This window comes from Lynx rufus, unplaced genomic scaffold (assembly GCF_022079265.1).
Source record: "Lynx rufus isolate CCGP_SWC_20201006 ecotype Redwood Valley unplaced genomic scaffold, mLynRuf1.p SCAF_9, whole genome shotgun sequence".
Lineage (NCBI taxonomy): Eukaryota > Metazoa > Chordata > Mammalia > Carnivora > Felidae > Lynx > Lynx rufus.
The window spans coordinates 55915853-56060031 of NW_025814897.1; the positions used below are offsets into that span (position 1 = coordinate 55915853).

The window sequence follows — 144179 nt, forward strand, 5'->3', positions numbered from 1 at the left end:
TAAGAGAGGAGAGAACTGGCTTATTTTTACATCTGTTCCTATCAATCCTTGGTTGACCGAGGGGCATAAATTTCCCAGCACTTCAGTGCCTACATGGGGCAGAGCAGGCCCCTGTAGGCAGAGAAAGCCCTTGGGCAGAGAGGTACAATGCTGGCAGATGGAGTTGGCCAGCCTGTCCTGAGATGGAAAGGCCTAGAGGGGCAGTGAGTGGAGCACTGACAGCAAGCATCTCAGCACATGCTAATGATGGTCACAGTGGTTCCAGTATTTAGCCCACACAATATGAGGCAAGGTCATCGTCTGGAGGTGGAGATTCGAGGGCAGAGGAAAGGTCATTCTCAGGCAGAGTGTCCCAACCGAGACTGCATGAGTCCCATGTTCTACAGCTGTTGATCAGTCTTGTGTGCACGTTTTCCCCATCGCGTTCCCACAGTGTGGAGTCCACAAGGCTGTGTACGGCATGCACCATAGATGTGGTGGAGGCAGCAAGTAGTGAACAGAGCACTAAACCGTGAGCCTGGTTCTGCCATTACTGAGCAGTGTGATGTCAGAAATTGTTCCCCTGATTGGTAAAATGGTGCTAACTTACCTCTCAGGACTACTGTAATAATGTGAAGAGGAACAGGGAACGTGAGACCAGCCTATAAACCTTAAAGCACTGTGCACACAGAGGTATTATTACTACCAGAGGCCACCTGCTACTTGTATGATGCCCCAGGCCAGGAGTCACTAAAGATAAGCTTCCTAATAAAACCTAATAAAACTAAAGGTCACAAGAAAATCTCTGGAAGGTCAAATAAAGACTTGATATGGAAAGTGTGGTCTGTGGTCCAACAGCACTGGCATTACCTGAAATCATTTTTAAAATGCAGAATTCAGATTCCAGGCTACAACTGAATCCCAATCTACTGAACCAGAATCTGCATTTTAACAAGATCCTCAGGTAGTTCAAATGCAAACTAAAGAAGGAGATTCTCAGATCTTATCATTGGGGTCAAGCCCTGCTTCTTTCCCCTCACTTAGCCCTCTGATTTCTGGGGCAGCTCAGTCAGCTGCCTCCACCTTAGATTCTGGACTCCAGTCTAGGTTTGCTGCAGGGAGAGACTGAGCCCAAACTACCCCTCCTCTTACTCCTTTAGCAAAGATCTCTATTCTCGTAGCTGAGACAGAAAATTATAACTATGCTCACAATAATGATTCTGAAGAAATAAGAGTGGGTAGGATCACGTTCACAAAAGTACAATAATGCATTTCTGAAGTTTACCATCTAAAATGGTTAAAATTAACAACAACAACAACAACAACAATGTCCTGTTGCTTAATTTATTTGAACTGTGGCAATCCGGAAAAGTCGTCAGTACAAAATGACTCATTCCCTGAGGGTTCTGAATAAGATTCTAAAATCACCACCCATGGTTTTCCTGCGCTTTGAAGTGACAGAACAAATGACAACAGAGATGGGCACTGTCCTCTGGGTCCAGAGTGGCCGATATACAAACATTTCACAACAATAACATCCTCATCCAAAAACAACCTGCAATAGGGATGTTATTTCTGGATTTGCTCGTGCATTTTAGTTAATGAGCATTTGTGCACCTGTGGGCAGAGCCCTAGGGCCAGCCTGGGAGTTTTCTATACGGCCGATGAACAAACGTGTTGGTGCCTCTTCCACACCAAGTACTTTTCTAAGGCCATGAAGATGAATCCAACTCTCAGAGCAAAACTTTTGAGGAGCAAAAATTAGGAGCCATAAAGTAGATACAGATGAGGGGGTGAAGGGGAAGAAAGTCAGGGAAGCATCCCAGGTGACCTTGGAGATGGAGTGAGAAGGGGCCTCATCAATCATCAGAGGTGAGTGCATTGCGTGAGGAGGGAGCAAATAGCCTGTGCGAGGCACAGTGAAAGGACTTGTCAGGGTTCTTACTCCAGCAGGACAACAATCTAACGCTAACGTAGAAAAACTCAAAATAGATAGCCTTTAAATGATGTAACAAACTGTGGGTAACTTGGGTGTGTAACAGCCTCCAGGTGACTGCTCTGAGTTTCCTGCCATCTAGTCACCCCACACCCCATCTTAAGGTGTTCTGCCTAGTTCATTCTACTCCCTTATTCCAGCCTCAGCTCTGAGGTTGCCTTTTTGTTGAGGCCTCCACCCCACCCCAAAACCTGACCTTCCCTCTTCTCAACATGGATCGGGATGCCACAGACAGGTAGTAACACAGCAGGAAGTATGAATCAGAAGGGAGCTGATCTTTGTTTGGGGCAACCTGAAGCTAAGGGACTTCTAGGAAATTCCATCAGGGATGTCTCAAGGCAGTGGACTTTGGCTCAGGGAAGAGATGTCAATTGTAGATAGAAAATTGAGGCAGATGTATCTAGCCACCTGCCCACTTCGGTCCCTGCATATCTTTTCTCTTCTGTTATAACAGATGAAGCCAGCACCTCCCCAAACCCCATCTCCTCTCACTATTCAAGAGCTGTGCACCAGCAATTCCCCTCTGTTCTGCACTATAAACTTTCTCCTCTGCATTGGATCAATCACATCAGGAATCTCATTTCCTTCAATTAGAAAACAACTAGACTCTTGACCCCATTTGCCTTTCCAGCAACTGCATCATATCAGCTGCTCTTTACAGCAATCTATTGAATTATCTGTGTTTTCAGCTCTAATTCTCTCCTCACATCCTCCTCTAGCTTTTGTCCCCAGCTCCATCAAAATTGCTCTTTCCAACGTCACCAGTGACTTTACATGAGTAAAGTCCTCCTGACCCTTATGTGCTTGACTGCACAGGGATTAGAATCTTGAACCCCTCTTCTACCTACGTAACTTGACTTCTCCACTTGATGTCTAATAGGAGTCTTAAATTTAATTTATCCCAAACTGAGCCCTTGATATTCTCCTTCAAAATTAGATCCTCCCACAGTCTTTCCTATGTCAGTTAATGGCTAGTGTACTCTTCCAAATTGCTGAGGACAAAACCTTAGTGTTGAGAATCATGTCAGCAAAATGGCAGAGTAGAGAGCTCCAAGCTCCTACCCTACCCACAGAAACTGAAATACAAGCAGAAACTGTCAGAACCAACTTTGTCAGAACTCTGGAAAACAGTCAAAGATTTATAGCAACAACCAAATGCTGAATCAAGAAAAAGACAACTTCGAAAGTGTAGGGTGGTTAGTAGGGACTGGGGGAAGTTGGGAAGGGAGAATTATTGTATTATGGCTACACAGTCTCAGTTTGGGATGATGAAAAGGTTCCGGAAATGGACAGTGGTGATGTTTGCACAACAAGATGAATGCACATAACGCCACTGAAGTGTGTGCTTAAAAATAGTTAAAATGGTAGGTTTTATCTTACGTATATTTTACCACATTAAAAAAATGAGACAGAAAAAAAACTATAGAAAAGCTTTGTGGCATTTCTACTAGCCTTCACCCTACCCTCTCCCCGGCTAAGCAGTGATCTTAAAGATGCCTGTGTTGCCAGGGTAGGGCCCTGGTTCCTGCCTTTGAAAGGAACACGGCGGTTATTTGCAAATCATTGTGTACATTTATTCTAACTTACCTCAGGGCTATTTGAAAGACTGAAGCAAGGCAGTCATCTCTGTTTCACCTAACTCAGAACTCAGTCAGGCTGGAAATGCCAGAATACATTGCTTGCAAACATGGTAAGGCTGACAAACAACCTGCAGACAGCTAAGGCAAAAGATTATGGTTGGGACAAAATAGACCACTTAAGGCCTGGGAGAAAAAGCTGAGGAGTTTCTTTGGGAAATTAGGGCATTCAAAAGCACTTGTATATGAAAAAGGAATTTGGAAATCCATATACATGCTTAGAAAAGAACTGAGAGGACTTCAAGCTTTCACCTCAGGTCAGTCCCTAGGCTCAGTGGAAGTCTGGGTGATGCTGAAAGACCACAGAACAAGACCAAGGGGTGTGAGTGTATGTATGTGTATGTTTGCTTAGCTCCTGGGGTTCAAGGAGATCTCTGTCAAAACACTAGTTGAACACATGCTGAGGAATAGAGACTTCAGTGACCACATACGAAAAGGAATACAGTCTTGGGCGGGGGACAGGGAACAGTGAGGAGGCATCAGTAGACAAATGAACTACAACAGCCTTTAACGGTCAGAAAAGAAGAAAAGAAAAAAGAAAAAAGAAAAAAACTGCAGCAAACCCTGCAGGAAAGGGAAAATCGGATTTCCAGTTACCATACCATAATATTCAAAGGTTCACTTTTCAACAAATCACAAAGTATACACAGGAGAAAAATATGAGTCATTAAAAGGAACTAAATCAATTGACTCACACAGTCCCCAAGAAAAGCCAGACATTGGACTTACTACACAATGACTTTAAAATAACTGCTTTATATGCACCTAATGAGCCAAAGGATAACATGGAAATATGGAAAAAAGAATAAAGGAAATACGGAAAGTGATATATGAACAAAATGAGGATATCAATAAAGATAAATTATAAAAAGGAACCAAAAAGGGGCGCCTGGGTGGCTCAGTCAGTTAAGTGTCCAACTTCGGCTCAGGTCATGATCTCATGGTTTGTGAGTTTGAGCCCTGCATCGGGCTCTGTGCTGACAGCTCAGAGCCTGGAGCCTGCTTCGGATTCTGTCTTCGCCTCTCTCTTTCTGCCCCTCCCCCACTCACGCTCTCTTTCTCTCAAAAATAAACATTAAAAAAATTAAAATTATATAAAAAGGAACCAAATGAAAAATCTGGACATGAAATGTATAATTATTGAAATGAAAACTTCACAGAAAAGAGTATAGAACCTCCTCAGGTAAATGAAGAAAAGAACTAGCATATCATCCAGCAATCCCACTTCTGGGTATATATTTATAGGAAATTAAATCAGCATCTCAAAGAACTACCTGCACTCCCATGCTCACTGCAGCACTATTCATAATAGCCAAAATACAGAAGCAACCTGTCTGTCAATGGATTAATGGATAAAGAAAATATGGTATGTATATATAAAATGCAATATTACTCAGCCTTAAAAAACAAGAAAATCGTGTCATTTCCAACAACATAGATGAACGTGGAGGACACCATGCTAAATGAAATAAGCTAGACACAGAAGACAAATACTGCATTATCTCACTTGTATGTGAAATCTTAAAAAGTGAAACTCACAGAAGAGAGTAGAATGGTGGTTGCCAAGGGCTGGAGAAATGAGGAGATGTTGGTAAATAAATTAAGAAAAAAACTTTACTACTACTAAAGGGGTTCAACAAAAAACTTGAGCACACAGAAGACAGAATTCATGAACCTAAAGATAAGACAACTGAAATTATGCAGTCGAAGGAATAGGAAAAAATAAAGGAAGAAAAATTAACAGAACCTACGGAACCTGTCAGATACTATAAAAAGATCAATATATGCATTATGAGAATACCAGAAGGAAAAGAGAGAAAGGGGCAGAAAGAATACTTGAAGAAACAATAACTGAAAACTTTCCAAGTTTGATGAAAGACATAAATCTACACATTCAATGAACTCCAGGTAGAATAAACTTATACACTGAGACACATTATAGTCAAACTGTCAAAAGATAAAAAGAGAATCTTGACAGAATAGGGAAGCAAGCTGCCAGGTACCAGTGCTCCTCAATAAGGTAAACAGATATTTTCTCATCAGAAACCATGAAACTTAGAAGGCAGTGAGATGACATATTTAAAGTGTTGAAAGGAAAAAAAAAAAACAAAAACCTGTCAATCAAGAATTCAATATCCAGCAAAACTGTCCTTCAAAACTGAGGGAAAAATTAAGACATTCTCAGATAAACAAAAGCTCAGGGTGTTCATTACTACTAGATCTTCCCATAAAGAAATACTAAAAGGAGTCCTTCAGATTGAGACAAAAGGCCACTCAACAGTATGTTGAAGCCATATGAAGAAATAAAGATCTCCAGTAAAGTTACCTACATGGGAAAATATAAGAGCCAATATTATTTGTAATTCCATTTTTTTTATTTTCTACATAACTGAAAAGACAAATGCATAAAAATAACTATAAATCTATTATTGGCACACAATGTCTAAAGATGCAATTTGTGATGACAACAACATAAAGAGGGATAAAGCTACATTGGGGCAAAGTTTTGTATGCTACTGAAGTTGATTGGTATCAATTCAAACTAGACTGCTATAAATTTAGGATGATAAATGTAATCTCCATGGTACCACAAATATCTAAATACAGAAAAACGTTGGTTTGGGAGCACAATTTGCTTGTAACCCAAAGCACTGCACTTGTAATATCAAAGCATATTTCAAGAATCATTGGCTCAGTTGTGATCATGTACTACTCATATGGCAAGACACCACTTGTTTATCAAATTAAAATTTATTAGAAATGTTTGTTTGTCTTGCGGAACACTCACAGACCAAGTTACTCGCAATCCAAAGTTTTACTGTACCTAAAAAATGTGCACAAAGGAAATGAGAAGGAAATCAAATATTTAAATAAAAAAAATCAATTAAACACAAAAGAAGGCTGTAATAGGGGAAATGAGGATTAAAAAGTATTAGACATGTAAAACAAATACCAAATGACATAAATAAATCTTCCTTATTACTAGTTACAAGAATGAAACTCTCCAATCAAAAAGCAGAGACTGTCAGGGCACCTGGGTGGCTCAGTTGATTAAGCATCCAATTTTGTCTCAGGTCATAATCTCATGATTTGTGAGTTTGAGCCCCATGTTGGGCTCTGTGCTGACAGCTCGGAGCCTGAAGCCTGCTTCTGATTCTGTATCTCCCTCTCTCTGCCCCTCCCCTGCTTGCGCTCTCTCTCTAAAAAATAATAAACATTAAAAAAAAATCTAAAAAAAAAGCAGAAACTGCCAGATTGGATTAAAAAAAAATCCAGTATGTTCTCCATAAGAGTTCATTTTAGATCCAAAGACATAGGTTGTAGGTTAAAGGACGGGAAAATATATTCCATGCAAATGGTAACCAAAAGAGAGCTGGGGTGACTGTACTAGTATCAGACAAAATAGTTTCAGTCAAAAACTGTTACAAGACACAAGGGACTATATACTGATAAAGGGGTTGATTCATCAAACAATAACAATTTTAAACATGCATGTACCAAACAAAATATAATGAGCCAGATAATAATAGGATTGAAGGGAGAAATGGCTCACAATAATAGGGACTTTTGGAGACTTCAGTACGCCACTTGCAATCATAGATAGAACATCCACAATGGAATGAAAATAGAAATCTGTAACAGAAGGAAAACTGGACATCTCACAAATGTGTGGAAATTAAACAACAAACTCTTAAACAACCAGTGATTGAAGAATCAATCATAAGAAAAACTAGAAAATACTGTGAGATGAGTCAAAAATAACACAAGATACCAAAATTTACGGGATGCAGCAAAAGCAGTGCTCAGAGGGAAATTTATAGATGTAAATGCCTACATTTTTAAAAAAGGAGAAAGATCTCAAATCAGTAACCTAACTTTACACCTTGAGGAACTAAAAAAAGGAAAACCACAAAAAAACAAAAACCCGAACCCCAGAGCTAGCAAAAGGAAGAAAATAATAAAGAATAGAATGGAGGGGCGCCTGTGTAGCTCAGTTAGTTCAGCATCCGACTTCAGCTCAGGTCATGATCTCACAGTCCATGCGTTCCAGCCCCGCGTCAGGCTCTGTGCTGACAGCTCAGAGCCTGGATCCTCCTTTGGATTCTGTGTCTCCCTCTCTCTCTGCCCCTCCCCTGCTCATGCTCTGTCTCTCTCTGCCTCAAAAATAAATAAAAACATTAAAAAAGAAAAAGAATAGAATGGAGATAAATGAAATAGAGAATAGAAAAACAATAGAGAGAATCAATGAAACCAAAAGTCAGTTCTTGGAAAAGATCATCAAACTAATAACCCTTTAGGTACCAACAAAGAAAAGAGAAAGACACAAATAACTAAAATTAGAAATGAAAATGGGGGACATTACTGCTGTCCTTGCAGAAATAAGAGGATTATAAGAATATTATGAACAATTGTAGACCCACAAATAAGATTACCTAAATGAAATGGACAAATTCCTAGAAACATACAAGTTACCTAAACTGACTTAAGAAGAAATAGAAAATCTCAGCAGATCTGTAAAAAGAAAAGCGACTGAATCAATAATCAAAAACTTCTCAACAAAGAAAAGTCAAGGACTAAATGGCTTCACTGGTGAATTCTACAACATTTAAAGAATGAAGAGCAATCCTCCTCAAACTCTTCCAAAAAATAAGAGGGAACACTTTTTAACTCATTTTGTAATGCATTACCCTAATGCCAAAGCCAGCTAAAGACATCCTAAGAAAATTACAGACCAATATCCTTCATGAATATAGACACAAGAATCCTTAACAAAATACTAGCAAATTGAATCCAATAGCACATTAAAAGGATTATATACCATAACCAAGTGGGAATTATAACAGGAATGTAAGAGTGGTTCAACATAAGAAAGTCAATCAATTTACACATGTATAGAACAAAGGGGGAAAACCTACATAATCATCTCAATTGGTGCATAAAAAGCATTTCACAAAATCCAACACTTTCATAATAAAAACATTCAGAAAAGTAGGAATAGCTTCCAGTTCTCTTATCTGACCTTAGATCCTACTACTACTCCCTACCTGCCTCCCCCTTCACTCTGACCCTATCTCACTATTCTCTTCACTGTTCTTTGAATATGCCAGGCACAGATCTCAGGGCCTTTGTACTTGCTGTCCCTTCCACTTTGAACACTTTCTGTAGACATCAGTCTGGCTGACTCCCTCACTTCCTGCAGTTTTTTTTCCAATTCACCTTCTCAGTGAGAACTAGAACTTCATATTCTCCTTCCCCACTGGTTTTTAGTCTTAATTATCACTAAGATACCATTTATTTTTAATTTGTATTCATTGTCCACTTAGAATGTATGCTTCATATCACAGGTTGTTTTATTTTTCCATTATTTTGTTCACTGCTATATCTCTCGTAGCTAGAACAGTGCCTGGGTCAAAATAGCTGCTTAATATTTATCCAATGACTTAATTAATTAATCCACATATAGTGGAGGTCAAAGCAAGAGCATAAATTATAGACCCTGGTGAACTCTACCATGCAAGGAGATAGCAGTTGATTCTGTGGAGAACCAAATAGGATGCTACTGTCTTGAATATGAGAGTGAATCTTACCAAGATTATCAACAATCTCACTAAACTCTGGCAAATTTGAATACGAAGCCTTGATGTTCAAGGGCATAAGAGAAAAAAACAGAAATCTCAGCACGTCTTACTTTAGGCTGAAAGAATTTAGGACTCCTCAGAATACTGCATTTCAAGGATACTCTCTCTTGAGAGGCGCATTGTGAGAAACTACCAAGAATTCACAGTAGACAATTAATGTTAAGTAAACATGTTTGTACCCAAATGCTAGAGGAATGCAGCAGTGAGGTGGGATGAGTTTCTCTTGAACAGATCTGAGCAGTCCTGATGAAGGAGGTGGTTTTCAAACTGGGCTTTGAGGAATGAATAAGCTTTCTAAATGCAGAGCATAAACTGTGTGCGTGGTGGGGGAGACATGCAGTAGGTCAGGGCAGTGAAATGGGTTATAAATCTAGAAATGTAGGTTGAAGCTTTGGCTAAGACCCTTGAATGCGATTCATACCACAGTATTAGGGAAGCAGTGAAGATGTTTGAGAAAAGGACATAAGGAGAGGAGATTGGCATCAAAAAAGGAAATGTTAAACACATTTTTCTGTTCTAATGGGCCAACATACCTCCAATATTTTGGAAATGTATTAATTCATGTACATTCAGGGCCAGTGGCTTAAAACTTTTCAATGACTTCTCATTGTTCTAAGAATAAAACCTCAGGCGCGTCTGGGTGGTCAGTAGGTTAAGCATCCGACTTTGGCCCAGGTCATGATCTCACAGTTCGGAGTTGGAGCCCCATGTCGGGCTCTGTGCTGACAGCTCAGAGCCTGGAGCCTGCTTCGGATTCTGTGTCTCCCTCTCTCTCTCTGCCCCTCCCCTGCTCATGATCTGTCTCTCAAAAATGAACTAAAACGTTTGAAAAAAAACTAAAAAATATATATTTAAGAATAAAACCTCAAACACTGATCACAAGGTGGAAGATCCACATCTAGTTCAGTCTCTACTTTCTGCTCCCACCGTGCTTGCTGCCTCCTCTGGCTGTGTTGCTGCCACACTGGCCTACTCAAATCCCTCTTACCAAGTCCCTCCCTATCACAGGGCTTTCATACCTGCTGCCCTTCTGCCTGGACAGCTGTCCCCCTTCCTTTTTGCCTAGTTACATTCTCTTCCCATCCGAGCAAAAAATTCCTCTCTGAGCAAAACCTCCCTATGTATGTACGATCATGGCACTACTTATTTCTCCATCATAGCACTTAGCAATGAATATATTTAGTTGTAATCTTTGATTAATATATCTCTTACTAGGCTGAAGCTCCATGAGCATAGGGGCTTCTTTCCCTGGCTGACAGTTATATCCCCAGTGTCCGCACATAGAAAGTACCCAGCAACTATTTGTTGGAAGGAAAAGAAAAAGGACACCAGAAAAACCCATGGGGGGGCGGCGGGGGGGGGGGGGGAGGAATTTGCTCATCTATTAGTCTTTTTAAAAGTGGGAATTAGATAGGGGCACCTGGGTGGCTCAGTTGGTTAAGCATTGGACTCTTGGTTTTAACTCAGGGCATGATCTCTTGGTTCATGAGTTTGAGCCCCACATTGGGCTCTGTGCTGACAATGTGGAGCCTGCTTGGGATTCTCTCTCTCTGACCCTCTCCTGCTGGCACTCGCTCTCTACCTCTTAAAATAAATAACCTTAAAAAAACTCTTTTTAAAAAGGTAGGAATTAGATAACATAGCATTATAAATCATCTGTCTCGTGCTATCCAAAGCCTCTTAGAGCTTGCCCAATTCACATGGCTTGTCAGGATTCAAACCTAGGCTTATTTTTCTTGTTTTTTAAAAGTAAGCACCATGTTCCATTACAGTGTGTACATGTGAGCAAAGAAGAGGGAAGAAAGCAGAGCAAGACTTCACACAAGCACAAATCTGATCCTATGGCATTTCAATCCTTTTTTCAATATATAGGTAGGTCATCAAGCCTCACTTAAAAGCTTATAAACCTGTAAGCAGAGTCAGCAGACTGTTTTCGCACTCTTTTCTTGGAAAGGCCTTGCTTATTTGGTGCTTTGTCACTCTACTTCCTGTTATCTGGGATTTGTGACACATAATTGAACTCAAAAAATAATCCTGTGTGTGAGCACCTGTGTGAAGGCACCTAAGATTGGCAAAGAGATCAGGTTATAGGCCAATGCCAAGCTCCCCCATCTTTCCAAAGGCCAATCCTGTGTTTGGTGGCAAAAACATACTCCTGTAGGGAAAATAGCAACTTGGGGATCAGCATGATACCTATTAGCATTTAATCTGTGAGTTTGGATGCTTCATTTGTCTCTGAGCCCTCAGTTGCCTATGTATGTAGAGGGAATGATATAAATACTAGACTTAAAAAAACAGAGCCCCTAACTCTGTGCCCGGCATTTTTACAGGCACTATTTCATCCAGTCTTCACAATGATCCCATGGGGGTCAGAAACACTCACTTTGTATCATGGGGAATGGTAAAGTTCATACGATCCATTAACAGAGGAGCCTGGGTTCCCAAATCCAGACCACTTAGCCACTACTTCCTTGTACTATGTCTCTTATTCTAGCAGGCCATTGAGAGAGCCTCAGAAAGAAATGTATTTAAAAGAACATGATAAAATTCTATGCAGTTTTAAGAGTTAAGCACTTCGTTATATTAGAGATGAATTAGTAAAACCTGATTAAGATTTTAAGGGTGATGAATTAATTACCAGAGAACAGGTTACTTTTCTCTCAAGAGTGGTATTCTTTCCTATATTTGAAAAGTTTTCAATTTAAATAATAAAATAGAAAAGAATTCCATTTAAAAATGGGCAAAGGACATTTCTCCAAAGATCTATGAATGGCCAATGAGCACATGAAAAGATTATCATCAGAATTTCATCAGTGAAATGTAAATCAGAACCACAAGGAGGTACCACTAGGTAGTTTATAATTAAAAAAACAAAAAACAAATAATAGCAAGCATTGAGGAGGATGTAGAGAAATTGGGACTCTCCTATATTGCTGTAAAATTGCAATCCCTGTAGAAAAAAGTTTGGTAGTTTCTCAAATCATTAAACATAGTGACTGTAGGCCCCAGCAATTACACTCCTAGATACATATCAAAGAGAACTGAAAACAGATGTAAAAACCATACACAAATGCTCACAGGGGTACTATTCATAATAGTCAAAAAGTAGGAACAACCCATACGTCCATCAACTAATGAATGGATAAATAAAACGTAGCCTCTCCATGCAATGAAATATTACTGAGCCATAAAAAGGAATGGAGGACTGAAACATGTTACAACCTTGAAAATACTATGCTAAGTGAAAGAAGCCAGTAACAGAAGACCACATATTATAGGATTCTATTTATATGAAATGTCCAGAAGAGGCAAATGAATCCATAAAGACAGAATGAATCCATAAAGAATGTAGTTTAGTGGTTGCCTAGGGCTAAGGTGGTGGGGTGGATTTCCGGGGTAATAGCTAAGAGCACAGGGTTCTTCAGGGTTATGCAAATGTTCTATACTTGGCTGTAGTGATGGCTGCGCAACTACAGTGAAAACCACCGAACTGCACACTTTAAATGGGTGAATTGTATGGCGTGTGAATTGACTCCAATAAAGTGGGTTTTTAAGTTCTCTAAGTTCACCACAAACTGCATCTACAATACAAAGCATCTATCAAAGTTTGCTTTAAACCAGATGGGTTTTTCTTATCACTGCCTGTAAGAGTTGTTAGGATCCTAATAATTTTGTAGCATTTGCAGCATAATCTCTGATATCCTTCACAAGGATTGACTTAAAATTACATTTAATTTGTGGACTTAAACATAGGTAATACCAATAGATAGAATGCTGAGACTTTCAGGAAAAGGATACCTGGAGATCCAAATATGGCATCACCACGCATCCACTTAATCAAGAAACCCAAGAGTGGCTCGTGTTTCCTCCTGCCTTTGGCCCTTGCACCCATTCCATCAGCAGGAAGCTCTGTTTGTAAACTTCATAAGGGTAGGATTTTCTGTTTATTTACTATGGGATCCCTGGTGCTTAGAACAGCACCTGACACACAGTAGATGCTTAATTAATATTTGCTGAATAAACAGAAGAATTCATGCTCTCCTTTAAACTAATCCCTTTTAAAGAAAAAAAAGTTAAATCCCTCACTTGATAATTTGTGGGGTTTTGTTTTTTGTTTTTTTTTTAAGTATAGACTGTGGACGTTTTGTCTGCTATGCCAGTTGCTGAAACATATTAAGGCTAAATTCTCAAAGGGACACAGGTATGCTATGCTGCCAGAATATGTAGAAGTAGAACATAATAACTTTATTCAAGTTTGCGCCTGTTACCTGATCCATGAATATTTAAAAGATATTTTATTTTATAAAAACTTACATCTGTAAGTAATGGACTGACCATAACAGAGGGCTTAACCTTGAATACATGGATAGGCTTAGGGGCTCATGAACCCCTAAAATTGTATGCAAAATCTAACATGTATGTTGGCATGTGTATCTTTTTGGTGAGAGTTCATAGTGTAATCATATTTTCAAAGAAGCCTATGACTGGAGAGGTTAAAAAAATTACTTAACTAGAAACAATCACAAGTCTTTTAAACATGAATTTGTACAAGAAAATAAAATCCAACAGCTCCATCTATGGGTAAGTCGTTACCGCTTAGGAGAAATAATGACAACTACCAGAGATCAGTGCATCTTATGAATGCTTGTGTTTAAATCTTCAGTGTCACTCTAGTGGGAATTTATTAACTACAGTATCACAGTTTTTTTTCCTAGATATAGATGCAAAAATTAGGAGACTGTTGATGAATTCTACTTACAGTACTTCAGCACCAAAAAATTGGGCAGTTATGCTGATATATGTATGTACAGTTCAACATTTGTCAGTCTTAAAATGCTTATTTATAGTGAAATCTATATAAAACCGTTAAAAACTTCTCTATTTACATTTTTTTAAAAACAAAAAGAATTGCTTCCTTTGCCACAACTTGTCAAAACTGTTACCCTCCCCACCCTCTTACCCCTTGCTCTACTTGTGACAGACAGTGATCACAAGACCCAAACATATTGCTTAAACAAACTGTGTCCTAAAAGGCAGAATGCTTAAAAACATTACATTTAGAACTGTAAATGAATTTTTATACATTTCAAAGGGGGTTAAACGAAACTATGTAAAAGTTATTTTCAAAGTCTCAGTCCAACATGAATGTGCAATTTCAATGTTAAGATAGCATCATATGAATAATTTCTCCTGAACATAACTGAACAAAAGCTTCCTTTGGGCCAGAAAATGTTTCTTTTCCTCTCCTTCACAATGACACATTTTCTCTTAACTTCTCTTTAAGTTTTCTTAAAGGTGCCGGGCAGAGTGGGAGGTGGAAAGGGCAGGCAATCCTGGTTTACAGGAAATTTGTCAGAAAGAATACGGCCTGCTTTGAAATGTTTACATTTAAATAAATAGAAGGCAAGTGTGCTGCCTTGAGCACAAAAGGAACAACGACACAATAAATTAGCATACAATTGGTGAGAATGTACAAGCCATCCAAAAAGCACTTTCCCACTGGTTAGGGATCTGATTTCCACCATCTAAACAAGGATTCTTTAATGCCAGTATTTTTCTAGTTATTTTATAAACTATAAACTGAGCAAATGTAAAATGTTAATCAATTCAACACTTCCAGGGATTTGCAAAAACATACAAGATTTTTTTAAAAACCTGTTCCTGACACACCGTTTCAAAATATGAACTATTCACATTCTCCTTTTCTGATGGTGTTTTGCTCAGTAGAAACCAGTTGAGGAACATTCACAGGAAAAGTCTCTTTCCACTGCACGACAAACTTTTCCATCAGCCGTGGTCTGACAGAGAAATATCAGGTCTTACACGTCACTGTAGATGTGCATCTTTCCTTTTTTTTTTTTTCTTTCCTTTTTTTTTTTAAAGTACATTCCCCTGTGAATTTTATCTTGTTTTAAAACGCTGCTCCTGCAGCAGTTTTGTTGAAACACTGCTATTTTGGGGTCCACAGCCTAAGCATGGGCAAAGTGCTCTCTTTAGACATCAAAAATCAAGGGCTTCCCTGGACACTTGGTAACCAAGTAGGTTTTAAAGTGCACTCCTGTGTCCAAAACACTTAGGACCGTTCAGCAGAACTCTGAGAGGGGCTGGGCTCGGTTCCATCTTCTGTGCTACTGTCTATGTCTTGCTCCATTGCCGTCTCATCGTCATCCAACTGCTGGCTAGTGAAGTTGTTGAGCTCAAGAAGCCCACTGGGCTCTACAACCACGTTGGAACTAGAGTGACAAGGAATAGCATACTGGGGAATGGCCTGGAAGAGAAGACAGGAGAGAGGCTTTACGGTAAGAAAAAGAATCAGAAGGATGTCCCCAACATCACTAAGGAAGGATAAGAGGAAACTGACATTTACTGGACAACTACTTCACATCAGGCGCTGTGCTGGGTGCTCTCACATATAATATTCTACTAAATCCCCTCAAGAACACTATAAGGAAAATAGGATTCCCATTTACAAATGAGGAAACTAAGAGGGTAAGTGACTTAATTGAGGTCACACAGTTGGTCAAGGTTAAAGTGCCAGGATTCAAATCCAAGTTTTGTACAATTTAAAGTGATCTTTCGGGGCGCCTGGGTGGCTCAGTCGGTTAAGTGTCCGACTTCGGCTCAGGTCATGATCTCGCGGTCCGTGGGTTCAAGCCCCGCATCGGGCTCTGTGCTGCCAGCTCAGAGCCTGGAGCCTGTTCGGATTCTGTGTCTCCCTCTTTCTCTGACCCTCCCCTGTTCATGCTCTCTCTCTCTCTCTGTCTCAAAAATAAATAAATGTTAAAAAAAAAAAAATTTTTTTTAAAGTGATCTTTCCACTTCTTGATGGCACCACTTCTAGTAAAGGAGGCTGAAGTCTGTGCCTAATTCAAGAGACAGACATTAAAGGACATTGTCACTCGACCATTAAGCAAATTTTAAATGTAAATGTAGTCAGATTTCACTCATTACTATCTGCAAGATGAAGAATTAATTTGCTGACACCACAAAAAAATTTTAAAACCTTCGGTAACCCTCTACTAGTTCAAAAGGAAGTTATTTATCTGGGTCACATAGTAATACTTTCTTGAAAATGAGAGAGGACAATACTGTCTTTTAAACAATAAAAACACCAGTAGACAAACACATATTATGGCCATATTGCCTTGTTAGGTTCTTCTTTCTCAACTTTATTACCTTTTTAAAAGGTCTACCTGTTTATATCATACTCCTGCTTAAAGTTCTACAATCGTTTCCTGTTGTACTTGCTATATAATATCAAACTTCTGATCGTGGCTCCAGGCATATGCCAAACTCACTTGGACCCTGGGCCTTCCCACTAGCTCTTCCCCTCTTCCTGGAGTACTTTTCTTCCAAGTCTCTCCATGGCTGGTTCCATCTTCTCATCTGCATCTTAGCTCCAATGCTTAGGGTAAAAGGCTTTGAGAAGCCTTCCTTCTATGACCATGCAATCAGATCACTGGGTAGGTCCCACCCCACCTCTATTATATTGTTAATTTTTCTTCATTGCATTTACTGTGTTTGTTAATCTTTCTTCTCGCTTTTAGAACGTAAACTCCATGAGAATATGTATCAGAGCACATATCTTGACTATCTTTTTCCATTGTTAGATGCCCAGAGCTCTGAACAGGGCTGTCATGCATTAGATGCTCAATAAACATTTGCCAAATGAATAACCTATCTTTAACATTAAAAGTCCCAGAGCAAAATTTAATATCATCATTTTAAAAATATACCTGACCAAAACAATCTTCTTTTGAGGGGGGATGTAAATTTAATTTTAACATTGTCAAGAAAATATTGCAAGATGTCAAGGCACTGAATCTAGGATAGTGGAGTTTTGTGTTATTTGTTTTTCCTCACTCTGTCCCATATAGCTGATCCTTGTGTTCAAGTCCCAGGGGGGTCAGGAAACCTGGATTTTAGTTCAGCTTTGGTTCAGACTTGCTGTGGACCTCTGAATAAGTCACTTCACCTCACTGAGTTTTAGTTTAACCTCGTGTATAAGGAGATAGAGAAGATACACTCTGAAGATCCTCAAGATTCTAAAATTCTATTAATTCCACACATTCAGACTCCTTCAGAACAGAAAACACATTCATCTTATTTATTCCTCTAGTCTCTGCACCTAGCACAGTGCCTAGAACACAGAGGCACTGTGGCATGAATGAATGAATAATACATGTGGCATGAATGAATGAATGAATGAACAAATGAATGAAATACAGATTACATGTCTACAAAGAACAATGCTTTTCACTCAAAGCACTTATTATTAAACATGTTGAATTTTCATAAAACATTTTTCAAGGGATCAAAGCACTTCTGCAGACTTCTTTCATTCATCCCCATACTATTTTACCGAAACAGTAAAATCAATACTTCAGGTCAAAGCTAAGTATAATTAGTAAGATCTGAAAATATTCTAACAATATATTAATGATGATTATAGTAACAGGAGCTATCTTTACGGAGTATTCCTCTATAGCAGACACTTAACAAGCTGCATTATATACATTTTCCCACTTGATCCTCAAAACGACCTTGTGAGGTAATTGATATTGTTTCCATTTCATAGGCAATGAATTGAAATATAGAGGTTAACTCCAAACCACAATGCTGGTAAGGGGGAGCATAGGTGAGATTCAAATCCAGGTATTTTTGACTCCAAAAGCTTGATTCTTAACCACTATACCACTGTCCCCTTCTCTCTGACATAGCTACCTAGCACATGGTATATGCTAAAAGTTAGTTGGCATATTCTGTAGAGAGCCTACTCATTAGGTACCATCCTTGATACATGAAGTATATTTTTAGCCGTGTTCATAAAGTGCAGAAAATCATTTCCAAATAAGCAATCCCAAATAATTTCCGATTTAGTGAGTATTCCAATTTAAACCCTCAGGAGCCACAGAAAATTTTAGCAGAAATAGCAATAAATAACTACCACGTATGGGGCAATCACTAAGAGCCAGGTACTGTGCTAGGCGCTTCATCTCACTTTGGTGTAATCCTTCCATCAGTGATGTAGAATAGGCATTCCTTATTTCCGTTTTACTGATGAGGAAACTGAGGCACAGCAGGGTTAAGCAGCCCTGCCCAAAGTTAAACAGTGAGTGGGGAAGCTAGGAACTCCCTCCTTTTCCACCACACTCTAACTTCTTCAGGGGAAAAAAACCCAACAAATCCTTTGTCAAGAATTCCTTAAGGTGTGCCTGGGTGGCTCAGCGAGTGAAGTGTCTGACTCTTGATTTCAGCCCAGGTCATGATCTCATGGTTCTTGAGATGCAGCCCCGAGTCAGGCTCCACGCTGACAGCATAGAGCCTGCTTGGGATTCTGTCTCTCCCTTTCTTTCTGCCCCTCCCCACCCCCTCAAAATAAACAAATAAATAAATAAATAAAAAGAATTACTTAATTCACTAACAACTATTTTTACAGGAGGAACAAATCATTTAATAATTCAACGGCCAATTCTTTTTGCCTTTAAGCATTTCCCCCCTATATTTATATCATATTTGGATGAATATTGGTCGGTTTGCATTCTCTCATAGCCTGGCATCACGGCAAAGGGAAAGTTTGCCACAGAAACTTCCAAGTCACACAACAGTGAATTTATGGCAAGAAAACAACCCGATACCCTAACAAAGAGAAAAGGAAGTAAAACACAACTTCTAAGGGCTAGTCTGGACTCAATAATTCTTCAGTCTTGATCTATTATGCGTGATGACAGATGAGTTTTAGAATGAAGGGAATGTGAGGCATAGGAAGACCTATTGCCAATGCATAATCCATTACATTCACTTACCAAGGCAGGACAGTAACCATAACAAGATTTCTCAATAACAATGATTGAAATAAAAAAGCAAAACTTTATGGCTAATCCCAACTTAAATATAAAATTAAATCATATAGAAACATTTTCTTACAACATGTTTCTCCAGATACTGCAGTTAATTAAAGTTTTATTGTCCTGAAAACCATAAATCTGAATCAAGATAAAGAAGTGTGTTTTTCAAAGAAAAGGATCCCTAAAATTAACTTGAGATAAAATACAATCCAGTTATATCTCAGGAGTTTTTGAGCAAAGACCGGGGAGCCCAAAGTTTGACCCCATCAAGTTGCTGATTTTCTGGGCTGAGTTTACTGAGTTAACACTGGCAGGTATGTTTTGAATCTATAATAACCAAGCTGACATATGGGCTTAGGGCTCTTGATTGTCTCTAAGGTGTGCCATGATAATATCCACCAGTTTTCTAGGATTCTCTACCAGAAAATATAAATTTTTATATTTGTAATAGGTATTAAACCAAATTTGTCAAATGCCATCTCAAAAATAATCACTTTGTCTTTTGCCATCTTGGCTTGACTCTTCCTGTGACATTCCCAAACATGCCAAACCCACAACCCCCAAGATGCCCAATGTTTCTCATGTTCCTTCCAATTCTTACCTGGATGATAATTTCTGCTGGGCTCTCTTCAGCTTTCTTTTGGCCTACATTCTGAATACGCATGAACTGGCCTGTTGTAGGCACTCCCGGTGCATCGATTTTCCTTGTCGTTAAGGGAGGGCCAACAGCAGATGGACTTGAACAGGACTCTCTACATTTCTGTTGCTGGGGAGTGGAATTCGCCATCCCTGCCACCACCACGTGGGTGGAGGGTAATGATCCTGCTTCACCAGTGAGCATACTAGTGGCAAGAGCCTTCTTTGGGGGATCCACTACCATATGCTCTACATTTGTATCAATCTGAGCTTCCATCAAAGACATTTTCAAAATGTCTGACACAGCTGTCTTCTCAGAAGCCTGAATGGGAGATATGCTTGTAACTGGTGATGTCAGCTTAGGCACAGAACTGCCACCAGTTATCTTTGTAACTGTGGGAGGCTGGCGCCCCTCAAAAGTTATCTTTGTAACAGAGGATCCTTGGGTTATAATTGGCTGCTCCACCTGAAAACAAATTGGGGTTGTGTGTGTTACAGCTACATCTCTTTGAGAAAACCTATCAAACACCCCAGATAATATGGCAAAAGAAACATTCGTGCGGTATACTAGGAGGACATTTTGAAGCTTGGTGTTTTAATACAAGGGCTGGATGGGAAAGTATCTGGTTATTTTTAAGAAACCTAGGGAAAGAGAAGGGGTTGAAAGAACCTCTGTCAAGCCAGCCAAGGTTCATAACATAAAGGAAAAAAAGTCGCAGCAGCCTTGCTTCCCTTTGGGATTTATATCCCCATACAGTACACCTTCAACCCATTCTCAAATTATTTGTATCATCTTCAGCTTTTAAAAATAAAAAGCAGGGTTTTTCAATTTTTTTTGCTTCAAATACATCTTACAAATATATTCTCTATATATGTATTTATAATATATACACACATATATACATTACTCTAAAGCCACTGGTTTTCCCTAATATAATTTTTCTTTCGAATATCCAGATAATTCCTCTGCAATCTAGAAGATAAATCTAGAAGATAAATTTATTCACTAGAGAGTGATGATGTAAACTGCAAAGGAAGATGTTCAATGAAGCTCCTTAAGAGACTGCGTTGTTTACTTAGCATTACTACCACAGATAAAAGAGTTTACAAGCATAGGAAAAAAAATTTTGTACCTAAAAAATAACAAATAATTTAGGGATCTCGCTTCTACGTGCTGCTGATCAATGCTGAAGTGATTTCATTTAAAAACTGCCTAGAAAATCAAGTTCTGAGTGCTACACTTTATTTGTCCTTCCTATGTTAATGCGTGCATTTCTTCCCTAATGTCAACCTTCTGACGGGGTAAAGTAATACCAGCATAAATGAGGCTTTTGAGTTTCCTCTTGCCAGGAGAAAGCACTGCTAATCACGATAGGATCGTAATGTTCTCATTTTTTCCATCAACAGAGAAGCTTAACTTTGCATGCTACCAATATTCCGTTACCTGGCTTGCCGGCTGTTTCTCTGATGAGGCTGGGAGCGGCATTTGGCTCTGGGGGGTTTGGGGTTGCACGTAGATTTTTGGTTGGTTCGGAGCCTGCTGCAGTTTAGGGAGCTGCTGCGTGGTTTTCACTGCAAGCACCTGTACTACAGTTTGCGGGGGCTGTGCCATTAAGGTAGGAAGCTGCCTGTCTTTGGCCACCATGGGATGCTGTGTGTGCTGTACATCTGGCTTGGGCTGTGCTTGTTCTTGCTGGAGAGGGGTGAGTTTCTGATGCCTGATGGAAAGCTGGGGCATTTGCGGGAGTTTGTGCTGGAGCTGGTCTGCCTGCAGGTGGATGGTCTGCTTCTGTTTAGTCTGGAAGCACTGCAGAGTTTTCACTTGCAGCTGAGTCTGTTCCAGCTGGGGCTGGCTAAGTTTCTGCTGCTTAGCTGACTGTGACTGAGTCAGGGCAGATCGGTAAAACAGACCTGTCTGAGGGTCTAAAGTGTCCATCTCTTCAACCTCGCCCTCCTCAGTTCCAAGTTCCTCGCTGTGTTTGGTAAAAGCAGTGTGACTGCTTAATGCCTGAGTAAAAAAGGCACAAAGTAAGAATAAAGTAAAGGCACCTACATTGCTACATTTTCCTCAAACTGGAAAAGACTTGGTTATGAGATTCATTCAAAAATTTTCAGAAGAAAGAGCTTAAAAAGACCATGAAACCTCAAGTTTTCTAAATCTAAAGGGGGCTTTAAATTGAGACTCTTGTAATTTCAACTCTTAGAAATTAAGTACTGCAACAACTGGTCTACTCTTTTCTATAAGAAAAGTGGACCCAGAATTTATAGGTAAGAGGAATAAGGTTACCCTGCAAGCACAGCCCAACACAGAAAAAGAACAGGCTCCCTGACTCAGGACACAGCTGTCTAGCCTGGTCATCAGAGATACTGAGCCACCCAAAGAAAGAACACAGCCACCCAGGTATGAGGGGTCCAGAGAAAAGTCAAAGTTCAGAGAAGCCCACTTTGGCCATGCTGTCCAGTAAGTCAGAGTCGCTGTCTGAGGGACATGCCCGTCCAGGTCCCCACAGAGGGCCTCTCCGGTCAGAGTGAAAACGGTTCATCAGGCTTCACCAAACCTGTGTGAACCACCCTCTGTACTAGTCCTCCTCGCCCCTTTGGTCATATTCCGGGCCCAGCAGGCAACAGTTTCCCAGAGGCTCGGCTGCCAGGAGGGAAGGAGACTGGGGAGGGACAAGAGCACTCCTGTCAGCGGCAAAGGAGACTCTCCCGTGTCAGTTTTAACAGCGAGGGGAGGAGGTATTGATCTTGAGCGACATGGTGAGGGCCAGTCTGTTTGACCTCTCTGGGTGCCTTGAAAAAGGTCAATGTCAGGACTGGCCAGGTGAGGGCTAGACTCCAGGCTGAGATCTGGTACCCACTTAAACCTCTGGCCACCTGGCTTCCCTCAGTGACACAAAATCCACCCCAACCTCATCCTTCCCACTTCCTTGTCACGTTATTCCTTCATTCTAAACTTTAAAACTTTTTGAGGTTCCACTGAAACCCTCCCTTATCTCAGAACGACCTTGCACATACAGGTTTTTAATTCAACAATTTCTTTATTGCCTTTCAGGTTAATTTGCTTACAATTAGGATCAACTGCTACCAGTCAAACTGATGGTGATTTATGTGACAACTAATGATACGTCACGCTTAAATCTGGTATCTATGATAATCACTTTGTATAGAGGCAGGATGCTTTGGGTTTAAATCCTAGCTCTGCCACCCAGAATAAGTTACTTATTTTTACTTAACTTCTATGAACAGAGTTTCCTCATTTGTAAGAGGGATAATATACCCACCTTACAGGATCACAGTGAGATTTAAACAAATGAATGTATTTAAAGCTCAAAGCACAGTAGCTGACATAAAATTAGCTTATCCCCATTACCCTTGGTACCAGACTTTCTGTTTTATATTAACTCTTTCTCCTTCCCATTGGGTCTCTTCCTCCTGTTTAATTGGTCACATATAATAAAAGTCAGATATTTATACCTACTTATTTGTAATGTTTCCCCATGAGAATTCATCATAAAAGCAAAAACCCAAGCAACAAACAGCTAAAGAAGCCAACTTCTATTTCATTTACAAAAATCTCACCTACGTGATAAATTCTTCTGTAACAATAAATATACAGAAACAGTGGCCACTTTTGAAGTCACAGATTCATCTAGAAAGTGCCACCCTTTTGAAATGTTCCAAGTTTGCAGAAGATCCAAGAATATTGTTTCTTAATTACTTTCCAGTGTTGAGACTCTCAATTCATTCCCTCTCCTCAGTCCTCACAGATGAAAGAACGACACAAATACTCTTCTTCAATTCAGTTATTTCCTTTCTTACAACAGATGAAACTAAACCTTATTTCAAAAAGGAGCAGTTATAGAAGGTAGGGAGAGAAAGAAGAGATACAACCTGCTGCATAATGTGGGTGATCGCTCCAGGGGAAGATGCCGGGATGGACTTCACCACCACCGAAGTCTGTGTTGCGGTCTGTGACTGAGCCACATGCTGGAGCAGGGTCCGCTGGGGCTGGGAGGGCTGTTGGGGCTGGGAGCGATGGCTGACTGAAAATAGAGGAGGTGATGATATTTCTCCAGAAATCACCACAGCATCTGTAACCAGTAGTCATTTTAAACAAATGTCTGTGAGATTGCGTCACAGAGAGAAAGTGTGGTACTGTGAACTAGGAGGCAGAAGACCAGAGTCTGCCCATCTATGAGCTGTGTGACTCTGAGAAAGTCACTTATCTTCTCTGAGACTCTGTGTTCTCATCTGTAAAATGGGAATAACAGAGCTATTATAAGGATGAGATGAGAAATGTGGAAGCACTTTGAAAACTGTCATCACAAAGGAGGAACAAACCCCTTAAAGTTACATCCTCCTGTGAGCCGCACTTACTTCCTCCAAGAACCTTCACCCCATTAAGGTAACAAAAACAATAATGAATTTCTGGAATCAAATCCCAGACTAGTATCTTTAAGGATACTAAGATAATACTTAAGTTACTAAGATGGTATTTTAATTTCTTGGTCCCAGTTCCAAATGCAATACAAAACCCAGAAACATTCGTTCTTTTACATGAAGTAGACACTGTCTTGCAGCCTTACAGTTCCTAAAGATATGAGAGGTCAAAATGATACTGCAGAAAGAACCGGACCAAGAGTCACACCTGGATTCTGTCCCACTCTGCCACCAACCAGCTATGCGAACTTGAAGAGGTCACTCAAATTCTATGAACCTCTAAAAAAACAAAACAAAATTCCATTAACCTCTAAAACCCAGAGGTTTTGTTTTTGTTTGTTTAATGGGACAATAAATTTTTTCTACCTAGAGGAGGATCAAATGAAGTAACAAGCTGAAATGTTAGGTATTAAAATATAAATTTAATTAAATTATTAAGTATTAAATTGTTAACTATCACAATATAAAGTTAACAAAAGAACAGAAAAATCACTCTTCTTTCATCTTCTCCAATTTAGCTCATCTGACATAAACGGGTGAGAATTCAGTAAGGAAAACAACCCCATTTCTTACTCTCTTACAAAGGTACAAAGGTCCTTCTCTGGTACATAGGGCAAGAGGGGTAAACTATACACTTATGTTTATATTGATAGACAGATGTAAAATGATACATCGACATTGGTGCCAATCTATCATCTTTTACCAGCCTCAACTTCAACTTTTTAAACAGTAAAACATTCACCACCTCTTAGTCTACAGAGCTTTAGAAATGCTTATGGTTACTGGGAAACAAACTTTCTGAAACAAGAACAGAGTACAATAAATCGGTAAAATTAGCTAAGGTTTTTGAGAATATAAAAATCCTCTCAATGACCCATGATTCCAGTGCTCATATATCTTGATCTGCAATTTCAAGTAGCTCCATATTCAAGTGGTTGCAGGTTTAGAAAAATCATAGTGGAATGTCCAAGGGTAAGATGATCACTACAGAAATCAATGTCAAAGTGCTACTTAGGTATTATGAGTACAGAACTAAAACTACCCAGTGAAATATAAATAAGCTTTATTTATTTTTTAACTCATTCTATCTATATTCTCAAACACAGTTTTTCTACTGTTGCTTATACACACGCCTACAAGTGATATAAGAGATTCCAGGCAGCATCACTGGTAAAAATGTAATGCAGTATCTTACTGCGTTTCACAGTATGCTTTACACGTACATTTTAAATTATATGAGTTAACCAAATCTTCCGTATGTGCTCAACCAAACGGAAAAAAAGGGCGTCAGTGTTGACATTAAAACAACTACTGCTGAAATCATTTATAATGTGACTGAGTAGGAGAAAAACAAATCACATAATATTAAAATTGAACAAGCAAATTCATAAAGTTTTTTACTGATGGAAGCATCATCAGAAATGAATGACACTTGAAAGAATAATAAATAGATAATTTCTCATGGAATTATCAGATTATATGGAACATTTCTGCTGTCCATACTCATCTTCATAATTATGACATTAGAATCTTATTAAGAAATGAAATGGATTTAACAGACGATCAACTAAAATCATTTAAAAATAATCCTCACTCAAGATACTACAAATCTCTTCACAGTAATTCCCCAGCATGCAGAAACGTCAGAGAAGACTAATACCCACTCCTGGATAATACAAGAGGTCAGGGCTAGGGAGCTGGGTTCGAAGTCAAAGAAAATGCTTAATGTGGCTGAGGATATGATGGGGAGAAGATCATGGAAGGAGGTCACAGAGTGAACATTCAGAAAACAGCTGAACTGACCTTAATTGGGCCATAAAAACAGGATAAAACAGTCATTTATTTCTGTAAACAACTTTTATTTTTTCCAATGTCAAACTGCTCACTTCTGAGAAAGGATCCCACTCTCCTGCAAAAGGAAAGTCTCCTTTTCACTGAGCGGAGCTTACCTTTCCTCTACCAGATCAGAGTAGAGCGCATCCATTTAACTGGTCCCCCCCAAAACAACAATATTTTACCTTCAGTTATGCTACAAATGGATGCACACCACTTACCTAGAAGGGGAAAAGCAACCTCTGTCCCCTCATCAGTGCGTTCTGAAAAGGATAAGTAAGGGAAGAAATCATAGGTCTTTTCTTCTATTTACCATCTGATAATCTAGTCTATCCCCAGAAGTTAATACTGATTTCCCCAACATACTGCCCTCTGCTTTATTTAGCTTTTTGCTAAATATCTCTGAAGAAAGATGCTAGATGGCTTTCCATAATCTTTAACTGGATTTTCCCTTTTGGCAATTTTAACCCGTTAGTCTTAAAAATATCTCCAAAAATGATACCATACAGTCCCTCTTCTGCTTTGGTATTTACATCCTTTAAGTATCTGTAACTTTATGTTCTCTTTTAATTACTGCTTAAGAAAACTCAAGACAGGCATTCTTTATATATTGCCTTGTAAGTCATTTCTCCTAACCCCTAATTATTCGCATTATTATTCTCTGAACTATTTCAAATCTCAAGGTAACGAAGTGTCCAAAACAGAAGGCAGTATTCCAGGTGTGGTCTCGCCAGAACACGAGAGAAAGAATCTATTATCCTTCCTGTTCCACTTTTCTATCTATGCCATCCAAAACTCTCATTAGTGTTTTGCTGCCAGACCACATTTGAAACAAATGCCTGATTTGCCTTCCACGAGAACTCCTAAGTATTTACAGGGACTTAAAGTTTCCCACATTTTTTTTCTTTACATCAAAAAAGGTATTGGATTTTATACCTCCTTTCTCCCTTGACCCATCTCCCCTCCCCTCTCCCCTCCACCAAAACTAAAAAATTTAGATGCATCAAAATATTTATTCTTCTGTAAAAGGTATTTTATCCTCTCTCTACAACTGTCACCCTATATTCACAGACGTTATTTATGGTCAACTTGCAATTTTTTATTAGCTGCCAGTTTGTAACAACTGATTGGTTTTCTTCCCTAGTCATTAAAGACAGGGTTAAGTCCCAAGGACAATGAAAATTTGCTTTCAGAGCAAACTGGAAAAAGATCTAGAAATATAAAAGCTATATTCTCCCCCAAACAACCATCCCATCAAATCCAGAAAGGTAGCTCTCCTACCTTAATACTACTTTTTAAGAGGACACCTACCAGTAGTGATGTATTCAGCAACTAGTTCTGACTCTACCACAGCAATGGATGGACTCTCAGGAGAATGTCTCTTTTCCTGGGTCATCTGAATAGGCACTGCCATCTGACTCAAGTCAATAGTGGGTTGTCTTGGTTTAGATTCCAATTTTTCCTTTACTGCATAGAAAAGGCAGGGGAAAAGTTAACTTTTGTTACAAACAAGTATCAAAACCAGAGTTGTCCATGGGAATAACGAGCCAGACCTCTGGGGTGCCACGACTGGCAGTGACTAAGGAGACAGTGAATTGAAATGAAAAAAGCAGACTGCTCTATATGGTTGTATGGGCACAACTTATGCAACCATAACCAGCAGCCTAGCAAGAAGGACATATGCAATCAGACTAAAATTCCCCATTATGACTAGGCTAAAAAATCGGTTTCCCTTGTACACACTCCTTTTAGAACATTTCCTTTACCCTTCTTCAAGGTAGTTCCCGGTATTCTGGAGTTTACCAACCTGAAAACAAAGGGTGAATAGGCAGTATATAGCATGATTTGCTCTAGATCATACCTACCCAGAACAGACAATACAATGACTAGTTTAATTTGATCTATTAAAAATTTAAGATAATCCCCAAAGAAATGTTACCAAGTATTCAATGGCTCTTAAAGAACAAAAATCTTCAGTGTTAGGAAAAAATGATCTCTCTGTTCCTACAAAAATGTTTTATGGAGTGGTCTGGGATCAAGAATGGGCTCCATGGATAAATTTACGTTCTATCTTGTCATTTTTTCTATAAAATCTACTTACTCGGTTTTCACCCTCTGTGAGACATTAATGGAAATGGCTGAGTATGTCAAAAACAAGAAACTAAGGAAATGCCTAAGGCCAAAAGTAACACCAATAGAAAGATTAACCAAAGATACTAAGTGCTCATATTCTTTGGCTAGTGTTAAGGTGGATGTTACAACAAATAGTTAGTTACCAGTAATTAAGTCCACTGAGTGATCATTCAGATTATTCCCACAAAGCATATAAAGTGACAAAATCAAGATAATCATTTAAACAAAGAAAGCAAAACCAAACCAAAATAATACCACAGTCACCCCACAAGTAGAGAGGACACTGAATTAGGAATCAAAAGACATGGAGTCTCACTCTGCCACTAACCAACTGGGTAACTTCTCTGGATCTCAGTTTACTTATGCATAAAATGAAAGGCTTGGATGAGATCATTGCTAAGGTCCCTTAAATACTCTTAACAATCTTTGACTTATTGTAATAGAAAAGTCAGTAATAACTAACATGGGTTTCGCCTGGTTTATTGAAGATATTTAGTAACTAGAAATACTAGTGGGATCTTGTTAAATGAGGGCAGCTTTGCATGGAAGCTCAAGTGGTTAAATGATACAATGAAAATATAAAGATAAAACCAATTAGAATGCTAGCAAGGGCCATTAATGGTGTTTTATGACCACAAAATTGCCCCACCAATATCAAGGAGGATGGCAGGGGCCCTTCAATCTGCCTCCTACTCTTCTCAAATGGAACTGACATCTATGCTACATCTATCCTTGTGCTTAGAAATGATAGAAACTACTCTCTTCTGGTGAAAGAGGCAACAGGATTGCCCATTTCAAGCAGGAGACAGAAAAGAAAGGGCTCTGCCATTTTTTTTCCTCCCTAACTAGTCTATCCTTTAGTACTCCTCTGCACATCTTATTGAACTGACAAGTAAACAGACTGCAGCAATGATTATAGACCAGTCCAGAGGGGGGAAATGTGCTCAAATAATAACAAAGAAAATATAACAGTGGTAGTATTTTAGCACAACCCATCTCTAGAGAAAACATGCTTCATTCAATTGAGCATGTGAATTCATACCTGTTGTCTGTTGGAGTTCTAATAGAGCTTTGATTGTTGAAGTAGCTGATTGTGATTCACTGGATACATCCTGATAAATTATGGTGGGGCTAGTCTCCATTGCAATCTCATGTTCTGACCAATCCTGACGCCGGGAAGCAATTACATGAACTACAGGCTGGGAATCTGTTTTATATTAGTTAAAAAAAAAAAACCCTATAAACAAAGTTTCTCTTAAAAAAAACAATTTGTTTTTTTTTTTTAATCTTTGTATTTATTGTAAACTTCATGCTTTATCTCCCCAAGAAGACTGTAAGCCCCCACAGGGCATATCTTTCATGTCTGTATTCACTTACTCATTCATTCATTCACTGATTCAACAAACTGGGCACCTATATGCAGGAGTCTATATTTGGCATTGAGGATATAAAGGAGCTTACAGAGTAATCAGAGGATGCTCAAGAAGCACACAATCTGGTTGGGGAGACAGACATGTAAAAAGACAAATTACAATTCAATGTGATAATTGCTATAATAAATAGGTGTGCATTTGTCTAAGTAGATGTATGTTTGTGTATAGTAAGAACAAAATGCTGTAGGAGTCTTTATTTTCCCCAATGCATCTGAAAATGTGTTTTGTATTACAACCTGAGCATCCAGTCAACATTACTTATTTTTGGATGGCTGAACTACTGAAAAGAAATCCTGTCCGCCAATAACAAGAATGGATAGATGATCTAGAAGCAGGATGATATAATAGCACACGTATAACATCAGAGTTCAAAGTCTTAGGTTACAGCCCCTATTATTTGCAAGCCTCTATCTATTATTTGCAAGTTGAGTCCTTGGGTTTTAGTGTCATTATTTCTAAGTTGGCAGTGATAAAATTACCTATCTACCTCACAGGACTTCTGAGGATATAATGAAATAATATATGTAAAAGAGCTTCATAAACTATGAAGGACAACAGAAATGTTATTGTTGTTGTGTCCTAAAAGTTCTCAATTCTGAGATGTTGTGTTAGTTTCAAAATAAATTAAGGCCCTAATTCAAGGCTTATTATATTTATGCTAAAGGTAGGCAAGTAAATACTAAATGTGCATCAAACAAAGCAACAAATTATTGAGTTTTCCATCTGCAGAATAATCAGGTTGGACTAGACTATTATTAAGCTCCTAAACTCCTTTGTCCAGGACACCATACAGGACAAAAATTATGGAGGACATAGAGGCACAATCCCCACCGCCAAGTTTAGATTACAATGGAGGAGACCTAAAACAAACATACATATAGCTTTGTATTCTTGGGAAAAATCAAATGACTAGGGCAAACAAGACAAATATATAGAAAGAAAAAGACTGCTTTGAATTGGATTAGTCAGTGAAAGCATCACAGAAGAATGAAAAAAATTCAAATAAACGAGAATAAATTCAACAGAAGTTCAACCTTCTTTGAACCTTATATTTTTGAAAACCACAAAGTTGTCCAAACAGATTGGGGAAGGCAAAATGACTCTTAAAAAGAAAAAAGCCTCCCCAAAGAAAACAAAGTCAATATACAATAGCACTGGAATTTTTAATTACCATTAACAAACTGTATTCTCTGCCCCTCAAACACTGAGTAGAATATATGCCACACTAGGGAGGTATACCCTCCCCCCAAATCCTAGAAGACTGAAGGACACTATCCTACAATGCCAAATGTCATGTGATGCACATAACAATTTTTCTTTACTCATTCTAAGTAGACAATAGAACTTACACCTAAAAGAACTAATTTTATTAGGGAATCATTCTTTTTATAAAACCTACGTTCTCAAATTTAAGAAATTCTCATGGCAATGTAAGTATTCCTTGGCTAGGTGAGAGAACCTACAGGCACAGAATGACTGCAACCCAATACTGTAACATTCACTGAAAATCCAAAAGAAAGCAAGGATTGCATCTGTAGAGAGATAAGGTAGAAATAGACTGAGAAAGGAAAACAAATTTCCACATGGGAGCACCTGTCAGAGACATCAGCTCACATAACATTATCCTGTGGGGAGGGACTGGGGAGATGGTTCACTCTTTCTGCCCACACCCAGAGAAGAGCCAACCATCACACAGTATCACTGCGGCAACTTCAACAGCTGAGACAAAGAATGAGTGTGTGAACCTAGATGTGAAAAACATTCCTTGAGTGATTTTCCTCTCTACTCTTGGCTTCTTCTTAGACTAGATAAATCTACTGCCTATTGAGTCTGATGCTGAGGTCAGGGTGCAATAACCGAGACACCAAGAGCCTGATCTCACAGTACCATTTGATTATGAGGATGGTGGCCCGCTAACCCTCACATGTCTTTCCCCATGGGTCATTTAACAAATATTTCCTGGACATCTACTACCTGTTAGGTACCAGAAATACACACTGTACTGTTATATGCAGAGGCAGATCAGGCATCTCTGTGGAAGAATGCCTCCTGTGACTTTACCATAAAAGGCCTATAACACACTTTCATAGAATAGTAAGACCTCTCAGCTAGCAGGGATCTAACAGTTCACTTAATGCTATCACCAATCCTATACTAAAATCTTCACATAACCCCCACCAATCAAGAAATTGCCACACCAGGGGCACCTCGGTGGCTCAGTCTGTTGAGTGTCCGACTTCAGCTCAGGTCATGATCTCGCACTCTGTGAGTTCGAGCCCCACATTGGGCTCTGTGCTGACAGCTCAGAGCCTAGAGCCTGCTTCAGATTCTGTGTCTCCCTCTCTTTCTGCCCCTTCCCTGCTCATGCTCTGTCTCTCTCTGTCTCAAAAATAAATAAAAACATTAAAAAAAAAGAAACTGCCACACCAGAGAACTCACTACTTTCTAATATAGTTTCCTTCCATTTCTGCAGTTATGACAATGAGAAAATTTTCATATATAAAATGGAAAACAGGTCTTCCTGTCTACCCAGTGGTTCTAGTTTCCGTCCACGTATCCACAAAGATCAATTCTTTTCCCTCTTCCACGTCACAGTTCTCAGGAAAACTGACAACCCCCATGTCCCCAACCCAATCCTCATCTTCTCTTCTCCATAAGAAATGTCCTGTTTCCACTGACCATTCCTCATATAAAATGATTCCCAGATGCCTTAAGCATCTAAATCATCCCTTCTAAACTAAACCTAAGATGTCTATGTCCCTTCTATGATATAATATATACCTTCCCTCTGAAGTACTGTCCTAAAACCCAAGGCCTTCACAGTACTTAACTGCCTAGACAGCATCACTCAAAATGTTTCAGAGAACATTAATTCCTCAAGATGTTCTGCAAAAGGTTCTATGGTCAAAAAAGTTGGGGAGTGTTTTACATTATATACACCACTCTTCATTTTTCACAATATATATTAGCACATAACGGCTCTGAAAAGTTCTGTAGTAAGTATGTTTTGCCTAACCTGGATTTATTCCCCATCCTCACCGTAATCTACTGAGATCATAAAGCTTCTGGAAAAATCACCCTAGAAACAAATTTGTGACCTCCTTAAAGTGATGTCTTATGTATTTTTTAAAGTGATGTCTTTTACATAGGATACAGGATGCACTTCTGTATTTACCTCATATCTTAAATCCATCTTAAATCCCTACTCTTGGGTTTTCTCTCCTTGTTCTCTTTCATTTTACTTCATATAATCTTGTATTCTACCCAATCCACCTTAAAACCTTCTGGAAATAAACAAAATATAAATAATCTTTAAATTTTTCTTTCTTTTTTTAAAATCTGGGGGGCACGATCTTGGGGTCATGAGTTCAAGCCCCACGTCAGGTGTAGAGATTACTTTAAAACAAAATCTTGGGGCACCTTGGGGCGCCTGGGTGGCTCAGTCGGTTGAGCCTCCGACTTCGGCTCAGGTCATGATCTCACGGTTCGTGAGTTCAAGCCCCACATGAGCCTCCCTAGTGTCAGTGCAGAGCCCATTTTGCATCCTCTGTCCTCTTTCTGACCCTCCCCTGCTTGCGTGATCTCTCTCTCAAAAATAAACATTAAAAAAAAATCTTAAAAAAAAAAAAACATCACAGGAGTTCTTTTTAACTCTTCTTACAACATTTTTGTAAGTCTGAAATTACATTAAAAGAAAAAGTTACCAAAGCAGGGGAGGGGCAAAAACTACAAAAGCAATAGAAAGGAAAAATGAACTGCTATGTAGTGCTTACATTTCCGTTAGGTTTCATCCTCGTATAGTTTGAAAACCAGCATGATCTTAGACTGACCAAAATCTTTATCCCTTTCTTTCACTTTAAATCATAGCATATATATTCCCAGCTCCTGGTCTTTGTGAGAATGCACTAAAGACAGTAGCAGGGGGGGTGGGGAGGGGGGAGGAATGTAGATTATAATAACTGGCTTTATAGTCAACTATATTAGATATACCTATTCTGAACTGAAATTTTTCCATATTACAGAATATTTTTAAAAGAAAAAATATGTGATGATACAGAACAAATAAAAATACATGAAACCATGTATAATAACAGACTGAACAGCAGAAAACCTTAGACGGAATTACTTCCAAAAATAGCCAAACTTTTGTCCCATTCTTAGAATGAAAACTGAAGACTGCCTAATGAAATGGCATGTTTGGGAAGTAATGATTGGCTCATAGCTCCCTCAGATAAAGACTAGCAAATTCAAAGGAGAACCCTAGATTATGGATATAAAAACATCTACTGTTCATGTTCCCCTCTTAGCACCAACTCATGAGCTAAATATTTTACCTGCTCTCTATAAAAATATTTCTCAAGGGAAAAAATGGCTAGTATTATTCAAGGAACCAGAGGCTTAAAAATAAAAGAGGGAAATGCAGCTGATGTGTTGAAGTAAGAATGGAATCTGTAAATATCAAATCATTAAGAAATAAAGATAGAATGAAATAGAGAATAAGCATCACTCCATGGGGACTAGTACAGAGACTAATTTATAATCAGTATAGAATGATAAACTAAATCTCAGTAAATTGATTCAGAAAATATTACTATCATTGATAATATGCTGAAGAAAACTATCTACTTTGTAAAATGAGTACCATATAGTTTGTTAAAATCAACGTTTTTATTTATTTTTAATTGATGAATTTTCAAAGACCATTTCAAATGCTATCTCTTTTGTGAAGCTTTCTTATCCTTTTCTCACTGGAATGTGAATTTTTAGCCTTCGGTATTTTTATTTGTTACTAATAAACTTATTAAACTACTACTGAAGTTATACACGTGTATTTTTTAATCCCCTACTCTAGATTTTAACAAGAACTATATTTTACTCAATGTTTACAGGGCCTAGCACAATGCTTAGTATGTAGTATAAACTAATAAGTAACTGTCAAATTGAATTAATGGATTAATGGAATAATCAGCAATATGAACCATGTGAGCAATCTGAATTTCCCACTAATCTGGGAAGACTCCTTTAAAGAATTAAAATAATAAAAGTGCATAATATGAAGAATCTGCAGTAGAAAAATGAAGATACCTAGAAAGCACTCCTGAGAGAATAATGGGGAGGTGAGGAGAGGGAATGGAGTGAGAGAGTGATGACCAGGGGAAGATAAACAGCTTTGCTTATTAGATGCATCCGAGCATACAAGCAAGCATAGGCATAAATACACCCACCACCTGACAATAAGGGCAGTTAAGGTAACTGATAGACATGAGTATGAGATTTGCAGGTCTCAAAGCTTATGATTAAAAATTTATTTCAAGAGACTTCCTAGATGAACAACATAATTAAGATAGCACTGAGGATAAAGAGCTTCCCTACTCTGGAGTCTGGCTTCATAGCTCCTTTCTTATAATTAGGACAACCATACAGTATCATCTAAATTAGGAAACCTGTGAGAGCGGAAAGGCATGCTATTAATAATTAGGCTAGAACAGATATAAACTAGGACTTGTGCTATGCAAACTGCAATGTATGGTCACTCTATTTATAGCCCACTCATGGCCCACCTCTGGCCACTCTGATTCTTTCTCAAGGTTCAACAATAACCATTCAAAAGATACATTTACTTTCCTGCATACTTCTTCTTACCCAGAAGGAAACAAAAAGAATCACAGCACTAGCCAGTTTGATAATACCTACCTGTCAAAATCATCATCTAAAGTTTACCAATTATTTGGTGAACATCATGCCATGCCATCATGAACATAACGGTAAGCCTTACCAAAAACAAAACTTCAGCTCACTGATTACGTATCAAGCAAAAGAAAGTAAATCAAAAGACTCCACAAGTCAAAGCACACGTTTGTTTGAAATCCCTATACACAACTATTTCGGAACTAGGGTACTATGTCGGTAATAATTACGGTAAGTCAGGAGTAAAATGGATCTTACCTTGGGAACTTTGGGAGGACTCTGTAGAAGAGGAACTACTATCTGTATAACTCTGTGGGTCTTCTTTTCCCTCTTGAATAGATGAATTACCAGCTTCTGCTACCCTAGATGCTTGCTGTAATGTTTCTGTGACCAGCTGCCTTGTTTGTTCACTAACAACTGTGGCTTGAAATGTCACTGGTTTGGGTTTAATAAGAACCTAGAAGAAAAGCAGAAATATACCCAGTTTAAATTTTAGAGCACTATTTAAAATGCTAAACTTCTAGTCATGAACTATTATTTTCCCAACATGGGAACCAGCATTCTGTACATTAATTATGCTTTGGGCACAGCACTGTTTATCAAAGACTAATTCCATCTATGAACAAATTACAGTCAAGCCACATACAACATTTTAAATGGTACATGCCAGAATGCAACAGCCATAATTCTGACAAGAGGCTCTGTCCCTGTTTTTTCTTGTCTATAATGACTTCAGAAGTCATTTACAGTCTGTTGGCTATACACTAGAATGACAGCCAGCCACCCACCATGGATTTCAGAATGCCTAGATTCCCAATGGCACAATAACAGTCCAGAATTTCTTCCTTCTGAACATTTATTTTACTTTTTTGAGAGAAAGAGTGAGAGGCAGACAGACAGACAGCGCATGAGCAGGGCAAGGGCAGAGAGAGAGGGGGACAGAGGATCCGAAGCCCAATCATTTGGGCTCTGTACTGACAGCAGAGAGCCCGATGTGGGGCTCGAACCCATGAACCATAAAATCATGACCTGAGCAGAAGTCGGGAACTTAACCAAGTGAGCCACCCAGGCACCCCCTGAATATTTATTAACATAATAAACACAAAACCCTAGTTTGTTTAAACCACCATTCTTCAGGTTTCTTTTCATTAGCAACCAAATGAAATTCCTAATTGAGACACCTGTGCAAAGTAAATATGGTTGGGGCATAAGTCATCTTTGAAGAAATCCCAGGAGAAACACTGACTTACACAACTATCATTAGAAGCAATACGGTACAACAGATCAACTCCTGGCAAAGGTCAAAACCATAGACACTAAAACAAATAAAATGGGAGAAAAATTTCAAACTGAACTATTCTACTTCAAATTTTGAACTCTAGGAGTTGACTTCAATTGGGTGCCTGGAATGAAAATGTTAACTCACCACAATTATTTTTATTCTCCATATGTAAGATTCTAAACCCTTCCGGACTCTTATTAAGTCACTCATTCAAGAATTCAAGAATGAAAACATGGATTATACTATGACTTAGATGATGGAGCAAATGAAAATTGTTACAGTTGAAACTTAAAGGCAATTTGGACTTATTTCTAACCACAAAACTTATTTGTTTAGATATGCAAACTATTTGACTATGATTCTGAGGGAATGCATTCTAAAAGCAAATTAATACCTTTTACAAAAATTCTAGGATACCATTTCTCAACCAAAGCTGACATTACTTCCTTTGATATTCTCACAAAATAAATAGTATCCTGGCAATGTAAGATTAAATCCTGAGCCTCAATTTTCTAGGCAAATTTCCAGAAAAATTCCCTTATCTTCTATTGCTTGACAATTGAGCAGTTCTCTAGCTTCTTCATTATTTAGGTTTCAAATAAAATAAATTTTATAAGTAAATAAAGTGCTTTCAAAGGCCATATTAGCTTATAAAAAATACTTTTCTTTGAGAGATTCCAAACAACTACCACTCTCTCTCAAACACCTACTTCTCAAATAACAATACCTTCAGCAAATTTTATTTTAAGGGAGTTTTTTTCTCCAATCTTTGCTTATGACATGGCACAAATATTTAGATACCCGCCACCCCCCAAAAAGTACTGAAGAGAAAAACACACATTTTGAAAACAGACAATTACACACATTTGGTCATAACTTTTAACAATCTTATTTTTTTAAAGATTACTGATCTTTTCATTCAAATTTCTAACATGGAATTTTATAAGTTTGAAATATACCAGAGCCAAGAAAATTCATCATATCTTACAGCATACCTGTGTTTTCCCTTGTTGCCCATAAACAATTTTTGTCGGGATGATTTTAGCTGCTGGTTGAACTGTGGAACCTATTCCTTTTGGCTGAGTTACAATCATTTTGGTGATGGGTCTTGTAGCAGTGATAATAGCTGGCTTTGCTCCTGTTGGTACCGTCTGAATAGTCTTTTCTCCCTAAATTAAAGTCAGTGAATATATGAGATTTCTATGTATTTCAATGATAAAAACTGTCCTTTTACTGAAAAATCACAGAGAGGTTTTACCAGGATGATAGGAACAGGAATGTAAATTAAACAGCAAAGTACAATGTTTCCAGGTGATCACAAATCCTAGACTTAGTTGAGATGGTCCTAGAAGTCCTCTGCCCAATTTTCTGTCCAAAGAAGGCATTAATCATTTCCTGATGAGTGATTTTTAAAAATTATCTCACACGGGAATACTTACTACACCATTCCATTCATAGAATACATACATTAGAGTAGTTAGGAAATTATAAAAGAATAATTATAGAGATTATAGGTCTCCCTCACCCCAACATTATCTTCATTTTCTAATTTACCCGAAATAAACACTCATGTAACAAAAAATTACTGTGCATTATACTAGTAGCTAAATGTACACATATAAATAAACTAAGCTCCCCAAATACAAAATTATAAGGCTAAATAGCAGAATGTCTATGTGTAGAAGCATGGGCAAGAGAGGAAATTAGCACATATTAACAATCTTTCTGAGGTTATATGGGAAAATTAAAAAAAAACAACAGTGCATTTCCCACATTTTACTATTAGCATGTTACTAATATCACTTTAGTCTATTAACTAGGTAGCTTAAGCCCATTAACTTTTCACCATTTTTTGTACTTTTGTCTGCTTTATTCTTAAGTACCATCTTCTGGTCATTTATAGAATCAATACTTGAGCTTTCTTAAATTCAAAGACAGTGATTTTACTAAATTATTAAAATTTTACAAGTTAAAATCCATAAAACTGAAAGGAAAAATGTTCACCTTTTTAGTTTGTAACCTTCAGTCATCATCATCTAAATGTGTGGCCATCCAACTTAGTAGCCATAAAAACAAAGCACCCAGGTGAGCTGGCCAAAGGTAATCACTCAATTTAGAACTAAATATGATTATAAAAATCACAAGTTTAACTATCTGCTATAATAATCTAAGGAAAATATAAAGTGCCTGTCAATCATATTATTACTTACTTTAATACGCACATACCCTTCACAGCAGCTTCTTTGGGAGGAGCTCTAATTCATTTGCCAACAGCCACTAGTTTTCAAGTGGCTGTGCCTATCTATTAAACAGCTTGACGGGCTTGGTCCAACTATAATGACCCATTCAAAGCCTATCAAAACCAACTAGCAGGCTATTTTTAAAAAAATCTCTTCTGATGTATGTGTGTGGACATGCCCAGGTGAGCAAGCTGTTGAGTAGAGGAGAATATACATATGTGTAGTCTTATGCTCTGATCTGCTTGTTTTACTATCATTTCCTGTGTCAAACTGTTGCTCTTAGATATTATGTGGCAGCTAGGATTCATACACAACTCTTCAATGTTTGTGACCACAGGACTTAGAGTACATGGCATCCCATCTTATATATCAAATTCCATGAAGTTGCCAAACAAACTATAAAAGGCTTCTGAAAATCTGAATTCTAATCCAGGCTTTACTATTGGCTTACCATGTGAACTCACACTAGGAACAATCTGTTTTCCAACATGATGGAACTATCTAATGCCAACAGTTTAAAGACTGTGATGCCTAGGAAACTACCAGAGATCTGCAATGAAGTACAATAGTCTTTTTTTCTAGCAAAGTAGGGACATTACCAAGCCTAAATAGTTAAGCACCACAAGTAATAACAATAAGAGAAAAACTATTTATTGGTGACGTCCTATGTGCCAGGCACTGTCCTAAGCACTTTCAAAACAGCTCCCAGTTACTGAACAAACTCACTGGTAAAGATCATAATCACCAATTTACCAATGAGGAAATTAAGGATGAGAGAAGTTGAATAAATTTGCCAAAAGTCAAACTACAATACAAGAGACAAAGCCCAGGTTTGTCTAACTCCAAACCTCTGCACAATTGCCTTCAGAACTATAAATTAATCTGTTATTTGATATTTTTTTTAACTAGCTCAAAGAGGTAAAATGAAAGTAAAACCCTCTCAATTAATTTTCTTAATCCTAAATATCTCACTTGGCCCAGCCGAGGCCCATACTAGGCTTATGTCTACTGGCCAGAGGCAGGAGTAAAATTGTCCTCTAACAGAGGTCTCCCTGTAGTTAAGGCAGTGGAATCTTCCATTTGGACCAAGCTAAGCATCTAAATCATGGTCATAAGCAACCCAGTTATGAGCAACGTGTTTTAGGAATTACTGTGAAAAACGGCATCAGTTAGTGGTGCTTTAACAGTTATTACATCACAGTAGTGGTAGGTAAATCAAGCATACAGGCCATTGTGGGGTTCTGAAGTCCTTAGGCAAATATTTGTATAGCTGGTTTTTAAAATCCTCAGTGGACTGCTGAGTCTGCAGTACAAGCTCTTACTTACTCCAGCATTTAGCAATGTTGTGACAACGTTTTTGCCCGGGAGGCCTTGAATGGTCGTTCCTTTTCCTGTAGTCTTTTGCACAACAATCACATTGGGCTTGGAAGTCATTGGGATTGTAGTGATTTTGGTAGTCGTTCCTTAGAGAAGGGGGGAGAAAAGGAGGCCTGAGTTAAGGACTAGTGATATTTGGTTATTTCTGTTTATGTTGTACACAATTAACACACGTAGTCCGTGTCATCCCGAGATGACATGAAGGCTGTCATGAGGATGAAAATGAAGGCTCGGAACAATAAGCACAAGTTGTCCTAAAATGAGAGAGTGTTAAGAATTGACTTTTACAGCGGTCATCTTTTTGGAATTTGAAAACCTACACACCAAAATCAGAATCTAAAAATATCACTGTCATTTTCCCCATCAATATTCCTCCCCTAACTAGTTAACTGAAATCTAAATCTGTATTCTTTGACAAATACTTCCCCAAACCCAGTATTATATCTATTTTTGACTGGTGTGATGGGAAAACTCTTCTAAAAGAATATCAAGAGAGAGGTAAATACTTATCAAAATACTTATCAAAATTCACATAACATTAGACTCTTGAGAAAATTTATGAGAATAAGCCATTTATATTTGTGTGATCAAAAAAAAATAAACACTCAAAGACCAAGTCACAGATTAAACATGTCCTCTTGTTATCTGCAGCACTCTGAAGAGTCTGAGGATGATATCCCAATGTGTATATTTATACAAAAAAATTTATATTTTCAACAATTAAGATCTATTTCATAGACCTAAATCTACTGAGCCAAACATATTATCATGCCCTCTTCCCCACATCCTTCCACAATCTGCTTCTCTTATACCTATCAAATTTGTACCCTATATTCTTCTGACTGGCATGGCTGGAAATCCTGGTACAAATCTTGCCTTGTCTTCCCTGTATCACCCAAGAAAACAAAAGCCCCTTGCGCTCCACACTCTATCTTTTTGTATCACTAATTCCTCAGTGCTTAGCACATACTGTATGGCAATTACTCAGTAATAGTTGTTCAGTCGAGTATGTGAATGAACTCAATCTGTCACCAACACATGTCTTCTTTCAAAATGTTATTGATGTTGACTCAATAGACCCTCATCTCTTTTAGTGTCCCATATTTTCTCCCTATTGCAAGTTTCATACAAATAGATCTGAAGCTCCTGTTATATCAAACATCCTGAAAAAAATTTTTTTGTCATGTCAAGAACCCAATACATTGGTCAAATTGGTCAAAAACCTTCCTAGGGCAACTGGCTGGCTCAGCCGGCAGAGCAGGTGACTCTTGATCTCAGGGGGTGTAAATTTAATCTCCACGCTGGGTATAGAGATTACTCAAAAAAGCGAAAAGCAAAAAGCCTTCCTAATCCCTATTTTATCTAGTTCTAACTTTCCCTCTTAGGTTTCAAAATCCTGTATGAACTGACCCTTAATCTAAAAATTTGATCTTATTTGTTCCAACTCTTACCCTACAATACATGCCACACACTAGTCTAACAAGTAACTTCTTCACTATGGCTTCCTATTATCTGTCACACAGAGCCCAAATTCCTCTTAGGTTTCCAGGTTCTGTCAGACTTTAATTTGCAGGATTATCCAATATATACCTCTCCTTCAGTATGTTGGTTTCCACATTGGTCCTTGAGCATATGAGTCGCAATGCTACCTCTGTGCCTGTGATTTCCTCTGCCCATGAAAACAGGCAAGTCACATTGTTCTTCTATAGGCTTGCACATCATTTATCAAATGACTAAGCACATAACAGGTACTCATTAAAAACATGACTGATTAATATGTTCCCAAGAAGAAAAGTTAAACAAAATTTTATTCTTTTCTACTGGAAAAATTTAGCATTCCTTACTAGAGTTTTAGTAATGAGACTGCACCAAGAATAAGAATATTCTAGTCAATTTTTGGCAATTTTATTACTTCATATATCATTTTAATACATTTGCCATCATCTGATGTCTTGTCAGTCCAAGGCAACACAGTCAGGTTACATAAAAACGCACTTTTATTCACACACCAGCTTCACAAATGTTTTTCCCTGTATCTGTAGATTCTGAACAGTAAGCTGTTAAGAGCCACAAAAACCACACTGCCCATTATTCACATCTATCAACTTCAACTCTTAATTAACTTCAATCCCTCATACATGATTGATTGTGATGACTCCTTCAATAATACAGCCTCATTAAATACTTGGTTAATAAGGGGTGCCTGGGTGGCTCAGTCAGTTAAGCATCTGACTTCGGCTCGGGCCATGATTTCACATTTTGTGGTTTCGAGCCCCTCTGTGCTGACAGCTCAGAGCCTGGAGCCTGCTTCGGATTCCATGTCTCCCTCTCTCTCTGTCCCTCCCCTGCTTGCACTCTGTCTTTCTTTCTCTTTCAAAACTAAATAAAGATTAAAAAAAAAAATACATATATATATATATATATATATATATATATATATATATTTGATTAATAAAAGAAAGGGTTTTTAGAAAGTAAGCATTAAAAACTATCTCAAGAAGTGCCCCTGGTTGGCTCAGTTGGTTAAGCATCCAACTTCAGCCTAGGTCATGATCTCTCAGTTCCCAGGTTTGAGCCTCGCATCAAGATCTGTGCTGACAGCTCAGAGCCTGGAGCCTGCTTCAGATTCTATGTCTCCCTCTCTCTCTCCACCCCGCCTCCACTCATGCTCTGTCTCTGTCTCTCTCAAAAATAAATAAACTTGGAAAAAAAAAAAGCTATCTCAAGGAAATGTTAGCCAAGCTTTAACCAAAGTACAAGGACCACTTTTTTGGCAAAACTTGCTTAACAAGTGAATTACATTTGTATCTAAGTCACCATCTAATCCTTTCCATTGCAGGGATCTATTAATTTATGAGACAGTTGCAAACCAAGTTTGCCAGCTTTAACAAAATGAGGGGGGAGGATGTTAGAAAACAAGAAAAAGGCATAACATAAGGAAAAGCAAATACAGTGTCATTTTAAAATGGAAAAGTTTATAACTAGAATTATCAAGTTATAAAAATCTAAAGTTCCAATGAGCATATTTCTATATTTCAATTGATAACTATGTTATAGTTATTCATTTTTTTAAAAAGGTCTTCCTCTACACTTTCACAGTAGCCCAACTACAGTTCTCACATCACAACACAATGTATAAAAATTCATTTGTTTAGCATTCCATCTCATGTGCATCCCCTATGTATCACAGCACCCGGCCCAGAATTTGGCTCATAGACTATCAGAGAACCCACTGTCTATACAGTCTCCACTTATAAAGACTTAAGATACAATGGGTGCAAATTACTCTTAAGTCACATTTGGATCATGGACTATGATACTGGATGCATTCCAGGGATTTCTACTTAAAAATACAATTCCTGTAAAAATGTGAGCAGTATGGTAGGATCGCTTAAAGAAACTAATTTAATGGCCCAGATTTTACTATTCAGAGATTTTTTTACATCACCCTGACAATTTGGTCTCCTGGGTAATGGTTTATGTTGCTTTGCTCAAAGAATGAGCAAATGAACGAACGAATGCAAAAGATATATAAACACTAGCTCCTTGCCTGAACATTTTATTCAAAAGAAGAATAAAAATCAAGTCTTGCCATTGCCAAAGGTTCTCATAATGTCCTTAGAGTCAAGGACTCAATGTCCTAATGAGTTCATCTCCAAAGGATCCAATCTTCTACATAAAATAGGCATGGTTCCTTTACCAACCAACCCTCAACACAACTCACAAAAAAACTTACGTATCTGAAAAGCCTATCTATATTTACACATAAGTATCTGACACGAAGGAGTTAAATAACTGAAAAAAATAGTTCATATCTTCCATTTAATTGCTTATTCTGATGAAAAGAAAAACTTGACCTTTCTAGAAAGCACTCTGGAAGCATGACCTTGCTTTCCAGAGGAAAGGAAGTAAGGACTTCACATAATAATTTATGTATAATGATGCTCATCGCAGGATTATTTATAATGACAAAAAAATTAGAAGCAATCTAAAACATTCAACAATGAGAAAATGGCTAAATATGGTGCATCAGATAAGGAAACCCTGTGCAGCCATTAAGTGGGGGCAGAGGAGGTGTCAAGATCCATTTAAAAGAATACGAAAATAATCCTATCCCATGAAAAAAAGGCAAAAGCTGATTATATTAGATCTCAATATAATTTTAAAAACATATATATGACATATATACACACATTTATAACCAAAATAAATGAATAGAAAAAGGAATGAACAGAAATATATACACTTATATTTTAACATATTTCTCTGGATGGTAAAAATTGTGGGTTTTTAATTTTCTTTGTATCTTTCTGTATTTTCCAATTACCCACAATGAGAGGAAAGTATCATTTTTTCTTTTTAAAGCCTTCTATTCTTACAGGTAGATGTCTGGGTATATTTTAAGAAAACCATTTCATTTTTGTTCAGGGGGTAGGGGAGTGGGGTAGGCATAGATTCTAGAATCCAGCCTTTAATTATGAATTATCTAAACTCATCCAACTAGGTTTACCAGCTTACTAAGAATAGACAAGCAGGGACTGAAAACTACTATGAACTAACCTGTAATCCCACAATCATGGAATAACAAAATATTACAAAATAAGAGAACTATCTTTATAAAGAATATTGCTATGTAACATAAGGATCAGTTTAGAGCAGTCAGAAATGAGAAATTCCTTAAAATAAAAGGGTCAAACAGTGAAGCAGAGACAGACACAAAACAAGCTCGATGCAATGAACAGCACTGTTTGAACTGTGTGCCAAGTATATCCTATGGTGCAGAAAAGTTTAAGAACTCTTCTCATGTATACCCAATGTACTTGAAATACCAACTAACCAGGAGGTGCTTAATATTTACATGCAAATGTGGATAAAATGTATACATGTACAGGGTATACATCTCACCACCTCTCTAGGAAAATGTGCTTTCTTGTGCTGCTCTAACCTGGTACAAAAGCCGCTAAATCCTAAAGCAGGTCTGAAAACAGCAGCCTCATAATATCTAGACATTCCTTCAAGCTGTAAGGTTATTATGAATTCATATATGAGTAAAGAAAAACCATTACGGTCATAAAAAGTTACACACCAATGAAAAATGATCACTTTTTGAAAAATGTTTTAGAGAATGTGCTCTATACCATTTAAGATACTGTCATAATAAATCATAATTTGAATTTTCACTGTATTATTTAAAAAATCCTCTTAAAGCTAGAGTATGATTCTTTCCCTACTGGTTTCACCCTCCTCAGTTTGGCAAACATTGGATTTTCTCACTTACACTAAAAAATAGAGCCAAAATTAGCAGCTTTAAATATAGTGCGTTACGCCAATACCATGCCCTGCTTTGTTTTTGTGGCTTTTTTTCTTTTCTTTTTTTCACTCCCTCAATTATCAGCAATATCGTATACTGCCAGGAACGTCAATCCCTTCACTTTAAACTGTTAGAACTCACCTGGGGCATACAAAATATGGCTAGTCTACAAAAATGGCAGACAAAGTCCACAGGGCTTACTTGATGAGAGATTATTTACATCATTTTAATTAAAAAATAATAATGAAAACAGATGCTATGTTAACATTCTACTTCAGAGTCTACAACCCAAATACTCCAGGAATTAATGAGCTGATAAAAACCAGGTAAGGTTTCTGAATACTAATAAATATTAGCTTTCACTATCTGGGTAAATTGTTTTTTAAAAGTAAACTATCAATATAATGGTGAAAAGAAAAGCATTGAAATATTTTTATTTTTAATAAGCTAAAGTGACATTAGTAATTGAAATGATGAGATATGGTTCCCTCAAACATATTTAGATGAATAAACCCTAGTTCTTTCATCCACTATGTAGCTTGTGTGGTCTTGAAGAGGTCAATTTCCTCTCTCTAAACTTAAAATCTGTCTGTATCTGTAAAGTGCAGGTGAAACCAACTTTTCGGATTTATCAGTTTGGAAAGGAGTGACAAATGGGAGAACACTTTGTAAATGAAAAATCACTATGCAAATGCAAATCATAGTATTTCTATTCTGATTGAAAAAAATTAAATGTTCTTTCTGTTTTAAAACTATCAAAAGCTTAATGTATGAAGATTTAATATTAGAAATAAAAACTATACTTAAACACTAAACATCACGACTAAAAACACAGCTCCAGATTTCTAAGCAGAAAACTGAGATCAGACAGAATCCTTGAACAGTGAAATATGGTTTTTCCTCTTACTGTTACCTATACCTTCAACATATTTCAGATATACCTACCAGAAACTATATTACTGCTAATTATCTTGCCCCCCAAGGTAGCTAATGATTTGGGTACTACTGTAATGATGCTACCACTGGTAGTTTTCACATAGGTTGCAGCTCCTGGGGTTGCAGCCATCCGACCTATGGATGGGCTCACTGTTGGCCGGGTATAGGTTGCCTGTGTGCCTATAAAAAGGGAAAAGCCAAAAGAAAAACTTGTCATTACTTATAGAAGAATGACAATTTACACAGTTTAACTATAATTCAATGTAATCTATATTGCTTTAACTTGAAAATGGAATTTCAAGGTGTCAAGACATTAAGTAACAATTTATAGCCAATTTTCAATGCACATAGCAGGAACTACAGCCAAGTCAATTTGAATTAACTTTACACATAAAATTTTGTGATGTGTTGCATCAAATTACTAACCCCAAGAAAAAATATAACTAACTCTATTCCTTTCTTCCACTACCCTTCTTCCACTAGTTTTATGCCAAAAGAAACTTAAATTTAATCATCTTTCCTGCCAGAGCGCTTTAGATATTTCTGTTATAGATTTTAAGGTCTCTGCATCTGTTTCATACTGTCTCAGTGCCAAACCCAATGTCAGCACTCAGCAAATAAGGCAGTATTGTTTGCTTAAAATTTTATAAACTTTTACTATTTTGTACTCTGCTACTCTCTAAATATATTTCCATCTTTTAAAGAGTTATTCCATCATTTTACTAGAGATTAAAGTTCAAGCTGCCAAGAGTTGCCAGGAATATTTCTTTTAGTCTAAAAAGTTCACTATTTACATATTTCCTCAACTCTAACTGACCCATTAGAGTATTTTTCTTCATGTCTCTCAAAGGATTTTACACTCTTTCCCACTATTCCAAGGGCTTTTTTCTTTTCCCAAACAGGAATTAAAAACTAACCAGATGAGCCCATTGTAGTTTCCTACAAATACAGTAACTCAGAACTACTATTCCTAAGCAAAGAACTACTAGTCTGGGGGAGAATGAAGATGACTGAGATTAACATCTTCAACAGAAAAAAAAGTTTCATAATAATGGTCATTGTGATAACCATTCTCAACAAACCCCACCCCACAAAAATGCTTTTTAGCAAGACATTTAAAAATTTTTAAATACAATCACTACCCAAAAAAGGCGGAGGGGAAGAATGTTAGGTAGAATTAGTTTAAATTCCTTATAAACATACATCTGCATCCAAAAAAAAATCTAGTGCAAAGTAAACATGCTACAAATGTAAGGTGAATCAGTTGAATTATAATAACAAAAAATTTTCCATTTAAGCTTTTGCTCTAAAAATAGGAATACTTTTTCTAACGTAGATACAAAGGCACAGACAGACACATTATTATTTTTCACTACCTTTCGCTAATGGAAAGAATCATACATATATAACACTACTATCTTTATACCAAATGGGAAAAAGTTTTAGGGGAAGTATGATAAATGTAATGCAAGAATAGTGTTTTTTAAGCCAAGGCTTTGTAGAGACAGCAAGTAGAATCGTTGTTGGGATGAGGGGGGAGTGGGTGGAGGGGAGATGGAGAGTTACTGTTTAATGGGTAGTTTCAGTTTGGGAAAATGAAAAGGTTCTGGAGCCAGATGGTGAGGATGGTTACAAAATAATGTGAATGCAATGAATGCCAATGAACCATTCATTTAAAATGGTAAATCTCATGCATGTTCTCTATGTACCACAATTAAAAAAAAAAAAAAAAAAAAAAAAAAAAAAAAGCACATCTGAGAGTCAAACAGATCTGACTGAGTTCAAACCCCAGATCTGCCTTTTATTGGCTGTGTGACTTTGGGCAAGTTTCTTAACATAAGTCTGTTTTGCTGCTAAAAGTGGAGATATTAAAGTCTAAGGGAAATGAAGTGTAATGTCTATACAAACCTTTACATCCTGGCCCATAAATGGTATCTTTATAAACTTGAGACAGATACCAGTTTACACTCTTTAGATTCTATCATCTAAATATTGGCTCTTCTCAAAAAAATCTGGTAAGAGTTACACAAATTTAAAATAACAGTAATGACTAATTCTAATGTAAATTAATAGTAATTACTATTGAGCACTCTGCTGGGGACTTCACATACCTGATTTCCTCTCATTCTTATAATAACCTATGGTACAGGTATTGTTGTCCCATTTAAATAGACCACGGAAAAGATTACAGGGATTAGTAACCTGCTCAAGAACACAAAGGATGGTACTATCTAAAATGTCCTACACTGTCACTTCCTTGGGCATAGCCTGCTTGCTCCCATATCTGAGCAACACGGCATCTTGTGCTTCTCTCAGTCTGAGCAATGTTTACTACATGGCAATGTAATAGACTCTCAACTTCTTAAGAGTAAGCGAGATCCTTGTGGGCTAGGAGACCGTGTTTCCATTCCCTCAACAAATCCTGACTAAACACATACTCCAAGACCAGCTCTCTCTATATACGGTGAATAAAACAGAGATGGTCCCTTATCATGGATCTTATGGTCTAATTAAGTAAACAAATCAACAAACAAGTAGTGAAGTACTTAGAAACTGTAGTATGTGCTATAAAGGAAAAGAACAGAGGACCATGACAATAATAAGAGAGAGCTAATTTTCATTGGGGGGAAAAGGGGAGTCAAGAAAAGCTCTTAAAGAATGGTCTCATTATCTCTATATCCCCAGTGTAGCACATTGTTGCTACAAAGAAATTACTCAATGAACGTATGATGAATGAATGGACTAATGCTCAAGCAAACTTACCAGTAGGAGTGGTTACCAGTTTAGTTGTCATAATTGCACCATTACTGCTAACCACCATAATAGGGGAATTGCTACTGGTGGGCAGAGTTGCTGTCACTGGCTTAGGTAAGATTTTACTTGGCTGAACTTGTTGTGTGATGATTTTAACACCTTTGAAAGAAGAAAGGGAAATCTCAGTACAATTATTTTCGAAAACATATTCCTTATACCAACCCAAGAGGGCAGCAGTTACACACAGTCACTCAGTCTTGCCGAAAGAGAAGCTTTTTCCATAAGGATGAAACTCTCAATTTGTATTCCTCAAATTCCCATCTTTCCTAATTTCTCATTCAAGAATATAATTAAGGTATTATAGAAGCTATTAACAACTTCTTTAAAAAAAAAAGGTTTTTCCTTTTGTCTATGATTATGTCATATAAAGAGCTTTCAAACCCAATTAGTGTAGTGATGTGGATTTTTTTACATTTTTCAAAATTGTTATTTAAATGTTATAATTGTTACATTCACTTTCCAAATGTAAAATACCCATTGAAAAGAAATCTTTCAAAAACAATAAAATAAAAAATAAAATGAATCTCTCATGCAAAGTACAAATTTAAGTACAAATAACTGTTTGAGGAAATTCTGGTAACACTTTTCCCCTGCTAAACTTCACTGAAATAATCTACATAACAGTGTATTGCACTGGCAAATAAAAATTATATTACTTTATGGATGGTGATTGAGACATTAGAAAGCAAACAAATATGTTCATTTAACAACCTTAAATAATTTTAAATTTCTTGTAGTCAATTAAGTTAAAATTATGACACCTAGGAATAACTGGGGACAAATTATTTAGTCTCTGTAACTCAATTTTTTCATCTATAAAGACAATATCAGTATATAAATCAAAATTATAAAGTGCCTAATACATAGCAAGAATTCAATAAACTATTATTATTGTAGAGATAAAGAAACTATTATTTATTATAATAAATCATAACCAGTGAAGTTGCATGGAAAAAATTTTTTATAGTATTACCCTATAAGTGAATTACAATAATGCTTAGGACACATAAAAAGCCCCCCAAAATAACAGAAAAAACACAATAGAATCATTAGAGATTACATGGCTTAGTCCTATGTAAATAAGTTGAAAATTTAGATCAAACAGATAATTTTCTAGAAAAATATTGTTTATCAAAATGGACCTCAGAAAAGACAAGTATCTAAACAGACAAATTTCCTTAAAATAAATTTTTAGGAACTCCTTCCCCTTCACCACTAAATAGCAGGAGGCCCAGACAATTTCACAAGACAATTCTACAGTCCTGTAAAAAGAAGGTAATTACAATGTATTTAAAACCATTCCTCTTCAAAGTTCTCATCCTCAGGAAAAAAAAAAAAAAAAAAATTAGATGTTAACTCAATTTGTTGGGATAATATTTTATAATATATACATATATCAAATCATTACATTGTACACCTAAAACTAGATTAGCTCTGCTAATCTGCTCACCTAATGGAACCAGTAAAATGATAACCAATGAAAAGCTCTGGAAACAGTCCCAAGGACAAAAGAAGAAACATCTATTCAACATGTAGAAAAATTCAGTAAGAAAGGAGAGATCTGTGGTTTTTAAACCAAGATCTGTTCCTTATTACCCACTATGAGTGAGGCAAAGACTCCTCTCCAGAGGAGAGAACTTGACTTGCCTTGACTGCAGAACACAAAGTTTCCTTTCACTGAAGCTCCCTGTTGGAGGGCTTTCTTCTGAGGAGCAGCAGGACTTCAGCTTACCTCATCCTGGCCCCAGGTACATATTGCTAAGTCCCAGGCAAGTGATGTCAAGAGATGGGCGTTCCCTTCTTCTGACAATCCCCCAATTTGTGGAACAAAGGCTATACCTTGGACACAATGCCACTGAGAAAACTGGAGTCCTGATCACAATTGCCCTGCCTTGTGAGGTGGTGGTTCCACCAGCAGGAGAAGCAAGCCAAGAGGATAACAGGCTCCTGCCCAGCCTCCCACTCTTGCCTTCATTGAGTGCTCAGCTTCTAGAGCAGGGGTGTCATTCAGAGAGAGGCTTGCCATTGACCTTATTACCCCCAGAGCTCCAGAGCTATCTGAGGGTAGAAACAGGTAATTAACAGTTTGTAATCTCTTCCCAAAGGAACTGATTTCATTTGCAATAGAGCATGGAGAAGTTCAAGCTCTCGAGAACTGTGGAGGATGTGATGAAAGGCAACTGGAAGAAGATTTCTGGATTTAATAAAAATACAACCTAGATAATAGGCCAGACAGCTTACAGGAGAGAACTGAGACATAAATAAGCTGAGAGGAACCCTCCTATGGTCAGAACAAATACTAAAAGTAGACCCTCGGAACTATTCCTTCAAAGAAGCCACAATCAGGAGTGCTTGGGTGGCTCAGTTGGTTGAGCGGCTAACTCTTGATTTCAGCTCAGGTCATGATCTCACGATTCATGAGATCAAGCCCCTCACTGGTCTCTGTGCTGAGCATGGATTCTGTTTGGGATTCTCTCCCTCTCTCCCTCTCTCTCAATGCCCGCCCCCCCCGCCTTGTGCACTTTCTCTCTCTCCCTCAAAATAAACATTAAACAAAAAAACAAACAAGAATCCAATAATCAGCAAAGCTATCTTTCAGAAATGCAGTCAAAATAAAGTCTTTACCAGATAAACAAAAATGGAGAGAATTTGTTGCCAGCAACAGTGTGTTGCCTTACAACAGATTCTAAAGGAAGTTCCTTATAAAAAGGAGGAAAAAGAAACAAAACAATGATGTCCACTCTTGAAAGCTATTTTACTAGAGGCTCTAATGAGGGAAATTAAGAAGAAAAAGAAATACAAGGCATCCAGACTGTAACAGCAGCAATCATCTCTATGTAGATGACATGATCGTTTATATAGCAAATCCTAAGAAATTTACCTACAACTATTAGAACTAAATAATGAGTTCAGCAAAGGTGCAGGATATCAAATCAACAGAAAAATCAGTTGCATTTATATAAATTACCAATGAACAATCCAAAAAATGAAATTAACAATTCCATTTACAATAGCTTAAAAAAAATGCTTAGGAATAATTTTAACAAAAGAAGTGCCAAGTTTATACTCTAGAAACCACACAACATTGTTGAAATAAAGAAGGTCTAAATAAATGGGAAAACATCTCGTGTCCATGGATCAAAAGATTTAACACATCATTAAGATGGTAATACTCTTAAACTGACCTATACATTCAATGCAATCCCTATCAGAATCTCATTGGACTTCTTTATAGAAACTGATAAGCTGAATTCCAAAATTCACGTGGAATTATAAGGGACCCAAATAGTCAAAATAATCTTTAAAAAATAGAACAAAATAATAGTAATGACACTTCCTGGTTTCAAAACTTATTACAAATCAATAGTAACCAAAACAGTGTGACTGGCATATGCAAAGACATACAAATTAATGGAACAGAATTGAAAGTACAGAAAAAACCTACACAGTGGTCAACTGATTTTCAAATGGGTGCCAGAACCATTCAATGGGGGCGGGAAATGGTCTTTTCAACAAATGGTACTGGAACAAATGGATAGCCATATGCTAAAGAATGAAAATGGGAGGCTTACATCATAACAAAATTGACTCAAAATGGATCAAAGACCTAAAGTTAAGAGGTTAAACTATCAAACACTTAGAAAAAGATACAGAGATAAATCTTTATGATCAAAGGTTTGGTAAAAGATTCTTAAATACGACACCAAAAGCACAAACAACATTAAAAATAAAGCGGACCTCACCAAAACTAAAAACTCGTGCTTCAGGGACCCCTGAGTGGCTCAGTTGGTTAAGCGTCCAACTTCAGCTCAGGTCATGATCTCACAGCTCCTGAGTTGGAACCCTGTGTCGCGCTCTGTGCTGACAGCTCAGAGCCTGGAGCCTGCTTCAGATTCTGTGTCTCCCTCTCTCTCTGACCCTCTCCTGCTCATGCTCTGTCTCTCTCAAAAATAAATAAACATTTAAAAACATTTTTTGTAAATACTTAAAAAAAGGGGTGCCTGGGTGGCTCAGTCGGTTGGGCATCCAACTTTGGCTCAGGTTATGATCTCGCAGTCTGTGAGTTTGAGCCCCGCGTCGGGCTCTGTGCTGACAGCTGACAGCTTAAAGCCTGGAGCCTGCTTCAGATTCTGTGTCCGTCTCTCTCTGCCCCTCCCCCGCTCTCACTGTGTGTCTCTCTCTCAAAAATAAAAACATAAAAAGAAAAATTTTAAATACTTAAAGAACTTGTACTTCATAGGGCAATCATCAAGAATGTGAAAAGACAACAAAAAACAATGGCAGGAAATATTTGCAAATCATATATATAACAAGGGTTTAATATCTAATATATATAAACTGAAAAAAAACTCTTTACAACTCAATGATAAAAAGACAAATAACTCAATTTAAAAGTGGGTAAAGAGGGGCGCCTGGATGGCTCTGCTGGTTGAGTGTCTGACTCTTGATTTCAGCTCAGGTCATGATCTCAAGGTTTGTGGGATGAAGCCCTCTGTCAGGCTCTGTGCTGACAATGTGGAGCCTGGTTGGAATTTTCTCTCTCGCTCTCTCTTACCCATCTCTGACATGCGCACACACGTGTTTTCTCTCTCTCTCAAAATACATAAACATTAAAAAAAAAAAAGTGGGCAAAGGATGTAAATCTTTCTTTCTTTCTTTCTTTCTTTCTTTCTTTCTTTCTTTCTTTCCTCCCTCCCTTCCATTTTCTTTCTTTTTTCTTTCTTTCTTTCCTTCCTTCCTTCCTTCAAGGAGGATAAAGGGCCAATATGCACAGGAAAAGATGCTTGACATTATTAGTCATCAAACAAATGCGAATCAAAACCACAATGAAATACCACTTCACACAAATTAAGAGGGCTAGAATCTTAAAGTCAGAGAATAACAAGTATTGGAAAGGATGCAGAGAAATTGAAACCCTCATACACTAATGGTGGAAATGTAAAATGGTGTAGTCATTTTGGGAAACAGTCTGTAGCTTCTCAAACAATTATACATAGAGTTACCATACAACCGGGCAATCCCTCTCCAAGGTATATACACAAGAGAATTGAATACCTAAAAACTTATACACGAATGTTTTCCACAGAATTATTCTTAACAGCCAACAGGCGGAAAAAATCCAAATGTATATCGATGGACAAATGGATAAACAAAACGGGAAATATTATTTGGCCATAAAAAGGAATGAAGTACTAATACATGTGTGAATCTTGAAAACATTGTTAAGTGAAAGAAACCAGTCACACGAGGCCACATATTATAGGAGACCATTTATATGAAAATCTAGAATACAGAAATCTAGAGATAGTAGATTAGTGGTTGTTTAGAGCTGGAGAGGTTGCCTTAGGGAGTAATGAATGATAGCTAAAGGTTACAGAGTTTCTTTTTGAAGTGATGAAACTGTTCTAAAATCAACTGTAGTGATGGTCACACATATCTTTGACTATACTAAAATACCTTACTCTGGATGGGTTATTTCAATGGTATGTGAATTATATCTCAATAAAGCTGCTTTTAAAAATTCCAGAGTATTTTTAAAAAGGAAAAAATTATCATTCTTTCTTGAAAACACACATAACATTAAACTAAAGCCTAATAAAGACTGAACGCAAAAATAAAACTACAGACCAACTTCCCAAGACTACCAATACATTGTATTATTAATACCTCATACTAGGATAAATTCCAAAATATTTAAATATGAAAAATGTGACCTGTGACTAAAAATCTAGAAGCGGTAAAGATTACACAGATAAATTCAACTATATAAAAACAAAAAAGATCTACACAGAAGTCCCCACAAATAAAGTCAACAGACAGACAAACTTGGAAGAAAATCTCTGCAAGTCATGAAACACACAAAAGTCTTGCTAATTACCCTAATAAAATTCCCAGAAATTGATGAGAAAAATACCACAGTAGTGGTATGAATGAATGCAGACTGTACACAAAAACATATAAATAGTTGAAACATACAGTTGTTCAAATTCATGCTCGCTATGAGAAATGAAAATAAAACAACACTGAGAAGATGAAATACTTAAGTATAAAACAAAACACGTACAAAATTTGTACTGTACTGTAAAACACTGATGAAAGAAGTGAAAGAAGACCTAAAGAAATGGAGAGACACACTGTTCATGAACTGGACAACTCAACACAATTTCAATTCTTCCCAAACTGATCTGCAGGTTTAATGGAATTTCTAGGAAAATCCCAGTAAGGTTTTAGTACACACAGGAACATTTAATCTTAAATTTATATAGAAAGGCAATAAAACTAGCATAGCTAGAATAATTTTGAAATAGAAAGATAAAGTGGAAGAAATCACTCTATATACGTTACAGCTTACTATATAGCTATAGTAAGAGAGATAAACACAAAGATCAATGGAACAAATGGAGTACCTAGAAATAAACCTACACATATGCCAAACTGATTTCTAACAAAGACGCTTTGCAAAACAAGAGTTTTGAGAGCCTTTTCAACAAAGGGTGCTAAAGCAATTATACCCACAGGCAAAAAGATAACCTTATCTAAACCCCACACTTTATACAAAAATTAACTCAAAACAGATCATGATTTAAATATAAAAAATAAAACTATGTGACTCTTAGAGAAAAAAATAGAAAAATGTTAAAACCTAGAACTAGGCAAAGTTCTTTGAGTTGATACCAAAAACATAATCCATAAAAGGAAAAATTAACAAACTGGACTGAATCAAAATCTATTATGAGTGAACAACCCAGAGCTATTATTGGGATTTTGTTAATAACACATTCCTCCTATAACTATGTTGGTTAGATTTCTTAAAGCAGTCATGGCATAAGACTCCACAACTGAGGAACTGAAGACTCACGGGGAAAATAGGGTTAAAAGACTAAGGTTTGAGTCACTCTAGAAAAGCTTTTATATTAAAAGTATTTTTACATGAAGTAAGAGAATCCAAACAACATAATATATAATATCTTACAGTTTTTATTAGCCATACTAGATTTTGTATAATTAACCATACCTTGCTCCCCAGAAATTTTTTAGTATCTCCCACCACTCCTATTCAAAGAGATGATTACAAATTCACTTTTGGAATAAGATAAGCATTACCCTGATACCAAAACCAGGCAAAGACACCAGAAAAAAAATTCTGATGAACATGGATGCAAAAATCCTCAATAAAATACTAGCAAACTGAATCCAACAATACATTAAAAAAGTCATTCACCACCATCAAGTGGGATTTATTCCCTGGGATGCCAGAGTAATTCAACATTCGCAAATCAATGTGATACATCACATCAATAAGAGAAAGGATAAGAACCATATAATCATCTCAAAGATGCAGAAAAAGCACACCATCCATTCATGATAAAAGCCCTCAGCATAATAAAGGCCATTATGTGAAAAACCCACAGCGAACATCATCCTCAGTGGGGAAAAACTGAAAGCTTTCCCTGTAAGGTCAGGAACAAGACAAGGATGTCCACTCTCCCCACTTTTATTCAACATAATACTGGAAGTCGTAGCCACAGCAATTAGACAACAAAAAGAAATAAAAGGTATCTAAATCGGTAAGAAAGAAGTCAAACTTTCATTATGTGCAGATGACATGACCCTCTGAAAAACTGCACCAAAACAACAGCTAGAACTGATAAACAAATTCAGTACAGTCACAGGATACAAAATCAGTTTATAAAAATCTGTTGCATTTCTAAATACCAATAATGAAGCTGCAGAAAAAGAAATTAACAGAACAATCTCATTTATAATTTCACCAAAAACAGTAAGATAACTAGCAACAAACCTACCCAAAGAGGTGAAAGACCTATACTCTGAAAACATAAAACACTGATGAAAGAAACTGAAGACACAAAGAAATGGAAAGACTTCCATGCTCATGGATTGAAAGAACAAATATTGCTAAAATGTCTTTACTACTCATAGCAATCTGCACATTTAATGCAATCCCTATCAAAATACCAACAGCATTTTTCACAGAACTAGAACAATCCTAAAATTTGTATAGAACCACAAAAGATTCCTAATAGCCAAAGTAGTCTTGAAAAGGAAAAAAAGCAAAGCCAGAGGCTTCACAATGAATTCATAACTCAAGTTATATTACAAAACTGTAGTTATCAAAACAGTATAGTACTGGCACAATAGAGACACATAGATCAATGGAACAGAATAGAAAACTCCAAAATAAACCCACAATTATATGGCCAATCAATCTTTGGCAAAGAAGGAAAGAATATCCAATGAGAAAAAAGTCTCTTCCACAAATGGTATTGGGAAAACTGGACAGGAACATGCAAAAAAATAAAACTGGACCACATTCTTAAATCATACACAAAAATAAATTGAAACAAATTGAGGACCTAAATGTGACAACTGAAACCATAAAAATCCTAGAAGGGAACATAGGCAGCAACTTCTTTGACATCAGCTGTAGCAACTTTTTTCTAGATAGGTCTCCTGAGGCAACGGAAACAAAAGCAAAAATAAACTTGGGGACTACATCAAATTAAAAAGCTTCTGCACAGTGAAGGAAACAACAAAACTAAAAGGCGGCCTACAGAATGAGAGAAGATATTTGCAAATGACATATCTGATAAAGGGTTAATATCCAAAATATATAAAGAAGTTCTAAAACTCAGTACCGAAAAATCAAATAATCCAATTAAAAAATGGGCAGAAGACATGAACACTTCTCCAAAGATATCCAGACAGCCAACAGACACATGAAAAGATGCTCATCGTCACTTATCATCAGGGAAATGAAATATCTCCTCACTACAATGAGATATCACCTCATGCCTGTCAGAATGGCTAAACTAAAAACGCAAGAAACACCAACTGTTGGTGAGGATGTGGAAAAAAGAACTTTTGTGCACTACTGGTAGGAATGCAAACTGGTGCAGCCACTGTGGAAAACAGTATGCGAGTTCCTCAAAAAATTAAAAAAAGAACTAAAAAATTAAAAGAAGAAAATAAAAAAAAGAACCCTAGGGTCTAGTAATCACACTATTGGGGGTTTTTAACCAAAGAATACAAAATCCTAACTGTAAAAGGATACATGCACTCCCTCCCATGTTTACTGCAGTATTATTTTCCATAACTGTGGAAGCAGCCCAAGTGTCCACTGATACATGAATGGATGAAGGAAGTGTACAAACACACACACACACACACACACACACACACACACACACACACACAGGAATATTATCCAGCCATAAAGAAGAATGAACTCTTGCATTTACAACATGGATGGAGCTAGAAAATATAATGCTTAACAAAATAAGTTAGTCGGAGAAAGATAAATGCTGTATGATTTCACTGAAATGTGGAATTTAAGAAACAAATCAATAAAGGGAAAAAGACAAACTAAGAAACAGACTGTTCATTATAGAGAACAAACTGATGGTTACCACAGCGGAGGGAGGGTAGGTGGATGGGTTAAATAGATGTTGGAGATTAAAGAGTACGCTTGCTGTGATAAACACTGGGTGATATATGGAACTGTAGAATCACAATATTGTAGACCTGAAAACTAATATTACACTGTATGCTAACTAACTGGAGTTAAAATAAAAACTTAAAGAGGGCACCTGGGTGGCTCAGTTAAGCGTCTGACTCTTGATTTCAGCTCAGGTCATGACATCATTGTTCATGAGATTGAGCCCCTTGTCGGGCTCTATGCTGACAGTGAGGAACCTGCTTGGGATTCTCTCTCTCCCTCTCTCTGTGCCTCTCCCTGCTATCTCTTTTTCTCTCTCTCTCAGAATAAATAAATACACTTTAAAATAAAAAAAACATAAAACCTCTTTAAAAATAATAATAAAAACTTAAAAAAAAAGAAATCCCGCCACTTGCAACAACATGGATGGACTTTGAGGGCATTATGCTAAGTGAAATAAGACACAGAAAGACACACACTGCATGATCTTACTTATATGTAGAATCTTTTTAAAAAAATGGATTCATACATATAAAGAATATTGGTGATTGCCAGAGGCAGGGGGTGGAAAGTTGGCCAAAATGTAGTCAAAAGGTCTAAGCTTCCAGTTATAAGGTAAATAAATCCTGAGGATGTAACATACCGTATGGTGACTGTAGTTAACAATACTATAGTTACTGCAGTAACTATACCGTAGTAACTGTACTGTATTTGAAAGTTGCTTAGAGAATAAATCTTAAAAGTTCTCATCACAAGAAAAAAATGCGTAACTATGTTTGATAATGGATGTTAACTAAATTCATTGTAATCACTTTGAAATATATAAATAAATCATTATGTTGTATATCTATAAGTAATACAATGTTGTATGTCAATTATATCTCAAAAACTAATAATAAAATATTCCCATCAAAAACCAAAACAAAGCTGAAAATGTTGGCATCTTCCAAATGCTTCTTCTACTACCAAATAAAGTCCAGATTCATTAGAGGAAAAAAAACCATCCACTTTCATTTCTTAAAGATGTACCTATTAACAGTCTTTTTAATTTCCCTGTGTTTGAGCCTCCACCCTACCTGCCTTTTTATTCAATACTTTTATGATTCAATAACTTCAAATAATTGATTCTTACTTCTGAGTTCCCACTGCCCTGGAGATGCTTTCAGTAAACTGCTAAACCGTTATTCCACAAACCACAAACTTCTTCTCTGTACACAATGTCCTACAATCTCAGCACCTCTGCTTGTACAATTTTAAGCCAAATTCATAAAATGGCATTCTAACACAGAACTCTCCAGACTAATTTTTCAACTGCCTACTTTCTATAATCCCAATGCATCCAGAGTATAATTCTAAAAACTGGGTTGTTTCCTCAGCTTCTTTATCTCCCTGGAGAGTCCAGGGGAAATAACTGCTACGGCTGAGCAAACTGCTTTTTTTTCTCATTTCTATTCCCAAGCTCCAGTTCTTTCTACATATGTATTTCCAACAGGAGGCTCTCAAAATATATTTTAGAATTAAAATTCTGGGGCTTGAGGAAACTATATCCATGTAAACGAACAGTCTTCAGAGAAGTAGCGATTGGGGAAGAATTACATATTGTAAACATTTTCCAGTTACCTGACTCCTGTTTGATTTGAATGGTAGGCTTGATACCAGGTGGCAAAGGAGACTGCTGAGGCTGTTGCTGATGAGATACTGGAGCAGGCTGGGCCACCTGCTGCTGGGTCTGTTGCTGCACTTGATGTAACTGCTGCTTAGGAGACTGTTGATGCTGTTTAGGAAACTGTGCAAGAATCTGAGTTGGGGCACCCACTAAACTTTTGGGGGAAGGAAGTCTGGTCGATGCCATTTTGATCGCTGATGTAGATACGCCTGTAGAAGAGTAAGGGGAAAAGAACTTATTTAACAGTAAAGCATACTTAAAGATACTTCTTTTTAAAATTTTTTTAACACATTTAAAAAAAATTTTTTTTAATGTTTATTTATTTTTGAGAGAGAGACAGAGCATGGGCAAGGGGGACGGACAGAGAAGAGGAGACACAGAAGCTGAAGCAGGCTCCAGGCTCTGAGCTGTCAGCACAGAGCCCGACGCGGGGCTCGAACTCACGAACTGTGAGATCATGACCTGAGCTGAAGTCGGACCCTCAACCGACCGAGCCACCCAGGCGCCACTAAGATACTTCTTATACTAGGTAAATCAATAAAAACAATGACTTATTAAGCACCTATTAAATGTCATATATAACATATGGTATTTTATATATTCGCTGTACAGTCCTCAAACCTTGCAAGGGAGGCATGATTGCTCTCACACTCAAAAAAACTGATTTCCCTTGGTGGACAGTTAGAATGAAAGAAACACAGAATCAGGAAGGATATTCACACATGTCTCTCAGGAAATTTTCTGTTAGAAAATACAGGTTCTTAATGTGAATAATAAAAGAATAGTCAAACTAAGTTTTGAATTTTATTTGTAATACATTTTTTTAAATATTACTTTTCAAGTTCTGGTAAGTCAATTTAAACAAGACATGAGAAAATATCTCACACTGAAACATTCATCTTTTGAACTTTTCAGCATGACAAAGTAGTTTTTCTAGGTCTCATTTCTGATAATCTATAAATTAAAGTCATTTCTTGAGAACTCTGTCATTAAATAATCTGTGAAAATTACAAGTGGGCGTACTCAATACATCCACAGAAAAAAAATTCTTTTTTTTCACATTTATTTATTTATTTATTTATTTATTATTTATTTATTATTATTATTTTTTTAATTTACATCCAAGTTAGCGTATAGCACAACAATGATTTCAGGGGTAGATTTCTTAACACAGCAACAAAATTCTGATTGATATAAGGTAGTAAGACATTGCTTCTTAGTATAATGCTAATATTAGCAGTATGCATAGGTAAGGAGTACCAGTAATCAGTAATTTTCTTATAATTCTTCAACAACTCAACAGGACTTTTATCTGTAAATGAATTAATTTTCCTAATGCCCTGGAATATAACTCATCATATCAACTTTTTGAGCACTGCTGGAATGAAATGAAACTCATAAATAGCCGAATTATCAAATTCTTAGGCTATTTCACACCTTCTTCTTTCACACCCCCAACATGACAATTACTTTGTATTACAGAAAAAATTTTAAATACCATTCTTATGTAAAATGCTTGTGGAGAATGATAAAGACAGAAAAGATACCTTGAAAAGTGATTCTGACTCCTAGGACCTCAGCTTCCCCCATTTGTTGAATTGCCCTACAAGTCTCCAAGCAAGAGACTGTTGCTGTGCATATCAGGTAAAATCACAGATTGAGGACTGACAGGCAAAAGGTGTAATTAGAATCCCCTGGAGGGCTTAACTACATTACTTACACATTCTCCCACCTCACTCAACCCTATCCATCCCCAAATACTAATATTTTGGTGACATATGTGTGTTATACTGCTTAGTTGTGCTGAACTAGATTATCTCTGGAGCCCCATTCAGCACCAACATTTTATGATTCAAGGAGCATAATGTTTTATACGAGTGACAGATAACTATTTTTAAAAGCTCTAACCTTTATATTGAATTTATAATGAACTCTTGTATTAACTGTGGTAAATTGTGCACATGAGAAACTCCCTATGTTTTCCATATAGTTTTTTATGGTAAAAGTATCTGGTATAAAAGTAGTCAGGATAACTTTAGAATCAGAGAATTATGTTCACATTGTACCTTCAACTCACAAACACATTAACAGCTGTATGATCTGATTAAAGTACTTAAACTCTCTGAGTATGTGTTCATTCAGTAAAAACTTACTGAGCATACACCTTATGGTAGATCTTCGGGAAACTAAATTGTATCCATGAAACAGTCCCTACCTTCAGAAAGGTTACAAGAGAAGATAATCAAATGATTATACAGATTTACCATTACAAACTGTAATAAATGCTATTTTTGTTTTAACAAGTAGAAAATTCTCTTTATTTTGTCCTTGCTTCCCAAACAATTCAGTGCTAAAGCCATCAGCTGGTACAACACAGCTAAGCAGAAGAGTGGCTTAGCATGAAATGTCAGAGCCCATTGCAGAAACTGGACTAGCATGGAAGTCAATAAGATGAGGAGGGTGTCAATGCTGGAGAAACTCAGGGGATACCATGCATATAGCTTTAGAGCCCAAGTAAGATACAGAGGGGTTCCATGAGTGTGAGCCACCTAATAGTCTCAAAGCTTGAGCAGAATGTCCACAGGAAGGGGTGGCTAAGGTAAGGTCAGAACCCAAACTAAGTGAAAAGGTCTTCTGGATGGGAGGGCAGCCTGCCATAGGTGTCAGCCTGCCTTAGGTGTCAGTTGAGTAGGGTGAGAGTGGCATCCATGCAAAAGGGTGACATGGGCAGGGTGTCAGAAACAGGTGTGGTGATGCAGGACTTTGCAGAATGTCAGAGCCTGAGTGAAGATAGGAAGGCATATGCAAAAGCATAGAGGTGGGGGCAGTAACAGCAATGACAGACTGGCTGCATACTGGGAAACTGACAAAATAAGTACATATATGAAAGATAACAGAAATTAGGTTTTTTACTATCAAAGAAGGGAATGGAGAAAACTACAGTTGTTTAATTAAAATTAGACATAGCAATATGAACCCATAGTTTTCCATATATAGAAATAAATATAGATGTAAACATGTGAGTGTGAATATAAATGTACACACAGGTGCTTTTGCACGTGTACACATACACGCATGCCCATACTTGCACACACACACAACATAGTAGTAGCATATCTAGCACCGAGATTTTAGCTTCTAATTATCACTTTCCATGAAAAGGAATCACGGTTCCTTGGAAAAATGGCTCACCCAGGGCTAGAGTAGGAAAAGTACAAGACGCGCTTGCTAAATATAAAAGACTTTTTACTCCTTGTATGTAATTTCTTTAAAAGAAAATTGTTTAAAGCAAAAATAGTCAACAATGCAATCTGGGACTTATAACATATAGAATTTAAATGTAGGACAACCATAGCACAGTATGAGAGAGAAAAAAAGTATACTATTCTAAGATTCTAATACAATATAGGAAGTGGTATATTACCTGAAGACAGGCTGTTATAAATTAAAAATCCATATTGTAAGCTCTAGAGCTCAGTTCTCAACTAAGGGCAGCCTGCCCCCTCCTACCCCCAAAGCTGGCAATTACTAAAGACACTTTTCACGGTCATGACAGGGGGTGTGCTTAGTATCTAGTAAGCAGAGGTCAGAAATGCTGTTAAACATCCTCTAATGTAGAGGTCAGCCTTTCATAGCAAAGAATTATCTGGTCCAAAATGTCCATAGGTGGAGGTTGAGACCCAACTCTAGAGAAACTACTTAAAAAGTATATATTAAAAAAAGTAAATATACACACATGTATATTTAAGAAGCCAACAGAGGACATAAAATGGTATCCTTTTTAAAAAAAAAAAATCAATAAATCTAAAAGATGAGAAAAAAGGGAAAAGGAAACAAAGAACAGAGGATGAATAAAAAACAATTACCAAGATAGTAGACTTGAACTCAATCATATTGATAATTACATTAAATGTAAATGGACTAAATAATTCAATTAAAAGGCAGAGATGGCCAAATTGGATTAAAAAAAAAGACAACTATACAATGTTCATGAGATGCATTTTATTTATTTTTTATATGTTTAATTTTGAGAGAGAGAGAGAGAGAGCGCGCGCGTGCGCAAGAGAGTGTGTGTGAGCAGGACAGGAGCAGAGAGGGAGAGGGAGAGAATTCCAAGCAAGCTCCACACTGTCAGCAGAGCCCGATGCAGGGCTGGATCCCACCAAGTGTGAGATCACAGCCTGAACTGAAATCAAGAGTAGGACACTTAACCAGCTGAGCCAACCCAGGCACTCCAAGAGATGCATTTTAAATGCAAAGGGCGGATGGGTTAAAAGTAAAAGGATGAAAAAAGATATATTGTGCAAACACTAATTATAAGAAACCTGGAGTGGCTACAGAAAAGGTAGACATCAAAACAAGAGGTATTACCAGAGAAAAAGAGCAACGCTTTATAATAAAAAGAAGGTCATTTCATCAAGATACCAAAGTCAACTACACTTCAATAATAAAATTTTTTTTTAAGAAAGACAACAATCCTGGGGCGCCTGGGTGGCTCTGTCAGTTGAGCAGCTGGCTTTGGCTCAGGTCATGATCTCACAGTTTGTGAGTTCAGGCTCCACTTTGGGCTCGCTGCTGTCAGTGCAGAGCCTGCTTCAGATCCTCTGTCCCCTTCTCTCTCTGCCCCTACCCTGCTCACTCTCTCTCAAATGTTTCTTTAAATAAACATTAAAAAAAAAAAAAAGAACAACAATCCTAAATGTGCATGCATCTACCTAATAGCAGCTCAAAATACAAAAAATAAAAAATGACAGTGTTAAAAAGAGAAATGCACAAGGCCACAATTATAGCTGGAGATACTTACACTCCTCTCTCAGTAAGTGATATTATAAGCAGACCAAAAAAAAAAAAAAAAAAAAAGATAAAAGATTATTTGAACAATTCTATGAACCAATTTTATCTTATTGATGTGTGTAACATAAGACCAAGTGAAAAACTAATTGTTCTAAAATCATTTATTAAATAATCTAATGCAATATACATGCTTGGTTGTCTGATTAATTTTTTTTCCTCCTCCTTCCTCTTTTCTAACAAAAACCTATTTCTCCTCTCAAAAGGATCTACCTTCCTGGGCACTGGAATGTATTTTTATGGAAGGCTGGCCCCACGCCAGCTCTAAAGGGCAATTTCTAATTGATCTCATAAGTCAGTCATGATGGCCCCATTCCTCTCACCAGGGATTACTTTAGGCTAGGTGTATGACAGTTGTGGCCAAAAAGACATGAAGGGAATCTTCTGGGAAAGGTTTTCTCTTTCCTAAGAGAGACTCACAAAAGGGGACTGTCTCTTATTCCTTTGCTGGTTTTTGTATATGCATGTGGTAATGGAATTGCTGCACTCATGCTGCAACCACGATATGAGCTACCTGAGAAAAAAGCTGATACACCAAGGAAAGAAGAGAAGAAAGGTGAAAAGAAATTTCTTGATATAACCTAACTGGAATTTCTCTGCCTCTGGACTTTTACTTTTATGAGATAATAAATTTTCTTCTTTTAAAAACCACTCAGTCAGATTTACGTAAAGTAATTTAATTACTTATCGAATTTTGTAATTCAACTTATATATTAATAATCCAGGGCTCTGTAAAATTTATTAAACATCTGAATGCGAAAGAATATAGACTGCTGTGAATACCACTGACATAACAGTCCACATTTGGAGGAATTAAATATAGTTCAGGCCACACTGGTAATTCTGAATGAACATGAAATACTTAAGAGTCTTAACATGAGCCCCAAAGAAAGTGAAGCCCAAAACACATCAAAATACCAAAGTCATACAAGTGAAGGGGAAAGAAGATACATAACTGTAGGAATATTACCTGTGTTTTGTCTTACAGAGATTAAAGGGGAAAAAAAGGTATTAAACAACTGGCTAGTTAAATATTATGCCATTCAAAAATTTGTTTAATCTTAGAAGTTATACTCCCTCGCCCCCATTTTTAAAAAAAAATTTTTTTTTAACGTTTATTTATTTTTGAGACAGAGAGAGACAGAGCATGAAGGGGGGAGGGGCAGAGAGAGAAGGAGACACAGAATCGGAAGCAGGCTCCAGGCTCCGAGCCATCAGCCCGGAGCCTGACGCGGGGCTCGAACTCACGGACCGCAAGATCGTGACCTGAGCTGAAGTCGGACGCTTAACCGACTGCGCCACCCAGGCGCCCCTCGCCCCCCATTTTTTATAAACAGGAGGAACAAAAACTTAATAGTGGACACATACTAGTGAACTATTCCAAGAGGATATAGTTCAGGGAGCTAAAATATAACACTTAGCAACCTCTATAAAAAAAAAAAACAACTGCAACCTTTTGATTTGGTAATCCTGCTCCTGAAAGCTGGTTCTGATAAAAGAGAGGGTTCAATTAAATTCACAAAGGTGTATAGGTAAAAAAGGCTACAGGTAGATCTCTAACATCAAAATCTGGAAATACACCAAACATCCAACATTAAAAGAATAATTTAATAAACTGTAATAGTAATAGAAATATTAAATAGTATTGAAAAAAATTAGGATAGTTTAGAAAAATAGAAGAATGTTATATGGAAAAATGTATGATTCCAAATGGAAAACAGGTTTTTTTTTTTTTTTTTTTTTTTTTTCAACGTTTATTTATTTTTGGGACAGAGAGAGACAGAGCATGAACGGGGGAGGGGCAGAGAGAGAGGGAGACACAGAATCGGAAACAGGTTCCAGGCTCTGAGCCATCAGCCCAGAGCCTGACGCGGGGCTCGAACTCCCGGACCGCGAGATCGTGACCTGGCTGAAGTCGGACGCTTAACCGACTGCGCCACCCAGGCGCCCCAGAAAACAGGTTTTTTATTCCAAATAAATAAAAAATATTATTCAAATAGGTAAAAAGGCATTAATAAATACATAAAATGAAAAGTGCTATTGTGATAGAGTGGTAGGATTACTGATGGACTTTTGTTCACTAAAATCATTTAATCCATTAATACTTTTAGGATTTAAAAAATTTAAATGATACACAAGGACCACATTTGAATTGACGGGGTTGAGGAATTTCCTAAGGAAAGGGTTTCATGAAACAGAAATGGAAAACAGGATCTGCATTCAGGATGAGTCTAAAGAAAATAAATACAGTGAAGAGAAGAGCAGTATTTAGTGGATACAATTGAAAACAATATGTTATTTAGGTTAAAGTGGGGTCAAGGACAGAAAATAAAAGGTCAGTGGAAGACAGACACAGTATTGGGTAAATAATTCATGAAGTCCACAAAAGAATATGAGGAGAAGAATGAGACGAAAGAAAATTTCTCTCACCAAAATATGAGAAAAGACAATGGCAATAGGATTTAACTGAAAAATAGGTAGAATAAAAGGTAGAAAGGTCACAGTAATCAACCTGTGTAATAAACAATAGCCTACTTTGCCTTAAGAGGAACAAGATTTAAGAGATATAAATCATATAGATTTAAGAGATAACAAAAAAAAAGCTATGCAATCTACAGGAGAAAAAAGGGGAGGAATCAAATATGAAGCAGTCATCTAAAATAAACTACTTCATTCTATACACATAAGGCATATTTTAACTACCACCTTTTTTGGTATTACCAGCACCAGACTTATAACTACCAAATAAAAATTCTCTCTCCCAACACTAAAGTGTCCAGGTGTCTATATATATGTTACCTTTTATCAAACAAAGAGGGAATATGATATATACAAATTTGCTTACATATTTAAAAAATGGAAGGACAAATAAGAAACTAACTAAAGGAAAAAAAGGTTACCAATCAGGGAAGGACAAAACAGGGTGTAAGAACCATAAATAACAGACAGATTTCTAAAAACACACCTTGTTTTGTGGATTTGACTCTGGAACATAAACTTCTATGCAATTATAAATTACGGAAAAATATTTTAAATTGCAATCAGTAAAAACAAAACAAAATGAAACAAATTAACCTAACCATATATTAAATTAGAGGTTAAGTATAAGGAAAAAGGTCATTTCAAGTGACTTTAAAATACACTAATTTGACTATATATCCTTAGTGAGGATATCCTAAGAACGAAAAGAACCATAATAATCTTAAATTCTGTTCAATGATTGTATTGTTAGTCATACTGATTTTGTTATTCTGAAACTATTATATATTACAGGATAAATCAAATATATAACTTTACTGTCAGAAACCAGGATTTTCAGTAAAAGGAGAAAAAAGATACAATTATACAAACAAAAACAAAGAAGTTAAAAATCCTTAATTCTAAATTGGAATTGATAATCAGTATAAACTGATGATGTATTTCCTCCTTAAAAAAAGGACTCTAGTTCTGTCCACAGAAAAGATTTAGAAATAATGACCAATCCAGTAGCAATGATCATCCCCATGGTGCCCAGACTATGGTATCTAAACACCATTTCTCACTAAGAAACGAGGGCTCCTTAAAAAATGTATAATTCCAAATCTGGGGCAGAAAATGTAGAAGATGAACCCAGAACATCTTGTCATATAACAAAATAAGGGCTATTAAGGACTACTGTGGTTGTGTCAAAAGAATTTAGGAACCAACTTGAAGAAATTCCCACTGTAATGATGGGAAAATTTGAGCACCAAAATTTAATATCTGCAACTGAGGTGCCTGAGTGGCTCAGTCGGTAGAGCATCTGACTTCGGTAAGGTCATGATCTTGTGGTTCGTGGGTTTGAGCCCCATGTTGGGCTTTGTGCTGACAGTAAGAAGCTTGCTTTGGATTCTCTGTCTCCCTCTCTCTCTGCCCCTCCCTTGCTCATGCTCACTCTCTCTCAAAAATAAATAAGTATTAAAACAAAGAATATCTGTAATAGATTAATAGACATGAAAAATCTTAACATGGAGAAAAAAAATTTCACTGATCACTGAACCTACTCATCTGAAAACAAAAAATAGAAGGAAATACTCAGGCATTTATCCTGCTTTTCCTATATGAACTATACTCAGAGTAACCAATGGTAATAAGGCAAAGTTCTTCTTTAAGAATTCCACCTAATAAATGAAGAAAATAAAGATAAAATACATTTTGCAAATACCAATAAAATAATGACTGAGGCAAAGACTATCAATAGCTGTTTTAATAAACAGTTGGTAATACTTATACCTACTGATCAATGTTAGTATTGTTAAAGAAAGAAATCAGACATTACGTGCCTCCTAAAGGGATACAACAGGAAGTACACGATACCACTTATAAAATGTTTAATCCCCCATCTCCAAAAACAATCAGACTTAAATCTGATCAAGCTTCTGGATTAACTACTAGTTTTATAGAAATACATGGAACAGGAAAACTTTTTGAACCATATCATGGGGATAAACATCAGCAAAACCCAGACTATGGGAAACTCTCAGGAAAAATGACCGATTTCTTCAACAAATGAATTGCAAAGGAAAAAAAAAAAGAGAGACTTATTAAGTTAAAAAAGACATAACCATATCAATCAATATGTGGACCCTGTTTGGATCTCAATTAAAATTTGGGGGGGGGGAGCGCTTGGGTGGCTCAGTTGGTTAAGCATCCAACTCTTGATTTCGGCTGAGGTCATGATCTCACAGTTCATGAGTTCGAGTCCTGTATCGGGCTCTGTGCTGACAGTACAGAGCCTTCTTGGGATTCTCTGTCTCCCTTTCTCTCTGCCCCTCCCCTGCTCACGCTGTCTGTCTTCTGTCTTTCTTTGTCTGTCTCTCTCAAAATGAATAAATGAACTTAAAAAAAATTTTTATGACATAATCAAGAAAATTAGGAGAAGAATTGAATATTTTATTATATCAAGAAATAACTGTTAAAAATTCTAGGTGACAGTAGCACTGTGAGTTGTGATCTTTTTTTAGGGATACATCAGTAGAATTTATAGCTGAATTTATGTAATATCTGGGATCTGCTTCCAAACACTCCAGGTCAAGGGTGTATGAAGAAAAACAGTGGATTCAGGTGAAACAAGACTGACCATATTCTGCCCATCTCTGAAGCTGGGCAATGGGCACATGCAGGTTCATTTTACTAGTCTCTCTACTTCAATATGACTGGAATTTTCCATAATAAAAAATGTTTTAAATTTTCCTTTCTTCTAGATAACAAACTCAAAATAACCATTCTAATCAGAAGAATTTTCAGAATTCCCATATTATAAATATTAAGGAGTTCCTTTTCCTTCCCAGAGCATAAGCCAATCATACACAACCTCCCTACGCCCTACCTTTGGAACCACCTCTATACTTATAAACATGGAATCACCCGCCAAGTTACTGCTACTAAAACTCTTACCCACTCCACCACCAGCTGCCTCTACAAGAATAACCAGAGACAGATACATCAACTCTAAAACAGCCTGTCTCCTGTCTCCAGTCTCCAACAGAAGCAGACACTGAATGCCCTTGTTTCCCAGGTACACACAGAGAAGCTGCTACAGAAGCCCTACAGAAGCCCTATAGTTTGAATGACAACTCCAGTCTGTATATTACCACTTCCACTAACATTTATCTTTTTTAAAAGAAAATGACAACTTTTTAGCACTAATAAGTAAGTTAAATATCTCAAAGGCTCAAAAGAATCATGTAACTATATGATTATCTACATCCTTGAGTATCTACATTCACATAGTTTACTTTTATAGCTCTCATTATCTATTGAATTTCAGTGAATTTCCAAGAAATCTCTGAGAAGCCCTGTCCAGCTCCCCTATGACTACTTGAAGCTCAAAAAGATATAGGATGCTAAGAAGCAAAAGAGAAAACAGGAAGTCCAAAATTCCCAAGAGTTTCAGAGGATACCTGAAAAAAACAGAGTGAAAAACAGAAGCATGGAATATTCATTTTGCCTAAAGACATTTTATTAGTAGCCAAGAGAAATACCCCTTTTATTTAAAAAAATAACATGTTCCTTTGAAGAACAGTAATATTTCTAACAGTACAATAAAACTTCAGCAAACTGTGTGATGAGTACTGGAAGAGAAAAATGTTTATCATTGGATGACAGTTTTGACACAGGTGTCACCCAGGTGCAGAGACAGGTGGCCTTTCCTTCTCTCATCTTCAAATTTTAAAATAATGAATTTGGATCATGTGTGCAACCAACATTTTCAATAAATTTTCTGTATAAAAATTCTTTCTATTTTTAATAATGCTATATTATAGTTTACTGCTGTGCAAATAGAGAGGTTGGAATTTTTTTAATTACTTAAAGTAACAAAAGAAAACTTCAAGCCTGCTATTTTCCTATTGTTGATGGAGACATTAAATAGGTGTTAGAGCCACGAAACAATGACAGATAATTTCATATCCTAGCATTAGGGCTGTAAAGAATACTGACTGCATCGCATCTACAGTATAGCCTCTTCCTTGCCTACACAGTTATACAGAACACACTAAACATTACTAAAACAATTATGAAAAATACTTGTGTTTTTCCTATTCTAGTGCTTATATTCACTACTAGTTCATAAACTAGGATATTTCCAAGTCCCACTCTATCTTAGGTACATAATGTTCAAGTAAAACTTAATGAAAATGAATACTAAGTCCCATTCTGTATTGCTTCTGTGCTCCCCTTGAGAGATTACGATGATGGGTATGAATTCTGTACAGTACATGCTTCTCTCCCATCCCCACTTTAAGATTCATTAACACTAAGAAGAAAATTTCTGACAGTGTGCTATTTGCCTTTCATAGGGAGAAATACAAGGATATGAAAGAGAGCCAAACTTATTTAGGCTAACATGGAATTGAGATTTCTACATTTCCTTTCCTCTGCTATTATTAAGCAGCAATGGTCCTTCAGTTCAGTCTTAGTTCCCCTTAATATCTCCCATCATCCACCAATAGAGAAAAATTTAGGAGACTGGAGAAAAGGTGAATGCCATGTCCCTAAAATCATCCTCTTCCTCCTGCTTCTTATCACTGGGTAACTTACTCGTAATGTTCCTCTGAAAAACCTTGAGTAAAATATGGTTGACTTAAACAACAGAGGTTTGAACTGCATTGGGTCCATATACACATAGATTTTTTTTCGATAAATACAATATGATAAATGTATTTTCTTTTCCTTATGATTTTCTGAATAACATTTTCTGTTCTCTAGCTTACTCCGCTGTAATACAGTACATAACTGTGCCTCTAACCCCTACGGTACTCAAAGGTCAACATTGCAATTTCAAGTTCTTCTTTTAAAAGTTTCATTAGAGGCACCTGGCTGGCTCAGTCAGTACAGCATGTGACTCTTGATCTCAGGGTTCTAAGTCTAAGCCCCACGTTGGTTGTAGACATTACTCAAAAAATAACAAAACTCTTTTAAAATAAATAACAAATAAAACCTTCATTCTATTCAAGATATTTGCTTATTATGCCTTTGAAATCTGTTGTGACAGAGTTAACCTACATTTTGTAAATGTTAATTGCCTAGGTGACTAGGTACTATGCATGTGAATAAAAATATCTTGGAGTAAGCATGTTACTAAAAGAAAATAGTAAGCAACTATCTTGACATTCTCAAACTAAGGGAAGAGGAGTGGTAAATTTCTGATATAAAAGCAGGGACCTTCATACCCAAAGCAGAAAAATACACTCACATGGTTTTCTTCAAAATTCCCATATATACCACAGGGACAGAATTACATGGTGGATCACCACTCACCTTGTGCTACTGTTGACATGACCACTGATGGCGTGGAAGAAACCACAGCTGTTACTGCAACTGTACTAGGAATAGGTGATGGTGTAGAACTGCTGCTGCCACTGCTGCTACTACTGACCAGGGAGGACTGTGAAGCAGTTATAACCACTGGTGGCTTCTGGGTTGTGGAAGCAATGACTGATGTCGGTACAAGCTTAGTGACTGCTGCATAGTTATGGGATTTGGAGAGAATGTTGGGCACGAAGGTTGAACTTGGTGATGTGGTCACTATAATAACCTAAGGAAGGAAAAATAAGTTATTTTCATGAACCTACTATACTGCTAATGTATCTAGGCCCATAGTTACACATAATTCAAAAATAGCTTATGAAATACGAAGAAACAATTCATCAAAGAGAAATCTACAGCTAAAAATACATGAAAGCTTTTCTTTACTAGTAATTATCAAAATGTATTTAAAAGAAAAAACAATTTTACCAATGAAATATTTTTAAAAACAACATTCGATGCTGTAAAGATATGGTGAAATAAGCATTTCAATATACTACTTAGGGAGTATAATGGGCACAATCTTTCTAGAAAGTAATTTGGATAATCATTCCTTTATAAATATTTGTTGAGCATCTACTATGTGCCAGGCATGGTTCTAGATGCTGGGGATAGTGGAATGAACAAAACAGACAAAGCTCATACTTTCATGAAGCTAAATTCTAACAAGTAGGGAGGGAAACAATAAACAAATTAGAAAAGTAAATATATGTCACGTAGAAAATGGAAGAGACAATAAAGCAGGGTGGGAAAGAAAGCATATTGGGAGCACTGTGTTACTTTTTATAAAGTGTTCAATAAAATCTCTCTGATAAGGTAATATTTGAGCAGAAACTAGAAGGAGTGTGAACAATGTTGCCACCTTGAGGAAGTGCATCCAATGGCACAGAAAGCAGCAAATAAAATGGCCCTGAGGCATAAGCAAGCTTGGTATAGTCAATAAACTCCAAGGACCTAATGAACAGGATTAGAATTTATGACAGAGAAAGTAGCAGGAGATAGAATCAAGGAAGTCACGGGGGACTAGAGGATGTAAGCTCCTGTTGATACTATATACCCTTGGTAGATTATGATGAAAATGGCACTTTATCTCTATAGTCTCCCTTCCGAAAACCCAAAACCCTAGTCTAATCATGAGAAAAACATCAGACAAATTCCAGTCGTGGGGCATCCTACAAAATATTTGACCAATATTCTTCAAGACCGCCAAACAAGAGAAGTCTGAGAAACTTTCACAGCCAAGAGGAACCTAAGAAGACATGACAAGTAAATGTACCGTGGTATCCTGGAAGAAAAAAAAGACAATAGGTAAAGAAATCTGAGTGAACCATGGACTTTAGTTAATCTTAATGCATCAATACTAGTTCATTAATGATAACTAATGTACCATGCTAATATAAAATGTTAAGAATAGTAGAAACTGAGTGCAGTGTATATGAAAACTCTCTGTACTATCCTCTCAATTTTTCTGTAAATCTAAAACAGTTCTCAAAAATATTTTTCAAAAAGAATTATTACTCTATCTGCTAGATGAAAAGTACAGTAGGGAAGAGGGAGTAGAAACAGGAAGACAAATAAGGACATTCCTGGTTTAAACCAAGAAGAGAGGATCACTGGCTGCAGAGGTGGTGAAAAGGAAACAGATTCTAAATATATTTAAAGGTAAAACCAACAGGATTTGCTCATATAGCTTGATACAGGAAACGGAGGGGAAAAAAGAGGCAGGAAAGAGACTTCAAGGTTAGCCTGTATGGCTGGAAAAGTTTCAGACATAGGGAGGCAAAGCACTTCAGATGAGAAAGAACAGGATGGAGCAAAGGAGAAGCAGCTTGATGTATTAAAAAACAGAAAGAAAGCCAATGTAACAAAAAGCATATAGAGCAAGGAGGGGCTGGCAAAGGAAGTAGGGGCCAGATCAAATTTATAAGCCATAGTAAAGGATTTAAATTTTATATTAAGTACAATAGGAAGCCATAGGAGAATTTTAAGTGGGGAAACAACAAAATTTGATTTATATTTTAAAAGATCATTCTAGCTGCTATGCTATTCCAGCAAGAATGGAAGCAGTGAGACTAGTAAAGAAACTACTGCGGTAGACCAGGAATAATAGAGGCTGCTTGGACTGGGGTGTTAGGAGCAGAAATAAAGAGAAGTGATCGCATTCAGATTATTTTCAGAGGTAGTCAATAGGACTTGTTGACGTAGGGAAATGGTAGGCCTAAGGAAACTAACGAAATCAAGATGAACTCCTAGAGCTAATGTGCACTAGCTAATTTAAATCTCCCCCAAATCCTATGACACGGATGCTATTATTATCCCCATTTTACAGTTGAGGACATAAAAATAATTTACAAATCTATAGTATCACAGTTTTATTCTGGGGGACTATAATGGTGGTATGGTGATACCCAAAACAGAGCAGAGTGTCTTTTTCTTCTTTCACCAAAATTACCTCTACCTACCTAGGGCAGAAAATTGTTTTAAAAAATCCAAAGAAATTAAGGGAGAAATTCTCTTTTATTTTCCTATTAGTCCTAAAGAAGGCCCAATGTTAAATCAGTCAAAATTTACTGAGTATGTCCGTACTCAGTACCTACATATCAAAGAAGCTTTGACTATATCATCATTATGTATTTGTAGTATCACAGAGAATTATAAGATGTAACTACATTAGCAGTTTGTTAATTATTTGATGAATCAAGAGAGATATCTAAGTCTTGACAAGCAAACACCTATACAAAGTTGACTAGGATACTTCTACACAGACTTGATCAGCAAATACCTATACAGCATTATTATGAAAACAATCATAAACCACCACATACACTGAGAAGAAGTAGACCAATATGGTAAAAAGTCCAGAAGTTTAAGAATCAGATGAGCCTGAGCTTAATCCTGCTGCGGCCACTGACAAATGGCAGGCCCCTGGACATGTTAAAATCTCTAGGCTCCAATTTTCATCTATAAAATAGGGATAATAATACCTACCTTGCAAATCATTACAAGGATTGAACGAGATAATGATGTGAAGCATCTAACATAGTGCTAGGCACATAGCAGGTGGTCAATATTTGGCGGTCAGCAAGCAGTAGTTATTAGCTTACTATTACTACTTAATAAATGTTAAAAAGATATTAGTAAAGGTATTATAGATCAATTCAATCTGGAAGTATATTGTAATGTACTCTATTTTTGTTTCATTAAAAAAATGTTACATAGCTTTCCCTCAAATTCTGATACCCTGCAGAATCCAAAGAACTCACAGCTACTACCACAGTCAAACCAATTGTAGTGGTAATGGCAATCAGGATTCACATTTGCCAATTCTGAACTAATAGTAGTAGCTTTCTGGAACAGCGTTTATAAGGACTCTGTGGCACAGATAAGGATTCACCAAGGCTTGGCAGGAAAGTATGCCACAGTCAATTAGCAATGTCTGTCATGGATAAGGGAAGGGGAAGTATTCACCCTTGTGTCAAATATTTCCCATTTTAAAATTAGAGTATGCATGTAGGCTTCCAACATTAAGACAAAATTTCAGCAAAATAAATCTAGAAGTCTTTAAGAGCATGTTTTAGGTTATAGATACAAATGATAAAACATATTTTGAGATTTCAGTCTGAATGTTAATTTCTGATCTGCAAAGGGGTTATCCAAAATTAAAGATCCACCTTAATGAAAATTTACTTGTACTTTTAAAGTTACTTATTACAACAGGGGAAATAAAGGGATTTTGAAACCAAGTGAACCAAACAGTGTTTATTCAGGCCATAATTCAAATTACTGACCTTCTAGCACTCACAAAAACTCCTTAAGAGTGCTGGGACTTGCACCCTAAGGATAAAATGAAAAATATCAATCAAGCACGTGAAAGCATAAAGCTATATTTTGTTGCTTTGTTTATATAAGTGCTGTACCAATGTTATACTTAAAATGAAGGCACCACATTAACATAGGTGGAAATTTGTCTATCCTGAAAATATATGACCTATTTGAATTTGAATCAAGTCCACAAATTCATAAGTAATTATATTTAATATAAAAGTCACTTTACCTAAAATAATTCCTAAGTTGACTTACACAGGATTTATGAGAAATCCAAGGTGAATGCAATAATGAAAACAGCCTTACAGAGATTTCAAAGAAATCCAATTACCCAGCAGAAGGAAAAGAAAAAAAAAAAAAAAAACCCAAAATCACAAAGAATATCTCTTAGTGCTACCACACGCTGCTTGTCCAAAAAGCAACAAAACTAAACAGCATTGAGTATACATGAAGTAAAAGAGTAGAGTTTTGCCTCCAGAACATAGTAGATACTCAGTAAACATTTGTGGAATGAATGAGTCTTATTTTTAATTTAATTTGTTTTAAATGCTTATTTTTTAGGTACAGTAGGACAAATCTAAGGTTCTGAGCTTGGAATCTCATGGTATGGTTTATACAGGACTTTGGAGATAAATATGCCCTCTAACAAGCATCATATGTCTGATGACCTCAACTATCCATTCTCACTTGGCAATTCAGAAGCAAAAACAAAAATAATGAGAAAGTCATTAAACAAAAAAAAATTGCCAACTTTACTTACTGGTGAGCCTTCCATCTTTTACAAGTATTTTTATATATGTCTACCAAAGAAGATTGGAAAGTTAGTAATGTTAGGTGACATTTACTAAGCATTCATCATATACACTATGTTAAGTACTTTCCATGAATCATCTCATGTAATTATCTTGATAACTCTAGGAAGTAAGTTCTATTCTTTGTTTTTTAAAAACCTGAGGCTCAAGACAGGTAGCAGAGCCAGATCTATTTATTCATTTTTTCATTCATTCATTCAACAAACATAAATTAAGACCTTCTATATTTCATAACTATTCTAAATACTAGGGAATACAGTGATAAACAAGATAAAGTCCCTACCCTCAACATCTACTCTATGGAAGAAACAGAAAATGAACAAATATGTAATATGATATTAACGAGAAATAGAAAATGAACAAATATGTAATATGATGTTAACTAGTTATAAGTATAACAAAAATAAAATAGAGTAAGGGAACAGAAAGACATGGATGGGAAATGGGTGCCATTTTAGCTATAACTCTGCTACACTATTTCCCAAATACCAAATCAAAAGAATAGATAAGAAGGGAGAAGATAGAAGAATTACTGATAAAATAAGTCCCAGAAAAAAAAGGCAGTGAAAAATTATAATAAGTAGACTTATAATCTCATAGAGTATAGCAGGCTGGTAACACTTAATACAGGGCTAACCCAGAAAGCAATAACTATATTATAATATTGTATGAAAAGTGATACTCAGAAGGATTACCTTGGAGTCCTCATATACAAATGCAAAAAGTATGTTCAGTGTTAACATTCACAAAGTTATCAAAAATAGTCAATTTCTATATATTAAGGAATAAGCTTCAGTTAACTGATGAATTCACTTTTTGGAAGAGCTCATTCTCAACAGTGCAAATAAATAAAACACTGCTTTACATAAAATACTGGCAAGGGAAGGAACCTAATTTTTTTGAGTATATACCTATTACTGCACTTTAAAATATACAGTCTCAGGGCACCTGGGTGGCTCAGTCAGTTAAGCATCCGATTCTTGGTTTCAACTCAGGTTATGATTTCACGGTTTGTAGATTCAAGCTCTGCATCAGGTTCTGCACTGGCAGTACAGAGCCTGCTTGGGATTTTCTCTCTTTTCCTCTCTCTCTCCACCCTCCCTGACTCATGCTCTCTCGAAATAAATAAACTTTAAAAAATAAAATAAAATAAAATAAAATAAAATACCCAGTCTCATTTAATCCTTACAATAACTTTTTAAGATTGGCATTATTCTCATCTTACAGATGGGAAAACAGATTTAGAAAGACTAATTTATCTCAGGTCATACTGGAAGAGCTGGGGTTCCAATCCAGGCCTCTTTGACTATAAAAATCCTTGCTTGATTTTAACACTATACCATAATGCTTCATCCTAAAACTGAAAATAGAATTATATTCCACAGATCAGCTCACTATCACTTCTAGTTCACTAAGAAAATAATTTTTCATATATTAGGTAACGATATCTTTCCAGGAAAATTCAAGGAGGTTCTTTAAATGGAAGTTACCATGAATCTAAAGATTCAAAAGTGGTAAAGATCACCTGCTGAAGACAAGAATGTACCTCCATTCCTTCCCCAAAATGCCTCTAAGACATTATGGAGAGATTTTTTAAAAGGGGAAGAGGCACATAAACCCATAAGGTCAAAATAGAAAGAAAATAACAGCTGTGAAGTTTTGTAAACTAGAAAACAGACAAGTAGTAATCAATCAAATATACTCTCAAAGGTGGAAACTAGAGAATCCCAGAAAGATTAAGGAATAGAGAGCAGATAAGTCCTTTTTTTTTTTTTTCTAAAGTAGACTTCACGCCCAGTGTGGAGCCCAACCCAACGCGGGACTTGAACTCACGACCCTGAGATGATCAATGCCCTAGCTGAGATCAAGAGTTGGAGACTTAACTGATTGAGCCACCCAAGCACCCCAGAGCACGAGATACGTTTTACGTGGGAATAAAAGTGGCACTAGAGAGAGGAAAATTAGTTGAAAATCTATTTACGCAGCATTTAGATCCACAGCCATCCTCCCCCATCCTAAAGGAAGACTAGGAATTTACTCTCTTGAGGGAGAGATTCAAAACAAAGGAATCTTAGAATACTGGGCTGGGGGATAGAGGGCAGGGGGTGAGTGCTGTGCTACAAACAGAGGGGTTCATAAAGTCTATATATACTGAATGGTGAGACTATCCAGCCCAGTCCCTCCATTTACTCCCCAAATCCTGGCAGACTGGCTTACTACTACTCTAGAAAGGAGTCTGGAAAATTCTTCTCTGAGGAAATCTGACTAGTCCATGAAAATGCCCTACTGAGAGTGATAACTGATAGAGGTAAAAGGGTAGTGGGTTTTTCTCAACACAATAGCCGAGCTAGCTCAACCTACAATGAAAATCACCAGCCAACATGCCCCACCCTACACATACAGCTTTCTGTCAATTTTTAGCACCCACGATCATATACAAGAAGACAGCCAGCATTTATTTCTGAAATGAAACAGAGATCAAAACAAATAAATAAACTTACAGGTAAGAGAGAAAACATGAAAGAACAAAACATCAAAAAAAAAAGTCATGAATATCATCAGAATATAGTGATTTTATGAAAGAATAGGATGCTATTTAAGAAAAAAAAAAAAAAAAAAAGGAACTTCCAGAGAATAAGAGCTACTAGAAATTTAAAGTATGACCACAAAATTGACAAATCCAGAGAAGTAGTGAAGGATGACATTAAAGGATAAAGAAAATAATACTTACAGAGCATTTACTATGTGCTAGGCTCTATTCTAACAGTTTTACATTTATTATCTTATTTACACCCCAAAACCCTATATTGTTTTCCCTATTTTTCAAATGAGAAAACTTAATTCCAGAATTTAGTTTTCCACAGTCACAAAACTAGTAAGTGGCAAAAACTGGGATTCAAACTCAGAAAGTCTAGTTCCAAAATCCAGGCTTTTTTTTTTTTTAAATGTTTATTCATTTTTGAGAGAGAGCACAAGTGGGGAAGGGGCAGAGACAGAGGGGGACAGAGGATCCGAAGCAGGCTCTGCATTGACAGCAGTGAGCCCAACACAGGGCTTGAACTCATGAACTATGAGATCATGACCTAAGCTGAAGTTGGACGCTCAACCAACTGAGCCACCCAAGTGCCCCCAAATCCAGGACTTTTTAAATAGTATATTATAGCAGGAAAAAAAAATGGAAAATGGGAATGAGAAAAGATAGGAAAGCTAAAGGATCAATCCAGGCAGTTTCAACATCCTGAATAGTTGATCCACAAAGAGAGAACATAGAAAAACCTAGGAAATAATTCAAGAAATTTCCCAGAACTGAAGGACATGAGTATCTAGAGTGAAAGCGACCATTGAATGTGCAACCCAATGGATAAAATAAAGACTCACACTGAGGAAAATTACCTTGAAATTTCAGAACTCTGAAAGTTACCAAGAGTTTTCAAAGAGAAAAAGAGGATTATCAGAATGGCATTGGGGCTTCTCAAAAACAGTACTGAGGCCAACAGCCAATGGAGCAATTATCTTCAAAATTCTCAGGAAAAATGACCTCCAGCCTAAAAAATGCTTTAAGCGATCAAGAAAGTGGGAGAGTAAAATAAAGAACTTTTCAGTCCACCAATGCAAGGTCTCAAAAAATTTACCTTCCATCCACCCATATACCAAGAAGCTACCAGAGGATGTTCCAGCAAATGCATAAATAAACGAAGGAGGAAGATCAGAATGATGGTGAAGGGGAATCCCAGGTGTGCAACAAGCCTAAGGTGCCGTCAGCATCCAGGTCAGTGTGGAAAGTGAGAGGGTTCTAGTAACATAAAACTGAGAATTCTGATGATCTGAACATACTGAGAAGAGTTTAGGAAAGAACTAATCTTAGCATACAAAGAATAAAAAAACAAAGCAACAATAATCACGTAATCATATCCTTCCCTTCTTCTATGAAACACCCAATTCTGACAACTTTGTTACTCTGGCAAAGAAAAAACTGAGTTCCTAACGGTAAAATTATCCAAACACAGGTTAAAAAATCTTATATTTTAATTTTCTCCATATGGCATTATAATAATAAAATAAAACAAAAGACTTAGAAGTATGAGAGCTGCTGTGTCATATTAGACAAGTCATTTGACATCGCTGAGCCTCATCTACAAAAAGTGAAATAATAATGCCTATCCCAAAGTTTTCTGTGCAGAATTAAAGTAAGAGACCTGAACATTCCCAGCATAATGCCAAGCACATAGTAAGCACTCAGAACATGTTTGTTAAATCTGAATCATACTGCCTGAAAGAGATGGAAACAGCAATTGGCAGACAGACACTCCCTCCCCCACATACCTTCTGTGTTGTTGTGTTTGTCGTCTGTGTTGATGGTTTGGTGAAGGTTATTTTCACAGGAGACATGTGGGGCGGTAAGGAGTTGGCAATGCTCTGCATGATGTTGCTCATCTTGGGACTGCCACTCACAGGCACAGTGATCGTCTTTGAGACCGGAACAACAGCCTTTGGAACTTCCTTTAGGACAACGGGGGACGAGCTAGAAGAATTTGTTCGCCTTCGTTTTCTGGGTTTTTCATCTTCATCTGAACAGCTAACACCTGAAAGGCAATGAAAATTTTGATTTTTAGATCACAATCTAACCTCGCATTTTATACTTCATTTTAAATCTCTGTGTCATCAGTCATCCTTGACTTCTCCCTCTGCCTCATGCCCAAACAGTAAGTCCTATCAATCTTCCCTCAGAAGTTCTCTGAATGCCTTTCCTCCTTTCTTTAACCCTGTGGCTCTATCAGGCCTTCTTATCTCCTGCCTATATTTTAGCAAGCTCCTCAACAGTGTCCTTGCTTCCAATCACTCCACTTCTACCCTCCATCCTACTGCCAGTTATAGAATCTCATATCTAATTGTGCCAATGCCTTACCTTAAAGCCTTAAGTAGTTTTTATCTCCCTACAAGATGAGGCACTTAAATCATCACTACATCATTCAAGGTTCTGTATCTTTCTAAGAACACAATACAGTTGACCTTCAAACACAGGTTTGAACTGTGCAGGTCCACTAATATGTGGACTTTTTTTCAGTAAATACAATAACAGTACTGTAAATTTTTCTCTTTTCCTCCATAACATTTTCTCAGTAACATTTTCTTTGTCCAACTTACTATATTGTAAGAAAACTATAATACATATACAAAATACATGTTAGTTGACTGTTTATGTTATCAGTAAGACTTCTGGCCCACGATAAACTATTAGTAGTTAAGTTTTTGGGAAGTCAAGTTACATGCAGACTTTCAACTGCACAGGGAGTCAGTGCCCCTAAGCCCCACACTGTCTAAGGGTCAACTACACCCTGTTCCACCCAACCCTGTGCCCTCCTATAATCCTCATACACCAAACTGCTCATCATTCCCCAAAGCCACCTTACCACATTCTATCCATTTAGAGTCTCTATATATTATTGGTCTACTATTATACCACCTACCATCAATGACCTCTTCATCATCCTACAATTATCATCCTGCAAACCATCTCCTCAGTGAAGCTTTCTTTCCCTTACTCCTCTAAGTAAAGCTAATCCACATCCTTCTGTTTCACTTACCCCATGGCAATGTGGCCAATCAGCCTGCACATCTCCCCTTATTAAGGGGCTTCCAGAGGGCAATGACTAAGACTTATTGGTTTGTTTCCCTAGTACACTGCCTTGCACATATGAAGATAGATTAATGAATAATTCTATCTCAAACTAATGTTGTTTGTGTGACTTCTCAAAATAAAGCAATAAACTTCCTATTATTTGAAACTGTATATTATGTGAAAAGGTTTCTTTGTGTTTGAGATTCACTTTCAGGTTTTTTTTAATATTTAAGTATTTATTTTTAAGAGAGAGAGAGAGCACGTGAACACATGAGTGGTGGATGGGCAGAGGGGCAGAGATCTATAAGATCATGACCTGAGCTGAAGTCGGAGGCTTACCCACTGAGCCAGCCAGGAGCCCCCCACTTTCCATGTTTTAAAAAATGATCAAAAAACAGCTCTTGGGTCACCTGGCTGGCTCAGTCAGAAGAGCATGTGACTCTTGATCTCAGGGTCATGAGTTCGAGCCCCAGGTTGGGTGTAGAGATTATCAAAAATAAATAAACTTAAAAAAAAGAATAATTAAAAAAAACAGATCTCTTACAGTCACCTTGGCTAAATCTGCAGAAATCAGATATAACCTTAATAGTTTCAGATTTTTAGCTTTTTCTTTATGAACTAAAGTCTCAACTGTTTTTGTAGACTTTTTAAAAAAATTAAGTGAGATAACCTTAATAGTTTCAGATTTTGGCTTTTTCTTTAATGAACTAAAGCCTCAACTGTTTTTGTAGACTTTTTAAAAAAAATTAAGTGAGAAATGTAAAACCTTGCAACATACATAGGAAATCTCTAGAGAGCAGACATAAAAAAAAAAAAAAAGTGTACAGCATGACTCATGGAATTGGTAATAAAATAGAACTCACACCTTCAATTTTTAGACTTTAATTTAAACAAGGTTGACAATGACCTAAAATCATTCCTAAAACAGCAAACTCTACATCTAAAAGTTACAAAGAAATCAAGTTTATAACTATGTTGAGAAAAATGAAAATCAAATATTAATAATCTCCAGTTGATAAAACAAAAACAAAAACAATATTGGAATAACAGGCATTAAAACCAAAAAATGACCTGGTCATTAAACTACTCCACAGAATAGAACCGAAAGGTTAAAAACTGCAAATAAACTTCAAAAACTTATAGTTAACTAGAAATATAAAAGATGGGCTCTCTAGAATGTATCACTGAATCTAACAGTTGGATGATATGTTATATAAACAATTTTTAAAACAACATTACAAAGATTACAATTATAGGAGTAAACACTGAATAAATCACCTAAGTACATTTTGTCAGTTTCCATTCCCATTTCTATTCCATGACAATCAAAAACAAGTGAATTCTTGAAAGACAGTTCAAGGCAGATTTCCCACAGAGAACAAAAAAGAAGTAATTTCTCAACCCCCAGAACTGATTAAAAAGCAATAAATACTAGTCACGTGTAAAGAAAGGAATTCTTTAGAACCTTCAAAAACTAACCACTGCTAATAGCCAGTGGACCGATGATTTAATCCAGGAAGGAAGATCTAATCAGAGCCTATGTTGCAGCATTTAGCCAAGATGGCCCTGATAACACTGAGAATATCACTTACTTTTGACATAAACAGTACTTCCACTTGGCAAGACAACTACATTGGAGGCAGGACTGGCAGGTCTTGGAGACTTAACCGTTGCTATGCTGCCACTTGGAACAGGGGTAGAGGTTGGGGTTGACGTGGTACTTGTGTAGGAATAGCAAACCACTACTGAAGAACGATAAAAAAGTTTGCTGTTAACTTTCACCAAAACTGTCCACGCATATACAGAAAAATTATTTTTTTACTGCAGGCCAATTTTAACATTTTCATGTGATCAGAAGTTAGAGGCCATTAGGTCCATTAAATTAAAAGGTATAATAACCTTTCCTGAAAATCATCATTTCACTGGGTTTTCCTCAAGTATTTAATAGCTGTCTACAGGTGACATTGCCAATGGAGAAGAGCACAGTTACAAAGAAATCAAGTTTAAAACTATACTGAGAAAAATAAAAATAATTTTTTATTCATGGAAGGAGTTAGACAAAAGGCAAATACTTGTATTCCCTTTTAATAGTGATAGCAGCACCAATGATGGAGTGATGGATAATTTTTCCCTAACCATAGCAATTTCCAACTTGGCTACTGGGGGGAACCACGGCAAGATTACTTTATTGTAAAACAACTTACTAGTCCCTTGCCATTGAAGCAGTGCAACACTAACTCAATAATGACATCATATATCAATTTCTTGAATAACAACAACAAGCAAGAATAGTTCATAGGCACCATTTACTGAGTTCCATGCACTATGCTAAATCCTTTCCATATATTATCACTAATTCTCACAACACATGCTCATTTTAAAGATGAGAAACCTTAAGGTTCACAGAGTTGCTGGACATCACACAACTAGGAAATGGCTAACTAGGACTCCAACACAGATTTGACTACTGGAAATCCTATATTCTTTTCACTCTACCACAAAGTAGGTGGATAGAAAAAGTAAAAGTGGGAAGAAAAGAAAGATACCTCTCCTACAACAAAGGAAACAAACTCAACACAGGCCCAGGTTGCATATTAATACCGGTCTCTCTCTAAATACAGCTTCCTTCAGCCTAAAACAGAGCCTGGCATGCATGAAGAGTGTCTTATCCACTCCAAAACCCACTGCCAGTCAAGAAAAGACAATTCCCCAAAGTAATCTGACAACTGCATATTCAGGGTTATTTTCAAGCAACACACAACTAAGCTACTAGAATCAATATGCACTCTTGAATTTAATATTACTCTTGGTGACTTCAAGAGAATTCAAGAATTTTTACAGCATGTGCCAATTACTAGATTAAGTAACAATGAGAAAGCCTTCTCCATCTGCCAGGCAATCCCTAAAGGATTTAGAACCCTTGACTAGAACTGAGAAGCACCATATAGCATTGATTCCCGAAGATAAAAAACAGAGTTTTATTTTCGAAGTAATCAGTTAGGCATCTTTCTCCAGCAGGTAAATGACTTCTATCATTTATTTTCCATGTCACCCATCAAGCTCTTTTATCCACTTCTAACAAGACACACTGATATCAAGAATTCATTCCAAGAAGGCTTTTTGCAATTTTGTTATTAATATAATTCACATTTTGAACAAACAAGAGATTTTTTTTTTGGCTGAGACTAAAAACTTGGCAGTTTCTAGTTTCAGAATAAGAGTTGCTCACTATGTTTTTCAAGCTTCATACAGTGGGATTAAAAACAGATGAAAATCAAGACAACTGTTCTTGAAGAATCTGAGAAAAGTCTTCTTTACACACAGAAATAGTTTTCTACTCACCTTCCTTGCTTCCTGTTTCTGCAGGCACTGGAAGAGATGCATTGTGCTGGATAGCTGCATTGGCAACAGCATTAGCTGTTACAGTGAAGGCGGTTTGGGGAACCAACCGGGGCATCAGTGGGACCAATCGACGACCTTCAATGGACCATTCTGAAGAGCTATTAGGTCCAGACATACTAAACAAAAAAGAAAACGCTGCTACAAGGGTTCTCAATCACTAAAAATGAATCAACTATTTTCTCAAACAAATATAAGTTTTGAAATTATCAAAAGTATCCTGAGTGAATAGGAGAGGCTTAACTTTAAGCAAGCAAAATCAAAATTATGGATAATTATCAGAATTCAAGGGATTTCACATACACTTAAGTTTTTACACATTTTATTCTATTATCTGAATCTTAGAATGAACACAAATGAAACTATGAAAAATTTTCCTATGCCTTCTAAATACTGACATCATTTTCATTAGTTTAAATCTGGTATTGCTAATGAAAACTAGTGTATCTACTAACTTTTAGAACTTAATTTTGTAATTCAACTAAAAAGGTAAAACATACTAATTTATTTTTAAAATCAGATTTTCCTTAACAATTAAGGATAGAATTCACTGAACCTTTGCAAAATTATCTAACTGCCTGCATGGCCAGAGGTTCTAAGGCTTTCAAACAAGGGAAACTGAGGCAGTAAACGAGGGAGACCAAGTATGGAGGGATAGAAAAGGACTATGTGCATATATACATATATATATAGATATATAGATATATATATCTATATATCTATATATCACTGCATGTATCACTGACAATGTGTTATATTAGTATGCTTCCTGTTAAAAAACAGACTAGATCTGAGGTTACTGGAAGAAACCTGTCACTATTTTAATTTTACTTATACCACTCTTCACTCTAAGAAGTATTTGAGGCCATTGAACTATACCCCTAAGCAGACACTATTCTGTTTCTCCACTCTAACCTTCTTGAGCAAATTTTATCCCAGGAATCCAATTTAAATATGGTTGAAATACGAAAGGACAGTTGTGTCACTTCTCTTGATTTGACTCCACAAAAAGTAGTTGTGTCACTTCTCCTAGTGATTAGTGTCAAGGTTTAAAATTCACCCAGAATCAATTAATCAATCTCTTTACTAAGTCAGAAATATTTCTGCACCTTTTCCAAACCAAAGATTCTATAACCCAATCTAGGGCTTAAGAGTCTGAATGTCCACTGATTCTTCATATTTAGACAGCATACACAAAAGCCCATAATGGGATGATGATGATGATGATGATGATGATGATGATGGTAGTGGTGGTAGTTAACATCAACTAAGCACTTACTCTATGTCAGGCACTGCTTTAAATATTTTCTATGCATTAACTCATATAATTCTCTCAATAAATTGGCAATTATTATCTCCATTTTGTGGATGGGGAAATTGAGTCACTGAGAGGTTAAATAACTTCCCTAAGGTCACACAGCCACTAAACGTTTCCTTCAACAAGCATACATCACACTACTGATATTACTTGCCATACAAGTAGAAGGTACACAATTTTTCAAAAGGGTTTTATGCCTAACATTTGCTTTGACTTATACTAATCGAGCACTGTTGTCTAATTACTACCAACCTTCACCAAATGGAACAAATAAATTACAACTTGAGAAAGATTTACATTCAGTTCAGAAAGGAATCTCTAGTAGTTGATGAATCTAGTTGGGTTACTACTACAAGAAATCTGCAAGTTGTTTAACATAATCCTACCTAATAAAACAAGGGAAAGAGGAATTCCTAAGATCCCAATTAACTCCACAAATTTGTTATATAATGCAATTTATTGTTTGCATAATCTCCAATTTGACAGTAGTTCTGAAACAGAGAATGGTATAAATAAGAGAAACCGAAATGGGCGACACTGACTGTCAAAGGAAAAATTCTAAGAACTATTTAGCATTTTCTTGGCTTACTCCTCTTTTGGTATCATTTTATTAGAATATCACCAGTAAATTTGCTTGGTGAGTTTACACACAAATAATGTCTACACTTACCTGGTGCATTGTTTAAATGGTGGCAGAAATTTGGAAGATTAGCAATTTGAAACACATGAATATTTGCTATTGAAAAGACAGAATTTGCAGTGCAAAAGATACAACTGCAATTTTTTTAAAAATCTAGAAATCTTCCAAATTTCTACTCATGCCATCATGCTCAAACTTTTTTTTAAGTGAGTGAAAAATTATGTTAGAATTAGATTAAAAATTCCTATTTGCTTAGTAATGAGGGTGTGAATATGCATTAGTTGCACAAATCATTTAAACTGAATTTTACAGATTTTTGTAAAACTCTCACTCCAGGACTTCCCTGGAATTCCTAAGTTTCAACGTAAGGATCACTTCTCTATTTATATTAAGTATGGCAAGGGAGGGTAGAAACCTTGCTCTAGCTCCTTTCCTGAGAAATCTAACATGATACTAATGAAACTATCTTGGCCTTCACATCCTGTGGTGTGTAGGGCACCAACAAAAACTCCTTACTCTCATATAGAAATTCACAAAGTATCCTATGAATGTTTTTGGCTAATGGGGAAGGAGTTTAAGAGAACAGTAATTCCAGACAGCCACTTTTTTCCAACACTAGAGACAATGCTGGCAAGAATGGTGCAATTAAAAATTTTGGAGCCCCTTGACACTCCAGGCTTTGCTATTATAACATTCTAACATGTTTCAAAACTGGATTAGAGTACCAAACTTAATAAATGATATGGTGCCAAATAATAAACGCGTGTTATACTTGGAGCCATAAGCAAGGCTTTTCTTTGATCCCAGACACCCTGCTCCTTTTGTTTCCACTTCCTTTGTGCTCAGTCTTCTCGGCTTTCTCTTCACCTTTCAACCACATTCCTTCTGGCCTAAGCTGCTGTTTGGAGTGGGGGAGGGACGGGAGAGGAGAAAGGGAATGCAGTCAGTTCAGATGCATCCCTCTTGGGCTCCAGTTGCTTTTTTCAGGCTCAGGGTATGAAGACTTCCTATAAATAATCTTTGGATCTAGGTTCTGGTGCTACTTCTGAGGGAAAGAGGGCAGAGGAGATGTCGAGAATAAGGAATCTATGCCTTCCTCACCAATCCACACTCCCCGACCCTTGGGCTCAACAAGTAAAATACGACACCTAGTCAAACTAAAACCATGGCATAAAATATTAAAACAGGAGTATGGAAAGACCTAAGAAGCTTAAAATTATACACTGAAGGAAACTCTTCAGAAAATTAAATTCATGTATTAAAGAAATCAGAAAGGAGAGAAAAAAAGGAAACAGGCAGATAAAAGCCAACTCTCAATTATCCATGCTAATAGAGAGAGGAGGGAAAGGGAGAGGTCAAACAGATTAAAGAAATCCACATATTATCCAAAAATACTTTGGCATACTTGTAAATTCCTCCACCAAACCATTTTCAGGATAACTAACAAGTAGTAAAATGACTAATTACAATTTTCACCTCCTCTCCCTTCCCACCCTCTGGCTAGAGGTACTCCCAAGCAGCAAAATGGCTAAAAGGTGGGCAGTATTAGGAGGGGGAGGAAGGGAAGAGAAGGGAAAGCAGAGGGCACGGTTAATTCGTAAATGGGAACATGTGCCCGTGAATAATTGAGAGCTTCAATTTTGAAATAAATACAAGAAAAAGCCTGAAATAATAATAACCTATTTGCATACCTGTAACTTGGTCTTTCACCCAAATATAAGGATAAATTCATTCTTTAAAGGGGAAAAAAGGAAAAGGAGACTAAATAAATGTTATCCTTTAAGTATGAAACTGATGCATCAACTTACAACTAATTGTCCCACAATACTGTTCCAATGCTTTTAAAGTACTAGCTTTGCCTCTAAGTGCCTCTGAATGTAAGCGATTGTTTACTACTTTATTATCTAGCACGTAAGCATCCTATTACCTTCTCAAACTAGAATCTAGGCTCAGTTATTATTTTGAGAGCATCCCAATTCAAAAGTTTAGAGCAAATTAAAGAAGGAACACATTAATATTTGAATGTTTCAACCATGTTGGCCTGACAACTAAATACTTAACGTCTATAGTGGAAAAATTCCAAACTTCTACAGTGCATACATACCTACCACTGAAAAATCTCAAAATTCAAATACCTAATCCTTCAAACTACACAGTTAAAAAGGTAGCACCCCATTTTATAAGTTAAATAAAATGAGGAACAGTAAAGCACAACATGAAGCTAATGGATCTACAGGGCCAATTCAAATACTGCCAATTGGTTTAAACATACCATTTATCACATTATGGAAATGCACTGAATTTTTTCCTTTAGTTTTATTTCACATTAAGACATAAAAATAAAAAACAAATGAGTTATACTCTAATGTATCTTATTTTATGAAATGTTCCTGTCATCCTGCATAAACATTTAAAGGATAGTTCCTGCTCCTCTCTATTCTGTAGGAGGCACTGTCTCCATAGGCACTCTCCTAATGTTTGATCCCTGCCCTTCGTCCTCTACCACCCTCCACCCCATCTATCAAATAGTTATAATGATCTGAAAACAATTTTGATAAGAATTGTTTATAACTTTATTTTGTTGGCTATTTAACGTAAACTAAGTAAGATACATTCATTCTTAAAAAATGCAGAACATAAATTTTTACAATCTTTTTTCTGAATCTCAAAATACATGAAATATTAGTCAGTTATAAAAAAATTTATAATGCCTATTTACAAAGCAATATACATACCAAATACCATTACAAAGAACCTCTAAGGGGCTGCTGAATTAGGGGAGCATACTACTTTATTATTGAACTTTGCTTCAAGGTAAGTGAATCATCTGCTGAACTGTGGTGGCCTTTAGTTATGCAGAGATTACACTGTAGTGGGATTTGACCTCAGTACTTAAAGCTTGCCTGACCAAATGCAAAAACATAACCAAGTGAATAAACAGGTAACACCTCTATGGTCAGGATCCCTGAGTACAGAAATAATTACTATTAAGATAAAAGACTCAGGAATCTGCTATACAATCGGAAGACTGTTTCAAAACTATGTTATACTACGTAATAAAAAATCAGGGGTTGTATGACTAATGGCTTACTTATGTGCAATTGTTGTTAACCGTTCATCGTTTACTGCTCTCCGAACTTCAGCACGGTGGCGCTCTGTTGAGATGCTATGAAAAAAAATAGCCATTATAGAACTCTGCCAAGCAGGCAGCTCTTTTCTATACTTTTATTAATGTTCTAAGTCAACATTCTGCTTGGGGAAGAGGGGGGACAAGATTGATTTGTGAAAAGATATAGACAGGGGCCTAATATACACCTTCAGATGCTTTAATTAAAATCACAAGGAAGGGTTCATAATGATTCGGTGTAACTGCAGGATTAGTTGCAAATTAGGAATCATAGGAAGACAAATCAGCTTGATATCAAGTCATTACTTCCAAAACTCAGAAATGTCAGACCATGTTCAAGATTAGCAGAGGTTCCTGTTATCTAAATACGCAAACAGCCACTGAATGACCCCTAATCGTGGTTACTAAGAGGATTCTGGCACTTGGAAGAAAGTCTTCTGAAGTTTTTTCTAAAGCTTAAGAGTCTATAATTTTATGTTTAGTAAATATAATAAAGAAACAAAAGTGGCAGGATAAGCTATCTTTTTCCGGTGGCTATATGCTATGTTCAGTGAATATATTCAGTGAATTTTATGTTCAGTGAATATAATAAAGAAACAAAAGTGGCAGGATAAGCTATCTTTTTCTGGTGGCTATATGCTATGAAATTTGACACCAGGACATTACTCCCTTATTACTCAACACTTCACCTGTATGTCTTCTACCTCATGTTACCATTACGGTAAAAATGTGCTTATATTGACCCTGATTAAATACATGTAAGGTTAACACTTAACAAGTGAAAAAAAAGTTATCCCCATTCCATTCATAAATACTCAATAAAATGAGTATCACTCTTCAATTGTAATCTTTGCTGCTTAAACTAAATCCATAACATGGGTTAAAATATTTAAAGAGCTAGAAAGCAGATTTACGAGGAAATATAAACAACAAACAGAAAATATATAAATTGTTAAACATGAAGACAGTAAGATTAAGGATTTCACTTAAATTAAATTTAAATCCCTAAATTAATGGCAACTAAATATAGGAAAAGCCTCTTCCCTATTTTCATTAAAAAAAAGAATAGGACAAAATGGTTTTATATGTAGAAAGGTAACTTCCATTAAAACAGAGTATTTTCTGAAAAAACTCAAGATGTCAGAATGGATCAAGACAAGGTATCTAAGAATTCCATTCACTAGAATTTTTTAACAAATTTAAAGTGCCATTCTAGCAGGAAGCTATGGGGTAAACTATCCTCAGGGCTATGACTATATAAAACCACCCATTTCTCTAAATTAAGACAACAACTAAGAAGTCTCCTTCTTCCCTCCCAACAAATGCCACTGGGCCACTCTAGGTCTTCAGATCTTGTTGCTACCAACCCTTCTTTCCTTCACCCAGGTCAAAACTACCTCCCCTTCCCAGGTGACCCAAACCTAAAACTGTCTGCCTTAAACCCTTTCTGATTATAGAATAAATGATAAATTATATAACTCTCTGTAACAAAGCCTCCACAACTGGGATGGGATACCTAAGCACCAACAACTTGAATACCTCTGTCTTCAACTTGAGAGTAAAAAGTACTAAAACCCTTCAAAATGAAATTTCTAGAGTCATGTCTCACAAATTTTTATGATAATTTACCTAAGAACTTTTGAGAGTTCTCCAAGAAGATCTTTCTTTTCCTTGGTGAGATCCCCCTGTGCCCGAAGTGCACTGATAACTCCAGCATATGCCTCCAATTCTAGAAGAAGAAAATTATTTTATCAAGATAGGCCTTCAATATTTTAAAACTATGGCTACATATAGTGAAACTTCAGGGCAAAAAACCTAGAAATCAATAAAAAAAAAATCAATATGCAAAATTTTAAAAATTCCTCTCAAAAATCCTATCTAAGAACGTAGATTAAAATGTGGCTTTTATAATGTTTGTATATTTTTTTGCTGTTGTTATTATCTCACAGAAGTCACATATATAAGATGCTTAGGTAGAAAAATCCAATGGTAAATACTATCTTGCACATTATCACTGAAGAACACTTAACTCAGATGCTACCAACAATTAGGAATAGGCTCCAAGTGATGTAAGGCTGATAAGATAAATTTTTAGCTTTACTGACAGGTACCTACACTGACCAATCCTTAAAACAATTCCTTAGTCCTGCCTGAAATTCAAACTACATTCTACCTCCCTCCTGGGGTTGAGAATATCATGAGCACTGTCCAGTAGAAAAACTCCTAGAACAAGAGTCAAATGACCAGATTCTGGCTCCAGCACTACCACTCACTCACTAGTTGTGTGACCTTGGACAAGTCTCTTCTCATCTCTGAACCTCAATTTCTTTATCTAGAAGAGACTCTGAAGTTATCTTCCAGATCTAAGATCCTCTGCATCTACCATCAAAATGACTAAGGCAAGTTAGGAAACATGAGTTGCTCTTATAGCAACAAGGATATAATACACTGAACCCTAATGCCAGACAGTTTCGTTTCACTACTTTTCCACAACAACAACCATTATGAAATGAAACTGTCAATCTCTGACACTGGTTAGACTCTTGATATCATCTCAGGTCATGATCTCCTGGTCCTCAAGCTGTGATCTCAAGGTTGTGAGATCAAGCCTTAAACTGGGAATGGTGCCTGCTTGGGATTTTCTCTCTCTGCCCCTTCCCCTACTCTTCCTCAGTCTCTGTCTCAAAATATACAAATTTAAAAAAAAAAAAAAAAAAAAAAAGACAAGGGCGCCTGGGTGGCTCAATCAGTTAAGCATCTGACTTCAGCTCAGGTCATGATCTCACAATTCGTGGGTTCGAGCCCCGCATCAGGCTCTGTGCTGACAGGTCAGAGCCTGGAGCCTGCTTCAGATTCTATGTCTCCCTTCTCTCTCTGCCCCTCCCCTGCTCTATCTCTCTCTCCCTCTCTCAAAAATAAACAAACATGAAAAAAAAAATATATGGGGCACCTCGATGGCTCAGTTGGTTGAGCATCCGACTTCGGCTTGGGTCATGATCTCACGGTTTGTGAGTTCGAGCCCCACATCGGGCTCTGTACTGACAGCTCAGAGCCTGGAGCCTGCTTCAGATTCTGTGTCTCCCTCTCTCTCTGTCCCTTCCCTCTGTCTCTGTCTCTCTAACTCTCTCAAAAAATGAATAAATGTTAAAAAAAATTTTTTTAAAAAGACAAAATAAGATATACAACCAAAAACTCCTCATTGGCTCCCAATAAGCCATGCCTGCCTCCCAGCACACTCCATGGAAGTTGTACTACTTTGTATAGTCCTCTCCCACACTGACTCTGGGCTTGGCATGTGCCTTGCCTTGGCCAGTGGAACATCAGCATACCTGATGCAAACAGAAGCTCAATACACATTTGCCCACAGGGCCTTGCTACCTTGAGATAACCAAGATGCAAAGAAGCCCAGGATGAAAAGCAACATAGAGAGACAGGCCCAGCCATCTCAGCTGAGCCCAGTCAACCATCTAAGCTACCAGTTGAATACAACCACGTGACAGAATTCAGAATTCGCTCAATCGGTTAAGTGTGTTAAGTGTCGACTTTGGCTCAGGTCATGATCTTGCAGTTTGTGAGTTCAAGCCCTGTATTGAGCTCTCTCTACTGTCAGTGCACAGCCTGCTTCAGATCCTTTGTCCCCCACCCTCACCCCTCCCCTGCTCACGCTTGTTCTCTGTCTCTCAAAAATAAATAAACCAAAACACACAAAATAAAAGAAAAACCCCCAGCATCCATAGCATCAAAAATAATAATAAAATAGTTGTCTTAAACTATGAGACAAGTATACCTGAGCAAAGCTGAATGATGGGAAATAAGTGTCCAAACTACATTTATCTTCTTACTCAATTCAAGTTGCTACTAGTCAGTATTTGCTACTTCCTAATGCCGGACACCCAAATAATAAAGGCATGCATATCTGCATCCTAAGTACTACACCAATAATAAACTAATAGCTTCATTCAGTTCATGTTATTCATAGTTCTGGCAATCAAAAAAAGAGTAGAGTAAGTGAGTTGACTATATTAAACAGAAATATACTAGAGTAAGTGAGTTGACTATATTAAACAGAAATGTCTGGTCCAACTGAATTATCCCATGTGTAAACACCCTGTATATTCAATCTATGCTGAATACTATGTAGATGTTTCATGGGGTCTCTCTGGAAGGAAAAAGCTTTCCCATTCTGGAGAAGTGAAGAAAATACTTAGTCACAGGAAACGTGTATTTCAGCTTTTATCATGACCCAAAGTAGAGTTCAGAAAGGCACTGGGGATAACCAACTAAGAAATCACTATACTAAAAGCTTATGCCTCATTTATGGAATATTTTATTCAACAAATCAGTAGTGAGTCCTATTATAGATATCAGATAGTATGCTAAATTCTACCTTCAAGGAGTTAACCTTAGAATAAAGCTACAGTGAAACAAGTCATCAGACAATTATGATACAGTTTATAATACAGTGGTAAAAGCACAGAGGGGAAACACATCATCTGATCTAGAAGCATAAGCTTTAATCAGAAGTGTGCTCTAAGCAAGCAGAGGAGAAAAAATGCAAATGTGCAAAAGGAATAGGAAGAGTAAAAGCAAATAATATCTCATATAGACATCAAACTTCCAATAACAGTCAGTGACCATTTTCAGAGTTTTACTCTAGGGAAAGTAAAAACATGTCTGTACTCGGACAGTCATTAATTCAAACCAAACTATTAATTGCACATGACTACTATTACAAGGTACCATGGAGAATGATTACATAAATAAAACAAAGTGCCTATCTTCAAGGTAATTAAAATCCAACAAGAGATACATATACAGGAATAAAGAAAGATAAAAATGGAAAAGTAGTTTGGGGCCAGACTAAGCCTCTAATTCCAGGCTAAAATGCTTTTATTTGATAGGACTCTGTAATTGACTGAATGTGGAAATAACAGCAGAAGGAAAGGAACCAAGTTTTACAGTCTGCAAGATATTTAGGAGAAGGGCAATACCATACAAAGAAATGGAGAGGTCAGAGAGAGGAAGTGGCATGAGGACAAAGAAAAAGTTCACTTTTGGCCTATGCAGTTTATGGTGATCAAGATACTACTTCAAAAAGAGTGAAATTAAAGAAATGTGGCAAAGATTTTTGACATTTCAAGTGTCATTCCAAGTCTAACTAAAAAATCATAGACAAAAGTATGAGGTGGCAACCTCACACAAAACTGGGACTCAGACAACAGTTATCATAGGTACACGATTCGAGGCACTTCCTCCCTCCTCCAGAAATTCACTCTTTATAAAGAACCTTCACTGGCTTCCCAACCTCCTTCACATTTGATTTCCATTTTGATGGGTATCCTCAGATCCTGACAAATATCAAACTTAGTTGAATTTCTGGCATTATTTTTGGTGCCATTCTACTGTAGTGCTACCTCTAATGATACATAAATACATGCAAACACCACAGAAAACAAAAAGATTCGCCAAACCACTTTTATAAAGTCCTCAACCCATTCCATTTAAACAAATCAGTCATAAACAACATAGTCCGTAAAGCCCCAAGTTGGAGTTGTAGCTCAGGAATGGTTTTAAAAAAAATAAGGCAGAGGAAAAGCAGGCTAGAAGGAGGGAAGGAAGCATTTATCTATTACTGGTCTGTTCAACGTATCATAAAAAAATTCTCTATCCCAGTTTCTTTTTATTTAAGTAAAATCTCAATGTTTAACATTTTATGTTATATGATTTATAACTATTTTTGGAAGGACAAACCTAATTCTTAAAATATTTTAAGTTAATTCCTAAATACAGTACTTTCTCTAAACTTTGGACCTAGAGCTACTATTTGAAGGCAATTCAAAGGTTTCATTGTTATGATAATAGGCCAACGGGTGGGGAGGAAGTCTTTCTGCAAATCACTACCAAGGCTCACCTCCCAAAGTGAAGGGTCATTGAAGACGACATTACCCTGCAGGAAGGCTGTTTTCTTTTGTACAGAAACAGCTCTCTAGCAACAGTACCCACACAGCTCTGGCTAAAGTTAAAGATAAATTTAGACTTAAAGGTTACCATTTTTATATTTAAACATAATCTCTTGACTCAAGGCCCCAAAAGCCCAAAAACTCTAAACCAATCTACTATACTTGGGATCTGTTCCTCCGCAATTATTTTAGCTATGAAATTAATACAAGTCCAACTTTATAAATGGTAGCTAGCAAATTATAGCAATTGCATGTAAGTGTGTAGAAAATCATCCTCAAATTAGTATTAAAAGTTGGATGTAAGGTTAAAGGAAAAATATGATAAAAGAATGATTGCCTCAAAAAACTCTCTAAACATGCTAAAATACAATGCAAAAAGGTAGTTTAAAATAAGAGAAATCCTCGTAGTGCTCTGAGGGAAAATAAAAAGGGTAAATGTTACTAGCAGGCAGCGCCAGGGCAGCTATGATTCAGATTTACATATAGGAATTCCCAACAAAAATTTCCTTTGAAGATTCACCTGCAACTACATTAACGTCTGAAAGCAACTGCTCTAAAACACTATACCCTCAGATGTCAAGCACAGTGATAGGCCCTTTTTATATACAACTAATCCACATAACAAATCTATGAGGCAGATATTATTATGCTTCTTTTACAAAAATGTCAACAGATTTACGGAGATTAAATAAATTGATCTTGCGGGTCATCAGTGACAAGACAAAGACCCCAGGTCTCTCTGAAATCAAAGCCCACACTTTACCCTTCAAAATTACAGATATCCAAATAACTCATATCCACTTCCAAAACATTTAATGTTCTTTTATCAAATAATTTTTTCATTTGATGAACATCTACTATGTGCTAGCCTGCAACAATAGTGGTAAAGAAGACAACAAGGTCCTTCTTGGACCTTACAAGCTAAGGCGGCAGTTCTTAGCCAAGGATCCTCATCTGAACCACAGAATACAGAAAATAATTCGAGTAACTCTTTTTCTCAATTTTCCCAAGAACAGTACATAACGATTACAATTCTAAATGCATAAGTTAGTTCATTACATACAATGGATTAGGCTCAGCATTAGTACTTAATTCTCTCCCTAAAATGCTAGTTGAGAAAGGCTGCTCTAAAGGAAAAAAAGCTCAAAATAATTAATTATAAATACAAAGAATGTCTTATTACTGACAGTAAAATATAATTTAGAGAAGTCAGCATAGCTAACATTTACTTAGAATTTAGAAACAGTATGTAATTCACACATACATTCATGAAGGTTAAAAGTATGCTAAAGTGATATTGGAATCATATTCCCTGGGTTACAATCCTGACTCCAGCATCACCTTGGGCTCTAAGCTTCAGTTCTGTCATCTGTAAAATGGAAACAGACAAAAAAAAAAAAAAAAAAAAAAAACCCTACCTTTTCCATTTGAGTGAGGATTAAATGAGATGCTGAAAGAGTAAAAACCTCACAACAGCCCAGTACCCCTCGAGAACTCTTAGCTACTATTTTTATTATTATGGTTCATGCACCTACTAAGTACAGAGCACTATGCTAGGCACAGGGGAAATAACGAGTAAGATGGGGAATACACCTCCAAAAAATTTCTAACGCAGCATGAGATAGGACATCCAGGCAAACAGCCATGACAAAAAAAAAAAAAAAAGAAAGAGAAAAGTATCATAGAAAGTCATAAAACATCAAAAATGAAAACCGTACCCAATTTTCGAAGAATCCTTTTGCATTCATCCCTGCTGAGATCCAAAAGGGTTGGCCACACAACAGGCATTGCTGCTTCTTTTTGGTAGCCCCAAAGAGCTTGTCTTCCCTAACAAAATAAAACAAAACAAAACAAAAATCAAATTAACAAAGTACATTCAAAAGGCCACTTGCCTGGAGATCCACACCCTAAGAAGTAAAACCAGTAAGAACAATCCTATTTCACCACCACAGTTTTCAACTTTTGACAAATGAAGAACTAAACAGCCATTCCGGAGCTTATTATTCTGGCATAAGACAGTGGAAAGAGCACAGGCTTTAGGGTCAGACACCTCTAGGTTCTAGTTCTAGCCTTCAACTCACTGGCTGTGCGATCCTGGGTGAAGGGGCCTATCTGAGCAAAAGTTTTCCCCATCTGGAAAACAAAGGTATTATCATCCAATTCGTCATGAGGATTAAAGGACAGTATGTGAAGTTCTTAACCACAGTGGCTGGCATGTTGTTTAATAAATAGGTGCTACTACTTGATTTGGGCAAGTCACTTGATTTCTGTTGGCTTTCTCGTTCAAGACTTACAAGAGAGAAAATACATAAAGCTGCCAGCTCGTTACAAGGGCTAATGGAACTTCAAAAACTGTCTTCTCAAGTCTGAACAATGAACGATGAATTTACACCCAGGAGTCCTTAGACAATCATTTACCAAAATTTCAGATGTCAGGAATTTACTTTGTACTGGGAATTGCCTGGTTCAGAGGATAAAAAGACAACTTAGCGCTGAGGGCTTGAACAATACCTGCTTAGCACACAGCAGATCCACTGTAAATATTTGTTAAGTAGGTGAATGAAGACAGAGGAGAGTAGAATGAATGAATGAGTGAGTGAATGAGTGAGTGAGTGAATGAATGAATGAATGAGCGAGCTCACTCCCCAGTTGAGGAGTCAGGCACCGAACCGTAATAACTGCTATATCCCGTTCCAGGCACTGGGGCTGCTAACTCCAACTCTGCGCCCGGAGTTGACCGTCCCCCCCCCGCCCCGCTCCGACTTCCCATAGTCCTCTCAGCTACGAACCAACCCAGAGCTAGGAGAACTGGACTGCGCGCCCCAGCCGGCAGGATGACATAAAGAAAAGGGGTGGGGAGGAGGAAGAAGGGGCAGAGCCAAAGGAATCCGCTCCCTCCACAAGCCAGTCCCCGCCTCCCGACAGGATCTTGGAGGCGGCCGGCGACCGCCCGAACAAGCACCACGTCACGGCATCCCGACGCGTCCCCGCCAGCGCACCCCACCGCGGGGACGCAGCGCACTGGAAATCTAAGCAGCAGTAGCGGGAGCCCGCTCCGGCAGCCGGGATCTCGTGTAATCCTTCCCCCACTCAAGTGTCAAGGAGGCAAGCCCGCCCCGCCCCCTCCCCAAACACGCACTCTCTCACAGCACCACAACAAGAGCAGCCCGCCCACCCTCCTCACTGGTGCCGCTCAGCGCCAACCCCAATGTCAAGCCCACTACCCAAGCCCTTCAGGACCAGTAGCCGGTGTCAGGGGCCACGGTCGGCATCAGCGCCTCGCTCCCTCCTCAGCGGAGAGGACAACGGAGAGAAACTAGGCGCGCGGACAGCCAGGCAGACGACCGAGACTCACCGGGAGGCGCCTAGAGCTGGACCCCCAGGATCCCAGCACCAGGCCTGCCGAAGTCCCCCTCAGCCCACCTCAGGGAGCCCCACGATCCCGTTAGGAGACAACGGAGGATGGGGCTGGGCGCCCCAAGCCGGGGACCAAATGCTTGGCCCGGCGCTCCTCCAGCCCGGCTAACCTGCCAGCTCTTCCCGGCACCCTGTCCGAGAGTCACCCACCTGCCCGGCCTTTCGGGGCTCATCTAAAAGGCTCCTCCGCCAAGACTAGGGAACACCAGGAATTGGGTTTGTTTGCGGTGCCTCAGAAGGGGCAAGATGGCGACAGGCATCAGGGCGCAGGCGCAGCCGCGCGCTGCCAGCCGGGAGGTGTAGTTCGCCTTTCCCGCCTTTCGGAGAACAGGCTCCAGAAGGCTTCCATTCTCCCAGTCCCTCTTTTCCTCCGCGTTTTGAAAGGAAAGAAGAGACATCGCGGGAGGTGCTGGGAGTTGTGGTCCCGACCCAACTCCCTCCTCTTTCGCTGTCGGTATGCTGTCGCAGGCGCAAGGAAGGCCGGGATTGTAGTTTCCCTGGCTTCTCCTCCATACCCTCCTTCTCCGGCTTCGCGCGCCTCTCCTCCAGCTGCCGTCTCCCAACCAATCGGCTGCGCTCTCTGCTACGCGTGGCGTCACACGTAGAGGCCAAGATGGCGTCGGTAGCTGGAGCTGGGGCTTTGCCGCGACCTTTACTCTAGGCGAGGTTAGGGACGGTAGGAAAGCAGCTTTGTCCCTGAAGCGCTGTTGAGGATTAGGATCGGATTCCTCAGAGTCATGGGAGCAATTGTCAGCGGCCTCCACAGCCCCCACCAGACGCAAGTCAAGGAGAGAGAATCCACGCTACGAGAACCGACATAGCGGACGTTGCGATTGCCAGAGTCCAGGCTGGCGGTTGCCGAGTTGCCAGTGGAGACGTGGAACCCGAGCGTTCTTCACTTCGGGTCTCTCTCCACGTGTCAAGTGGGAATGATAGTGATATCTCGTGCTTTAGCTGTCAAAGGCAAGAAGGAGAAGGTATTTGTTAGAGGCCCTACGACGTGGTAGGTTCATCCTTCAGCCTTTGTACTTATTTAATCACAGAACAATTGTGGGACGAAGGTATTGTTGCCCCTATTACACATATGAGAAAGGGGGCCCAGTGTGTAGTTACTCGCGGCCATAAAACCGAAACCAGTGCTTGGTATTGTTGAAGAGTCAATCAAGTGTTGTGATTGCCCTTCCTCCTAAATTGTGTACTTTTGGAAATCTCGGATCTGGTAAAAATGCCCAAGTCAAAGGGGGTTTTTAATATGCTTTCTGGTATTGACAAAGTTTTCTTGTAAAATGGGGTTGATACCACCCTATGGGGATATTGTGATACACAACGTAGGGAAGAGTTATTTGTGGATTGCGAACCTTTGTGCAAACGTGTGAGACTGGTCATATCCTTGAATGGAGCAGTAGATTAGGAAGAGAAAATAAATAACAGCATTTAAGTTTCTTACTACTGTTTACTCATTAGCTAAAAATACTCTGTAAGGTCCCAGAAAATTGTTATTGTTGAAACCCAAGCCTGCCCCTCCAGAAAGTCATGAAGTGGGACAGATGACCTCCAGGCCCTCTTCTCCCTCCCTTATCTTGTAATGCGTTCTCTTCCATCTATTTCCCAGTAAATTTAGGTGCCACCTGTTTTCAGGTCAATGACTCAACTTTTGGAAAGATGGTAAAAGAAACTTTTAAATATTTTGTTGTTGAACATACTTTCTTTGGTTTGAGCCTTATAGTATCTGAGGTAGATATAGTTTAGATCTTTCCTACCCCCCCCCCCACACACACTATGAATGAGGAAAACACAGAAATTGAAGAACTCACCCAATTTCACAAAGCTAGGAATTGAAGGGAGCTGGGCTTTTTAACCCCAGGTCTTCTGACTTCCAAGTGTCTTCTATACAATAAATGTCAAGGTGACAGGTAATGGAGTGGAAATGGAAAGGTAAGCTGCTTATAAAACTGGCACTGACCACAATCAGTAGCATATAAGTCAAGAATTATAGCTTACTCCTATGCTTACTTAATGTTAAGTATTGCTGTAAGCGTCTCACATACTAATTCATTTAGTCCTTAAAATTTTATGAGGTAGAAACTATTATGTCTAATTACAAATGAGAAAACTGAGACAGAGAAAGGAGGTTAAATAGCTTGCCTAGAGTCACACATTATAAATAAATGGTAAAGCCAGGACTTAAACATAAGCAGCTTGACTCCAGTGTATGCTCTAGACTAGTGGTTCTCAAACTTTCATGTTCAGTAGGAACCCCTGAGGATCTTGTTAAAATGCATCTTGAGTGTTTCTGGATAGGTTCTAAGATTCTATATTTCTAACAAACTCTCAATCTTCCACACATCCTCCCTTTCTTCCTAACTATATTTGTATTTTGTGACCAGAATCTGCCTTCCCCGTACTGCCTCTGATTGCTCCATATTCCCGAATATTCCCAATATTAAATTCTCTTCCTTAAAGGTCAGAGTCATACTTCACCCTCAAGAAGTTTATCCTGCCCCTGACTTTTCCTTCTAAGACAGGCATTCCTGCCTCTGCTTCTACACATTGTATTACAAAATTCAGAACATTTGATTTATGGTCATTTGTTTGAAAATCTTTCTGACTAGACAATGGGCTCTTCAAGGAGAGATCTTTGCACTCTAGTACCTAGCACATAAAAATAATAGTTAATACTTATCCAGGGCTTTCTCTGTTCCAGATACTGTTTTATACATTAACTTGTTTAGTCTCCACAAAACCCTTTTGAGAATACTATTACCATTTTACAGATGAAGAAACTGAGGCACAGAGACATTAAGTAGTTTCCCCAAGACAACACACTAGTTAGTAGCAGAGCCATGATTTCAAGTTAAGGCACTTTGCACTTTGAGTCCACGAAATGTGTGATAAATAAAATGAGAGCCATCCTCCAATTCCACAAAAGAAAAACCAAGACTTATTGTCCTACTAGACATAACTACCTCTAGTCTGGGGAGATGTATTGGAGTACAGTATCTGTCTCCAACTTTATTCCACTATTGACCAAGCAGGTTTCTTGAAACAAACTTCTTCAAGGGGCCTACCATCCACCATTCAAATTTTGTAGTGCTATATTGGAGAAGGTGGATTTCACCATTATCATCAAAATAATCTATCAGAAGATCAGAAGTGCTTTGAACAGCTCAGAAAGGAGGTGAAAGATCTGGACACTGCCTCGTCAACTGACAACTCCTCTCCCTCATTGTCCATGAAACGCTGTAGTCTCTACTTCCTAAATAGCTGGCCCCATTGTTTTAGTGGGATGATGGTGAGGCCTCATCACCTGTGCGGAGTGGACTTTTTCCCAGCCCTATTCTTCCAAAAGCACCTCTCCTCACTCCTTGCCTAGTACGTCTATCATACTGCCACTGCTGTCAGGGTGAGCTTACAAAAATTCAAAGCTCACCATGTCAGTCGCCGGCATAAGACTTTCCAGTGGTTCCCAGTTGCCAATAGAGTAGTAAAGTTCCAGCTTTTTTACAAGCAAACCCATGCCAATGCAAAGAAATTTCCTTGCATACCTAATATTTTCCTAGAACACTGCCATCACTTCTTTATCTTGCCAAAAATCTGATATTGTCCTAAAGTTAACTGTTTCTCTTGAAGCCCTTGCAAATGGAGTTCTTCCTTCGATCCCCATCTTCAATATCTTGAACCAGAAGGAAAGGATGGTATTCTCCTCACCTTGTAACTACCAACTTCCAGACTGGCTACCCTTGCAGTGAGGCTTTCAAACCCTGCAAACTCCATTCAACTGTCATTCCATCTCTCTAGGGATGATGGGATTTTTTTAGGGAGAAGCTTTTTAAGTCTGCTATCATCAGCTTGTGTTGCCCTGTTGTCCCTTCTGCCCTTGTCCTCACCAGAAAGATTTTAAAAACCTTCCCCCAGCACTGCCATTCAACCACCCATTTCTTTGATCCTGTGCTTTGTTCTCCAGAACTATTCCACCTCTGAAATCAGTAACTAAGGTATTCCACCTTCTAAACAAGACCTTCTTTTATTCCAGAGTTTTTTTACTCCTTTACCCTCACCAAACCTGTTCTTCAACTTCAGTGAAATCTACAGTTTACAGTCTACCAGTTCCAGGTTTGTTCCCTCCTCTAGCTCTATTTTCTTCTCTCTACGCAGGGCCCTGTGATCATTCAAACTCTGTCTCATTGGCACTTCCAACTTCATTCAGCTGTCTCTGTCCTTCCACATAGACCCTAAAACAGCCCTCTACCTTGGATCAGTTTCTCCCCTATAATCCTCCCCATGTTGATGTAGCTATTAGTTAACTATTGGTACATAAGAAATTATCCCAAACCTTGGCTTTAAAACAAAATAAGGTTTTGGTGGTTGTGGTGGTTGTTGTTGTTGTTGTTTTAATTTCATACAGGTTTTGCAGTTTCTGTGGGAATCAAGTTAGCTGATTCTGGCTTGGAATCTCTAAGAGGTTGCATTCATGATGTCAGCTAGGACAGCTATCATCTGAAGACTGGGGCTAAAGGATCAGCTTCCTAGGTACAGTAAAAACGTGGTTTGCGAGCATAATTCATTCCAGAAATGTGCTTCTAATCCAAAGCACTTGTATATCTAAGCAAATTTCCCCCATAAGAAATAATGGAAACTCGGATGATTCGTTCTATAACCGAAAAATATCCATATAAAAATGATTACAATACTGTTATATAAAATGAAATAATAAAGAAAAATAAAAACCTGCACTTACCTTTGAAAACCTTTGTGGCTGGTGTCAGGGAGACGAGAGAGGAGGATTATTGTGTAGGACGACTTTCAGTATCACTAGCAGAATCACTGCTATGTCTTGGCTCAATGGAATCTTTTTCTGCCTGGGGGCCATTGTATACGCTCACCTGGATGTTGATTACAGTAAAATATTAATAAACTCTTGTCATATAATGTAATTGGCAATAAGGCAGCAGAGGAAAGGGTCTATATCTGCAGGCAGCCTGACCTACAATGAAGCGAAGCATTCTTAAGCTTACTCGTGTACAGAAAGGCAAAGGACTGTCCATAGGTGCTTTGAAGTGACAAAAAATACACCAGTACCAGTTGTGGGCACCTTCCAACGTTCTGAAAAATCACTGATTTCTGCCAAACACCATGGCCTGAGACTGAGCATCCAAGCATGGGAGACGATAACCCACAATCCTGCAGAGAGAGAGAGAGAGAAGAATCGTTGGCTCAGTTGTGATCATGTGATGCATGTGACATTCAGCGTCATGTACTACTCGTATTGCAAGACATCACTTGTTTATCAACTTAAAATTTATTAGAAATGTTTGCTCATCTTGCAGAACACTTGCAGAACAACTTACAATCCAAGGTTTTACTGTAGCTTGTTCACATGGTTGGCAAGTTAGTGAGGGAAGAGGTCTGTTTCTTCCTCTGTGGACCTCCCTATAAGGCTGCTTGAGCATCCTCACAACATAAGTGATGGGAGAGAGCAGTGTGGAAGCTGTAAAGTTGCAATGTGCCTATCTGTTCGTGTGTGTGTGTGTACAAAATCAGGTTTTAGGAATTTATACAAAGCAGCAAATCTAGGACAACTTGATGGAAGTAAGTTGAAATAATATTAAGTAGCATTTATTGAAATTCCATTATAAAAAGCACCTGTGTGCGTTATCTCGTTTAAACTTCACAACATTCCCGTGGTACTAATTGTCCATTTCATAGCTGAGGAAACCAGGGCCTAGAGAGAAAAATAATTTGTGCAATGTCAAATATCACAAGACTCTTCCCAGGAACACACAGATATTACAGAGTTCTGGTTATTTGTGGTTGCATAACAAAGCATTGCTATAGCTTATACAATTTATTTTTGCTCACGATCTTCAAATTGGTAGGGCTTAAGAACACCGTTCATCTCTACTCCTCTGGAGTCCACTGGGACAGCTTGATGGCTAAAATCTGGAATCATCTGAGGTCTCATTCATTCATATGACCAGCAATTGATGTTGCCTGGAATCTTTGCTGGGATTATCCGCAGAAACATCAGTGTGTGGCATCTCCATGTGGCCTATGCTTCCTTACAACATGTGGCCAGATTCCAAGGCAAGTGACTAGAGAGAAAAGAGACAAAAGAAAACTGGAAGTTTTTGTCATCAAACTATGGAAGACATGCCATTATTTCTGCAATACTCTTGATTGGGACAGTCAAGCCCACCCAGGTTCAAGGGGAACCTAACAGAAGAGTGGTAGAGTTCTGAAAGAACACATGGAACCAGAAATAACTGCTGTGGTCATTTTTGAAAAACATCATCTGCCATAGTCAGTCCTGGTCACAATTCATCTCTTTCTCACATGGCAAAACATATTCATTCCTTCCTCCCCAAACCCCCAGTCTCTTCCCATTGTGATAGCAGAATCAGGCTGCTAAGAGGCTAAGAGGCTGCAGTCAAACTGTGAGATTCCATTTATATAAAGTTCAAAAGCAGCAAAAGTAATCTATAGTGCTAGAAGTCTGGATAGTAAATAACTTTAGAGGAGCAACTACTTGGAGCAGGTAGGAACCGTGGAACTATGAATGTTCTAGATCTTGATCTGGGTAGGGGTTACATGAATAGATAGGCCTAAGTAAAAGCTTATCAAGCTATACGTGTAAGATTGTATCCTTTATGTAGTTTATACCTCAATAAAAAGTAAAAAGATGCTGTAATGGTGGATACACATTTGTCAAAACCCATAGAATGTACACCACCAGGGGTGAACACTTAACGTAACCTTTAGACATTAGGTGATAATGACACATCAGTGTAGGTTCATCACTTGTAACAAATGTAGTACTCTGGTGTGGGATGTTGATAGATCATATATGAGAGGCATGGGGCTGGGTAGGACTGGAGGTATGTGGGAACTTTTTATACAGTTTGAACCTAAAAGTGCTCTAAAAAATAAAATTTATTACTTAAAAAATGCCAGTAAAAAGGATTTTTAAAAATCCTGTTTGTACCAGTTAGGAATGTGTGGGTGTGTGGGGATGGATGGATGGATGGATGGATGGATGGATGAATGAAATGGTTTAAGGAATAATGAAAGTTTGGGGTTCACTTTAAGTCCTAGAGTAGTTCTGGCTACAGGCATTACTGAATCTAGAGTATCTCTCCATCCCTCAGCTGTTTTCTACTGTGTTGGCTTCGTTCTCATGTTCTGTGTGTTGGCTCCCAGCAGTTCCAGGCTTATATCATCCTTCCTGCTTATAGCCCCAGCAGAAAAGAGGCACATGCTATCTCTTCCGACGATCTTATTAAAAGTCTCACCCTGTTGCTGTTGTCTTCATCTGGGGCATGTGCCCATCCCTAAACTGTGGCCAGGAGAATGTAATGCCCTGATTTGCCTTATCCACGTTACTCTCTGGAAAGGAGGAAGCTGAGTGGTAAAGTCAATTATTCCAAAGTACATGGAGTGAGGGTGGGGGTGAGCTTGGCTTCCCTTAGGAAAATTAGGGTGCTGTTGTCAGAGGTCAGTGAAAGAATGTTACACAGCAAAATCAGTTGCTTACTAAAATAAGCCAGGGCACTGTGTGAGTCATAAAAATGTTCATACCCTTTGATACAGGATTCCCATTTGTGGGAATAATCTAAAATATGAGAAAAGTTATATTTACATAAATTTTAATTTCAATGCTATCAAAAAATTGACAACCTAATCATCTTACAATAGAAAAGTATTTACATACCCCACATATCTACACAGACTAAATGTAATTTAAAATGAAAATTACAGGGGCACCTGACTGGATCAGTTGGCAAAGCGTGTGACTCTAAATCTCAGGGTTGTGAGTTCGAGCCCCATGTTGGGTGTAGAGATCACTTAATAAATAAAACTTTTTAAAAAAATGAAAATTCCGAGTAGTTAACATTAAGGAATATGTTTATGATAAGTGGAAAAATCACATACGTATGTGTATATACATACCTTTATGTAAAAGGACATATATAAACATGAAAAAAATTGGAAGAAAACATGCCAAAACAGTAACTTACTAGAGTAAGTTCTACCCCTAGAGTGGTAGAACTATGGATGATTTTTTTTTCCTTTATTTTTCAAGTTTCTTTTTTGGTATTTATATTATTGTTATGATTTATTAATGCACTTTGTAAAACTTAGTATCTTAAGAATAGTCCCTTCTCCTAAGTACTATGGAGGAAAACCAAATAAACTTTTACATCAGTTGACTAATGATTCTGGTAAAGGTCATAAAACAGAGTTAGAAGAAATCTCAGAGGTATTCAGTTTAATCTCCCATTTTACAGCAGAGATACCTGAGACCCAGAGAGTCAAAGTAACTTACACAAAGTCGCACAGGAACCAAGGGCAGGTGTCACGATTTTCAGGCTAACATTTCCTATACTGATTGAACCAATCAATTAAGATTTGGATTTCTGAGGTACCTGGGTGGCTCAGTTGGTTGAGTGTCTGACTGTTTGGCTCAGGTCACAATCCCAGGGTTGTGGGATCAAGCCCCGCATTGGGCTCTGCACTGAGCATGGAACATTCTTAAAATTCTCTCTCTCTCTCTCTCTCTCTCCCCCTCCCTTCCCCCCTCCCCTCTCCCCTGTTCTCTCCCTCTGTCTCTCTCTCTCTCTCTAAAAATTGAAAAATAAAAAGATTTGGATTTTTGCCTGCTTTCCTGAAAACACATCCTCAAGTTCAAGTTGATATGCAGCCTTTCATTACTAATTCAAATTAAAGCAGCTATTGTCACTTGCTGGGAAAGTGGTATTTTTAAAAGGATATTAAAAACTAATATTATGGCCCTTTATTTAGTTCCTTGCCTTGCACATGCTTGCGTATCTTTTTTTTGTAAGCAACTTAGTCAATAAATACCGAGGACGCCCAGATCTGGCTAAATTAAATGGACCAGTGTACGGTCTACTTCTTTTGGGTGTCAGCCTCCTCATTTATTCCTTGCATGAGTGTTGGGCCCCATGCCGGCTTTGGGATAAGAAGATGCATAAGGTTCCACCATTATCCTCCTGGAGCTCACAGTTGAGTGGGGAGGTTAGACACATGCAGATAGCTCTATATACCATAGGGGAACATGATAACACACGATGTTCATAAAGGTGTTTAAGAAGATGCTATGGATCAAGGAGAAAAAGGTTGTCATCACAGAAGGGTTCATAGCAGAGGTAGCATTTGGGCTGGCCTCTTGAGTGAACAGCCATTACCAGGCAGAGAAGTGGGGCAGGAGTATCAAGGGTATCACAGCAGAGGCAATAAGCAAAGCTTGGAAGTATAAAGGGGCACATAGAATGGCCTCAAGGAGTGAAATGAGGGATGTTAGACTCTTAGTGGTGCTCAACTAGAAGTGCTTGTTGGACTAACTTAGTGAGCTCTATCAAATTTCAGAAGATTATAATGTATACCTTTGGCTAAGAACCTTAGATGTCTGCTGAGATCTTACATATACCCTCAAGGTTTTGGGGTCTGTGGTTGCCACAGTACCTCATGAGAGAGCACCAGACCTAATGACACAAGTTATTGCCATTTAATCCACGTTGGAACCCAAGTGGCAAAAATACTGTCTGTGCTCTGTATGATTTGACACTGATTGATGACTTGGTCATTAGAAAACCAAAGGGAATTGCAAATGAAAATAGAAATAAAGACATAATGTCACACACTGAGTTTTCCGTAGTTCATTTTTGGGGAAAAAAAGTCTTTTCAGGTTCACCCAAATGCTAAGGCACCTCAGGTGAGGAGCTGATGATAATCAGTAATTATCCAAGGTGAGATCCAAGATATTTCATAAAGATGGAAATAATAACCCTGTCGGAAATGGAAATCAACTATCATGGGGGAGGGGGCTATAAATCCAAACATAATATTCAACTTGTCTTCACCTCAGAGAGTTTCCAGCTGTTTATGACGTTTTGCTGTGATTCGCCAGAGATGAGATGCATTTTTTAAAACTCTGCTCCAGCCAGCTGAACGAAAGGCTTGGGAGCCACATTCTCTTCCAAGAAGTGTTGAGCACTTGTGAAGTCTGCAGAGAAATGGTAGAAGGTGTATGCTTTCTTGTCAGTTCCAATGAAGATTTTTTCCTTGCAACCCTAGGATTAATCATTATTTTCTAAGAGAACTAGAGAAGACCAGGTCTCTCTTGGGTTGAAAGGGTACTTGCTGCGATGCTATGAGCTTTAAACTTATCACGTCAAGGCCAGCGGTTCAAATCCAAGCCTTGCTAAAGGCAGAGGTAATAAACGAACGCATGCTTACTGAGAGCCTGGGGAATGTATTTGTTGAGAAACGATTGTGGGAAGGAAATGGTCCAAATGATGCTTGTGTGAGTATGTGCCCGTACACACACACACACACACGCACACACACACGCACATCCTGAGCTGAAGTGTAGAAGGCAGTCTGTGGTGAAAGCACTTAATCTCACCAGACTGATTGGAGACTTCTTGAGAGCAAGGACAGAGGTTGATTTCTGAATTCCCAGCACTGTTGACTAAATTACTGAATGACATGTTGAACCTGAGAAGACAGTGGTGTGGCCATGTGGCAGTGTCTTCCCACAGTCACTCCAGATTGCCTAAGCTTCCCCAGACAAACCTTGCACCTTCATGTCCTGCCCTGGGGCTGTTCTCCTCCCATTCTTCCTCTGTCTGGAATGCTTTTATGCCATCTCTTCTTCCACGCCCCAGCTTTTTGAAGCTTATTAAAACTGTCATTCTTTATAGTCCATCTTAAATGTCTTTTAAAAATAATTTTCCACACACAGATGGGAGCAGGGAATGTTCCTGGACGTTAAAAAGATCTGGGATTGAATCCCAAGTCTACCTATTTCAAGTTCTGGAGCAAGTTACCTGTTTCCTCTAGATGGGTTTGGGGAAAGGTTAATGTGATAACATAAGTACAGGGCCTAGCTCAGTGACCAGCATCGGATAGACGGTGACTGAGTGTTAGCTCTTTCCATTCATTCACCTTCCTCCGTGAAACCCAGCTCTGTGCTTAAAAGACGTTGCCTCTCTCTGCCTATACATTCTTTAACACTTCTTCCTCTCGCCCCACCACCAATTCTATCCTCAGATATAATTGCTACCTCCTCTGTCCCATAGTGCTTTGCTTAATGCCTCTTTTCTAGCACTTATTATGGGCTGACTTGTGCTATAACTCATTGTGTTTCTCTCCCACTCTGGCTGAAAACACCTCAAGAGCAGTATCTCCAGAAACTAGCATAGGGACTAGTTTAGGACGGACATTCCATACGTGGTTGTCTAATTGAAACAACATTTAACCCAGCTTTCCAGGAGGCAAAGTGAGCATGTAACATGTCTTCTCCCAACAAGTGCTGAATGGTCTAAGTAGCAAGGAGGAAATTCCCCTGCAATTAAGTGGTTCAAAGTTGATTGCTGTCTGTCCAGCCCAAGTGAGCAGAGCCTCCATTTCCAGATGTCTTTGTTTCCCCCACTTCCAACTCAGCCAAGCCAGAAGAGTATTCCCATAAGGGTAACCCAATATATCTTTTTTCACTGATTTGATTAGGGTGTGAAATACTTTCTTTGGAGAAAATGCACAAGAGTGAGGTTTTTCTCTGTTTTTGCAAGGGACAGAAGGTGAAGGAGAGAGAGGGAAATCGAAGCCAGAGGAAAATCTATTGTACCCCAGGAGATGAAGAACACATGTAGCCAACACAACAGATATTGTCCTGGGAAGGAACTTAAGAGCCTGAGCCATAAATGACTCCATATCTTACACCGATCTTAGGGAAAGAGTTAAAAAGAAGAAAAAAACGAAATAAGAAAAAATCTTCCCCAGAAACTGATCTTTGCAGTGATACACGTACTAATGAAGAACTGGAAGCAACCTAAAAATTCAATTCAATGAATATTTACTGAAGTACTAAGTGCAAGGGGGCACTGGAGTTACGGAGATACTGGTGAAGCTAGATTTCTAAACTCAGTCTCTTCGCTCCACTCAATTATTTTCACCTTTGGGGAAAGCGCGCTCTATCAGTCAGCATTCAACTAAAGAAGCAGAGGTGCTAGGGGTTGTGGGATAGGAGATTTATTATAGAAATTAGAATTTATACAATCGTGGGAGGGATTGGAGCAGTGCAGCTCTGAAAAGGGGGAACGTTCAATGGAGTCACCAACCAGTCGATCCCAAAAGCCAAGCGTACCAGCTGATTCGGAGCTGTGAAGGAGGAGCTGATGGGAGAAGCCTACAGGAGAAGGCTGTGAGTTCACAGCCGGATGGCTGGTGGTGGGCTTAAAGCTTCGACTGGCCAGCAGAGTTAGCCGTTAGGAAGAGCTGGGTGTGGAGTGGAGGAGAGTGAAGACAAGCTGGAATCCGCTGGCCCCTCCACGTCTGTCCATGACTTCAGTGATCAATGGCTGCTGATTCACTTCTGCTTTCCAAATCTCAAGCAACTTTCTTTTTAAACCAACTGTAACCTACAACCATGCAATTGGCAACTTAACCAAACTGACACACATAAATTTCCTCCATCGCCATGAAGTCATTTCTGTCTCCTCCCAATTTCCTACAATGGAGAACGAGTGGGCTTTTAAGTCTGACAGGCCTAGGTTCTTTTTTTTTTTAATTTTTTTTTCAACGTTTTTATTTATTTTTGGGACAGACAGAGACAGAGCATGAACGGGGGAGGGGCAGAGAGAGAGGGAGACACAGAATCAGAAACAGGCTCCAGGCTCCGAGCCATCAGCCCAGAGCCTAACGCGGGGCTCGAACTCACAGACCGTGAGATCGTGACCTGGCTGAAGTCGGACGCTTAACCGACTGCGCCACCCAGGCGCCCCTGGAGAACGAGTGGGCTTTTAAGTCTGACAGGCCTAGGTTCTAATCCTGGGTCTGCTCCAAACTAGCTGTATGACCTCAGATAAATCACCATTTCCGGACCTTAATGGATTAGGAGTCCTTCCTTTGTGCTACTGTAGCCCCTGTGCTTCTCTCGGTGGTATCCTTTAACCCCTTTTCTTGTCATTATCTATTTATGTGTCCATTTCCTCCACCAGACTACAAGCTTGAGCACAGGGATCATATCTGATTCTGCTTTCTAGTTATGGTGCCTAACAGTGCCTGACACAGAATGAGATGCTCAATAGATGCTGGCTGAGGATGATGAATCCTTGAGATGGAGAAGAGAAACTCCCCAGACTATCAAGCTAACGGTGGAGCCCAATATTAAGACATTACGGGAGTGAGACCCACCTCTGTATAGAGGTACGCTCAGTACCCTCTATAAAAACAGTCTCCAGACACCCTTACCTCATCTATAGCTTCTATCTTAAACCATTCCACTTTCCAACCTATTGTAATCATCCTTCTTCCTGGGTCTTGGGCTTGTCTTCTCTTTATCATCTGCTATCACCTCTTGGACCTATTACTTTAAATGTTCAAGCCCCTGGCTCTCTATCTTGCTTGAATTTTTATTTTCCCTTTGATTAAACTATTTTCCCTTTCTTGGCATATTTCCCACCCTCCTCCCTGAGGTTCTTAGGTCAGAGACCACGAAAGTCCCTGCCCTCAGGGAGTTCTCAGGCTGGTGAACAAAAGACAAGGAAACCAGCAATTCCAGGACAGTGTGGTAAGAGGTCTGTTGAAGTATGTTCAGGGTACTGTGAGAGCGTAGAGAGGAAGAGCACCTAATCTTACAAAGACAAGGAAATCTACATTGATCTGAGTTTGAGAAATTGTTTAAGAGATTCCCAGGCAGGGGGCACCTGGGTGGCTCAGTCAGTTAAGCATCCGACTTCCCCTTAGGTCGTGGTCTCATGGTTCAAGAGTTGAAGCCCCGCGTCGGGCTCTGTGCTGACAGCTCAGAGCCTGGAGCCTGCTTTGGATTCTGTGTCTCCTTCTCTCTCTCTGCCCCTCCCCCATTCATGCTCGCCCTCTCTCTTTGCTCTCAAAAATAAATAAACATTAAAATAATAATAATAATAATACTAATAATAAAGGAGATTGCCAGGCAGAGAAAGGGAGGACATGTTTTGCAGACAGAGCCAAGCAGAGGTGTGAAGACAGGGGAGACAGGGTCCGGGAGGCTGCAGGTGGGTTGGTGGTGGAAAAGCATGCAAGCACAGTTGGGAAGTGGAGGGAAATGAGCCAACATTGTAAAGTTGGGAGCTTTCACGTGAAATTCTGGATCTCCCATTTCTGTTGAAAACTCGGAAGATCTGGCCATACTGAGCTCTCCCTCTCATATGAGCTGAGAGTTCTTCATCCTTGTTAGATGCCATATGTGCTTTTTGCTGTTGTTTAAAGAGTGGATCGATTATTTATTTATTTATTTATTTATTTATTTATTTATTTATAAAGTGAGCTCTAGGTCCAAAGTGGGGCTTAAACTCACAACTCTGAGACCAAAAGTTGCATGCGCCACCAAGTGAGCCAACCAGGGGCCCCACCACATGTGCTTTGTAACTTGCTTGTCTCCGCCACACTATTTTGTCATCATACTTATACTCTTGTTTTTCTTTAAGGAGAGAAATATTTCTTGGTACCTGGGTCTCTGTGAAAAGTGGGGAAGTGGCGTTTAGACACAAGAGGCAGGCATTCCAAAAATTGGGAATAGCATGTTTCTTGTGGACGTGAAGAAACAAATGTATCTGTTGTAGGACTGCACCTCTCACTTAAACTTAGTCCCCTTCACTCATTTATGTTACCTGCAAGGTTTGCTCCATAAAGAGTGATGACTTCATGGGGCTGCCTTACTTTTCATAAAGCCTTGCAGTGTTCACAGACCATCAAGAAGGAATGTGCCAGGGGCGTTAGTCTTAAAGAAGGTGTAGGAGACATGCACATGTCTGGTTTGTCGAAGGGACGCCAACGCTGACTCTCAGAGCCTCAAATAGGTGATGAATCAAGTAGAAAGAAATTGAGAGGACTCAGAAAAGGGCTTGTCCGTGTCCCCAGAGCAGCTAATGGCAGGAGTTCTCCAGAGCCAGTCACAACATGGAGAAAATGCAGTGCAACCCTCCCTTCCAGATCCAGAGCCAAAAGACCAAGGTGCTCCCAGTAACGGTGCAGAACTGGCCCAGCTTCTCAGTAAGAGGGTTACTTTAGAAACCCCCTTGGTTCTCACATCATAGGATAGATAGCACTGCACCGTAGCTAAGGCCTCCAGCTTTCCCAGAGCCTAGAAATCCTGCTTCGAGGTCTGAGCTCCTTGCAGCTGGCTGAGTGAGAAGAGGCTGCCTTGGGCTCCTTTGGGACCTCTTGTTTTCACTGATGATTCTCGCCCTGGCAGTCTTACCTCCCCCCCCCCCCGTAACTGATCCCTGTCCTCTGGCTCTGTCAGCACCTCGGCTATGTACACCATGACATGCGGGAGTCTCGAGCCAGGCAGGAGCCCTCAGAGTGAGGTGTAAGTTTCTTTGCAAGCCATTGAAGCTGCCTTTTTGCAGTATGCTAGACATTTGGGCTCTGCTGGTCAGAAAGCAGTGCCTTCACTAGGTGATCGGGGAGAAGGGATCCCCGAAGTCTTCACATTGGAGTCCCCATTCCCCATCTTTTCCCACATCGATTCTGCATGTACCTACCTGCTGAATTCACGTACATTAAAGCATAATGCTAAGTATGTTATATTTCTGATGAAAAGCTTTCATTGGCTCCTCATTTCCCACCAAATTCAAACCAAGTCACCTGCCCTGGCATTTTGGACCTTTCCCAGGAAGCCCCTAAATGCTTTTTCTAGGCCTGTCTCCCACTATAAACACCAAATACTCCAGCCAGAATGATACTTGCCTTTCTCTGCAGACACAGAGTTTTCTTGCCTTTCTTCTTCTCTTCCTTCCTCCCTGATCATTTCCACCTGCCCAAAGCCTACCCATTCTACAGATCTCATCTCAAGGCCACCTTCAATGTTCCTAATGGCTCCAGTCACTTGTCACCTCTTCTTGCTTGAGGTTCCTATCACACATTGTGTTTTTCTTGTTAAACTCTGGGCATAGTCTCCTTATTTTAATTACATGGTCCCATGCCTCAGCCTTCTTGCTTAAATTGAGATTAGATGGCAGGGGTTATGTATGTTCCTCTATATCATCATGTCCTAGACAGGGCCTGGTACATGTGATATACTCAGAAATACTTATTTGAATTGATTGTGTAGATTGAATTGAATTTGTAGATTCAGAAAAGAGCCTCCTGGTACCTCCTGGAATCCTAGACTCTTCAGCAAAGGAATGGATCTTAGCTGTCATTTTTCTCAGTCCTGAATTTGATGATAGGAATTTCTTCTTGACATCCCTGCCAGGGGCTAGTACCAAGTAATTTTCCACTGGGGCAGTTGGACAGTGATTAGGTCCATCCTTCTGGAAATAAATACCTGGCCCAAGAGAGGGATTTCATGTATAAAAGCACCAGCTTTGTGTCTCACTGGGAGCCAGGCTGTCCATTTCAACAGATGTTCTCAAGCCCTAGAGAAGGCCCAGTCTCCAGTAATAGGGGACCCAGGTCAAACCAACCCATGTGCCTGGGCCCCTCTCACTTGCAACAATCCTTCTGTGCATCCTGTGGCTGCCCCTCCTCATCCTAATGGAGGCCATCATTTTTTAAATGCCATACGTCATGGAGTCCAGTTTCTGAGAATTTCATTCCAGAAATGTGGAGGGGCACCTGAGTGGCTCAGTTGGTTAAGTGCCCAACTCTTGATTTTGGCTCAAGTCATGATCTCAGGGGCATGATCTCAGATCGAGCCCTGTGTCAGCTCTGCACTGAGTGTGGAGCCTGCTTAGGATTCTCTCCCTCTCTCCTTCTGCCCCTCCCCCACTTGCACTCGCTTACTTGCTCTCATGTTTTCTCTCTCACTCAAAAAAAAAAACAACAATTGTGGAGGAAAGATATGATCTTTGGAACCAGCCATACTAGGTTCCATTTTCATTGTCTTGCTTAGTATGATGTGGTTAAGGACTTTGGCTTTGGAGTTACGCAGAACTAGGTTCAAATACTTTTCTGCCATTTCCTGTCTCTGTGACTTTAGACAAATTACCCAACTTCTCCATGAGTTCACTTTCTAGTATGTAAAATAGGGACAGTAACACCATTCTCATTGATTTTTTTTTAAACAATTAAATAATAAAATGCATGTGTATCAGCTAGAATGTCTTCAGCTGTAAGTAACAAATAAGAACTGATTTGTTAATAATAAGGAAATGAATTATCTGAAATAATAAGGAAAATGTGTTATCTCATATAACAAGAAGTCCAGAAGTAGGGAAGTTTCAAGATTGGTTAATTCATTAAGTGCCTAAATTCATTCTGTCTTTACGCTCTTCTAACCTTAGCTTGTAGGCTCTCCTAGGCTGGCTTTCCTCGTGATCCTAATATGGCTGCCACGGTTCCAGGCATCACATCCAGACACTTTCTCTTGTGTTTTTTTAAGAATGAGGAAATATTTCCCTGGTGTTCTCACAGAACACACTATCTCTCCCCTCACTTTACATATGCTCACTGATGACCCTCCCACATCTTTGGCTGGAGCTGATTCACAAGCCCAACTCCATAAACCTGCAGGAGCTGGGTCACAAGTGATTTAATCCAATCACAGACAAAATAGAATAGACTACAATGATCGTTTTGGGCAGTCACACTGGAGATAGAGTCCTTTTTTTTGAGGGATGGGAATCTGAACAAAATTAGGATTCTGTGAGCAGAAAGATGGGATGGTTGTTGAGTGTGTAACCAACAGAGTCTGCTGCAACATGGAATCTAGCACATAGTAAGCATTAAATACATGTTAGCTATTGTTGTTATTAACTCTTACTAGCTATGTGAACTTACTCAAATCACATATCTCTTAGAGCCCCAATTTCCTCATCTGTAAAATTGGAATAGGATTATCTAATTTGTTGGATGGTTATACAATGAAATGAAATGACATAGGTAAAGTCTTAGGTGCTTAGTAAATGATGACTATTTATTATAGTTGTAATGATTATTGCCAAAATACTGGGCAGCAGGTTGAGATCTTCAACAAAGACCAAAGTTTCCTAAGATTAACCTCAGCCTGAAAAGGTCAAAAGCATGAGCACTAGAAGCAGTTCATACTTAATGCTCTGTAGTTGTGGTTGTGAGTATCAATTTGCCAGACCCTAATAATCCATCAGGACACAGTTGCCACCACCCTATAGTTCCTTGGTTTCAGGAGACCCAGGAGGACAAGGATTCCTGCTAGAGGGCCCACTCTCCTGGTGATCTTGCCCCTAGAGGGCATTAGACGCAATCTCACCTCCCCTGCTGCAGGGATTTGATGGCCTAAGACCAACAACTCATCCAAAAGAAGATGTCACTTCTTGGCCTTTGAGTGCTCAGCTTAGGATGGGAGATTGATGGGTATGAACCATCTATAGCCTCTTTTCCTTCTCCACAGCACCTGGGACTATAGCTGTGTAAGATCCAGGTTCCCATCGAGCTCTGCCACTTACTTGTAGTGTGGCCTTAAGCAAAGTTCTTTATCTCTCTTTGAATATCATTTTCCTCACCTGTAAAGTAGGGATGATAATATCTACTTCATAGAGTTATATTAAGGATTCAATTAGATGATGACTATACACAATGCTTATCAAATTGAGCGACCCTCAGTAAATGGTGGCTGTGTTCTTGTAGTTACCTAGCAACTATTTGCTGGTTGATTGTAGAGGGTGAATTCATGTACATAGGCACTTGAACAAGACAGTGGTAATTAACATAGATCCAATGCTAACACTTTTACAAATTAAGTTTTTCCCAAAGAAATAGAAATTAGCCTTATCCTAATCTTTACACATGATGATACTGAGGTTCAGAGGATAAGAACTTGGCCCAAATTACACAACAAGTTAGTGACAGAGCAGGGATTTGAACCCATGTATCTCTGGTTCCAAAACTCCGTACTCTTCCACTGACCCCTCTTTCTTAATCTGCTCATTTAACATCTTCTCTGAAATCAGAGACCCTCACTGACCACACCTCCCACATCCTTTCCCACCGTGGTCTCTCTAGCCTCTGAGTTCCTAGAGCACATGCTTGAACCTCTCATTGGTCCATACTTAGGAGCACATCCAGCTAGCCATGCCATAAAGCTGAGCTCACCCTTGACCCTTCCATCTCTCTCCTTCCTCATGTCTAATGGGCTAATAAGGTCTGTCAGTTCTACCTTTTAAATAACCCTGAAATTGTGACATACTCCTCTCTTCCTACTATTGTCACCCTGTTTTAGACCCGCAACATCTCTTGGAATGATGCAGAAGCCTCCTAATTGATCTCTCTGTCCCCAGGTCACCCTCCAGAATGACATTTCTCATCAAGAAAGTTGACTGTGCCATTCATGCACTTGAAACTCTTTCAGAACAGGTGGCCCTGCTCTCCTCCGCAGCCTCATCTTTAGTCACCCTCCCTTCGAGTTCTGTTCACTGGTCACTTGGAATGACCCATTGTGTCTGTATAGACCACACTGTCTCTCCCCCCCCCCCCCCCCCCGCCAAGCCTTTAAACATGCTACTTCCTCTGCCAGGATCAATGCCAGGCCCACTCCCATCCTTGCCTGGAAACCCCTCCTCACCCTTCAGGATGGGTTCAGGAAAGTATCTCCTCTTTCTCTACCTCTTACCCATAGCTCAGTTGATCCTGAAGCCCATTATTTCTTCCACTGCACTTCCAAAGCACTTATTTCTTCCATTGCATTTCTGTTGTTGCTGGATTATAACTGTCTTTTACTTTATCTTTACCACTAGATTATAAGACTGTGAGTAGAGAGCAGGGTCCCCCAATGTATTCACTGCTCTAGCTTCAGATATATAGAGTGTTAAAGCATTATCACTACACTGAAGTCTTATCAATGGAGGGAAGTTCTGCCGTTTCCAGTGAAGTTGCCATGGGTGTTGTGTGGAGTTCCAAACAGCACCACAGAATCATTCACCATCCCTCCCTCTGTACCCCCCAAATCCCAATCACAACAAAACAGCATGATGACTTACTTCTTTGGGAGACTTCCAGCAAGTGGAGCATTTCAATAAACAAACAATAAAAGTGTGGGACAAATGGTAGAAGGAAATGTAGTTCCCCAAGAGGAAGATTGGAATTGGACTTGGCAAGAGACTATGAATGCATCTAAGGCTGTCAGATTTATGATTGAGAATTTTGTGTTTCTACATGGACCTTCTCTGCCTTTAGTATACTAACAGGCAGTGCTGGACATGGAGTCAAAGTGATTTGGAGGACATAGGGACCCTAGATTCATTTGACTTGGAAAGAGCTTTGAATTTTTATATTCTGTCTTCAAACATGGAGGTGCCGAATGGGCTTAGTTGGGTACAGGTGCCTTTACGCACATATGTGCTTGCTCTCTGCTCTCCCTCTCTTTCTCTGTCAACACACACACACACACACACACACACACACACACACACACACACACACTTCTGTATGTGAGGTTTTTTTTTTTAAATCTTGATCATACTTCCATGTTTCCCCAAGAAATTAGGTAGATAGAAAAAAGGCCCATAAGCTTCTTTTATTTGTCTGCATCTCAAAGATTTAGGCATTCAGATTCTCCTGTTTGTCTGTGTCAAACCAAGTGTCTCTATTCCAAGTTCCAGGGTCCCATTTTTCCCCATTCATGCCTTAACTTTCATCTAAGAAATTTAGGAACTTGTGAATCCTACTAACATTATAATTCTGCAGCAACAGTATCAACGCTTGGGTGTGATGTTCAATTATATTAGTCCTGAAGCTATAATAGGTTTAAAAAATATTTTAGAGCTATAGTAGAAACTCTCAGATATTTGGACTGTGCATAGAACTTGAGAGTTTCAAATTCTGAACTTGTCATTTTCTTCCAATAAGTCCTCCAGTACAGTCAGAAGCAGCCAATCCCTCTCAGAATCTTTGTAGTCAAACTTCCTACCATAACAGTCCATTTCAGCAGCAACTTGATCCCCCAAAGACTTGCTTTTTGATAAACATACCATCCCAGGCATCCACAGGTGATACTTTCTAAGTAACTCTTTTGCCTTTTGCTGTTGCATTCCATGGATTACTAGTTATTGGGAGAGGCAGTCCACCAGAGACTCCAAGTGCCCTTGTTGAGTGTGCCAAACTATAAGACTTAACCATGCTCTGACCCGGAGTCATTTCTATAACTAGTCTCAAAGACAATCAAGTAGGTCAAGGTGATCACAGCATGACTAGTGTATAACTATTCACTCCCCAGGAGAAGGAGACTGGCCTGTTGACTGCTTGTTATAAAAGGTTCTGAGCCCTTGGCTCAGGATTCCTCAGCTATGGTGCAACCACATTACATGGGTTGTAACCACATTACATAGCTGCCATCTGGGCCTGTTGCATTGCCCCCATGGGACTTGAGGGCTAGGAGACCAGCCGTACCATGGTGTTGCCCCTGCTGTTGGTGGTGCTGTGAAATAAACTGTCTTTCTCCAATCTGCTGAATCTTGTTGTCTACTTTCAGCACCTATAGAGTGTGGCAAGCCAACCTGGAGTCCTGTTACTCTTTGCCATCTTCCATGAGGTTGGGGCTCTTCCCTGACACAGTATCCTATTTTCTACTGGCAGTGAGGTCACTGCTGAATTCCAGGCAATCAGGTCATATAACGGTCCTAGGGTTCTCTCTTTGAGGATCAGTTTCCCACAGTTACTTTCCATATCAACTACTGTATCAGTCAGTGTCCCGTGATATGAAAAACAGATAATTTTAGATATGTACTGTTCGGTACAGTAGCCGTTAACCACACGTGGTTATTTACATTTAAATTATTAAAATTAAACATAATTAAAAAGTCAGTTCCTTAGTCACACTAGCCACATTTCGAGAGCTCAGTAGCCACATACGGTTAGAAGGCACTGTTTTGGCCAGCATGTTAGGACATTTCTGTCATCACAGAACATTCTATAGGGCAGCACTACTCTAGATCTTTCTCTTTTTTTTTTTTTTTAAAGTTTATTTATTTATTGTGAAAGAGGAGACGGGGAGGGGAGGGGGCAGAGAGAGAGAATACCAAGCAGGCTCCACACTGTCAGCACAGAGCCCAACGCAGGGCTCGATCTCAGGAACCATGAGATCATGACCTGAGCGGAGATCAAGAGTCAGACGCTCAACTGACTCAGTGACCCAGGTGCCCCTCTGGATCATTTCAAGAAGAAAAGGATTTAGGGGCGCCTGGATGGCGCAGTCGGTTAAGCGTCCGACTTCAGCCAGGTCACGATCTCGCGGTCCGTGAGTTCGAGTCCCGCGTCAGGCTCCAGGCCGATGGCTCGGAGCCTGGAGCCTGTTTCCGATTCTGTGGCTCCCTCTCTCTCTGCCCCTCCCCCGTTCATGCTCTGTCTCTCTCTGTCCCAAAAATAAAAAATAAAAAAACGTTGAGAAAAAAAATTTAAAAAACAAAAAAAAAGAAGAAAAGGATTTAAATCAGGCAATTGTTTACAGAGATGTTGGGCAAATGGGAGTAGCCCAAGAAAAAAAGGCTTAGAAGAGTTAGAAGACAAAAAAGGAGGTTACAAAGGTGCTTCTACCCTGAGTAAAGGCCAGCCCACAGTAGGTACTGATCTGTTAGGGGTGCTACTTCTGAGAAGGAACCCAAGAGCCTGTGCTTGGTGCTGCTGCTGGACACACCACCAAAAAGCAAGACAAAACAACAGCTTCTTCCCACCACACATCCTTCAGTCTCCTGCCACACTTTCCATCTGGCAAAAGAGTCTTTAACAATGTAATTTTCAAGTTTCCGTATGTCCTGTAATACTACAGAGAGCAAAGAATGTGGGAATGTATCTTAAGACAGACAAATTACTGAAGAGTGGGGATTTTTATCAATAATAATATTATTAAGGGTGGTAGGGCTCCCACTCTGTAGCTTACATCCATTCTCTTATTTCTAGCAACTGTCCCTTGCCCTGTATGTTCCAGCCATATGGAACTACTTTCTTTTTCTTTTTTTTAATATTTATTTATTTTTGAGAGACAGAAAGAGAGCGTGAGTGGGGGAAAGGGAGAGAGACAGAGACACAGAGTCCAAAGCAGGCTCCAGGCTCTGAGCTGTCAGCTCCAGGCTCTCAGAGCCCCATGTGGGGCTTGAACCCATGAATTGTGAGATCATGACCTGAGCCAAAGTTGGATGCTTAACGAACTGAGCCACCCAGGTGCCCCCAATATGGAAGTCCTTTCAATTCTGCTCTGAAACCTTACGCTCTTTCTCCTCCTCCAATCTTGCAGATACTGTTCCCTCTGCCTGGAACATGTCTTTCCTTGCTTTTCACATAGTTGACTATAGATATCAGATCAGATGTCACCTTCTCAGAGAGATGTTTGGTGACCTTGTCAATCTGCCTAAAATAGCTTAATCTCCCTGACCTCCTGCCCTAGTCATTCCCCATCAAGCCACCCTGTTTGTTTTATAGGTCTTATTTCTGTTGAAAAGTATCTTCTGTGTATATTATCTGTCTTGCCTCACTAGAATGTAAGCTCAAGGAAGGGAGAGGCCTTGTCTGTATTGTTTGGTGCTGTGTTCTCAGAATTTAGAACATGTCCTGGCATGTAAGAAAACTTCAGTAAATGTATGCTGCCTGAGTGAATAGTTTCTATCAAGTTTTCAGGTCTGATCTTTCCTGTCTCTAACTGGATGAGAGTTAGAATCCATTCTTCTCCCATTGTGACACTTACAGCAGCTATAATTACTTATATCTGATCCCTTGCTAGACTATAAACTCAATGGAAGCAGGGACCATGTCTATCTTGTTCATGGTTGAGTCCCCAGTGCTTAGCACAGTGCCTGAGATAAAGCTGGAATTAAGAGATTATTTGATGGCTTTGGTGATCATATTATTCTATCAAAGAGTTTGGGAGATGATTTAGTGATAAGTACATTGAAACTAAGCAAAAGAAAACAATGAGGAAACTCTAGGAAAAACTAAAATGTTAACAAAAATGCAAATATAATCACAAAGCCCTACATTACCTGGCTGTGAATGATATTTACACAGTCATAATCAGGACCAACAGGGCTGTATTAGTTATATTAGACTTTATGGGTTGTTGTCATTTTTCTATACTGGTTAATAAATAATAACTACCCCCAAGCTCCCTGAGTACCCCATTGCTACAGTTCCAATTGCCCTAGCTCCCCAGCTTAGAACTCCCTGAACCTTCCCAGGATCAAGCAACTAAAGGCCAGCATCTCTTTGGATCAGTTAGTACTTGTGCCAACCAGCAGCCTCCAGCCCCTCCTGGGCATTGCCTTTGGCTCCCCCGAAGGTTGACCTCAGCCCTGCTTGCTATACCTCCCTGGGCCCAGGGAGCCAGCCCTGCATGGGAACCATCCAGAGACACCAGGCTTCCAGCCAATGGCTGGCCTGCATCACCTCCCCCACATCAGCCCCTTCCCCAAGTGTTCTGCCTTCCCCCAGCAGGCTCTGACTTCACCAGGAGAAACAACAGTCCTGGAAGTGGGCAAATATTTTTAATGGTACTTCTGGTCATAATATGTAAGCACCATATGATGATGTAACCCAAAACTGATACAATTATATCAGAAGATGGGGCAGGGAGGTCGTATTAGAGAAATCTTCCATTTCTCAAAGTCAGTAGGTAATGTCTGAACTTAAAAATCACAAAACAGGGACTCCTAGGTGGCTCAGTCAGTCGAGTGTCTGACTCTTGGTTTCAACTCAGGTCATGATCTCACGGTTTGTGGGATAGAGCCCCATGTTGGATGCCTCACTGACAGCACAGAGCCTGCTTGGGATTCTCTCTCTTCTCTCTCTGCCGCTCCCCTGCTCACGCTCTCTCTCTCTTTCTCTTAAAATAAATAAACTTAAAAAAAATCACAAAACAGCAGTATAGGCTGTTGGAGAATTATTTGGAGAATGAAAATAAATACCAAAAGCTGGAAGAAGTGAAAGTGGCTAGTTGAGTGTGAGGAGCAGGGCTTGGGGTGGGGACGGATGGGACAGGAATCTACTTACAAGCCTTGGAGAAATTTTGACTTTTTTATTATTTTAATTTTTTTTTAAGTTTATTTTTGAGAGAGAGAGAGAGAGAGGGTGTGAGCGGGGGAGGGGCAGAGAGGGAGACACAGAATCTCAAGCCTGCTCCAGGCTCCGAGCTGTCAGCACAGAGCCCAATGTGGGGATCAAACTCATGAGCCGTGAGATCATGACCTGAGCCAAAGTCAGACACTTAATCAACTGAGCTACCCAGATGGTCCAAGAAATTTTGACTTTTGAACCATGTACATATTACTCTTTTATTATTATTATTTTATTTTAGGAGACTATTGCAGGAATCCTGATGAGAGGTTATGGGCAATGGTGATGGCAATGAGAGAGAGATAAGTGGATCCAGCAGTATGATTAGATTATTAATTCGCGTAAGTTGGTAACTGCCTGGTGCAGAGAGTGAAAGGGGGAGAGAGAGAATCATACAGATTTGGGCATGTAGCTGGGGTTAGAGAATGACTTTCTTGGTGAGCACTTGGATGCCAAAGGTCCCTCCAGCAGGAGAACTAACTCTGCGTGGGAGAATTGGAATTAGTTCATGGACAAAGGGGTATTTAAGCTGGGTCTTGAAGATAGTATGAAAGTTCCCAGTTCCATAAAGGGTGAGCTCTATGGTGAGAGGGCATGTTAAGGGAAGAATATTCTCTGGCCAGGGTGATAGAGAATAATAGAAAGTACAAAGGCACAAAGGCATGGGGATATAATTTTGGGGGTGAAAATAATGAGTTGTCCCATGTAGCTGCAGTATGGGAGAGATGTTGGGGGAGAAAATAGTGGGAAATAAAGCAGGACCAACAGTTTGTGAAGAGCCCAACAGCCTATAATGTAGTCCAAGTGGTCCTCTCCCTCAAGTTGGTGGCAAAATAATAGGTACAAACCTTCTGAAAAATAATTTGGAAATGCGTATCAGAAACCATTAAAATGACTCTAACCTCTGTCCTAGTGATCCTGATTCCTGGGGATTGTTCCCAACGGATTACTTTTTATAAAGGATCAAGTGAGCAATATTCATTAAGGTGTTTGTGGCATCATTATGGAAACAGTGAAAAATTGGAAAACAACCAATGTTCCCATCAAAGGAGAATGCTTAAGTAAAAGATGGTGTATTCGTCCAATGAATAAGAAATTTGGTATGTCTGTCAGAGTTTAGATGGGCTAGTGCAGGAGGCCTGGTGGGCTCAGGGAAGGGGAGAAGGTCCAATGTGGTCAAGAGAGGAAGGGTGAAAGCAGAGTGGACCCTAGGTCAGCCCCAGCAAACGTTCAGGAAGGGGAGCTACCATTGATTGGGCATTTCCCTTTTGGTATCCCATTACATCCTCCCAGCAGTCCTATGAGGTGGTATTAAATACAATCCTTATTTTTCAGGCAAGGACCTGAGGCTCAGAGAGATGCAGTGATCTGCTCAGGCCACCTGGCTTTGAGACTGCAGTCAATTTCTATGTGATGACACAGCAGTCAATATTTTTCCTCTGCACCATGATGCCAGTTGTCGATGATGATAATGTTATGTATGGGGCATCCCTTATTCATGCCCCAGGCATCTTTCTTCAGTCTTGGGGAAACTGGGCCAAGCCTGTGTGGACACCAGGAGTTGGCAATAAGTAGCAAAATGGAAAAAGCTGTATGATACAATTCTGAGCAATAAAAAATAGAATATGTAATTGTATCAGCGATGAAAGCAGCCAAAAAAACCCAAACCAAAACAAAACCCACACATTCACATGAACAGACATCAGCAGGAAAGGGCAAGGAGAAATGGAAAAAGATAACCTGTGAGCAGGTGTTCTTTCCCCGTTCTCTTATTTTTGGGGTTTCCGTTCTTATCACTATATAATTTGCACAATAAAAACCAATTTACAATGAAAAATGGAAAGACTGAGAAAATATGAGCCCCTGGGGTGGGCCCATGGCCATGCCTTAAGTCAGCTGCAGCTCCAAGCCTTCCAAGCCATTCTGACGGCAGCACTCATAAAAGAAGATGCTGGCTTCTTCTGGACGAAGGAGGAAAGGAGAGAAACTTAGCACGTGACCATGCCAAGGGGCTTTGGGTCTTTGCCATCATGCTCCAGATGTTGGTGTCGTTGCTACATCCCGGGTAGAACTTTCCCCTGAGTTGGGGAAGTGTGGCTGTGACCAGCATTTTCCAGCCCCAGCCTCTTTGCATCTGATGGCTGTTGTGGTTCCCTGTTCCTCCGCAGTTGGCTCTCCTGGCTGGGGGTTAGGTTCAGCCTCGCTGGAGGAAGGGCTAGTATGGGATTTCGCTCTGATTGAGGGACAGAGGCCAAGGTGACCTAGCCAACAAAGAGAACAGTGAAACAGCAATGTCCATGACTGGGTTTCAGAGCTGGGACCCAGTGATTTTTCTTTTGTTCATGCTCACATCCCATACCTCACTTGATTTCATTGTGACACCTAGACCACCATTCCTTTCAGAATTCCATGCATTTGCCTGTGCTGTTCCCTCAGTCTGGAGTGCTGTTTCTTCTGCTTCCTGACAGAGCTAAATAAACCCTGCCCATACTTTCATGCCACTTCCTTGATGAAAATCTTCCCAGTTTCCTTTTAGGGAATGAATCATTCCTTCACCTGCCTCCTACAGCACTTGACTTGTATCTTTCCTTTGGCAGGTTCTTCTTCTGTAGCAGGTTATAGTTTTTTGTGTCCGCATCTGTTTCTCCCACTAAATGGTGAGCTTCTCAAGGTGGCCAAGGAACTTGTCTTACCCAACTCTGACTTCTCATACAGCGTGGCCAACCTCTGTCACATGGTGGGTGCTCAATAAATGCGTGGAATGACATGAAATTACAGTGGCTAAGTTCTTCTACTTTCTATATCGTGACTCTCTGGGAAAGCAGTTGAGATGGTAGGCAGATGACCAACTGGTTTTATATTCATTTCTCTCCTGTGCATCTTGAAAGGGGCAGGAAGAGGAAGAGAGTTAAAGCTATCTGTGGATCCATATTCTAGCGATTTCAGCCAGGGATCCTGAGAAGAGGTAATAATATATGTAATAGCTAACATGTGCAGACTCTTACTTATACTTTCACACCCATTAACTCTGCTGGGTCTCACCAGGACCCTGGAAAGTAGGCTGGGTGGCAGCATTTGGCTTGTCCCCAAAGTTTCAGTTGAGAAAACCAAGGCTCAGAAAAATGAAGTGATTTGCTCAAGACTCCATCAATTCAAAGTAGAGCTGGGACTCAAACCCGGACCTGTGGACTGCAAATGCCATGTTCTTGATATTGTAGAGGTGACAAGGACACCGGCTATCCTCCTCTTGATAAACATTTGCAGAAGGAAACCCAAGGCTTAAGCCTTGATAAGGTGTATCTGCACCAGGCCTCAGTTTTTACGCTCATGAATGTTTCTCTGCTTATCTAGCAGTTTAGCTCCTCGAGGGTAAGGGCCATGCCTATTCCTTTATTTCTTTCCCCCCAAAGCCTCCGGTCTTTGGCAAACCCCACACCGTTGCTGGATCTCGGTTTCCATGTCTGTAAAATGAGGAGTCTGAGCTAGAAGTTTAAATTGGGTCACATTCCCACCAGTGCCCAGGGCAGAGCCCGGCCCACAGTGTCCAGCACCTTCTCGGTGGACGACTCCCAGCTCCAACACTAGAGGCCTCCAGGACTCCAGCTGACATGGTGGAGTGTGTACCCTGCACGTTGTAGCCTCTTTCCAGGCTGGCTGCGGAAACTGAGCCTCCTCCAGACAGCAGGGCTGCTCCGCTCACACGGATCAAGTTGGGAGCCTCATTAGTCATGTCAGATGACATAGTTAACACTTGGGGCCGGCACAGCCAGTTCATCAAAAGCTCCTATGTGCCTGGCTCCATCGCCGCAGCTGAGGAACTACTGTATGTGGAGCAGGCAGCACATCAGAGGAGCAGGGCCAGAGTGCTTCCAAATTGGTTTTGATTAATTGCATAGACATGTCTTTAATTGGTGCCAGGGTAGCAGCCAGAGAACTTATGGGAAAGCAGGATGTTATGCTTTCATTCCCTGAAGTCCCATAAAGCAGTGAAAGATGAGGAACAGAATCACTGCTCGTTGAAAATTTATTGACCGTGCAGACCCAGAAAACACAAATAACTATCTGAATCGAAACCTAACCTCATTTTCCCAACTCATTGGAAGCCATGCATGTTCCTCTCTGCACCCCCGCCTGCCTGCTGAGATGTACAACTGAGCAAAAGGTGTGATTTCTAAGAAGTGAGTGCCTTAGTACAGCGACAGCACACTCAGCTTTCCCAGATGGGCGCAGAGGTACCTGGGAAGGCCCCTCCCCTTGGAAATATCTCTCCCTCCAGCCCATCATCATCCTAGGAACTGAGATTAGAGGCTGATTCACTTTGGATGACACATTCGTTCACATATTCATTCTTTCTTTTCCACCTCTTGGAGATTTAAGTCACATGTACTGAGTGTGTACTAAATACAAAACACTTCTGGTGCCAGGAGGACTATAGAAGGGAGTGAACTAGAGACCTTCTGTCAGGGAAATGGTCACCCAGAAGAAAAGAGAAGACAGATCCCCAGACGAACTAACAACACGTGGTGAGCGCGTCACATTGAAGATGAAGCTTTGGGCTTTGGCACCAAGAGGACTTGAGTTCAAATCCTAGCTCTGATTCTGACTACCGAGACACCTCGCAAGTCACTTTTGATGCTCTGAGTTTTAACTACAAAATAGGATAATAACACTTACCATAGATGGTGGTTGCGAGGCTTATGAGAGCAGAACTGAAAGGCCCCAGCACAGGGCCTGGCACTGATCAATAAGTGGTCGCTAATTCTAAAGAAGTGTCACCAGGGAGGTTCTGACAGAGTACTACGTGAGCGTTCATATATTTGAGGAACACGTAAATGTTTACTGATCACAGACTCTGGGCCAGGCTCTGTCCTGGGCAGTAGGAGTTTAAACAGGGTGCGCTGCCCTTGATGAGACTGAGGTCCACAGGGGAGTAGCGATGCTGTAGTATGGAAGGAATGGCAAATTGTTACAGGTATGCTGACAGACATGTACTTGGACTTGGCGTCAATGGGGAGGAAAGGAGACAGTCACTTTGATCTGGGAAAATTAGGGTAGAGTTGCCTAAACATGAGATGCTTGAGCCAAGTCCTAAAAGATAAAAAGATTTTCATCTGCAGATAAAGCGAGAGCAAGTATTTCACACACAAGGCCAGTTTCCTTTTGTTCCTAGAGCAAGCAAAGGTTATCCCCTTGGATCTTGGAATCAGCTGCTCTCTTTGTATGGAAAGTTCTTCCCTTAGATATTCACAAAGCTGCCTCCTTCTTGACCTGGTATTTTCCTATTTGTTCCTTTGTTTATTGTATGTCTCCCCCACTAGAATGACAGGTCCATGAGATCATGAGATCTTGGCTGTCTTTTTCTGCACTCTATTAGAACATTGTTTGGCATAATGTAGGTGTCGAATATATGTTTGTTGCAGGAATAAACAAAAGGACGCAGAGGAGGGCATATTGCAATCAAGGAACTATAAGCACCGTGCGTGGTGCACAGCGGACACTGAATTCTTTTCTCATAAAGTTGAACAATGAGGAATGCCTGCAGCATACCCCGCAGGAATTGAGGTGGGGGGTAATAGAAGAGGTGGCCTCTGAGCTGTGCCCTGATGGCAGAGAAGGATGGCAACGTGATGGGAATGTTAGGAACGAGATCAGCAGGATTAAATCAGATAACTTACAAATCTTTTCCAACCTTGAGCCTCTAAGGATTTCTCCCAAGCAAATCATCTCCTGCCACCTTTCCTGGTCCCCTCACCCACACCCCTCCTTTCCACTCCACCCTGTCTGGAGGCTGTAAGGGCATCTGACACACCATTTCCTGCCAATGTAAATCATGGACCGATGTATGATGCTCATTCTTGGTTTTTACCATCCCCCAGGTGGAGATGGTCCCATAACTCAGGGTGGAGGCCACAAGCAAAGCCAGCCTTTCCACAGGGTGGCAAATAAGGGGGAACTGTTTACCCACCAGCACCTTCCTGGCCCTGCTCCCAGATAATTTTATGTCCTCTGGTCCTGGATCTGCTCCTTAGTTGGATGCACCCCAGTTCACTTGCTGGAGCACTGATGTGTGACTGTTTAACTGCTGCTTCCTGTTCCAGGGATCCTGGGCTTCAGGGAGCATGGGAAAGAGACAAGAAAGGGAGCTTTATATGAGGTAAGCCTTGACAGTAATAACAAAGGCCAAAAACCTAACTTACGCTTACATAGTGCTTAACAATTTACAAAGCCCTAGAGAACTCCTATTCATCCTTCAAGACCCTGCACAAATGTTACCTCTTTTCACCAGCCTTCAACTTTCCCAGGCAGAGCTAATCCTTCCCTCCACACTTTGTAAAACCTCCATTATACCCCTAACTACCTTGTAATAAATTTATTTGTGTACATGTCTCATTTCCTCCATTAAAGCATCAACCCCTCAGGGGCAGATCTCTTCTCTCCTACTAAAACCCATTTTTTTCTTTATTACAAAGTAATTTTCATTGCACATATTTTTCTAATTATAAAAGCAACACTTATAGTAACAATGATCAAAAATTGTATGTATAAAAGTATAGTGAAGAAAATTTTAAATCACCTGTAATTTCACCCAGATAAAACCACTGATAACATTTTGAGTACACCTTGAGCCTTTTTTTTAGCATATAGAAAGTAAAAATGGGAATATAGAATGCATGTAGTTTTACAGTCATATTTGATCACTTATTCTATTGTGAATGTATTTATTTATTTATTTGTTTGTTTGTTTATTTAGAGAGGGCGCAAGTGAGCGAGAGGCAGAGAGAGAGAATCCCACAAGGGGCAGAGAGAGAGTGAGAGAGAGAGAGAAAGAGAGAGAAATGGGGCTCACCTGAAGCAGGGCTTGGGCTCACCCGAAGCAGGGCTATTGTGAACATCTTTAAACATCATTGATGGGGGTGTCTGGGTGGCTCAGTTGGTTAAGCGTCCAACTTTGGCTCAGGGCATGATCTCACGGTTCATGGGTTTGAGCCTCACGTCAGGTTCTGTGCTGACAGCACAGAGCCTGGAGCCTGCTTCAGATTCTGTGTCTCCCTCTCTCTGTGCCCCTCTCCAGCTCATGCCCTGTCTCTCTCTTTCTCTCAAAGATAGATAAACATTAAAATTAAATTTAAAAACATCTGATGATTCTTCAAAAACATCATTTTTAATGATTGCCTTATTTAATTTAATGAATATACCACAATTTACTTGACAGTTTCCCCATTGCGGGACATTTGGGCTAGTGACTTCTTTTCACTATTTTGCAAATAAAATGAATAGCTGTATACGTAAATTTTGTCTGCATCTTTGACTAGTTCCCTAAGAAAGATTCCTAGAGAGGGAATTTCTAGGTCAACTGGTTTAAACTCCTTAAAGCTTCCCGATGCTCACTGTCAAATTGCTCTGAGAAGGCAATACCAGTTTACAATTCCACCATTACTTGGAGTGGACCCATGTCTGGTGCCTTAACTTGCATTAAGTATATCCCATTGGTATATATTTACCAAGTCTAGTGGTCTTCTCACAATGCCTCTCAAGGTGAGTAATTTTTTTAAAAAAATTTTTTTAATGTTTTTATTTATTTTTGAGAAACAGAGAGAGACAGAGCACGAGTGGGGTAGGGGCAGAGAGAGAAGGAGACAGAGAATTCGAAGCAAGCTCCAGGCTCTGAGCTGTCAGCACGAACTGTGAGATCACAACCTGAGCCAAAGTCGGACACTTAAGCGACTGAGCCACCCAGGAGCCCTTCTTTCTTCTTCTTCTTCTTCTTCTTTTTTTTTTTTTAACGTTTATTTATTTTTGAGAGAGAGAGAGCAAGAGCAGGGGAGGGGCAGAGAGAGAGGGGAACAGAAGGTCTGAAGCAGGATCCTCGTTGACAGCAGTGAGCTTGATGTAGGGCTCAAACTCACAAACCGCGAGATCATGACCTGAGCTGAAGTTGGGCACTCAACTGACTGAGTCACCCAGGTGCCCTGAGTAATTTTTCTTAAACACAGCAGAAATGATACAGCCAAACTAAGAGTTGTCTTCTTCTAAGATGTCAACCTGGGAGGGCATATTTATTGCAAGAGTGCTTCAGCTATTTTAAACATTTCTGTAACTTAATTTGAAAATTGCCTGAGGGGCCACCTGGGTGGCTCAGTTGGTTGAGCGTCCGACTTCGGCTCAGGTCATGATCTCACATTTCTTAGGTTCGAGCCCCGCATCAGGCTCTGTGCTGACAGCTCGGAGCCTGGAGCCTGCTTCAGATTCTGTGTCTCCCTCTCTCTCTGCCCCTCCCCCGCTCACGCTTTGTCTCACTCTGTTTCTCAAAAATAAATGTAAAAAAAAGAAAAAAAAAGTTGCCTGAGAAGCTGACAATCCATGCTTTTACATCTAAATTGCAATACAGGGGCTCCTGGGTGGCTCAGTCAGTTAAGTGACTCTTGATTTTGGCTCAGATCATGCTCTCACAGTTTGTGGATTCCAGCCCTGTGTCAGGCTCTGCATTGAAAACATGGATCCTGCTTGGGATTCTCTCTGTACCTCTCTCTCTGTCCTTCCTTGAGAGTGTGTGCTCTCTCTCTCTCAAAATAAATAAATAAACATTAAAAAAAATAAATTGCAATACAGTTGTCTTTGGGGCATGATTTAATTTTAAGTTTATTTATTTTGAAAGAGAGAGAGCAGGGGAGGAGCAGAGAGAGAGAGGAAGAGAGAGAATCCCAAGCAGGCTCCACACTGTCAGTGCAGAACCTGATGCAGGGCTTGAACTCACGAACTGTGAGATCAAGGCCTGAGCTGAAGTCAGATGCTTAACTGACTGAGCCACTCAGGCGCACCTGGGGAATGATTTTTAAAATTTTTGGCATTAGTCATAAGTCATTAGGAACTGATGGTAAATGAGACGAGGAGCTGCAGCTAAGGTTGGGGTCAGAAATGAGGTGTAATTTTACAGTAATGATTGAGGTCTTTTTATGACTTGTGAAGGCGAATCCCACTGGAATCCCGGGCAGTGGTGGTATCATCAGGACAAGTGCTGAGCCTGCTGAGGCTCCCAGCGTGACTGTTCCAAAGTGGCTGCATTCGGGCAGAGGCATGGGTCTAGCATGTGGAATTATGGAAACTTTTCCCATGACTTCATGGTTGCTCCACGTACAGCCCCAGGGTTAGGCATCAACTTATTTAAAGCTAATCTCTTTTCACCTTCTCTCTTCATCAAGCCCACTTGGGCCTGATGTGTCTCCAAAAGCAAGACCTTAAGGGCCGGTTTAGTGGGGAGGGGGTGCATGGTGAGAGAATGGAAAGAGCCTCAGAATGCCATCAGAAAGTCTGCATTCTGGGTCTGAGGCCTGGATCTGCCTTTTACCAGCTGTGTATTAGGTCTCATTTGTAAAAGATCCTACTTCACAGGATTGTTAGGAGAAACGGACGGGTGCCTGGGTGGCTCAGTCAGTTAAGCTTCTGACTTTGGCTCAGGTTATGATCTCACGGTTTGTGAGTTTGAGCCCACATCAGGCTCTGTGCTGACAGCTCAGAGCTTGGAGCCTGCTTCGGATTCTGTCTCTCTCTCTCTGTCTCTCTGCCCCTCCCCTACTCACTTTCTGCCTCTCTCTCTCTCTCTCTCAAATATAAATAAACCTTAAAAAACTAAAAAGAAATGAAGAACACATATAAACCACACACAGATACACAGAGGCACATACAACATGCATTGAGCACTTTTACTCTGTGCCAAGTACTGTGTTTTATATGCATGCAACACGCCCTGTCATTGGCCAGCCAGAAGCCATTTCTCCTATGTTACTTCCCACCACCTCTCCCTTGTTGTGAGGAGTGGCTGTGTGGCCCAGTTCTGGTCAAAGAGATTTAGGTAGAACTGGGAATTTAGGTAGAACTGCCTGGGAATTAATGGGGGAGATTTTGCTTTCCTAATGAAACAAGACAGCTGAGTCTGAACTCTCCTCTCACCTCAACCCTTTTTTGCCTTGAACTTGGAGGTGAAGGCCAAGCATTGCAGTCATCTTGTAATTCAGACGGAAAGGGCAAAGGAGCACCTCTGGAATTCTTGGTATGCCAGAAAATAACTACCTATTTGTTCAAGTCATTGCTCATTATCATTACTTGCAGCTAAAACTATTCCAATGGGCATCCACAGAAACTATCCATACATAATAGATGCTTAATAAAGGGTTTCTATTAAAAAAAATTTTTTTTAAATCTTTATTTTTGAGAGAGAGAGACAGAATGCAGAGTGTGAGCAGGGGAGGAACAGAGAGAGTGTGAAACATAGAATCCAAAGCAGGCTCCAGGCTCTGAGCCGTCAGCACAAAGCCCGATGTGGGGCTCGAATTCACAGACTGTGAGATCATGACCTGAGCCCAAGTTGGATGCTCAACCGACTGAGCCACCCAAGCGCCCCAAGGATTTCTATTTAAACTCATGTTTACCTACATTTCCTCCCTCTAAAGCACTAATGATATTAATGATGGTTATCTCATATTTATGCATTACTTCACAATTTTCATAAGCTTTTCACATCCATTTTCTCATTTGGTCCTCACAACTCTGCAAGGAAGGCAACTTTTTATCCTAAAGACTTTTTTTGTTTTTTAAATTTTAGTTAACATACAGTGCAATATCGGTTTCAGGAGCAGAATTCATTGATTCAGCACTTGTATACAACGCCCAGTGCTCATCACAAGTACCCTTCTTAATACCTATCATCCATCTAGCCCACCCCTCACCCACCTCCCTCCATCAACCCTCAGTCTGTTCTCTATTGTTAAGAGTCTCTTGTGGTTTGTATCCCTCTCTCTCTTCCCCTCCCCCAAATCCCCTTTGTTCATCTGTTTTGTTTCTTAAATTCCACATACGTGTGAAGTGATACAGTATTTGTCTTTCTCTGATTGATTTATTTTGCTTAGCATAATACATTCTAGCTCCATCCACGTCATTGCAAATTTCATTCTTTTTGATGACTGAGTAGTATTCCATTGCATGCATATATATATATATATATATATATATATATATATATATATCACATCTTCTTTATCCATTCATCAGTCGATGGACGTTTGGGTTCTCTCCACAGTTCGGTTATTGTTGATAATGCTGCTATAAATGGGGTGCATGTACCCCTTCAAATCAGTATTTTTGTATCCTTTGGGTAATTACCTAATAGTGTAATTGCTAGATCGTAGGGTAGTTCTATTTTTAGTTTTTTGAGGAACCTCCATACTGTTCCACAGTGGCTGCACCGGTTTGTATCCCCACCAACAGTGCAAGAGGGTTCCCCTTTCTCAGCATCCTCGCCATCTCCTGTTGTTTCTTATGTTGTTAATTTTAGCCATTCTGACAGGTGTGAGGTGGTATCTCATTTTGATTTGTTTTTCCCTGATGATGAGTGATGTTGAGAATTTTTTCATGTTTCTATTAGCCATCTAGATGCCTTTTTAATTGCACAAGGATATGTAAAAAGTATTCTAGAATGCTTCTATGTTACATATAGGCTTCTCTCCTCTCCTCTTCTTTCTTTTTTCTTCTTTTCTGCCCACCTTCCCTGCCAGTCCTGGGCCTGTTTTTCCTAGACCGATTCCCTAAGCCTTCTCCTGCTCTGTTCTGTTTTGTAACACAGGGAAGTAGATCCATTCAGCCTGTGAATCCAGGCTCTAGGACATTTGGCTTCCAGCTGAGTTTGGCCAAAGTTTGGGCCTGATGTGTCTCCAAAAGTACTAGCCAGAGATTGGGAGTAGGTATAGGGGGAGGAGCCAGGGTGTTTCTTTTCCTCCCCGTCTGCCTCAGGTGGCATCTCCATTGCTCCTGCTCCCATGGACAGGCCTGCTAGGGCTCAAGCTGCTCATCACCTGGCTCCTGGGCCCTGGTGACACTGGCTTCCCACTCTGCCCCTTTGCCTTATGCGTGGCAGTGGTTCCTGCTCTTGCTAAGTTCTGGGATGCCTCTCCATCCCCTGTCCCGCCACCCGTGTAACCAATCCATCTCATTAAGGCTCCTCTACTGTAAGTAATTGAAGTGTCTTCCTTCTGCTCAGATCTGAACTGATCCGCATCAATCTACCAAACCTTGGCTGGGTGCCCACTCATGGCCGGGCTCCGTGCAGGATGCACAGGGAAAGAGGTGCTCCCAGGTTAAGGGAGCTAAGTGAAAAGCCTCAGAGTATTCCCAAACCCAGCAGAACTTACAGGTAAGTTCTGCCATGACCCGGGCTTCCTCCTTCTTTCAGAGGCAAGCCAAAAACAGTGCACAAGACCCTTGGTATGTCCCGTTCACTGCCCATTGCACAAGTAATTTTGGGGATGCTTCTGGATGGAGAGGGAAATGCCTGTTGGCTTTCACATTCTCCCAGCCAAATGCTACTACCAGGGGTTCTCAGGTTTAAGAAAGCCCAGCTTCCACAAATTGTTTTTTACTCCCTCTTTTTCTCCCCCAAACAGCCTTACCTAGGAAGCAGGAGGAATCTTTTCCAGAGTATTTGCTTCAGCAAAATGCCATGGGTGAATTGCCCATAAAGGCTAACAATGGAGAAAAGTCAGAGGTACCAAGTGCCTTCTAGATGCCTAGATATCTTGCATGAGATTTGGAGACAACTTGAACACAAAACCTATTTCCCCACTTAAAAGTTTATGGCTTTGGCAATTTAGAGAATTATTCTGAGCTTCACTTTTCTTATGTGTGTAATGGCAACAATAAGTGTCTTCTTCAGGGAATTATTGTTTCTCATTATTGCAACATCCAGAAACATGACCAACTATGTTAATATAGATAGGTGCCCCATCCCACTCCCTGCTATAGACACATAGAGATGCTAGATGAACTCCAGCAGAAATGTTGTATTTTTACCACCAGATCTGAAAAATGTAAAGAGAAGGCCCAAGATGTCAGGAATGAAAAAGAAATGAAAACTCAAAGCCAGAACAGGGTACAGGTGATGTGGCTTAGCAGCACATAGGGTTTTCACACTTAGCTATCGATCCTGCGGGCTGCGGGCTAGGGTTCCACCGTACATTAAGGAGTGGGAGATGAGGTTTCAGTCCCAGCCAGGTGAGGAAGCTGGAACAGAGACCCCTGAATAAAGCCCTGACGTTGGAAGATCTGCCCCCTTCCACGCAAAGGACTGGGAAACTGTACCCCAGCGTTAGCGAACTTGTAAGGAAGCCTCATGTCTAAAGAGGCTGTAGGTGGGGGAAAAGGACACTCGTGAGAAATGAGAACCCTAATCTCTGCCAAATGCATATGGGGGAGGTGTTAAATTTACTTTGCCTATATGCACAGGCACCTACTGAGATAAAGTGACATAAAAATTGGTCCAGGCCATTAAAATTCTTAGGTTAGGACTGAAGTCAGACCTATTAAAATTCTTAGGTTAGGGCTGAAAGGTATATTCAAAATAGCTCTGTGGGGATGCTTAACAATCCAGGGCTTGAGGAAGTCACTAGGAAAAACAATCCCTGATGAAGAGACTCACAAAATATAACAAACCACATGTGGAAAGAAATGACCAAAATGGAGCGTCAAAGCACATAACAAACTAGATAGAAAAGGGGTAAAAATAGAACCATCTGAAAGAGACTCTGAATTAGGATGATTAAAATAGAGATAAGAAAAGGAATAGAAGCTATAATAATAATAATAATAATAATAATAATAATAATAATAAAACAGAATAGTAGGAGAAAAGAGTTGGGAGATTTGAAAAACATCCACATAGAATTTCCAGAAATGAAAAGCAGCCCCTGAAATTAAAAATTCAACGGATGAGTCAAACTACATATTAGATGTAGTTGAAGAGGTATTAGAAGAGAGATTTGAGGAAATCACCCCAAATGGAGTAAAGACAGAAAAGGATAGAAGCCTTCAATAAGAGCTTAAGAGATATGAAGGATAAAAAGAAAAATTCAAGCATAGGAGTTCCAGAAAGATTTAATAGAGGGAATGGTAGAAAATCATTACTTAAAATATTATAGCTGTATTAGTAAGGGTTCTCCAGAGAAACAGAACCAACATATGTGCGTAGGGATATGTATATGTGTATACATGCACACACACACACACACACACACACACACACAGAAATTCATTATAAGGAATTGGCTTACACAACCATGGCAGCTGACAAGTCCCAAGGTTTGCAGTTGGCAAGCTGGACACCCACGAGACCCAATGGTATATTTCCAGTCTGAGTATGAAGGCCTGAGAACCTTGAGAGCCAGTGGTGTAAGTTCTAGTCTGGAAGCCAGCAGGCTTGAGACCCAAGAGAAGCTGATGTTTCAGTTTGAATCTGGAGGCCAGAGAGGGCAAATATCTCAACTCAAACAGCTAGGCAGGAAGAGTTCTTTCTTACCCATCGGGAGAGTCAGCCTTTTTGTTCTAGTCAGGACTGATCTGATGAGGGCCACCCACATTAGGGAGGGCGATCTGTTATGTGTCACCCCAAAATGCCCTCACAGACACACCCAGGATAATGTTTGACCAAATACCTGGGTGCCCCCCATGGCCCATTCATACCCTGATGAAACTGTGAAACTGCAAGGCCAAGAGAAAAAAAAATAAAAGCTCTCCGTGAAGGACAGATTCCCAATGTGTTAATTGCAATGAAGGCAGCCTTCTCATCAGCAACAGCAGAAACCAAAAGACAGAAGGATAATATTTGCAAAGCGTGGAAAGAAAATAAATCTCAACACGGAATTCTATACACAGTTAAATTCATAAGCGAGAGCTAGCTTTTCAGACAATTTCAGACACGCAAAGCCAATGAGTTTACCTCACACAAACTCTCGCTGAAAGACCACTAGGGGATATGCTTCAGTGAGAAAATTCAGTCCAGAAAGAAGATGTAAGGAGTGGGATACAAGTGAGGTCAGGGCTCCAGCCAGCTCCCCTGTCAGCCCGGAGAGCCGAGTATGAACATTCCAGGAATTTTGAGATCTGGCTGCTAAATATGGTCATCGTTGAACATCAAATTATATAAACTTACAGTTAAATGAATGATTTCTTTAAAAAGGTAAAAAAAAATCCTCACAAATGCATCACTTCTTAATTATTTTACTACAATGTTTCTACTATCTACGTTCTTGGGGTTATTCATATTTCTTGTATCTAATGGTAGAAGGTGCTACAAAATAGTGTGCTAGTGTGCATTTCTCCTCATCTCTGTATTTCAGTGATGTCACGTTGGCAACCTGAGCATTTATACCCCAGAGATCAACAAATGCTACAAATCAGGGCTCCCTTACCCAATACCACGTAAAAACTAGTTGTTAAAATATCTATCAGCACACCACTGAATACAAGAAATAGTGGTTTCCACTTCCAGGTATGTATCTGAGAACTGAAAACATATCCACAAAAATACTTGGACACATAAGTTCACAGCAACCTTATGCATAACAGCCAAAGGGGGGAAACAATTTAAATGTCCATCAACTAGTGACTAGCAAATAAAATGTTATTTATCCATACAATGGAATAGTATTCAGGCATAAAAAGAACGAAGTACTGATACATGACCCAACATGGATGAGCCTTGAAAACATTATGCTACGTGAAAGAAGCCAGACATGAAAAGCCATATATTATATGATTCCATTTATTGAAATTTCTAGAACAGGCAAATCCATAGAGACAGAAAGTAGTTTAGTGGTTGCCAGGGGCTGGGGATAGGAGGGAATGGGGAGTGACTGGTAATAGATATGGGATTTCTTTGGGGGGTGATGCAAATGTTCTAAAATTGGATAGTGGTGATGGTCACACAATTTTGTGAATATACTAAAAACTGCAGAATTGTATACTTAAAAAGGGTGAATTTCATTGTATGTGAATTATATATTTAAAAAAATTTTTTTAATGTTTATTTATTTTTGAAAGAGAGAGAGACAGAATGTGAGTGGGGGCAGGGGGCAGAGAGAGAGGGAGACACAGAATCCAAAGCAGACTCCAGGCTCCAAGCTGTCAGCATAGAGCTGGATGTTGGGCTCGAATTCACAAACTGTGAGATCATGACCGAAGCTGAAATCAGACGCTCAACCGACTGACCCACCCGGGAGCCCCACGTGAATTATATTTTGATAAAACGAAGGGACTAAAGAAAGGTAGGCAAAGAAATTAATACCCAGGCTTGTAAATATAAATAATACCGGCTGTTAAATCATCTAATGGGGAGGGGAGGGTGGTTAAAATAAGTTGGAACCAAAATACTAAAAACCAAATTACTGGAAGATGGAGGGGGTGGAGATTGGAAATAAAGAATTCTAAGGATCCTGAAATCTTCACAATGAGCTAGAGATAGTGACTGACTTAACAACGTTATTTCAAGTGTGCACATTAATAATGGAAGAACTCCCACTGAAAGAACAGAATTAGAATGTATAACTTCCAAACCATTAGTGAGAATAAAAAGGAAGTAGAGAAAACACCTAAATCAAAGACACCAGGATAAAAGAATAAAGCAAACATGTGGCAAACAAACAAAACAATGGAAAAAATCCCCGATATATCATCCTAATAAGAAATATAAACATGACTGAGAAAAGACAAAGGTTCTCAGATTCGATTTTTAAAAATCCAGCTGTACGTTGATTACAAGAATACATTCACACGGTAATGAACCAGAAATGTTAAAAGGCTGGGGGAAAATATACTGAGTCAACACTAATGAAATAATGCAATCATAATAGATTTTAAGGCAAAAAGCATTGTTAGAGATACGGTCATATACTTTAGTGACAAAAGGGACAGTTCATCAGGAAGATATAATGACCTAGAACCTCTCTGTACCAACGGAAAACACTGCCTCCAGATAAGATTATGCGGAGACAAGGACAAATCCACATAGAGATTCTAACACGTCTTCCTCAGTAGCTGATTAAGTTGATGAAATATTTGTAAGGCTGTAGGAGATTTGAAGACCACAACAGTCGAGCTTTTTCTTTTCATCTTTCTACGCACACACACTCCCAGGCCTCGAAAGTTCCTCCTCCCTGTAGCTGCGGAGTCCACTGCCAAAATTTGTGGATTCTCACAGTACAGTGGGTTGGTTCTGTGCCAATCCCCTTTCATCCTATAGCTAGTTCTTGGCTCAGACTGTAGTTGCCTCTTGCCTGAACCACTATAATTGTCTCCTAATTGACCCCCGTGTATTTATGGAGGATCGCCCAAATGACATGTGGCTCAGTAGTTTCATTTTGATGCTATATATTTTATCTTTGGATTAGGCCAGACTAAAGGTATTATGATATTTCAGCCACAGTGGAAGTACTTTTACTAAACTGAGTTCTAGTGTGAAGTTATTGGTTATTTGGAGGGATGGTAAAGACAGAATGCTAGGGAACTCCCTCTGGCTGGTATATTATTCCAGGTACATACAGTTCTCTCTCTATGAGGAATCTTGTGGGGGAAATATTCTGAAATCTATGCTTCTGTCCAACCAATTTCTATATATTTTATGGACACCAAATCATGCAACGGATATTTCCACTTTGCTAGGGTCACTAGGAAACTCAGTCAAATTGGTAGGCCACTTTTTTTTAATGTCTTTTAAAATTTATTCTTGCGAGAGAGAGAACACGAGCCGGGGAGTGGCAGAGAGAGAGAGACACGGAATCTGAAGCGGGCTTCAGGCTCTGACCTGTCAGCATAGAGCCCCATGCGGGGCTTGAACTCACCAACCGTGAGATCATGACCTGAGCTGATGTCAGATGCTTAACTGACAGAGACACCCAGGTGCCCCTGCAGGCCACTTTAACAGGTATATAAATAACTAATATTTATTGAATACTTGCTGTGAAGCAAGCACTGCTCCAAATGCTTTACATGTTTTAATCTATTTAACCCCCATCTCATTCCAATGAAATCTGACCACTGAGTCTTCAGCATGCATGTGAGCAAAATACCTGAGACCAGAGAGAGAACTATCCCAAAGAACTAGAAGGAATGATTCCCAAAGATCACCCAGGCTCAGTTCCTGTTCCAACATTCAGAGTGGCAGGCATGTTTCACAAGGCATCAGGTTCATCACAATAGTGG

General features: G+C 38.9%; 1 protein-coding gene across 12 annotated transcripts; it reads right to left on the minus strand.

The window, feature by feature from the left end:
* Positions 1 to 11909: 11909 nt before the first annotated feature.
* EMSY (EMSY transcriptional repressor, BRCA2 interacting) lies at positions 11910 to 101438 on the minus strand. 12 transcript variants are annotated; one of them, XM_047070760.1, is made up of 22 exons: positions 101295 to 101437; positions 99446 to 99554; positions 93397 to 93496; positions 91732 to 91806; positions 90332 to 90373; positions 86626 to 86801; positions 84876 to 85025; positions 81987 to 82246; positions 72979 to 73255; positions 60303 to 60557; positions 49175 to 49324; positions 46421 to 46591; positions 40114 to 40250; positions 37543 to 37716; positions 35524 to 35722; positions 29187 to 29351; positions 27323 to 27478; positions 26233 to 26274; positions 23630 to 23829; positions 21180 to 21743; positions 19701 to 20201; positions 11910 to 15519 (listed from the first exon to the last, which is right to left on the minus strand). In XM_047070760.1, the coding sequence occupies exons 2-22, from the start codon at positions 99513 to 99515 to the stop codon at positions 15325 to 15327; spliced, it is 4059 nt and encodes a 1352-aa protein (XP_046926716.1). In that variant the 5' UTR covers positions 99516 to 99554; positions 101295 to 101437; the 3' UTR covers positions 11910 to 15324. The 12 variants fall into 12 exon arrangements, with proteins under 12 accessions (XP_046926716.1, XP_046926715.1, XP_046926718.1 ...); XM_047070759.1 differs by having other exon boundaries at positions 84876 to 85028; XM_047070762.1 differs by having other exon boundaries at positions 23630 to 23781; positions 84876 to 85028; positions 101295 to 101436.
* Positions 101439 to 144179: the final 42741 nt, after the last annotated feature.

What these genes read in the sequence shown, in the direction of transcription:
- EMSY (XM_047070759.1), bottom strand. Translation starts at nt 99,515, where the DNA reads ATGCCTGTTGTGTGGCCAACCCTTTTGGATCTCAGCAGGGATGAATGC. An exon ending in TGCTGAATACATCACTACTG is followed by an intron (nt 26,275 to 27,322) that starts GTAGGTGTCCTC and finishes TATCCTTTTCAG; the next exon opens with AACGCACTGATGAGGGGACA. An exon ending in CAGCAGAAATTATCATCCAG is followed by an intron (nt 15,520 to 19,700) that starts GTAAGAATTGGA and finishes CTTCTCTTCCAG; the next exon opens with GCCATTCCCCAGTATGCTAT.